A 144179-nucleotide genomic window follows, 5' to 3' on the forward strand; every position below is an offset into this window, starting at 1 on the left:
CACTTTTCCCTTTGGCCCCTTAGGCACAACAATCATATTGATTTTGGCAAGAAGAAGAAGCACAATAAGAGCACGACAATTGACTAATATGTATGACCCCTCTAAAGCGTTCAAGCTACAATAATGTAAATCAACTCTGTTGACAAACAAGTTATATTCTTCTTTGCCATATGTCATTTCAAACAGATTTATTTCACTGTTTTTGATCATTAATAATGCCATTAAATATTTCACAACTAGCATGTTCTGGATAGTTAGAAGCAAAAAAGTAAGGGGGTAGAGTGGAGGAGGGAGAGTGTAGTAAAGTAGTGAGGAAGGTAATTGAGAATGTAGTTTTAAATTTCCTTATTTCTTAAAATCTAAACATCTTTAATCGGTCATGAAATGTCATGTTTATAAATCAATCTCAAAACATTTACATACTTCATGCATGATTGCCAAGAATAGCTCTGCAAAGGTCAATCCTTATTCTTTGAATTTCAATACATTTTGATGTTTTCCATTTTGAAATCCATCTTTAAGTTTGTCACCACGACAAAGTCTCTGTTTCGTTATTTAAGAAAGCTATAGTGGTGATCAGGTTCATGGCCTGAATAAATTGGTGAGGCTTAGGGGTAAGGTTCGCTCGGTTGAAAGCAGAGTTTCTTTTCTAGTCGGTTGTTTAAATGCAGGGGTCGTTCCTAATGATGTGGCTATTAGGGTAGCAAGGAGTAGGGCAAGGCATAGTTTATATGGGCATAGTGGAAAGGGCTTTTCTGATGGATGATATTAATAAGGAGAAATGCAAATGTGATTATTTAAAGAGTTGTCTTGTGAAACAAATGGTGGTTGTTAAGGGTTTTCTATCAAAGTATGATTACATACGGTATTGTGCGTACTTAGGAGATATTTGATTCAAAAAATGGACTGTTGAACGGGCAGATAACGAAGAAGAAATTGAAGCGGCTATCACGCAAAAGATACGGTCACATCGATGCTGCTGCATCTCATGTAACAAATCTTTCGTCGTATCAACTCTCTGCAGTCGAATTAGATGTACTATCCAGAGGTCCTAAGTTTGTAATTCCCGCCCGTAAGTTAAATAAGGAGGATATATTTTCTGAGTTTGAAATGTTTTGGTAGCAGTTGGGAAGGTTTCAGCCAAATGAAAGCGAAGCAGTGCCGGGCTTTAAGAGTAAACTATCAAGTCTTGCACACGTTTATTCTGAATGCAAGGTTGATTCGAAAGAATTTTCTGTTACAAAAGAGCACATGATCGCACTGTCTAATTTGAAAAATGAATAAGAACATTGTTATATGTAAACCAGATAAAGGCTCTGGTGTAGTAATTTTTGACAAATAAGATTACAACAGCAAAATGCTAAATATTTTGAAAGACAACAACAAGTTCTATGCGCTTGGAAAATTGCCAGAGTGCGATAAGACTAGTACATTAGAAAGGAGATTGCAAACACTTCTTGTAAACTCAAAAATCAAACCAAATTAATGAAACTTTTTATAATTTAGTCCGCCCAACGGGGGCAGAGAGACCACGTATGTATGGTTTGCCAAAAATTCACAACGAAGGCGCTCCACTTCAACCAATTCTAGCCATGATTAACTCAGCTCAACATGAGCTAGCCAAACAACTGTCAGTGGTACTTTCGCCCGTTTTGGAGAGGTTTTCAAAATACGCTTTAAAGGACTCTTTTACTTTTACTGATGAGCTTAAACAGCAAAATTTTTCAATGCATTGTAATCTAACGATGACTTCTTTCGATGTAACTAGTCTCTTCACTAATGTGCCCTTAGAAGAAACCATTGAAATTTGTGCCCAAAATCTTTTTCACTCGGACATGACTTTGCCGGACATGTCTGAGAATGCCTTTAGAGAACTAATGATGGCTGCCACAAAGGGTGTAGAGTTTAGTTTTGATGACAACATGTATAAACAAATCGACGAGGTGGCTATGGGTTCACAACTTGGACCGGTTCTTGCGAATATTTCTGTTGGCTATCATGAATGCAAAATGCTTGCATCTTCAGATTGTCCGGATGTGCTGCGTTATAAGCGTTATGTGGATGACACCTTTTCTTTGTTTCATAACGATAAAAATCGTGAACTTTTTCTTAATAAACTTTGCTCTCTTTATCCTGCACTAAATTACACCTCTGAGTCAAACAATCAATTAGCTTTTTTAGATGTTCTTGTACACAAACGCAATGGTCAGTTCTTAACAAGCATTCATCGCAAGGCAACTTTCACTGGTTTGTACACACATTTTGACTCTTTCTTCTTCCAAGAGAAAAGATTTCTTTAGTTAAGTGTTTGATAAAGCGAACGCATAGATTGTCCTCAAAAGAGTTTATTGATAGTGATCTTATCTCACTGAAGAATATATTTGTGTTAAATAGATATCCGGAAAAGTTGCTAGACAAACTTTTCTTATCCATAACAATGAACGGAATAAACTTTTCGGACCGGCCAAGTGCCCTGTTTTCCTTAAACTTCCTGGATGGGTAAGGCCTCTAATGACATCGAGAGGGAAACCAAAAAAAAATATCACCGAGAGTTTGTTTTTTGCATGCAATGTGATCTTTATATTCTCAAAAAGAACTATTCTTCCACCCACTCCCAAAGAGTCTCTCCCTGCTCAAATATCAAGCAATGTAGTCTACGAGTTTAAATGTGAGTGTGATGCTCGCTATGTAGGTAGGACTTCTTAAAGGTTGAGTGAGAGAATAAAACATCATGTACCAGTTTCTATCAGGAATAAAACTGTTCCTTTACGACAACTACCAAAATGTGGGTGTAAAAGTGAAAATCCGATTCTATGTGATTCAGCGATTGGAAAATATCTTTTGAGCAACACTCGCTGTGCCAATGCTTATTTTGATGAAAACTTTAGAATTATCAAAAAATGTTGCTCGTTATTCCAGCTACGCGTCATGGAGTCGGTATGATTTAAATTGACTGATCCTGTCCTTTGCCGACAAAAGGATTACGTGTTTAATCTGTCTCTGTTTTAAGCGTCATCTCTAAAAATAGGGATGACATTGACCTTTTGTAACGTTATAAATATAGCATGGCTTGGAGTTTCTTATTTAGCAGACGTTGACACCTGACGAGTAGTCTGCTGAAATGCATAGTGTCTCTTTCTAGCTGTAAATAACGGTTCTTTTGAATTGTTGGGTTAGTGTTCTGGTTAAAACAGCTCTTTTAACAACTATTACATTGTTATTATCACCATTCACCATAGTATTTGCTATTTTGAAATCCATCTTTATGTTTGTCACCACGACAAAATCTCTGTTTCATTATTTATATATTCATGTTCTGCCGCATTAAGCTCCTTTGAAATCCATTGTTTTCAACGGATTAAGACATGCATATATGAATTTATGCCCCCTCCCCCAATTAATGGTTATCGTACGCCACTGCTTGTTGTGTAAGAACACGAGACGCTGACCTTTAGGGTACACATTTTATTTCAAAAATAGAATACGTCATTATGACATAAAGAGTTCACTAGTAATTCCATTAGTTTTTAGAATCGTTGGGTTCTTCAAAGCATTACAAAACGTGTAAAAAAATTTTTAAGAAAAAAGCACGTTGAGACAAAGAAAGTTATGAAATTATGTAGGGTATTTTTAATTTCCAACACAGTGACGTATCTTGAGGTCAGGCTGATTGGGCTCAGCCAGTCTAAAATTTTCCACAAAAACAAAACTTGTTGGACTTGGGCAACAACAACAAAAATAGTCCTTCTCAGGACTATATTAACCTGAACGATCTACATCTACAAACATGTAGTGCTATTCTTAATATAGCTTTGATAATTTTATTTTGTAAAACTGAACCTTTAGTTCACATGTTAAGATTTTTAGCATGTTATTTGTGCTTTTTATCCTTAACTACAAAATCTTTTAAATTTGACTAAGTTTCCAACTCCTGGTGAAGCATGATATAAATATATTGCTAAAGTGTGTTATTGTGAAAGATTTGAAAATGTTTCAAGATTTATAATATTTTTAATTTCAGAAATTTTTACATTTTATGGTTGTTTTTTAAAGTTTGTACATTAAACTTCATCATAGTACTAATGACTTACTCTACGTATGAAATCATGACGTCATAAGGCATGGCTCTGCAATCAAAAGCGTGACCAAAAATTTTTGTTAGATACGCCACTCTTTCAACATTTAAAAATATCTCTTAAGAAATATCCTCTAGATTGGTAGAATCGTCTTGCTTCAAAAATTCTCCAACAGAACTATAACAGCTTCAGAGGTAAATCAATTCCAAGATAATCTTCATAGAGCTACAAACCAAAATTTCTCAAATGAAAGAAGACATTGCAAAACAATCAATTACAAAAGAGTCATTTGAAAATGATGACAAGAAAGTCCAATTTTACACAGGCCTTCCAAACTTTTTCACACTGATGGCAGTATTTAATATTGTTGAGCCATTTGTTACAGTCACAGCAAAGAGTTGTCTTACCAAGTTTAAGCAATTAATTATGTTCCTGATACGTCTAAGGTTTAACTTTACTAGTAAAGGTCTTCGATACCGGTTTTCAATATCAAAATCAACAACCTCAAAGATATTTGTTAAAATGTTAAGCATAGTATCTACTAGACTAGCAGTAGGGAAAAATTACATGAGACAGCTCCAACGTCTTTTAGGAATAATTTTGGGACAAAACTGGCTGTAGTAATCGATTGCTTTGAGGTTTTTGTGGAAACCTATTTATCTACATATAAACATTATAATACTGTTAAATTTTAAAAAGGTATTTCTCCGCAGGGAGTAATCTCTTTCATTTCAAAAGCATGGGGAGGCCGAGTGATTGAAAAAAATCTTAGTGAGAATTTTGGTACACCACATCACCTTTTACCAAATGACATTGCCCTTACTGACTATGGTTTTAATATTCAAGAAAGTGCACCACTTTATTTTGCTTAATTCAAATCACCAGCCTTCACTCGTGGGAAGAAACAACTTTCAGCATATGCAGTCGAGGATACACGCCATATAGCATCCGTGGGAATTCATGTGGAACGAGTGATTGGGTTGGTTAGAAGAAATTATATAGTAACCAGAAGAATTTGAGCAACTTCATTGGTCGAGAGCTATGATCTATGATTGACGTCACTGAAAATTTCATGTTTATAAAAACAAACGAATGGCAGATATATTTGAAAATTTATCATAATACCTATAATTAATACCCATGGAATCTAGATGAAACCATACAATTTTGGAAGTATTTGTTGTCACTACATATCATTTCGCTTCCTTCATCCTCAATACCATTGATGTAACACCATTTACCTTTGGATTGAGTGTAATTAACATAGGTTCTTGATTCATTTTCGTTTGTTGGGTTAGTTATTTGATTATTTTGAGCTAAAGTGGGTTGTGTGTAGAATTTTGACCCTAATTCTGGAAGTAGACATTTTCTGTAATACTCATTAGTTTGCAGAGCATTTCAGACCAAAAAACTTTGTCTTGATACATTCGTGTAATAGTTATGTCCACCTCATTCCACAAGATAAAATCAGCATAAGTTTCTTCTTCACAAAATGAACATTTTATTTCTAAAACAACAGCCCCACAACAATCTCATGAAATAAAACCCATTTGGTGAAGGACCAATGTATGGATACTCAGTTGAAATAATGAAGCCACACTCGTGAACATCAAGCTTCCTGTGTTTAGTAGAAGCAAGTTCTTCATATTTTTCAATGCAGTGTTTCCATGGTTACAGCCGCAACTAGAAGCTACACTTGAAAATTTATTGCTGGTTTGATAACATGTCCTTTTAATAAGTGACTGCAAAGAGAGATCAGGACTGGTATGACAACAAGCTTTTTTTGTTGATTTCCTGCCTGCCTTAAATCTGAACCAGCTTAATGAGTTAGACTGCTTTCTGGTTTCCTTTTCAAAAGCCTCCTCTTGTTTCTTTGAAATTTAAAAATGTATTTGCGCACAGTGTTTCAATAGTTTCTCAAATGTCATGCGACAAGTTGTTGATTGTTCAACTCACTCATTACTTGAGGGAAATCTTGAGTTATTAGTGAGGGTACATACCTCTTTGAGTAGGGCGAGACAATGGACAGAATTGAGGATTTTTATCACTTTTACTTAAGCATCATAAAAACATTCACTTTCCTTAGCGTTCGGCTTTGGTGTTTCGTTCGAGGATATTAGATGGATGCCAGATTGCTTCATATTCAACCTATTAGCTTGAGACACTGTAATGTAAAATTGAATTGATAGACTATGATGGAGGTGGCAAGGCAGAGTAGCAGTTAGCTTAAATAATTTTTGTAAGGAGAGTTTAATCTTCTGCATGATATTATCCGTACAAAACAGCTTATTTCAAAAGAAGTTAATACTGTACAACAATACTGTATAAGTAAACATCCCCACCAGATATCCACTGGGCTACCCTTTTGTGACACAACATAGTCGTATACTGTATTTCATAACAAATCTACATTTAACAATACGACTTGCAGATGTGCCTTCAGTATTTGCTGTAGCCCCTAAAGTAGGATAGCAAGTTTCTTTTATGGTGCTTTAACAAAACGGCTACTAATTAACTTTAACAAGATTAAGAGTAGGAAACAGTTGTACTATAAGAGAAGGTATTCCAAAATTTTGCTGACATCATTCATTGAGAGATATTATTGCAAAAGAATGCTTCTACCTTAACGTTAAAAGATCTTTAGTGTTGATTAGTACAATGCGCTACAAAATTCATCGCTATCAAGGCTCTTTATAATAGATTATCTTATGAGTGGGATTGTTCAATATGGCAGCGCATCTAAAAAGCTGTCTACTTCTGGCTTCAAATTTTTGCACTCTACACATTGGGAATGCTTGAACATGTAATATACATATCAATAGTCCCAATTCTTAACTTATAGTTTTCACTAGCAACATAAGCAAAAGTAATAAACAAAGCAAAGCATATTCTCCAGACATTGGAGGAAATAAAAGAAAAAGAATTTTCTTTTAATATGTTCTTGTTCTAGCTTATGCTTATGTCAAGCTGCTGTGCTTATGCTTATATATTTATAAGTCACTTCTTTTTTTTTCTTTCGTATTTTCTTTTGTCTTTTTTTGTCCTTAAGCTTATGTCGCTGAAAACCAGGCTTTACAAATACAGGCCTCTAGTGTAAACAACTTTCTTATTTACATTTTATTATTATTTCTGTGTGACTCTTGTGAGCCACAGGGAGAATGGTTGATCCATCCTGCTAAATTAAAATTTTTCCATTCAATTTCCTCGTATTTTTTAACAATACAACTAATATTTTTACAAGGTCCCAAATAAACACGTGCAAGTCAGACCCAAACAAAGACTTGATTGTCTAACATCAACCACACAATGGAATATTTAACGGAACATGCTTTAAATGTCTGAATTTTCCTTGCGCTTTCTATTTCCCACTTCATAAGATAATCACTTTTAGTATCTTCAGTGCAAAATTTTTGTTAACAAGATGCAATTTCAAGCGGCTTTCTACGAAACGCTGACATTTTTATCCGATGTAAATCAACAAGAGTTATAATACAAATTAAAAAGCTCTGACGTTTAATTACCATTGTCAAATATCGTCATTTTCCGAATAGCGACAAAATGACGTCAAGTCATTTTAAGATCATCATATAATAACTTCATCTGTGCTATGCAAAACTTTAGTCCTCGCACACAATATAAATTTCAAAGAACAGACCGTATATCTCATTATTTTGCATTCGGATGCCTTAATGCAAAGATGTTTTTACTAGATTTGTCGATATATAGTTTTCTTGTGATAACAATTGTGCTTACTCTATGTCTTATTTTGTCGTGGAAGGCCTTGAAATGGATTACATCACCAAGAGTCATTCTAACAAATCAAAATAGCAGACGGTTGGATTTTGTGGAGACGTTAACTGAAATTATGTCGAATTCATTTGATGGCCATGGAAATTTGTCGTGTTGTATATCACTAACATCAAAAGAAAGTTTGTCTTATCAACATGTTCACGATGCTTTAGTATTGTTGGTAAAACGTCAACCAATGTTACGAGCAGTGGTGTCGACAAACAACGACGGAGAACGATATTTTGATATCAGAAATGTCGAAGATGCTGCTCAGTTAATTGACATTAAAAGGTCTGATGTAAAAATATCTAAGTGGAAAGATATAGTGTTCAAGTACACCTCTACCGTACATAAAAGCTCTTTGCCATGGAAAGCTTTAATACTTCGGGAACAGTTCCATTCAGCAACACAAGAATACTTAAACATGATAATGTTTGCAATGAAACATTCGAGTTTTGATGCTATTGCTTGCGTTCAGTTCGTTCAGCAATTTCTCAATAACTTGAATGAGATATCCACTGGTGTCACCGAAGTGGATAAATTTGTAACAAGTCTGGAACTACTACCTAGCGCACACAACTTGATAATACAAAAAAGCTTCCGTCATCCTTTGTTAAGCTTTGTTGTTTCCCAATGTTCATTCCGTCCAATGTTGGAATTTCTTTTCGAAAAATTGAGTTTTTACTCTCTTAAAAAGAAACCAATCAATCCATACTACCAAAAGTACCCTCCTCTACAACATGATGACATCTCTCCAGAAAAACGTGAGCGGATAAATTTGAGAACATTTACTGAGAAGGAAACTAGGTCAATCGTTGACGCATGCAAAGGCAACGGTTGTACAGTAACTGGAGCTATAATGGCTGTTGCACATCTGGCATTTAATAAATTGATAAACGTGAAATATAAAAAAAAAATGAACACAGAGACATTACTTCCTATTAACAATCGTTCTTTATGTAGCCCAAAACCTCCTGATGACTACCTTGGCACTTTCGCTTATTTTCAATATCATTGCTTCAAGTATTCACATGTTAAACATAAAAACTTTTGGATTTTAGCTAAAGAAAGTGCAGCTCAATTAAAAGAGATTTTGAGAAAAAAAGCCTTTGTGAAAGAATTGTCGTTTATGAGTGTTCTTCATCCAAACATGTTGAAGAAGATTTATTTCGATGAAGAATCTTTTTTGAAAGGCAACAGTAATATTATCTCCAGTTATGGTGTCTTCAATTTTGATCGTAAACAAGAAGGACATCCACTCACGTACACCTTAAAAAACACTTACATATTTCCCATTATGCCAATTGAAAATACTCTTTTTGCACATTTCCTGTATACAATTAATGGAAAGTTAACCTGGATCATAAAATCTCGTACGACAATTTCAGAAGCCCATGCTCGAAAGTTTGTCAATTCCTGTTTTGATATAATACTTTCTAACTGCTCTTAGTTCAATGAAAAAATAAGGCCATGTGATAACAACTGTATTGTTTGAATATGTTAAAGTAGAATCGTTAAAAACTTTGTCTCTCGGTGTTATTTAAGCAAACAGCTATACAGATTTATGTGACTATTTCTTATTATAATTGGCTTTACTTAATCATAAATGTTATTGAAACTGAATTATTTTCTTTCTGTCGACAGTACAAGGATGATTGTCATGTAATTTAACGGACAAAAAATTAAGACACTTCATGTAAAGTAGTATTTATAATTTACGTTTATGTAAATCGATATTATTAACGCTTCTAATTATTTCTTCAACTTTAAAATTGAAAAGATTTTACTTTTGTCTCTACGTGTTTTTAAGCCTGTAAAAGTTTTTCGTTGTTTTTAACTTCGAATGATTATTTTAGTCATAGAATTTTACTTATTATACAAGGAAATAGTGATAACTATGAGTGAAAGCATTCTTTTGAGGATTTTAGTGATTAATGGGGATATTAGTGATTGCAGAACAGAAAGAGAGAGGAGTTAGTAAAAGGAAAGAGGGAGTTGTACTAAACATCTTGAGGCTTTAGGGAACATTTTGAAACTATATCACAATATACAAACAAACAGTAGTCCCACTCTATAGAAATGTTTCTGTAGTGAATATCTTATTGCGCATGTGATTAGCATAGTGGTGGCCAGTAAATTGCATTTTCTGACCAATAGGAGCGCTGAGGTTGCTTGCCGCAGCCAGTAATCTAATTAAGTTGATTACATGAGCCCGGTAGCCGGGATTCGGTCAGGCATTAAACGATTTTGGCGAATGGAGAGGATTCAATACTTATCATCAGATAAATCTTCATGAGCAATTTTACATTATTCTGTTTTGATAACTACGTTAAACATTTAAAATTACAACAACTACTTTGGCCTAATATGAAAATTACAACAGCAATGACTTGTGGCGCTTAACAAACAGTTGTAATTTTTAATCTTGAAGTTTTGGCCCCCCTCAATCATTTCAAGCCTCACTGAATCCCGGCTAGCCGGATGACGTAAACAGCTCCGAAGTGTACAGCATCAAGTTTTACAATGGAGTGAGACTACTGTTTGTTATTTCTATATTGTGACTATATGATATCCATGAAAGCATGTGTTTGCTTTGTAATTACATGTTTGCGAAGGGAATAATTTGTGCATTAGACTCTAACGTTTGAGAAAATATTTCTGAGCTCACTGATTTCATAATAGTGTGTTTGCACGGGTCGCCATGCAGGACGATATGGTGAAAGGAATTTATGTTAACGTTTTGCTTTGTTGAGCATCGGCACTTTAATGTAGACCTCCAACATGGCCGCTTTTGACGTCACACGCAAACACCTATTAACCAGAGTCATCTATTTGTACGAGTTGGGACATTTTACATGTTTGTAAATGTAGATCATCCAGGTTGGTATTGTCCTGAGAAGGACTGCTTTTGTTGTTGTTGAGTGACGTTTCGACAACCTTAGCGTTAGTCAACTTCAGAGTCAAATGAGGAGTAAACGTCAGGTTAGCCGTATTTATTATCTGGTTCTTACGTCATTGTATTGTGTGTACAGGAAATGTGTATTGTCATTATGATTTAGTGTGAAGTGAAATATTTTTAGTTGTGATGTGTGATTTAATAGTTTATTCGTCTGTGACAGTAGTTAATCAGTGCTCGTATCAGTCGTCTGTTGGTGGATTTGACAATCTGAATAGCCTCAGTCATTGAAAGGAAGAAAAACTTCAAACGCAAAACTTACAACCTCTTCTAGAGCGTCATAAATCATTTCAGTCGTAATTTTAAAATCAGACTAAATTGGTTTTTTTCATTTTAAAGGTTTTATGAATTTGCAAAGTCAGAGCATAGAGAAATTGTACAAATAAGTTTTTTGCTGTGAAGTATTTTATCTTTTCCATTCGCCAAAATGATTTAACGCTTCGCTGAATACCGGCAAACCGGACTCATATAATCAGGCCCTTAAGGCTGATTTGCATGCATCAGAAAGCAGCGAGTCGAAAGCTCAACAAAAATCATTTAAAATCCGGAGGAACTTTTATCTTTTATGTATTCAATGCCTGGATTACAAATTTTCAAACTTATATATATATATATATATAGAGAGAGAGAGAGAGAGAGAGCCTTTGCAGTGACGTCACGCACGTATTATAAACTGTTGCTGGGGGAGCATTTGGAGGACAAGTACATGTGCACGCTTTATATGTTAATATGGCTAGTAACATAAAGTCAGGGCTTTCTAGGTCAAAAAAAGTTTTTTGCCTGGATATATAGAAAATATTCAGTGTAAAGCGCGTTACAAAATGAAATTAGGACATTGCAATGGCGATGATCCGTGCGAAATACCAAAAAATAAATGGCTCATGATATCGATGTGTGCCCTGCAGTCAGCTACATTGATGTTGGCACGTATTTGTTGTTTTCAGTCAGTCTGTGCACAAAAGAGCAGTTAAAAAACTGTAAGAGTCTTGATAGTTATCAACATTTTGTGAATGGATGAGTCAGTGAAGTGTTGGTGAAAAAATATGACGATCATTGCTTGCTTATTGCTAAGTTAAATACTTCTCAGTTGTAACTAAAAACATTGCACATTGGCTGCACTCGTGCTCTAATGAGACTAAACGCCGTGTTTCTTTTTTCACAAAACCAGACTAACTACTCTAAAAGAATGCCGGAGAAGCCACTTACTCCTTAAGTTGTTTGCAAAAAGAACGACAAAATGTGATATACTTTTTTAAATACCTCCATGTTCTGATTTTTATGTACCTAAAGCCTGGCACTCTGACTTGGCACCTGTAATGAGTGATCTTTATGATCCAGCACCGTTACGCAAATCACTTGAATCTTTGAAAGAAATTCTTGTCTTTGGTTTCGATTTCGTGCTGGAGGAGTAACTGCTTCAAGGTTCAAAGCAGCTTGTCGCACCAACAAAGAATCACCTTTCAAGAGTCTGATCACGAGCATTTGCTATCCGGATCTTAAGCATTTTCAACTTCAGAAACAAGATGGGGTTGCCAGCATGAAGAGGTGGCAAGAGATGAATATCAAAAATGGCTAAACACAAACCATGAAAATGTTTCAGTAACAAACAGTGGATTCTGGATTCATTTGACCCTTGGATTTCTTGGTGCTTCTCCAAATGGACTTGTCTCTTGCCAATGTTGTGGCACAGGTATTTGTGAAATAAAGGTTTGTTATTCATTGTGTCAATGTTTCATGGCGAAAAGGTCAACATAATAATTACATCACCTATTGATTTTGTTTTGATAGTGTCCATTTTTCTATAAAGATGAGAAAATTGAAACTTCAACAGAGGACAAGTTGTTTTGCATTAAAGTAAAAAGTGATGGTACAAAACAACTTAAAATACTCATGCATATTACTATCAACTAAGTACATTCGTTAATTACTCATTTAACAAGCTTAATGCATAGAATATCACTTTTTTAGGTTATGGCTCAGTTGTCATGCACTGGTTTGAGCTACTGCGATTTTGTTGTGTGGACAGAAAAAGACTTGTTTGTTGAACGAATCTTGCAAGATAACAAATTTTTAAAAAAGAGCATAGAGGCTTCAAAGAAATTTTGTGTTGAGGGGATTCCTTTCAGCGTTAACTGGGAAAAGGTACTAAAGAAGAAAAAATTGAATTGAAGGAAATGCAACAAACAATGTACAATAAACCCAATAATGAAATCAAATGTCTTATAAATATTATAAGTACAATTTTAAGAGTATGCATGCAAAATCTTTCAAAAAATAATATTTAATCATAAGGTACGACAGAATCACAAATGTTGATTAGTGCGCAGCTAACAGTAACTATTTTATCAATCGTAATGGGCTCATTATCTTTAGAATTTACAAAATCAATTGGCTGAGTTCAACTCAGAAGTGCATATTTCTTTCTAATGTTTCCAAATTCTAATCAATCTTCCACGCGAATCCTCACACAAGCAATTCGCCCGGTTTGTTCAACTTCGATGCCACTGAGCTATTTTTTTACCTTAGTAAAGGCTGGCATGTTGATAGTTGCACAGTACAAACCAACTGACTCTTGTATATCAAAGCCTCTATCAGCTAAGATTATATCTCCAGGTAATATCTTATCAAGGTGACCACTGTTATCAGTGAAATATTGGTCACTGACTCTTCCTCCCCAGCCACTGGAAATAAAGCTTACTGTACCCTGGGGAATGACAACAATTAAGTACTTATTTCCATAATTTCGTAAAAGCACTATTGCCAATACACATTTAATATACACGACAACTTTTTTGAAAATAGACATGTTTCGACATCTCATGATGCCATCTTCAGTATGAATGAAATAATAGGTGATACAGGGTTTATATAAAAGTAATATGATACATAAATTAGAACAATAAAAGGAAATAAGATAATATAATGAGGAGCGTCAGGCGTATTATAAACTAAATATCATATTGAATTTAAAACTTGAACATGAGGTCAGAGTTAGTTTGTTAATGTAATGCTTCTTTGATTTTAAGCAGTGAATGAGGTGTCGGCAGTGTCGATGATTTTCAACACAAGTTGGTTTTGCATGAGTGTTGAAGGTGTCGGTAGATGTGAGAGTTTTTGTCTGTTGGGTATGTTCCTGATTCTGGTGGATAAATGGCGCAGTTTCGCCAATGTATCAGGATTACATCCCGCGCAATTAATTCATATACCACCATAGATTTAATGAATCAGGGATCAGATTAATAAATGAAAAAGTTTTGATTGAATGATGTGAAAAATTAGTCGAATGTCAATATCTGTACAAGCGTTTCATAATGTTTGTAAGTCTGCGTTGTGTGTGTCGTGGTAATGTCCGATGTATAGTAGTTTGAAGTATAAGTTGTTATTTTGGAATTTTCATTTGTGTTGGTTGTGATCGTCGTGTAGGAGTTTCAGTGTCTAGGTTGAGCTATGTTTGTTGTCGAGATATCGTCAGTTCTGTTAATAAAGTGAAGTGGGAAAGAGTTTCGTAATAGAGTGGATGTGATGTTTTATGTCTCGTAGAAGCCATTGTTCGTATTGTGGTTTGTATGCTCTGTCGATTAGTGTGCATGATCCGGTTTTGTATGAAAGTGGTGTGAGACTCGTTCGTCAAGAGTCCTGTGTACGTTGGTTTGTGGTATGTAGATGTTGTACAGCTGTCGTGAGATTTTGTTAGTAAAATGTCAAGAAATGGCAGTTATCTTGTTGTTCAGTTTCAAAGATTAATGTTTGCGTGCTGTGTGTTATATTATAAAACTTCAGCTCAGTTTCGTTAAAAACACAAAAATATCGTCAACGTATCTGCGGTAAATGTGGTTTAGTGTCGTTGATTGTTTGAGTTTCGTTCATTGAGATGTTAGCAAGTTGGGTGCTACTCACTCACAACGTTCAAACGGGAGATCTACTGTTTTTAATAGCAACATGACTTTTATTTAATGGTTTATGACGACGGACGGTGTTGCGATGGGCTCTCATAGCAATACTTGCTAACATTTTCATGGGCTCACATGAACAGAACTGGCTAAACAACTTGTGACTAAATATAGCGTCACGTTGACGTTTTGTGTTTTACTAGAGAGCACAGGGGCCATGAGTTTATAATTCATTAACGCACGCAAACATTGTTTACTTCTGAAACTGACAACAAGATTGCCATTTCTTGACATTTTACTAACAAAATCTCACGGTTACAACATCTACACACAAAAGTACACGGACTTCTGACGAACTATTTAGTTTCACTTTCATACAAAACCGGCTTATACGCACAAATCGGAGCATTTAACAATACGACAATCTTTCAGCAGAGACTAAAACATCATCGCTCCGAAACTCTTTCCCGCTACTTTATTAACAGAACCGTAAAACGATATCTCGACAACAAACATATAAAACCTCAACCTAGACACCGAAACTCCTGACACGACGATCACCTTAAAGCACAAATGAAAATTCCAAAATAACAACTCTATACTGAAACTACCATTCGGACATTACTCACGACACACAAACGCAGACTTACAAACATTATGAAACGCTTCTGTACAGATATTGACATTCGACTAATTTTCACATCATTCAAAATCAAAACCTTTTTCATTAAGACCCGATCCTGATTCAATTAAATCTATGGTGGTATATGAATTCAATTGCGGGATGTAATTCCCGATACATGCGAAACTTCGCGCATTTATCCACCAGAATCAGGAACATACCACAACAGACAAAACTCACATCTACCGGCACTTCTCAAATCTCACTCGCAAAACCAACTATTCACCCTCTTGTTTCAAATCATCGCTGCCGACACCTCATTCACCCTTAAAATCAAAAGCCTCAGTTAACAAAACTAACTGACCTCAATGTTCATTTTAAATTCAATACGATATTTAGTTTATAATACCCTCGGACGCTCCTCATTATATTATCTTATTTCCTTTTATTGTTCTAATTTATGCATCATATTGCTTTATAAACCCTGATACCTATTATTTCATTCATACTGAAGATGGCATCATGAGATGTCGAAACATGTCTATTTCAAGTTGTGTGTATATTAAATGTGTACTTATTCGTGTTGTGGTGCAGGATGAGTAGTTTGACCTCGAAGAATTTAATGCATGATCCAAAAAATCTCACAGCAGTAATAATGGCAACACATTTTGGGCAGTGCTTTCTAAAATCCATGGCAAGTCTTTCTTATGGCTTCCCTGCTAGGCCATAAAACAAAATGGTTTAATAGATTATAAAGAACATTAATTGCTTGTAAAAAAAAATCTTGATACAGTTCCGTTATTGGTTTTTCCAAAGCTAAATCTACACCAGTAAAATTAAGTCGCAGTTTCATAACTGTTAAAAGCAACTCCCTAAATGTATAAAAAAAGCAATAGGGAGAATGCGTTAGGCATGGGCGTATAAGTTCCAGTGTTGCTGACAAGATCTTCAAATTTGGCAAGACCAGTGTAAGAGAGGACTTTTTCGTCATCATTTAAGAAAGATTTCTCGTCAAGCGTCATATTACTTATCTCGTTTTTTAACTCAAGATTTTCTTGGGTAAAGCGATTGATCTCGCTCTTCATTGGAGTTATTTTATCCAAACTTAGTTCTGTTTATGAATATTTGTGGTTCGATTCTGATTCTGACAATGAAGCAGATGTGGCTGATGTGGCTGATGTGACTGATGTGACTCCGTGTTCCTCGTCTACAAGTTGGGTTGTCAAGCTCAATTGGTTCACTGCTGACAGTACTGTTTCAACGGATTCACTTCTTTTTCGTTTTTCATTTCTTTCCGAAATACGAGAATAGCGATCGACATCATTCTAGATGCCTCAACACGCGATAGAAGTATTCCACTCTTTTCCAAATTGGGCTGGATACCTTTTAGTAAGGAGGTGGAAATTAGAAAGGCCATGATTTGGCATGAACGTTTCTATGGTAACTGTCCATCTTATATTATTGATATTCTACCAACAAATGCCAGTCGCCACAATAGAAATACTCGTTATAAAGACTTAACTATTTGTTTACCCAAAACGAAGAGACAAAATGATGGTGGGCGATCTTTTGCTGCTACTGCAAGTCGATTTTGGAACAGTCTACCTCTTACTATGCGTAAACTTTCATCAGCTACACTTTTTAAAAAGAAACTTTATGATAAAGCTAATTCAGATATGCTCATAGAATAATTTATTATTTAGTTTTAAATTGTAATTAATCTCGTAGTTTGTTAGTTTGAGGGCACAAGTCTTTCACACTTGTTGTGTCACGTGTTACCCTCTTTTAATAAAGTTTAATCAATCAATCAATCAATCAACTTATTTGTCATATGTATGTCAAAGTTTTTGAGATGGAGCCCAGTCTGGATTAGTTTGATCTGTTAAAGCCTATGGTTTCCCTACCATTGTAAAAAAACAACAAATGGTATAGAATAACACAAAAGAACACAACAAAGCTTTATTTTCTCATTGGCTAACCAGCAATAAAATGAAAGCTACACACTCGTAAATACGTGCATTTAGAGTCGTCGATGTCTGCCTGACGAATTCTTCGAAGCCACAAAGAACGACGTTCCTTTTGCAGATCTTGCAATATTTTGTTCGCATTGGTTTTCACAGTTGGTGTGCGATAAAAACGTAATTCCCTATCAGCACGCTTTGAGGAGCATAAATTGTGCAAAAATTAACCATCCTTAACAAAAATATTGCTTAGCTGTTTACATCTTGCGTTTGCATGTCCCCCAAATGTATATGTCACGTGAGATTGTGACGTCACATGCAATGGGTCTATATAATAGCTATTTACATAATATGAAATTACACGGTGCGATGAAAAACGTGAAAAAATAAATGTTAGATAAGATGGTATGAAGTGGGATAAGTGAAAATCATCAAAGAAACAAACACACACACAATCACAAAGATATGAGGACAGGCTACCAACAGAAAAGTATCATTAGGCTTGGATACTTATGAAAGTATAACAGGCAGTAGCGATTGCTGTCAGTGGGGGGAAGCCAAGAATACTGATTGAAATAGTTAAAAACTACACATTTTTAGGCCTTGTTGCGCCCCGTAAGATAACATTAAGTTTGGCATTGTATGCCATGTCTACAGTCATTGTGACAATTGACAAATCAGGTGTTGTGGCCACATAAAAAAACGTCTAGAATGCTCCTCAATAGCTTTATGTAAAACGACCCACGTAACAAAGCTTCATTTTGTTCAGTCTTCCTTTTTCTACCAAGTTAACTTCATTAAATGTATATTTTAACTGTGGAAATATCTGTTCTTCTTCAAATTCGTTTTTCTAACCCAATTTTAAAACTTGATGACTTATATTCATTTCCGCATCCCCAAAGATCAACAGCTTCTTTTCTAGTTTTCCCTGGTTTTATATTTTTTCTATATTTCGAAAATTTAGCTTTAATTTTAAAGCTGAAAACCCCAAGGTTTCAGTTGTATAAAGAACTGGAGGAAGCAAGAGGTCTGGGAAATGTTGTCAAAAACATGGATGCAATGGCAGACTTTGGCATTGATTTCTATGAAACTAACATACAACGGGGCCTGAGAACTTTTTGTCTAAAACATGGATGCCAAAAGGAAATTTTGGATGAAAAACTTCCACTTGAAAAATTTTTATTATTCGCTCCCTCCTGATTTTTGAATGCTGCTTTAATCCACAATACAATCTGGGAAAACAACTACAGAAACCTAAATAATGAAGATATGCTCTAGTGTTTTACAAAATGCCCTCATTAATACGAAGATAATCTACGGTAAAGAATTTTGTTATGGTTAAATGACGATTTAATTCAAAAATAACACTAGACAGCATATTTCTGTGTTTCTAGCTTTGCCCCAAAAGCACTCGACCTAATTCCGCTTCATGCCAGCCAAACGTGAACTAGCCAAGTCATCTGCAAACTGTCACGGACGACTTAACTGTTCGCAAACAGTTTAATGCAAGTATCTTGATTGATTAAGTCGACAAGGCACGAAAAAATTTTGGTTCAACCCTACAGCTATAATTTGACTTAGTTGTTGTCATTAAATTTTGAGTCAACTTTGATGCTAGCCAATCGCTAGGATACTGGTGGTGTATGATAGCAGAATGATAATTTTGCAAGCTATTACAATAGGATGGAGAAATATTCACCTCAACTCAGGACCAAATGCTGAACAGTACTGCATTATTTTATGAGAAAATATCACTTTCGAAATTATAGCACATTGGCTTCTTTGACATAACATTATTTCCTTCTACATGAGAGCAAAATTCTTTATATATTAAACTTTCAATGAAGATATTTCCCAAGTTTCATGAATATAATTGTGCATTACTTGTAATGTTTTGGCATTTTGTAAAATGTTAAGAATCAAGTTCGGACAAAAATTTGTTCAAGAGACTATAAATCAACAAAGAGACTTTGCCAGGGCAATTTGTTTGTACAGATTCACCAGCAAACTTAGCAATTTAAAATTATTTATGATTTCATATTTAATTTATTTAATCATTCTATTTATTTCCACTTCATCAACATCAGATATTTGCATGTTTTTTCCAACTGTTTTTTCTTATTATGAAGGAAGGTTTTCCTCGAACTTTTTTAACACTTGCGGTGCATGTTTGTCAAATATCGATTTTACTGTTTGATTCAAATAAGCCACAGCTACGTTAACATCATCAGCATTATATAAAGGCTCCCAAATACTTTCATTAAATTCTTTATTCATGTTATTTGAGTTATATGTCGAATAATTGCGACACGTAATAATTTTTGGTGTAAATTTTGAATTGTTCTTTCTTTCTTACGCATCCAACCATGTCGTGATCGCTTGTACAAGTCGGAAAAACATCGCAGTCACATAAAAACGTAGGGTAATTTGTGGCAATCAGGTCAATGAGAGTTGCTGAATTATTTGTTATACGAGTGGCCTTCCTAACAATCTGCTTATATCCATAAAGTCGAAAAACACTCTTGATATCTTGATCATGATCATTATTCATGATTGACATTAACGTCCCCAAGCATAATAGTCTCCTCGTTTTCATTTGAACATTTTTGTAGCATATCTTTGAAGACAATATTAAAATCAGCCGATAGATATTTCGAGGTCTCTGATGGTCTATAGAATATACCAAGCAAGAAACCTTTTGACTTCGGTATTAAAACTTTAATCCAAATATTCTCAATTTCCTCACTTTCCAAGTCCTGCCAAATCAAATTAAATTATCTTTCAAGTAAACAGCTACACCACCACCCTGACCTTCCTATTTCGTTTGATAAACGTATATCCATCTATTGCAAATAATGCATCATTATCGTTATATTCTTCCACGATTATATGAGTTTCTGATAGAGATAAGACATCCATGCGTTTATTCCGATTCAGCAACTCGTGCACATTGAGAAAGCTCGGAAATAAACCCCTAACATTTTGATGAAATATCTTAAGACCACGTCTAGTAGTAAACATGTAAAGCTTACTTTGATCAGGATCAGGGCATGATTCAATGTCACCACACATGAGTAACATCAGGACAATAAACGTTCTCCTCGACGTTACAATCATTGTGATTACACCAAGTGCGTATTGTTATTGGATGAGGCAAAGCCAAATTAAACTTTTTACGTACATAATCATATGCTTTTTTAGAATAAAACTTCAATGTAAGAGTAAATGATCTTAGCTCAGTATGGTAGGTAATAGGTTTTCTATCTTCATGTGTTAGCCTACTTAATATATTCCGTGACACTCCAGAAAGGGTATTACTAAGAATTTCAGCTTGATCAACATTAACAAGGCCTTCCTCTGTTAAACTAGAAACAATAGAAGAAATATCAATGACCTTCATTTGCAACCTACAATTCTGGACCCTGCTTATTCTCAGTTTTTCTTAAGTGACTCAGCTTTCTCAATCCACTCCTCAAGCTGACGCTTCAGTCTGCAAGGAGACTTCCAGCTGTAGGTATGATCATGCAACGAAGAATTTAAATCGATCAGCTGACTATGATGTTTTTTCATAGTTTTATCATCATCATAGTTATATCGCAAACGTATTTGACTTTCTTCGATGCTAGGATCTGGCATGGATATTAAGTTTTCTTTAAATTCAATTTCCTCACTTAAAATGGACTCACTGATACATACTTTATTTAAAGAAGTGAGTGCCATTTCTATAAAACTAGCATCATCAAACAAGAAACCTTTTCCACCTTCATCTTTGTCTACATTCTGTCAAATTGTGCAATTCAAGTAAGTAGAAATGACATTTTCAATAGACAACTTCAATTTTGAGACATACCACTGCATTTTTGAATATTGTTGGCAGAGCATTTTTTTAGCACAACCTTATTCCTTACTTTCTCCTTCATGCTTTCAAAAATGTGTGCTGTACAAATTCTGCTCCAGCTTTTGGGAGTAAAGCGTTTGCAGAGGAAGAATTTTGCCTTAGGCGATCTACCCACATCTTATACAGTGCTGGGCTGCTGGCTGCTTTGATACGTCGGGAAGCTATAAAAAGCGACAGCTATTATACAAATAACATACAAAACAATGATTCAAAAATGTATCATACAACAGTCAACAAGACAACAACAATTGTAAACACAAACAATTGTAAACAACAATTGTAAAGACAAAGTACTGTGCACAGTGAACGTTAAAATGATGCTATTTTACCTACCAGTGCTATGAAAAGTTTCCATTTCAAGTACTATTTCCGCATCATTAACCACACAAGTTAATGCCATGTTTGTAACGTTACAAAAATTTAGAAGAGAATGAAAGGTTTTTTCGCAAATATAATCGCAAATAAGAGCACATATATATGGTTGACAAATCTGAAAAGTTTTCATTTTACGAGACCACGTCTTTCCGCTGACTTTGGCAACAAAAATTTGCCATATTTGGTATGGCGGCATCCATGTTTTTGGCAACTGGCCGAGCGTGAAATAATTTATAGTAATTTGGATGACACGCTCCCTCCAGTTCTTTACACAACTCAATGGGTTTGCCACGGTTTTGAAAGACAATATGAAAACAGCAACCCATCTGGTTTTGTAAATACTTACAATGAGGAGGACGTGAATAAGCCGTACAGAATAAGTAGATCAAATAAACTGGCGTGTTTAAAGTCGTTTATATCGAAATGTTTCAATGATATTTTAGTTAGTTGAGATAAATAATAAAACAATTTTTGAAATCGGTTTTTGCATGATATCAAGAGTTAGTCAGTCCATATAATTTTTGATATCATAATCAGTCTTGTCCAATAATTATTAAGCATACATCAAAACTATTGTTAATTTTTCTATTGTCTCTGACAGCGACCGGGAATGGAGCTAAGACACGTCAGCCTCTGTCTGCTATCAAATTGATGATAAAAAATAAGAGCTTCAAGTGCTGGAGTCATCCTGTATGTTAAAAGCTGTAAATACTTAAAAGCAAAATGGAGAGAATTTGGATGGAAAGTTATTCAGCAAGCTTAGTTTTCTATTTGGCGTTTCTGATTTCTCTTGACGTGTATGCGTTCGGAATTCCATCATATGAGAAATCATTTGAAAGCTCAGGTATTGTTTTGATTATAGTTCTATATAATACAATAGTCTCAGCTTTGGGCTTGTTTAAATTTGCTATGTATGATTATTTTTTTCTCTGAAATGAATTATTTCTGGGTAGGTGCATCTATAAATGTTAAGACAGCGATGGTTTTCTGTCTTATTTCGGCTGGCTTTCAAAGTTTCAACGAAATTTGTCAGGTATTTTATTTTTAGCATCCTGCTTCTGTCTTTCTTCATCATTATAAAATAGCAATTTAAAAATGCAAGCACTGATTGGTCGATTGCTTGAAAAAATCGTGTTTCTATATAACTCTTTAATACAGGAAAAACTTCAGTCTTGCAAAAGTTTTCCAGGTAATTTGGTTTTAGCAGAAAATTTTAATAGTGAAAACATAACCAACATGTTATTAAAATCAATGAATTTGTGTTTTAATGTGGTTTTAAAGCTTTTTATATTAGAAATAGAGAACATTTTTCAAATTACTTCTATTGAGTTATAAAACTCTTAAGAAAGTTTGGGAGCGACTAGAAATTGCCTCGAAGCACTTGCACTTATTTCTAGTGTTTGCCACGCTTTTTATCGTTTCTCTAAAACGTTCCTGCGTGTTTCTACAGAATGTCCCAAAAAACCGAGCCCACATAAGTTAATTATGTACTCGCAAAAGTTATTATGCACAAAAATGTAATTAGCATTCACAACAGTTAAAAGCTCTGCGCCTCGGGGATTTCATAGGGTTTTGTACAGTATAAAAAGAAAAACAAGTTAAAGCTTGAAATAACTGTCTGTCATACACTGGTTTTCATCTTATATTCATTACGTAAAAGCTTTGTAAAATGTACAGTTGTTGGTCAACAAGAAGAAATATTTTATGGACAAAGTCAACTTCTTGGAATAGATTCTCTACATATCAACATTCATTTTTGCTGTACCAAGCAACGACAATATCGCCATAAAGACAAGTTCTCAATGGATGGCTTATTCTGTAGTCTTATTGTGTGCATGGATAAATCTTGTTATGTATCTTAGAAGGTTTGCTTCCTACGGTATAATTATTCTCATGATGAGAAGAATCTCCTTTAATTTATTCAAGGTTTGTATATCTGATATAGTACTTCCATATGAGTAACAATATTTACCATTACTCCCTTCCTTGCATTCTGCATACCTGGGTGCGAAGAAATCCACTCTGCCTGCAATTCTACTCTTCCTTGTTTGTCCATAGCCTGTTTTTTAAATACATCATGTATTCATAAAAATACCTAAAAATCCAAACATGTCTAACTACCACCTTCGATGTCCCCTAACTTATATAAATCGTATCAAAATTCTTTCCTTATTCGCCATATTTAATTACGCTAATTTTCAATATTTAGGTTATGGGGCTTTTGATATTTTTCTTGGTCGCTTTACAGCAGCTTTTACAGTGATAATGAATGACAGACAGGGATTTGAGAGGTTTCCTGTCTCTATGTTAACCGGAGCAATAATGACAATGGGCGAATTTGATTTTAAAGAGACATTTCTTGGTGATCACTCTATTTACAATACATTTTACCCGCTACAAGTGTGCCTTCTTGTTGTTTTCGTTATTGTCATGCCGATCATTATTATGAACTTTTTACTCGCCCATGCCATTGATGACACGAGTACCATTATGCAACACGCAAAGCTGCAAAAACACATCGAAACGGTTAGTATATTATATGACACATAAGTTAATACAATATCTCATGAAATAGCTAGTGGAAAACACGGGTGCTCATTGGTCGAAAATCGAATGCTTAAAAAACCGTGTTCGTAGTTCGTACAACTCCATTATTCTATATTAGTCTAAAGGTCTTGCAGGTTGTGTGGATTGTGCGAGAAATTTTAAGAAAAAATATAAAGAATATTTGATTTGAATTATAAATTCAACATTTGTAAGTTATCAAAAATATACATCTAATTTTTTTCCTTTCATGTTAATCAATTAGGCGAAAATGATCATCGATATGGAAAGGAGGTGCATTTTTCCATTTAGAAAAGGGGAAGCGTTTTAGATCCTTTAAAGGAGCAACCCAACCAGAAACATGGCTTTTCTCATAGATTTTGGGAAATTATATTTTATGGTCCTGTTTTTTCATCCGATCAAGTTGATGAGAGATCGCAACAACCGGGAAAGAAGGAAGACGACACCTCGACGTTAATTGATATGGTTAAACAACTACAAAAGCATATAGAACGATTAGAGAGAAGTTGTTCTATGCCTCAAGAAAAGCAAAATGATTTCTCGCTGCTTCACGGTAAATTGCTTTTCTCCTTGAAAAAAGGTTCATCTTAATTCTTTATTCTGTGTTATAAATATTTAATTTAATAAATTATATGCAGATATACTGTTGAATTTTCGTAGCTCTTCGCAAACAACATCGACACAAACATAAAACTTGTTTGCCCAAATTGGATGTATTTCCAGTAAATCCTGTTTTCAGCTGTATACTTATGACTAAATTGAAAATATTCTAAATTCATAAATAAAACTGGCTAGTGTTTATTTTTCCCTCCATACCAGCACGACTTTGGAGAGTTGATATTAATAGGCCAGTATTGTATAAATGTCGTCTTGAATGATACCGCTTGCCAACAAATTTATTTAAAAGAAAAATAGAAAAAGTTCAAGTAAAAAGATTTACTTTACATCCTTAATTCAGAGAGCCAACATATATTTTGCACAATTTAATTTTGATAAAAAAGAATTACAACAAAATTTACTTTGTTGTTACCAACTTCGATGGGCATTTTTTTCGTTGAAGAAAATGCTATGTTCACTTAATGAATTCAATAGAATTCAATTTTTATAAAATCTAAATAATTAACGAGTTACTGGTTTATAAGATGAATGTATGTATAATCCCTTCCAGAATAATTGACATTAAGAACATTACTTTAAAGCAGTAACAATTATTGATAATTTAGTTTACATTAAATGTTTTAGTTTTCAATAAGTTAGTAACGAGGGCCAAGGACCATCGCAAAGGGAAAATGACGAGGCGATTGGAAAAAAATTGGAAGATAGTAAGTAACGATACATAACCAAATAGAGTAAAGTGAAAATTTAAATGTCTGACTTATTTAGGATCGACATGATGAAGAACTTGTGGATGATTCTCATTAGAGGGAAATGAAGCAACAAAACTGCCAAATGAATTCAGAAGATTTTGAAGATGCTGTTTCTGTAGCTAAATAAGCAGATGGCTAAGGAGAACGACTTTAAAGATCGAAACTTGTGTTAATTCTCTAAAACACTAGTATCTTAATGTCTTTAAATGAGAATTTGTACTTTAACTGACCTAGACAATATTTAATTTAATGAAGCACGAAATAATTTAATCATGTTAAAACAATCCAGTATCTACTATTTTGCTAATTCACGCACTGTTTTCATTATATCCTTAATTTATAAAACAAAATTCACTTTTAAAAATCCCACAAGGCAGCTTGCCACGAATTAAAACGTACTATATAGGTAATTCTTAGATTAAAATTTTGTATAAATTTTCAGTATCGTAATGGTGTCCTTAGATGCGAAAACCTCCTGGATGTACGATATATGTGATATGTCAGTCTATAAGATACTCAACTGACAATAGTTTTTAGACGCATACTGTGTCGAAAAACTGAATTTCAAACTTAAAATGAAGCATGTGTCTTGGATAAGATATCTTGCCCAAGATATCTACTCTTCAAAACTGAAACGTAAGTAGTGGCAAATAAAACAATACTATTATTAATTCACTTAATAATGTGATAAATTAAAAAGAAGATTACGATGTTATGGTTACGAAATGGTTTTAAGTATTGATAATAATTAACAACCACCGATAATTACTGTTAATTATTTCCCAAAACACACGTTACAATATATCAAAACATTTTAGATTATCAAACAAGTTTCTAATATATAATTTCATCAATTACTTTACTTAGAAATGACCGATAGCATCTACCAGGGGCGGCGAAGATGTTTTGCATAAGGGAGGCTGAATAGCAAAAAATGGAAATCAGCAAAACAGAGCTGAGTATATGAATATCCCCTCCCCCAAATTAGCGTTCTTGTTTTGCCCCCGAGTGGCAGTTGTAAGTAAGAAAGATTTCCACACGTTCATTTGTTTGAAATGCAATAATTAAAGAAGAATTCAAAGTATAAAACAAAAAAAAGCAAGTACTATTTTGGGGTGACTTTTTCAAACAGTTGGGCTGCGTAAAGGAAATACTATCAGAATTGCAATCGTGTGAACTTCAATGTAATCAGTTGCTCTCCACTTAAATTATTTTGAGAAGAAATGCAATTTCAATTTATAGGTACGGAACCTTTATTTTTTGGGGGGAAGTAGCTTATACTTGCACGAATTTCTAACACATTCAAGTGCCTTTGCATTAATTCCTTCTTAGCTGCTAATGACGAGTGACATGTGTTGGATAGTGTAAATTTTTTCAATTATATAATTCTGTGTGATTCTGCGCAACAGCTACTGTATGTCAACCTCTTTTGTCATGCGCTGCTGGCCGGTGTGATTATTATTCTATTCAATTTCAAAGGACTAATATAGGTAAAGAGACAACAACTCAAGAAAGCAACTGTTGAATTCAAGAAAGCAACTGTTACTATGGCGGTCACAAGAAATTGTTCATGCAACTATTTTTTATAATTTTAGCAAAACTATCGATCAGTCCTTGGGAAATTTATTTTTATGAATATTTAAGTGAATAATGTAAGATTTTTTGCCACCGCATGTAACTCCTCTAAGACAACCGACAAAGTGAACACTAATTGTTTCTCGTCTTTATAGTTTTCAAAAATTGGCTTAAGAGTCAAAAGTCAAGACACAGTAATTTCAGGGAATATTTGCGGATATTTTTGAGAAAAATGCAGATTTAATAGTATGCTTAAAATTAAGAAGAGAAGAGAAAAATTAAACGTCGCAACGTTCTTTTTGGCATGAGCATTTCACATGCAGGTCTTAGCTAATCAAAATGTCTCAATTATTCTGAAGTGATGGTAATATATCGTTTAGTTAACATGCATAAATGCTACGTCTGCAGTGTATTATTAAAACTTTGGCATCTCGCAAAGAGTGATATAAGCCGTTTTAGAAAATAACTCATTGATTTTAACCTTAATTAAACATAGATTACTTTGTTGTGTAAATATGGCTATCTAAAAGTGTCGTCAGAATGAGCTTTGATAACGATAATCAAAGAGAGCATGATAGCGTGCGTCATAACCATTGAGTTATATAAGACCTGGAAGGGAAAAGGGGCCTGGACTAGGTCGTCAAAAGGTGAACTCTATAAATAACTGTAACGATAACTACGCCGCCATCTTTGAAGCCAGGCATGATGCTTTCTTGTAGGTACGATCCAGGCCCTTGCGCGGTTTCGGAGGTATGATCCAGGCTCCTGGATATCGTACAAACGCGCGGTCTTGTTCATTTTCCGAATGAAAAACAATGAACAATTTTAAGAGGTTATGTTCTTTTGTTTGTTGAGCTAAATCAAGCCGCATTTCACCAAAATCAAAAATAGCTGATAGCTTTTTAAGAACATGCAAATTTTGGACACTCTTTGATGAATGGGGAAGTTTCGGATGAAAGAAGGCAAGTTCGGTGAAAAAACAAGGCCGTAGTGTTTTTCTTATTGTCTACGATGAATTTGATAAAAAACAAACAATGAAATTTTCTTTTTAAGTATGTCTTACCTGTTCACTAATTTTGATCTTTTTAGTATGTTATATGTCAGAAAAAATCAGTATTGACAGAAAACTAAAGCTCTCGATTCAAGTAAACATTCTGCCGACTGAAAACAATAACCATCAACATCTTCAACTGACTGCTCGTTGCTGTAATCAGTTTGTCACTGTTTAAATTTCAGAAAAATGAATGGGTTGTCAAAAATTCTTTTATATAACAATCCTAAATTTGAAAAACAAGACATATTCAATTTTTTTAAAGGTAAAACTCACACAACATATTGTGAAAACATTGACAAGTAGGTTTGTGTTTTCTATGTTCGTGACAATCCAAGCACACAGCACGAGTGTTTTTCCTACAAAGAACCATTCTATAGCCGCTATATTGGCTTCATTTTATCGTTTGGCTTTTATATTAGAGTTATCGTTCCAGTCTTTTAATAGAGTTCACGGCATTGAATTATAAATATACTATAAATCTAACTCAGGAGTGGAAATTGAAGCCGTGTTTTGTAGGTAATGCCAGTCCTTTGTAACCTTAGTTTCTCATAAGAAATTACTTTTTATAACGATAAATTTCGCCCATTTCTGTTTGTTTAATACCTTCAATCTTTAGCTTTTACTATAGTAGAGGCATCATATTTTTCACTCAAGTAACTACATTGAACAAAGGTCTTTTAGTTTCTGAAATATTATCTGACAAAACAAAAGTTGAGAAAAAACCGCGCGAAAATATTCGCTTTTTCTGAGTTATAAGAATATCTAGATATGCCTACCTGTTTCTACATCCAAAATATTGTAGTTCCCGGTTAAATTTTCCAAAATTTAATAAAGTTCCCAAAATTTGAATCATTTAATAAAGAGAAAAATGTATTTTTTAAGAAGCATTTTTCATGTCACGAAAACACAAACATTGCAAGTACATATACAGCTCATTGTGTCATAGGAAAAGTAAAGATTCTCACAAAAAAACTATTTAAAAAGCTTTTTTATGTCATGTGTAAATACAAATAACATATTTCATGTAAACTATGTCCTATTTTTGTCTAAATAAAAAGGAAAAGAAAATAAGCACATCGCATATCACGAATAAGCTTGATGCGCAACATTAAAATATAAAACCAAAAATGAAATAAACACTGGGCCACTGAAATATGTATCTTCTATTAAAAAGACCCAACGAATATTTTTTAAACGTAAAAAGACATTGATGATGCACGTAAAAGATGTATTTATAAAAAAGATGTGCATAATACTGAAAATACTCAAATAAATGATTTTATCTATTTTTCGACATTTTTCGTCTGATAGTGGTTTGTCGGATCAACCTCGATTCTTGTCGATTAAGTTTTTCCACGTGAATATCGCGCTAGGTATAAGCTAAGCATGGTACAATGCAGAAAAATTGTGCAAAAAATGACAAAAAAATAAAATTATTTGACGGAATTCCCGTTGCCAAAAGTAAAAACAAACATCGATCACCAAGAAAATATGCACTATTTCAGGGGGGAGAAATAAATTTTAGAGTACGAACTTCCTCGTGGTATTCCCTTACACGGTTAAACTTCGTACTCGTAGGACTCGTAGTCGCACTAGTACTCTTGCTAAAGCTCTCTAATAACTTCTACGGATAGAGCATTTTCACGTGACGTCACTGCTTGTTCGTGATTTATGCACCTCCATAATTGGGTTCCAAATCAGCGCTTTTTATAATAGCAGCCTTTCATTGTTTATGTTGATGACGATGTGTTCAGAGGACAAAAAAACACTGAAATCATCGGATTACACCAATTTTCTTGACTAAATTGTTAATGTGAGATACTTAAAGGAGATATCATGCATTGGAATGGAACCGTTTGCATTCTCTGGGAAAAATCCCACACTGAAATCTGAATGCCTTCCTCCAATTGAGTCGATTGACTTCGTGTCACATTTAGTTCTGGAAACCAGTTATCACACCAAAGAGCAATTTAAAGTTTCCTTGAGCCTTCAAATTTATTACCAGATGGTTTCTGGTTTCATCGAAAGTGTGAAGGACATGTAATTGCAAGTAAACTTGTTATTTTGGGAAAAGTTCGCCATTGTCAAAAAGTGAGCTGCCAAGTTTACGGGAAAGCTGCTCTCCCATTGGCAATGGAAGAGCAACGTACTTCAACTCAGTCCTACGTTGAAATGTTTAATAGAATACCTAGAAAGCTTTCTAGTACCGACCACAAATGTGCTTGGAATTTGCCAAGTTTTAACAAAGCCATGACATACGCTATGAAGATACTGTTATTTGCTCTGCTACAAAACTCAAGCAAAAATCGTTTCAAAATTTTGCACGAAGCACGAACTCTCGAAATGTTGCGAGCACAATTTTGAGCTCTTTGTTGGCTTCCAATTTTTGCGTCGTATTTTTTCAATCCAAATATCTCGCATGGCTTGTTTTCGGGAAACGAAAAAAAAGAAACCTTTTGCTGCGTTTGTGGTTCTTAGAAGAACCGCTTTTACAATTAAATGCAGCACCATAAACCATATTTTCAATGCTAAATTGTCGTGTTGTTAAGAAGTTACCAATATATTTTGAACGAAGCGCGCAATTGACCGCGTTTAGCTAATGTCAACTATTACTTCACAACGACCTTTTTCCAATCGGTAGCCGTCGTTAGCTCGTCGGGCATTTTCAATACGTTATCAGTAAAGCATCAACTTTGAACCTCCATATCTTCGAAATTATTTATCCTTTGAGTCTCATACTTTGGTGAACTATTAGTTGGAGCTATACCTTTATGTAAAGTACAAAAATAACAATCCGAGTTTCATGTTGCATGTGTCCTTTAAGCGAGATTGAGCTACCTTGGGTGTTAAGTGAAGGTTTTAGTTTGGAGATGAGGAGGCTTTCGTGGATCATGAGGTCGAATGTGTCGGAGCAGGATTAGATGATTTTAAAGTCGTCTGGTGAAGCAGGGTGGTTGGAGGAGTTACTGTGAGAAAGAATACTTGACATTAATGGGTTAGTATAGCGTTTTCCAGTCAAATAGAGATCCCCAATGTTCCGAGATTCTGGTGTGTAAGTGGCGTGTGGTTTGACCCACATACGACGCGAAACAGCATCGACACGTGTATAAATAAACAACACTAGATCTCAAAGACTTGGGAATTTTGTCCTTAACGGGAAAAAATGAAGAGATTCGTGTGGAGGTACGAAGACGAATCTGACATTGAGATGAGGGAAAGCAGCGTTGTAGAGACGATTGGTTGTGTGCTAATTTGTAGAAGTGACAGCCGGTGAATGGGAGACAGAAATACACTATATTCTTTGGGACACTAAGGACAGGTGGTTTCTCTTCGAATTTTGTGTCAAGGAAACGACGGACAATGTGGTCGAACATATTAGTTGGATAGCAATTGAGTTTGAATAGTTTTCTGGGGTTTCAATTTGGGCATGAAAAGTCTCATAACTAGAGCAGAGGTTGAAAAAGCGGTGTAATAGGCCAAAGATTAAGTTGTGTTTGTAAGAAAGTGGGATGAAGCTGTGAAAGTTATAAAGCTGTTTATTTATACACGTTTCGATGAAGTGTTCCGCGTCGTATGTGGGTCAAACCACACGCCACTTACACACCAGAATCTCGGAACACTTGGGGATCTCTCCTTTGTCTGGAAAACGCTATAGTAAGACATTAATGTCAAGTATTCTTTCCCATAGCAACTCCTCCAACACCCTGCTTCGCCGGACGATTTTAAAATCATCTCATCCTGCTCCGACACATTCGACCTCATGATACACGAAAGCCTCCTCATCTCCAAACTAAAACCTTCACTTAACACCCAAGGCAGCTCCATCCTCTTAAGCTTTTCTAGTCTCAACACCTCACCCTAACAATACATCACATCACACTTACACAGCCACAGTAATCTGATACCTCAAACTATGTAAATAACTCTCTGTATATCTATAATTCTTGTTAACTTTCATATTAGTCTAAAGATGTCTTGAGTCAAGACAAAACATCAGTATTTTAATAAATTTCATAAAACCAATTGTTTATGACTATGTTCAAAATTATTTGCTGGGCTCTAATATTTATTTTGAGAATCCAATTATCATTTATATAATGCACTGTGGCAGAAAGTGTTAATGAAACATGTTTCACCCACTAAGTCTATGCAATGGTTTCAATGGAGCACGCGTTTATTTGAAAATTGCTTAATATATTATAATTTTATCTATGAATTCAATCATGATTATCCTTGAAATGTAGATGTGAAAAGTCGGATGATGATACATCGCAATGTTTAATAGGATTAAACTTCTTAAATTTCCTGATTGTTTTTTTGAATATTTTCTTTGACGCTTGCCTAGTTGCCGACATCCTTTGGCATAAAAGAACATGAAGTGCAGAGTGTCGTATAAGAAGTCATTCCCTAAAAGACTTAAAACACAGAGCATTTTCTACTATACATTGGAACAATGACAATGACTAATGCATTAACATTTCAGGAAAAATCACGATATTAGAAAGGTGATAAGAGCTAATTAATTTGCTTCATTTAAAAAATTAAAGATGTTTACTGTGTTTGCGCAGGCTTATACAAACCGAGGAGACCTTTTGGAGAATTCGAGAGCAGATCAGTGCAAGCCCAAGACCAAAGGTCTAGGGTGCACCTGCTCGAGAGGGTTGCACCGTTTGCCTATTGGTAAAAAAATGCAATTTACTGGCTGCATAAATTTCAAAGTAACATCAACATTCTTTCTTTTTGTTAACAAACTTCTGATCTTAGGTTCAAAAGCTTATGTTGAGCTGTCTTCGATTGTTGAGTCCAAGTATCTCATGAGAGATATTGGAAAACTCAGTTATCAGAAGCAGACTTCGTCCATCGAAGGTTTCCACCGAGTGGTGATTCTTTTTGCACCAAAACATACCCATTTTTTCTACAGATCAATGGAATTAAGGTATTATAATTATGACTTGTGTGTGATTACTTAAAAAAAGTCATTATTGCAAAAGCAATAGGTTGCAATAGTTGTAAACATAAACTTAACATTCATTTGTAGATTATTTATTGCCGCTCTTCATTTCAATGAGAATGGAAATAAAGCTCAGAAAACGAAGAATGGTGTGGAAACAGAAGAGGCATTGATTTGGAGAGTGGCTTATTCAAAGTCAAAAGAAGGACAAGGGGTCATCAAACCAGTGAAAGTTGACAGCACTTATGGTTAGCACAGAAAAATAAACTTACCTTTTTTCAAAGTGCAATGCAAAGCCAACATAAATAATGATTTGCTTTTCAAGATATGTTAAGGACTTGATGAAAGAAGTTTTGGACTGCAGACGCATTAATCCAACACTGTCCAAAGCTCTTGATGTCGCTGGAGGGAAAGAAATACCTGTCCCATTGACTCGCCACAAATCAAAAATCAGCAAAGCTGAAGCCACTGAGCAACATAAATCTCGCTTTAATGAATAAAATGCAACTAACCATTCAACATTTCCAATTCTGTGAATGTATTCATCTTTGCTTTCCGATGACGAAGAATTGTCATCATTTTGACCACCTTGCGCGTTAGCCAAAGGCTCAAACATGTAAGGTTGTACCTCATTGTTATTGATGACAATATTATAATCGGCTTCTTCTTCAGAAGAATCCATTAATTTTTGATAAATAAAAAACAGTAATAGCAAACTACCGCGAAAGCCGTGCAAGTCGTAGAACGATATAATAACGATGCTTGTTTATGTCAAGTAATACGTCACTCTTTCCCAGTTCCCAGACTTAAACAATCTCACGGCGTTTTAGCAATGGTCATCGAATATCGTGTTTTTACCGATTATAACCCTAAATATCTTTTGAAATATTTTGCGGATGACTTTGAAACTTGGTACGTCTTATTTTCACGCTATAGGCATTAAAATAAATAAAGTTATCTTCTAGCTTGCATGTGTCCTTTAAGCTTTTCTAGTCTCAACACTTTACCCTAACAATACATCACATCACACTTACACAGCCACAGTAATCTGATACCTCAATCTACGTAAATAACTCTATACATATCTATAATTCTTGTTAACTTCCTTATTACCCTGAAGATGTCTTGAGTGAAGACGAAACGTTTCATAAATTTCATAAAACCAAATTGTTTATGACTATGTTCAAAATTATTTGTTGGGCTCTAATATTTATTTTGAGAATCCGTTTCCCGCCTGGCACTTCATTGGCAACAATATTGATAAATGATACTTGGATATAGAGTGTGCCTCCCTACAAATGAAAATTCAATACAAGAGACTTCTGTAAATTATTTTTCTCCTACCATTAACATATGTAGTTCAAGAGTCATGCACCTACATTCTAGTCTACAATTATCGCGTAAAATTCATTTGGCAAATGTTTTGTCACCATGAACGACATTTATGAGCACTGTCTCTGGAATTCTAAACAGCAATAGATTGTCATCACTCACCTTTAGTATGCGTAACTTTTGTGAACGGTTTAAGGTTAAACGGTGAATCGGAGTTGCGGAATTCAGGATATTCCTCGAATCCAAGAACTTCAAGGCTCAGCCTTCTTTGAACAAACTGTTCAATTTTGGTACATCAAGTATGCTACCTTGTATTTGAATATTGCCGAATGTCGCATTTGAGCAGTTAAAGCACGTGATCTACTGCACATGAAAAAAATCTACTCCATTTGAAATTTAGAAAGTCATTGTTTTTAATTTATAATTTTCAGCCCGTTGAAAAGTGTTTTTGCTTGAAAAGTGTTTTTACTTACTTATTAGACAGCAGAGTTTGAGGTTATTCCATAAGGCCAGTGGCAAAGAATTTTAATACTAGTAGACAGTAGATTCCGCTAGTTTCGTAGTGCTATTGAAATAAAATGGCAGTGTTCGCTTACTGCAAATGCAATAGATTTCTAAAGAAATAAAAAAAGGTAATGATGTGAAATTTACATAGTGCGCAAAAACTGACGGCTGCAAGTGGCAACGCCATTGCTTAAAGCACAAGTTATACCTGAAGTTTTATACTATTAACCTAGATTCCGCATGCACAGTCCGTCATATCGTTCAGTCAAATTCGGCACTTCAAAACTGTGCAATATAATACGCTCAGGTTGGTCAAGGTCTCAAAATTAACCTTACAACGCAACTTTGTTGAAACTTGTGGATGAGATTACGCGTCTATCGTGTGCGTCTCGTGTGAATTGCATAATTAAGCATGTCGATCAGTCGACCAATAGGATTAAGAGTTACTTCAAATGAACGTGTGTGTTGGGGGGCGTGATGCAGGCCTACAGTAAACACAAATCGCCATAACGTCGTTCACGTTTGCTCGTTCTTGCACGATGAATGGGGGAGAATCTAAGAGTCTTAACTTAACATTTTCGGGCTGTGGATTTCTTGGGATTTATCATGTCGGAGTTGTGTGGGCCTTTAAAGACAGAGCTCCAGAATTTCTGGCGAAAGTCAACAATGTCGGGGGAGCGAGTGCTGGCGCTTTGGCCGCCGGCTCGCTTCTTTGTGGCATAAGTTTGTCTGATTCGCTTCGGTTTACCTTACGTTTGGCAGAATTTGCTCGAAGGTTTGCCACAGGACCATTCCATCCCAACTTTCAACTAACAAAAACGCTCAGGAGAGCCTATAAAAGAATTATTCCTGCCGACGCTTACAAAATCTGTTCAGGAAGACTTCACGTCTCGTTGACTCGTTGTAGTGATCTACAAAACGTAATTATTTCAGAATTTCATTCAAACGACGATCTCGTTGATGTAAGTATGTTTACATATATGATCAGACAAGAAATGTGACTTTTAGTTACGAAGGTTGTTTTACTACTCAAAGACTTTCACACGTAAGCAAAAAGATCAAAAAATAAAAGTTGAAACTCGTCTTGTATATATTTCACATAATGCATACTAATATCACTACACAAAACGTTTTCTAGCAGATAACATCAGCTTACCTCGATTAAATTCTCATTTATTTCGGAGATTTAAAAAAATTATCGAGAAGCTCGAACTTTTCTACGTAGATTTTTCGATGTACATTTTCAAAGCAGAAATCATGTGACGATATTATTTACTCCAAACGAGAACATGAATCTAAGATGGTCTAATAAATGTCTTTACACTAAACTGTTGAGCGAAATGAGTTGCTTTTTTGCCATCCACGAAAAACCCAATGAACATTTTTGAGAGAAAATCTTTTTTTTTTGTTATTAAAAGTGTCCCTAATTTGGTGTTTCCGTATAATTACTATTTTCCTCCACAATGTCGAGAAATTTATGAATAACTTTTAGTAATAATACATATTTTAAGGCATTGTCGCACGTCTGTTTCGCGCTTTATTACCGGTTGAAAAATTATTTCAAATTCAATTTAACGAATTGTACCCAACGTTGTTGACAAAAATGCATTTTATATAAGTTCAGGAAAGATATTCAATCATTGCTATGAGTTGAAATATTGATATACAGCACACAAATATTCCATATAACTTGATTATAAACAAGCAAGTAAAGTCTCAAATATCATTTGATTGAGTTGAAAATACCAGAAAATTGAAGTATAATGTGTCATAAGGTAGTCGAATTACAAAAATATTTTGATAAGGTTATTGAGATATAGCCATGTGCTTTGGATAGAAGTATAAAATCTTCATCTATGCCAGTTTAGTGTGGCTGCAGATGTATTGATCTTATCTTATGATTAAAATTTGACTGGTAAAGCAGACATAGCAAACAAAGCTATTGGTGGATATCGCTTCTTTTATCTATCCTATCAATTGTTTTCCAATTTAACCCCCTACAGTTGGAATGCAGTAAAGACCAACTTGTGACTGTAATTACCTGGCATTGTCAATTATCATTGACAGTCAATTGGGAAATGAGGTCAATAAGGGCAAGATACTTCTTTACAAATATTTCTTAGAAACTTCATTTGATTCTTTTGCTAACAAATTATGAAATGTAGTACCATGCTGCAATTATTAATCAAGGTGTGCTAATAGTGGGTCTGATTTGACATTTTTATCACTTATGAAGTTGTATGATTTCAATGTGAGATAAGTTACATAATAACTGCCATAGGATGTGTTTATTTATATCATAAGACTTTTCTCGGGACTGCTTGCTGAATAGGGTAATTATCTACTCAAGTGACCAGCACACAAAATAGTTCCTATTTCCATTGGAAGTTATTTATAGAAAGTCAGTTTGTTGCTTTCAATATTAATTAAATCGAAACTAATACAGCAATATGACATATAAAATATAATGTCTTATTTCAATTATTCAACACTTGATTCAATTCAATCTTACATTTGCTATTTTATGGCATTGTGCACTTTGAAGACAGTGTATGGAAAGTTGTTGTATATGCAACTTGACTATAGGGAGCCACCGAACCAAGTATCTGACCTGTCACCTGCTTGGCAAGCTAAGGGGCTGATACATTATACTATCTTTTGTTTTGTGTTTGAATAATTTTTTTGCCAGACAATTACATGCTTATTACTTTGTGTCACAAGATAAATTTTTGCACACATGTTATTTGCCACAAATAATTTCAAAATTTTCCAAAGAACATTTGTCCCGAATGCCAATGTTGTTGATTGCTCATGTTACCTGTACCTATTTTGGTTTTCTTTTATCTACTTATATATTTATGCTACACCAAAAAATCCTATCCATCATATATGAGCGTAACATACTACTAGTAATTTCTGAATGTTTCTTGTAGTCCAAAATAACTTCGTTATGTTAATGTTGCAGACTTTTAGCCCAGCAATATGTATTTATTTATTGGTTTCTACATTTTTAGGCTATAGCAGCATCTGCCCATATCCCATTTTACTCAGGAATCATACCACCAATCGTCCGAGGAGAGGTAAGAATTAGCAGGTTGTTACTTTAAGGATGGGGGGTGAAGGCTATGGCCTCCTCAGCAGTTGATCTTTTCGAAGTGTCAAATTTTGAATTTGTGTGAGAAAACTGCATTTAAAATGATACAGTTAGCATTATTTTATTCCCCAAAGTCTAGGAAATGGAATTTTGCAGCTTCTTGAATTAAGAATCATCCAAGATAACATGCACCCCACTATCACAGCTCACCCCTATATTGCTCAGCTCTGACTTTGAAGCTTTTAAAGCTTTATCATTATTCTTTTCTAAATAATGATTAAGTAACAATTTCATTAAAGATTATAGGGTGGCGTCAGAGTTGGGACTTTGAGTAAAGTTGTTGTCCGTACCCCCCTCCCGACACTGACCTTTTCTGCAAATCAACGTTTGTTTGCATCAATTTCTTTATTTATAAAGGATGTCCATTTCAAAATTTGCAGCATGCTGTACTTATATGTGCTGATGTATTTATTGGGGGAATTTCATATTCCTAAACAGAAGAGATTTTCAGAGTTGTGCTGTTTGATTGGCCACGCCCAGTGCTCTCAAATTTTTGTAGGAAAGGTTTATAAGGTTTACACACGTCCACCCAGTACAACCAGATGTTCCTGCTTAGAACTGTTTTCAAATGCGCAGAACCTAAAAAAAGCTAGTCTGTATGGAATTGTAGGCATTTCTTATTACATCATAATTTGCCGACCACTATACAAATCAACTGTTCTTTTATATAATTTACTGTAGCCTTAACGTCTGTCGCGTATTTTTTATTCAGTATCACATGGACGGTGGCATAACGGACAATTTACCTCAACATTTTCACGGTGAAACAATAACAGTGACTCCTTGGAGCGGCGAAAGTGACATCTGTCCTCTTGATGACTCGAACAGTTTTAATCATTTCATGTTCACGAACACCAGCATCCGTTTTAGCCAACAGAATTTTTCTCGAATGTTTCGAGCCTTCTTTCCTCCTGACGTCCATGATCTTGGTAAAATGTGCAAGCAAGGTTATAACGACGCCATCAGATATTTGAAATTACATCGTAAGTATCTCGATACACCCTTCCATGGTCGTACTGCTAGTACAATTAAGCACTATTTTTTTGTAATTTTCCCAATACCTCCCCCCAGTCACTTCCCTTCGTCACAAGAACTATGGACGTCGTAAGCAAATTACAATTTCTTACACCTTTCCAATTATGGATGTAATTGTTTTAGATCCCGAATTCCTAAGAAAGAGGAAGTGTTCCGTGCAGAAGATGACTAATTTCTGCGATTGCAATTCAACGGAAGTAGATGGAGAAAATTCGCTTGACGTCATCGCCAATGAAAAACTTCCCGTCATAACAAAAGTGGCAAAAAAAGAATATGTATCACAGGATGTTGTGGAACGATGCGGAGACTGCAAACTAGACCATTGTAAGTTCGTGTTTTCACTTTTAACTTATTAGTTTCAAATATAATTGTTGATTGTGAATTGTTTGGTTGCATTTTCAAACAATAGTTTGGTTACATTTGAAGTTGTGAGAGGTGTGCAGTGAAAGTTGTGTTTTTGAGCACATTGGTCCACGGCCTATGGATAGCGTTATCCATGGAATAGCAAAAACTTTCATACTTGCAGAAAAGGTGTTAATATTTTTCTTACGACCAAGAAATTTCGTAATCTTCGAAACAATATTCTATTTCAGTGATTGCTCATATCCAATCTTATATTTTTTGCTTTTTAAAAGGTTTTATAAAAGTTTAAAGAAAATTGCTATCCAATGGATAACTCTATTCAGGCTTCGTGCAACCGGCCCCTATAATAACGTTAACGTAAATAACACAGAAACGTTATTTTTTGCTATATTAGCAACTTGTACAAAATTTTTTCTCATTGGAATTGGTTTTCAGAACTCTCACGTGCGTTATTCTTAAGGTCCGTTCACATGATCCGATTTGTTGGATCCTAAAAAACGGACCGCGTGAACGCATATAAAGTGAGCCTGCGACAGTCGGATCGTCGGTCTGAAAAATCGAGTGGAAATATAACTTGCTTTATTTTTATCTATAATCTGTATGCATGAATAATAGAATGCCGACCAACCCCAGACTTCTCGCTCGCCGTTCTTCAAAATTTGATTTGACGCGAAAATTTAGATTTTAAAAAGACTTGGAAACATGAACAAAAATACGCAAAACATATCGATAAATGTACTGGATAACACAAATTGTTGCTCCCACGACTATAGACTCTCGTCCGACATGAATGATTTTGGATTTATTGCCAAGAAAAATATCGGACCTTCTGAACAAGAAACCGTTGCCACCCACAATCGGGATCGTGTTCGCGGACCTTGAGCGAACTTTGCTTTTCTGTTTGATAAATTGATGTCATTTCAATATCGTATATATTTGTTGATTTTAATTTATAAAATTTTTTTAGCAAAATACTTACGTAAAGATTTACCTACTGTCTACTACCTTCAATTGTTGCTATTTCCCATTACTTTTTATGTGATGTGTGTGTGTATAAAAAAGAAATTTTTTTCAGTTCTTGAACAGGCCAAGGTTGAAATCCTTCTTGCCGAGAAAGAGTTGTCGTGTTTTATTACCAGACTATTTTACAATGCTGTAGTCAAACCGTGTGTCATGACTATACTAAAGGTTTCAGACTTTGCTGAGAGGTTAGTCATGAAATTCTCCCGTCTTTTGTATATTATAAGTAGTAAATGACGAAAACTATACCTTTCTCTGTTTTGCCTACATCATCAGCAAAGAGTATGTGCGAGGAATATGAAAAGGACCTAATTTTCTTGCGTTTTTTTTTGTACTTGGAGTTCTTTACTGGGTCAAAAAGTAAATTTGGTTAACGTATCCATATCGTTTTCTTCCTCATCTAATACTGTGTCCATATTGTTCGTTTCAGCATTATTTTAAGGCTACCCAAACTTTCGACTGGGGTGACCTTCCTCGATATTCTACTTCATACTATCAATGATGCAATTGTTCTCTACAAAAGTGATCAAAGTACCAGCTCATGCTCTCAGAGGTACAACATTATATATATCACTTATAAGTTCTAAAAAATGATGACTCATTGAAAATTTTGAAGATATATATGTCGTTTACCGAACGCGAAGACTGCTCTGAAAAAACATTTTCACAAAGTCTCAAAAGCAGCCAGAGGGCGAAGGCCAAGGGGCGCTTCGCAGACCTCGTGAAAATATTTTCAGTGAGGACCGACCAAAACGATTCTTGTTTTTTTATGTTTATAATGAAGCAATTCACGTTGTAAAATGGTCGATGTAACCTTTTTGAGAGTGAAATTGGATTGTATTCTAATTTTAACTAAACTTCCGAAACATATGCCATGGTCAAAATAACATTTTATTTAAATTTCATGGTTATACTAATCTACTAAAAACTATAGTGACTGAATTATGTTAAGATGTCATTCATTGTTTCCATTTCTATAGTTTCTACCGCGAATCTCAAGTGTACAGAGCAAGCATATCTGAATTCAAAATTCAGCGAAGTGAAGATTTGGATTCCGAAGATTACGAAACCGCCCGAAGCGAGTCGTCATTTGTCACGTGTGTGTCTTTGTCTATTAGTACGGAATCCGAAGATGATTTTGAGACTTTGAGATCGACGAGTTGCGATACTCTATACGACGGAATCTTTTGCTGTGAGCAAGTTGGTCTTCAAATGCAAGAAAGTAAATTTCCTTCACCTTCGATCGTCTCCAGTAATAGAAGGTGGAACAAAGATGCAGAAAATATATTCAAAATATATGCGAAAACATGCACTGGCAACTAAAATTAACATGGTTAACTGACAATTCTAGTTTCAAAAAGGCCCCGAGCACTGTACATCAAATAGTCAATTTAATTGCTTAGATGAACACTTGAGTGAAATTTCAATTTTTGCATTCACAGTTATCCTTGAAACCTAATAGCGTGTCATATCTCACGATGTGATGTCACTTGGCAATTTCACACGCGATCATTTGCGGACTACAAAACATTTGCTGCTTTGCGAACGTTTCGCTACGTTTTTTTAACCCAGAATTTATGACACCGAAATAGTTTAATTTTCGAATCGACGGTCGATATTGTCAGTTAATTATTGCAGTCAAAGATAACAAAGGGCAAATTATTTTTATTGATTAGATATTTTATAATTATACATAAACTGTAAATTTTGTAAATTTGTGAGAATTGCATGTAGCTATTGGTTCATTTTAAAGAAAATTAGAATTGTACAATGTCCAACAACAAACAATAGTGTAAATAATAGCAACTGTCACAAAATATATATTGCTGTCCACTCTCCGCTCAACGACTTTTATTTGTTTGGAGTGTTGCCCACTGAACGTGTTTATGGAAATCATCGAAGTTCAAAAATTTTTGGAAAAATATAAAGCCATGTTTAGAAAGTTTGCAAGTTTGTTTATGCGTCCTAGTATTTGCTCATTTCTAAATACTAAAAGATAATAATAGTTGCATGTTAAATGAACTTTACACCAGAGCTTTGCATTCTAATTTTTTGCTAAATAAGCATAGCCTGCCGAAATGATTACTCTAACAGCGAGGCCAAACTTAGTAGCTCAGCTACGTTCATCCTGACGTCACATTATTTACCATACTCTGTTTTCTGTAATATCAAGAAGCTTGATTTTCATTTTGCTAAATCGTATTCTGAATTAATGTTTTGTTCAACAAAACGGACCATTCCTATTGTTGACATCTAGATAGTATAAAAATATCAACCGTTTGCATTTGTACACACAAAGTGCATTTAGTTTGCCAGACATCATTAAACATGTAACAAGTTAAGAGTTGAACGTCATTTTACTCGCCTTCAATAAAATGATTCTTGAAGGCATTATTTCTTGAAGGCATGCATGCTGGGGGTCTCGCAGGGGGTAATACAAGGCTAAGACGCAACACGCACATATTATGTCAACTCCCACTTTCAGCTAAACAACTAGATGTCAAAATCAGTGACTGCTCTGATACTTTTCGAACAATGAACGCTGCCGTTTTCAATTTCCATTCCACTTTTCCTTGTGAACTAGTTAAAAATTAGTTACATCATTATCAGATACAAGCAAATCTTTTTTTATATTCGACAAAGGGCAATGTAAACAATCAAGTCGTCATTCTTGATTATATAACTCGCAACTGCCCACATGCAACTGCCTCATGCCTTCAGTCGATCATGTGCGTGTCGTGATTGTGTCGTGCACGTAATTGCATAATTAGGACGAGTTATGGCCAATAGGATTCAATTTTACTCTTGTGTGTGTTGGTTGGTGTGTAGGAGGCGTGATGAGGGCAACATGGGAAAATGTTAAGTCGTCATAACCACCAACTACGTCTTTATAAATTACTAATAACTCATAACGTACAGAGGGTAAAATTCATCGTGAGCATAAGAAAAACTTTGGTTAAACGATGGAAAAGACTGTGGAACCTAAAAAATTAAATTTAACATTTTCGGGCTGCGGGTTTCTTGGGATTTATCATGTCGGAGTAGTGTGGGCTTTTAAAGACAGAGCTCCTTCATTTCTAGAGCAAGTCGAAAATGTTGGAGGAGCTAGTGCTGGCGCTTTGGCCGCTGGCTCGCTTCTTTGTGGCATAAGTTTGTCTGATTCGCTTCGGTTTACCTTACGTTTGGCAGAATTTTCCCGAAGGTTTGCCACAGGACCATTTCATCCAAACTTTCAACTGACAAAACGCTCAGGAGAGCCTTTAAAAGAATTATTCCTGCCGACGCTTACAAAATCTGTTCAGGAAGACTTCATGTCTCGTTGACTCGTTGTAGTGATCTACAAAACGTAATAATTTCAGAATTTCATTCAAACGACGATCTCATTGATGTAAGTATGTTTACATATAAGATCAGACAAGACACGCGAGGGTTCACAGGTGCTTTTTTCGACTTTACTAGAAAGGGAAATCAGGAGAGCGTGTATTTGCAGATTATATATTTTTAATCGGTTTCCGACGTGTGAGCTGTCAACATTTGCCGTCATATTTTTATAAGTATTCATACTTTGTTCGACCGTTTGAAACTAAAACTTAAAGAATGGATTTTGCTGACTCATTTTGGAATTGAGTTTTTCTTTACAAAGGATAAAATTTAAATATAGTCAGTAGAATTTACTTAGCCCTACTCAAAACGATTAAAAAAATGGTGTCTTTTAGTATCTTGTTGTGAGCGCCGACAAAATTGTTTACATTCCATGTACGTTATCATACACGTTTGAATCATATGTTTGCTTTTAAAGGCCGATCTCCACTTCGACCGTACCGTAGCGTAACGTAGCAAAACGCGACGTAGCGTATCGTATGCATATATGTGTTACATTCTCCACTTTGGCGGTTTTAACGAACCGTACCGAAACGAAGCATGGCGCGAATTTTGATTATAATCATAACATGGCGGTTGTCAGTAAAAACACACTTATGTATGCTAAATATGTACAGTGCTTTCTAACGAGCAAAAAATTTCCCTTTAGGAAGATATTCATATCATATTTTCATGAAATCATCGCGTGTCGCAATAAACTAATTTATCGCAATTAGTCGACGAATTGCGTATTTCATTTCTAAAAAAAACACGAAAAGCCGGTTTGGCTTGAATAAGTTCCTCTTCAATTTGACCTCATTGCCCTGCGTTATGTTTAGATTTGAAATTTGAATATTCAGGAATCAGGAAAAAGTAAGGAATGAATGTTTGCCATAAGGTATATTAATTGCAAGAATGAAGAGGCCACATATAATACAACCAGTTGGAGCTTGATGAGATTTTTGAATGCTATTAACCCTTATTTTTAGACTTAGCTAAAAAGTTATTGTGGCAATCTCAATAGGAATAAATGTCATCTAATTTACAGTAATTCTTCATAAAAAAAATTAAATAAATTCAATTACATTTCAATCTTGAGCTTTTATGTTGCTCAGTTGCTGCACATACATTTCAAAAAATGTTCAGACTCCATGTGAAGCAGTAAGGGGATTAAGTTCATTTATAGCTTAATCTGCGTTAGAATGTATACTGTTGGCCATAGTTACGTATCTAACTTGATTTATGACACATTTGTACATTATGCATTTATTGTGTACATCCCTCTTGGACTGTCTTCACCTAGCAGTGTCTTGTACTAAAATTTAGCAACTAGGAAATGAGGTTTCAAGAGCAAAATAGTTGTTTATTTAGCAGCTCTTTATTCTATACATTCTTTCATTTCTTTGTTGAAGAAGAATCCTTAATGACTAGATATCGGAGATTATTGAATGAGAATCTGAACTGTGCCTGTTGCAAGATTTTTTACTCTGATATAAGACAGATCATGTGTTGACAGACTGATGTATTGTGGCTTCCCTTTCACCTTCAACAACCTTAAGCTAACACAAATTAATTTGAGTAATATATGTCATAACCTTATAACAATTAAGCCATCATTTCATAACTGTAATTATTCAAACTCATGAGACAAAGACAAATTTTCAAAAAAAATTCAATGAGCATTTTGAAAAGTAAATAGGTGTCAATTTACCATTCTCTGTATTAAACTATTCTCGTGTGACCTAAGGTCAAATTCACCAAGGTGGTCCATTGACTTTAAACAAAATGAGAGAATGCTGCAAGTATTCCTGCAACATAAAATGTAGATGCATGGCCATATTAGGCTGAGGGATAAGGGGGTTGTAGCATCCCAAGACTGTTGGGCAGACAAGAGCAATATGCCAGGAATTGCTGAAAGTAAAGTAAATAGGTAAACATTTAAGTCATTCGACCAAGATTCAAACTTTACCGACTGTTCTCCTTAAAATATTAACCAGTGTGCCCATTATGAAAGGATATCTTCACCCTCATGGCTTACCTCATGATTTAAATGAAAAGCCATATCTTCAACATTTTTCCCAATAAATTTTTTACATCATTTCTTAGTTTTGTAGTGTACCTTTTTGGAAGAGAAGCTCACTTCATGACTCAGCCTATAACAATGGAATATTTTTTCTCTTAAGGCTTTAGCAGCATCTGCTCATGTCCCATTTTACTCTGGAATTGTACCACCAACCTTTCGAGGAGAGGTATGTATTTTTCTGTTCAGTGCAATAAATGAAATGTTTGTTATGGAAAGTCCTTCACCAAAGCATATCTGCAATTCAAACCATAACATAATGTAGGAGAAACAGTCATTTTATGATTTATGCAACAGATTTAATATTATAGCCTTTACATTTATTCATGTTTTGAGCAAAAAAAATTGATAGGGATTAAAGTCCTTTAATTGCGTCATCAATCGCGACTAGTATGGACTTGCAGTCTACGAACAACTGGTAGGATTTACTACCATTTTGCCCTAAGCATGTGTAAGCTTTGTATGATATTTCTCCTTTATGCTTTGGTTTGCTTGAATAAAATAAGCATAAACACAAGCAGCTCACATCTGAATGATGACAAATAAACACAAATATAGACACAAGAAAAAAGAATATTGCTTCGTTGTGCAGCTTGTGCTGGGACATGAAAATTTGACCGAGCCGGTTCAATGAGTCATCTGACTCATCTCCATTCTTTTATTGATATCTTTCGTTTGAATTTAGTATCATCTCGATGGTGGCATAACGGACAATTTACCTCAACATTTTCAAGGTGAAACAATAACAGTGAGTCCATTGAGTGGCGAAAGTGACATCTGTCCTCTGGATGACTCGAACAGTTTTAATCATTTCATGTTCTCAAACACCAGCATCCGTTTTAGTCTACAGAATTTTTCTCGACTGTTTCGAGCCTTCTTTCCTCCTGACGTCCACGTTCTTGGTCAAATGTGCAAACAAGGTTATAAGGACGCCATCAGATATTTGAAATTACATCGTAAGTGCTTCACTTCAACCTTTGTGAATATGAAGCGGTAGGGCATCCAACATGCCTTTTTGAATTTCTGTAATTAAATTCAGGCCGAGTGTGTCTCTAAAAAACGGAATCTGCACAAAAATTATGTATGCATTAAATGAAATCTGTCTGCAATAGCTATTTTTCCGCCCTGTTAATTTAGTCATACGCTTGTCCATGTTCTTTGCAACTTATGGAAAATAGGATTACGTTTTTGTCGCCGTTATAACTCAGGTTATATGGCTTTGATGTTACAAAGCCACAGTATAGAGAACATACAGTAGAGCCACTCCATTGAATTTTTTTGTGCCACGCATATCGCATTGCGCATCTGATTACCATTGTGGCAGCCAGTCAATTGCAATTTCTGACCAATAGGAATGATGAAATGGCTTACGGCAGCCAGTAATCTAATTAAATATACAGCAGCCAGTTGCACAGCGAAGTGACCCTATTTTACTGTTACAAAGCTCTCGCCTCATAAATATGAAATGGAAATCAGTATATAGGTTGTATGCATGTTACGTCACGGCAGCCATGTTAGTAGTCAAATACAAAAGAACATTTTATCAATGCCACGCGTTGTTGGCATCAGCTGACGTGGCGGGTCACATTGTTTTATATTCCGTGGGGATTGGTTGCTTTTAGCTTGTTATGTACTTTAAAAACCTTATGAAATCCCAGTGAAGCAATAATGTCAAGTTCATTAAACTGTATTAAATGCTGATTTTATTATTGTGCGTAATCATTTCAGTGAGTTTATGGCAGGCTCCGTTTTTTTATTGCAGCACCCTGCGGAACATTTGTCATTTGAGTTTTACAAGATTCTTGGTCCACTTCACAGTCATAGCAGCTACAGTTATATTTTACCATTATTTGTTCCGTAATGCGTGAGACAAAAAGTTAGTTTCATTTTTTAGGATTTTTTTTCATACATTTCCCTTCTCACCGTTCATTGAATTTCTAACTTTGTCAAATGAGTTCTACAAATTTCTCTGTCACTTGTCGTGGACTCGTAGTAGAAAGAAACCTGCCATTACACATATGAATCGTGTCATGATCCGTTACTTTTATCTTCTCTTCCTTTCCTTCCATAAGAACATGGCCGTCAAAAGTAAAGTATGATTTGTAGAACCGGAGGTATAAGTGCACGAATGCGCACCCCTGGCTAAGCTTGGACAACGCAATAGTTTGTTAATGTAAATGTTATGGTACTGCGACATGTCAAGAGATGCACCCTTCCTGACTGAATTGAATCCTATATCCGCTCTTGTTCGAGGGAGATGTCATCGAAATATGTAAATACGGACTTTGGGAGATCGCCTATTTCCCTCAATGCCAGAAATCTAGAAATTGTTAGAATAGAGAAATGCTGCCAACCCTGCCTTCTTCGGAACCGATAACTATACTACTCCCGGAAAATCGAGAAAGGAAAAATTTCTGCCTGTGAATTAAGTATGACCGATCACCCCCCTAGATGTTGGACTTAATTCATGCGAAATGAATGCCCCTACTCCATATGGTTGCTTCGATTTCTTACACTTTTGTCAAAAATAGTTATGCATGGGCCTTATGATTTTAGATCCCGAATTCCTGATAGAGAAGAAGTCGAAGTGCTCTGTGCAGGAGATGAGTAATTTTGGAAATTTGCAAAAATTCGTTTCGAATGAAAAACTTCCCGTGATAACGAAAGTAGAAAAAAAGAAAGTTGTAGCTATCGATGCCGTAGGATCTTGCGGAGAATGCGATTTGGATCATTGTAAGTAAATTTTATTAATCAAGTTATTTTATGATACTATGAGGTGTTTCTCGATTCAGTGAATGGTTGATTGCAGCGCAGTTTATTTGTAATTTCACAGTGAAAAAGTGCGTGCAATTGCACTGTAGAAAAGTTGTAATGCACTGTAAATACTGTAAACTAATCAGCTGAAAAGCAGTGAAAGCCAAACAAGCTTCTTTTCAATTCAAAAGAAAAAAGGCGACAGTCTTCGCCACGTAAGTTAATAAACGGTTTCCACAATTGCAACTGTGTGAAATTCAAGAATTACAAAACAACGCAGAGAATTGAAAGGATCAGGTAGTGGCTGTTTTGCTTGCAGTCTTTAAATACTCCCTGGTGCTTGCTTATTCGTAACAGCACTCGAAACTGTATTAGCTATTATCTATACGAACTGATTACTGTCTACAATCCAACACAAATTCCATAAATATTTTTTACTGCCATAAATTAAAGTTATCTGAAGACTGTGATCTTAATTATATTTACTGTAATTCATGTACAAATCCTGTTTCTTTTTCACTTTTCATGTAGTTAAAAAAAGAACAATTTTTTTCAGTTCTTGAACAGGCCAAGATGGAAATACTTCTTACAGAGAAAGAGTTGTCGTGTTTTTTAACAAGAGTTATTTTCAGCGCTTTTTTCAAAACATTTGTCATGACTATAGAAATGTTGTCTGATCTGGCAGAGAGGTTAGTCATACAATTTTCCTGGCTTCTGACAATGTGGAACTATTTTTTAATTTTGATGTATTGATAACAAGTTCAAACATTTACATAAATCTTTGTCCATATTTTTTGCTGTAGCATTCTTTTAAGTCTACCCAAGCTTTCTACTGGTGTGAACTTTCTTGATCTTCTTCTTCATACCGTCAACGATGCAATTGTTCACTATGAAATATATCAAAAGAGGGATTCATCTTCTAACGGGTAAAGTATCAGTAATTTGTATGTATATATGTAGATAGATAGATAAATAATTTATTGCGAGCTTCTTCATCCTGTACTACCTATAGGTGGGAGTATAAACGCAGTCTTTTTATCTTAACACGTGCATGGATTCCCCCAAGAATTCAGTACCAGGCATACATATTGAAGCGTTATTTATGTATTCAGTATTCATATGCACGTGGAAAATTCAATGTACACAGAAATCTAACGGTTTCGAATTGCTACGTCGTTTTATGTATGAGTTTCATATTGTTGTTGTTGTTGTTGTTGTTGTTGTTGTTGCTGTTGTTGTTGTTGTTGTTGCTGTTGTTGCTGTTGTTGTTGTTGTTGTGAAACCCTCTCATGATTACGATGATATTTTATAACTGAAAATAAAAATAATGAAACGCCTGCGCTAATTGGTCCTGTGCAGAACAGATATGACCTCGACCAATCAAAACAATCTATCAATCAAAGAGAAATTGCAAATCAATCATGAATACATGTTGGAGGAATATTGAAATGATTGTTTTACAATCATTTGTTTCGCATTATTGTTATTTTATAAATGAAATAACTCTCGAGCATGTGCAACCCTCGACCTTTTGTCTCGGGCTTGCACCGATCTGCTCTCGAGTTCTCCCAAAGGTCTCCTCGGTTTGCATAAGCCTGTGCAAACACAGTAAACATCTTTTATTTCTTAAATAATTACGTTTTTCAGTTTATGTTTGTTACAAAGAATATAGAAGTTGAACTTTATTTTGTGTTGTTTTATTTTCTATTGCTAGTTGCTTCCACGAAACTCAGGTCTACAGGGCAAGTATTTCGGAATTCAAGTACAATCGAAGGGAAAAGTTGTATTCCGATGATTACGAAACAGCATGCAGCGAGTCATCTTTTGCCACGTGCGTGACAAATTCCAACGGTACGGAATCAGAAGATGATTTTGAGTCTTGGAGTTCGTCAAGTAGTGACACCGTAGTGGAGGAATTTTCATCTCTAATGAAGTCAACTTTGAAATAGAGAAACTAAATTCCCGTCAGATGTTATGTCTCCGGTAAGACCAAGTGGGACAAGATGTTACAAAGCCGATGAAAACGTTTTCGTAGACTTGTGTAAAATTTGAAATCGAAATAGTAATTAGGAAGATTGGTTGTATAACCTTGTACAGTTGATCATTTCACTTTTTGTGAAATTTGATGTAAAAAGATTGTTATATATTATATATCGAAGTATATAGGAACTTTATGCATGGCACAGCACGGTACGGCAGCCTGACAGGCGGTACTCTTTGACTGAATTTCCAAAGTAGCTGCTAAGTATTGTCGCTTCTTTAAACTCAAACCGTATATTTGCAGCACTGCTAGACTCGAAATAAGAAATTAGACTTATGAATAACGTAATATAAGCATGATAAAGTTTTATTCTAAAATATATATTAAATTTTGCGTGTTCAAAATATCAATGATTAGGTTTTCCAAGTTTTGCCGCATGTGATCGAACTGTATTCATTCCATGGGCCAAATTTTTCGTGAGAAATGTTAATTATCTTCATGTGCAGGACGCGGATGTTGTTAGCATTTAGTGATTTTATTGAATTTTGTTGACTTTTAAATTGGGAGGATGAACTATTACTCACAGGCAACGAGAACTTGTTACTTGAAAAAGAACATTACTAGCTGGACTGGAAAATGGTCGTATCTTACTGAGAAATTTTTGCTAGAGGAATGAAGCCTTAAAATAGGTTAAATGCTATAACTGCTATGCAAACTGCATTGAATGTATATAAACAAAATATTAAATAAAAACTGTTAAAATACGAGCACTGTAAATTAATTTATTTTAAATGAAAGAACTTATTTGAAATCCTTTTGGTTAGTGGTTTTATTTCTTGACTTTTTATACATTATTGCCAAAAACTAGCTAGCTACATGCACGATTTTATTTCAAAATTCGAGTACAAATATTATAAAAAACCATTGGAGAGTTTTCGCTCGTACCTTAGGATTGACATGACTATGGTGGGAGAAACCACACTGTCGTACCAAACAACAGATCTTTATAATTCTTTTTATTTGGGAACTCGAATGACGGCTTTGACGTCAGGTAAAAACGCTGTATATTGTTGAAATTGCCAAAAAATCTGGAAATTAAAGTGAATACGCTTCAGAAAAGTTTGATTAGTAAAAAAAGACAGCTTTAGTTTGGCGTTGACGGCAAAACTCTCTAATAACATGGTTGCCTCAGGATCTTTTGTTATCATAGGGCGTATACTGACGTATTACTGACGTAATTATCTTATTGGGATGAGGTATATTCATCAATATATTCATTAGGGACGTTTAGACTAAAAATCCGTTTTCAACACCACGCTTGTTTCCACATTTTATTCTCGTTGCCTTTTGGAATTGCGTCTGCATGCATCTTGACTTTTCCACTGCTTCAATGTTGGCGAATGGAAAAGATTAATAGAATGATGTCTTCGGCGAGTTGATTGAATTACCCACACTACTTCGAGAGCGAGTATACCAAGTTGAAAGTCCCCTTGATCTACTGTTACATCGTCAATAGATGACTTGCCTTGTTGCCGTTTTGCTGGCAGGCAGATTAATCTAAAGAGAGGTTGACCATTGTAGCTTGTGTTGTTCAAAACCACTAGACCGAATCTTCCTGCAAGCAAAATGTAAGCAAGTCATCTATACTTGAGACACAAGTATATTTTTCGTCTTTTTGTTAAAAATCGCCAAACTCGTTATCACAAGCCTTAGGTTATTTGTGCTCCTCAATTTATGTCGTTGTGTGGTAACAGAAATCGTCTTTACCTCGCGTCGGCAACTTCCTTGTCAGTAACTTGTGAAAACTGGCGATCAACCATCAAAAAACTTTCACAATTATTGATTTGAAAACAAATTCATACACAGGTTCACTGAACTAATTCAACAACAGAATTGAATAGCTTGATAAATTTCTTTATTCCCTCGCTCACCATGAAAATACACATTGAGCGCCATCAATGGTTGTCAACACTCAAATCATGGAATGGAACTAATTTTATCAAAGTATTCAACTAAAACAGAATAGTTCAATGCATTCAATATTCCTTCCGCAACCATGTTATTACAAACTAAACGCATGCTTTTGTATTTTGAAAATATTAGTGATTATAGTTTAATACCTTTAAGCCTTGACCTCAGGCTGAGCACTCCTACTTTTATTAAATCTTTCTCGGTTTGCGGGACATTTAATCACTAATATCCTCAAAAGCAGGCGATTACTTAAAAAATCGTGCATTATGTTTTCACAGAGTAGTATTTGAAGGGGATCACACTCCCAATACTTCTAAAGCACTTGTCTTAACGTGACATAATTTGGTGTTTTTGTGCAAAAGAAAGATAGACGACAATTTTTGTTAATCCATGTACCCATAATTCGTACAGGAAGGTAAAAATATTGTTAAAGATCAGTTCTAATTTTTAACCGTAGTGTGGACAGAACTTACAACAGCAAACTCGCGCACAAGATAGCTTTATATAGAACTAAATTGGCATTATAACATAACAAAAGTTTTTACCGTAGATTGTTTTTGTATTAAAGAGTGCATTACATAAAACGCTACAGCATATCTTCATTATTTAGGTTTCGGTGGTTGTTTTCACTCATTGTAACAGTATTATGAATTGACCAGCATTAGAAATGAGGAGGGAAAGAAAAAAAATTTTTCAAGAGGATATTTTTCGTCCAAAATTTTCTTTTGGCATCCATGTTTTTGACAACAGTTCCCATGCCCCCTTGTATATCCAATGAGTTTAAAAGAGACCAATGATTTTACTACGTCTATCTCAGTGAAGTCTATAACAACTAGAAGGCTAACTTGGCCGCCACCTTTGAAGCCTGTATGATCGACGAAATTGAGGGTACGGAGGCGAAAGACATCACTTCGAAATTGCCGGATTTTTTGCAAAAAACAGTGGTCTTCGAGCCAGCTTAATGTCTAAAAACTTTAAACAATGATTGGACTTTAATAAAAACAAGTTTGAACGACTTTTGTACATGTTTAAGCTTCTTTTTACAAGGATGAAAAGCGAACTTTGTTTTGGCACGTGAAAACATGCCTCATAACTTGAATGCAAAAGTGACACCCCTCGTTTTTTTTTCATTAAAGGGATGTAAAATACACTTGTCTATGCTTATAATATTGTTTGAATCTTTGAAAATGAAGCTGTCAGGGCAAAAAACGCTGTTTTTTGGTAATTTTTGTGTTTCTGAGCAAAATTAGCTCGCCCCAGTACTTTTTGAAAGTTCAGAGCGTAAACAAAAAGAAAAACACTTTGCAAATTATTTCAAAAAGTTGGCAAAAAATATGTTGAGTTCGTTTTGAAAAAAGTGTTATTCCATATTATTGTGTTATTTTTAATTGCACCATAAAGAGTCAAAAGAGTCAATACCCACTAAAAAAAGACAAAAACACAAATGACACTCCACATTCATAACATTTGAAACATTCAAGCACAAATTGTAATAAAATACAAGTATGAAAAAGATTATTTAGTCTAATATTATAGAATCATCATAAATTTTCACAAATATGACCAAACTCTTTAAAGACAAATGCTAAAATATCAATATTGCATATACATTTATTATCATCCGTATTACAAGAAAAAACTATTTTTACAATCAGTATGATATCATTTACTGTAAAATTTTGATATATGACATAACTCTGCTTGTTTTATAATCATTCTAAAACCGTGGTTCAAAACACTGAGGATGATGGTTGCTTTTTAGCATTTATGTAGAACAAGTCATCTTAGCAATACTTGTGATGTTGTACAATTGGCCGTTTATTTATAAGCATGAACTTGTTGATAAAATGCTCAATGCACAAATTTGGGATGCATGTCAAATATTCCACGAGTTCTTAAGAAGTGGGAGAAGTAAATGACAAGAACCAACAATCACCCACAGTTCAAAATTTCAAATCATCACTTTCACACATTGCAAAAAGAGCATGTAAAATTATTACAAAACAAGTCTAACTTTCAAAGCAATAAAATTGCTGTGAAACATGTTATATTACGTAAATTGTGTGTATTTTGCACAGCGTTTGAAGAAGATATAGTCTACCTGTTAATCTGTTATCAGTTTTAAGTTAAGATTTTTCGTCTTTCGACGACAAATGAGAACTTCATACTTAAAAGCAATTCTCAGTGTTATGTTTTATGTGCAATAGCAATACATATGAAAAACATGACTCGGTACATCAACAATGCATCATAAAACATTAACAACCCAATATCGCCATTGATTTTCCAAAAAATAAAGTATTTTTAGCGTTTTAACATTCCATTTCGAAGCAAGCTTTTGCATAACAATCCGTCACGTAAATAAAACAGTCCACGCGAGACACACGTGAAGCGGTAAAACAGTTTCAAGTTGACTTTAGAGAAGTCTAGGCATATTTATATAGAGTTAGCCTTCCGGTTGTATTAGAGTTCACTAGCGCTGCCTGACTAATAGGGCAAAAAAATGTTAAAGTTTTGAAATAGTAAAGGAAAGTCAAAACTTACCAGTATGGAGATTTTTAATCTATTATACAATACTTCAATGTCATCCTACAGTTCAAGTCGACAGAACATTTATTGTCGATATTTTATAAAACGTTACAATTAAGATTGCTTGGCTATGCAGAATTTAAAGCACACAAAAATTTAGTAAGCAATCTGTAAAATGGGTTGAACACCGCTTATTTTCACAGAATTTTAACTTCACCAGTAGCCCTCCGTAGCCACTTCTCAATACACTCTTGCTGCTTCTCTTTGGTCAGAAAATGACAGACTGACTAACGGACTGAAGAACAAACTGACAAGTCTAGCAAACCCCACGACCCGAAAGACATCATTTTAGGTAAATCTATTAAAATAATTAGGAGATTTTCAATCGGATTATTTCTGGGCAGTGGCGTATAGCCATTAGACAGCTACTCCTGCTATGTAAATACGTTTTGATCAGTGATTAGAAAAATGCCATTCCACATGCAACTCCAGGAGCTGTCTGGAAGGTGCAGAACCATATGGGACTACTGCAGAAAGCTCAAGGAAAACTAAATATTATCCAAAGACGTTTCAATCCTTTGATTGAATTAATTATCGTTGACTTGCCCAGTTTACGTTTTGTAACAATGCTTAACCTCCCTCGCGTGGCTTCTTCCTGCAAACAAAACGTCATTTATATTTTGTGATATATTTTATTTTCTTATTAATAAGGACATTGTAAATATATTTGAGCTTATTTCTAACTGTGCGACCCAATTCAGAATGTATTTTTAACTTTTTGTTTGCTGATTTAGCAGTTTCACAAGCTGAGTGGAGTTATAAAAACTAAAATTTTAGCCTTTTCATTCCCGAGATATCTTCGACTTGAAGTTTGACTAAGAAAATTAAAGTTAGGCAGTCATATACTCCTTATAGATCATAATGAAAATTCCATTGAAGATAAGAGCTAGTAAGTGCTAAAAAACTGGTTAATACTCGTCATTTCTGTAATATAAATGTTTTCGTTTTTAAATTTTAGCAAAGCAGTGTTAATTACTTATGCGTTGTTTTTCTCCTCCTATTTCCAATTACGTCAACAAAGCTAGGGTTATCGAAGCCATTTCGATTTTTAAATTGGCGCCGTATTTTCCCTACTTTAACATCCATTGATGATTGATATGGAAATTTTCACAAATTTATTTGGATTTAGCTCCATTTATAGAGTTCATGCAGATTGGTTTGCACAGGCTAATGCAAAATCAGCTAAAATACACCAATCAACGGACGTGTTATAATAATTGTTATTAGTGAATTGTCATCGTTCTTATTGCTCATTGGCTGTTGTCACTTTCTGAGCTATTTTGCGCACTTAATATTAAATGATAAGTAAAAAGAAAACTTCTTTTTACTTTGATACTCAACGGTTCTCTTGGATCTTATACATATACAAAAAACGTCAGGACACCGTACGTACATGATATACGTCGAATTAAACACCAAACAATGGTGTTTATATGTGAAAAATGCAAATCAATTTGCATATAAATGAAAAATGCAAATTTCAAGAAAAACGTAATTTACATTTTTTTCTGCCTCATTAAATTGGAATTTTGATTAATAATTTTGGTTATGTAACAGTATTTGCGTATAATTTTTATTTTAAACCATTTTGCTGGTACTGAATGAAATGCCACGATTTCCTGATTGTTGGCGCTGTGGGAAAAATTCGGCAACTGTAGTTTGTGATTTATGTCAAGTGGCGAAGTACTGCAGTATAAAATGTAAAGAAAATGACAAAGCAAGACATACAGACGCTGAATGTCACCCAGCAAGAATTATGAAGAAATGTTCATCATGTCGTAAAAGAAGTTCATCTTTACAAACTTGCAGTGGCTGTTACCGTGCTTTTTACTGTGATAAGAAATGTCAACTAAATCATCGAAATGAGCACAAAGTTGATTGTAAAAATAGCACAGACAAGATTAGATTACTTGCTGGTGAACTTGACAACTATTTCTTTGCTAATGAAGCAAGATATCTTTCTAAACACTATTACTGGGGCAATATGCCCAGCGTATGACTATCTTAATTTATCTGAAAATGAAGGCATCGACTATGCTTCAGATTTAAATGTTTTAGTATTGGGTGTTGGTGATTTGAGGAACGTTGTTTTGACTTGTGCATCGTTGCCTGAAACATATTCAAGAAATCTGTTGTTCGTTTTAAACGATTGTGAGGAATGTGCACTGGCAAGATTGGTTCTGCTGCTTTTTATTTTGATAAAAGGTGAGTTCAGTTTTTGGAGAAGCCTGTTTTCAGGCTAACCACGATGTCTACTAAAGCCAGGTTTCGTCCGAATCATCCGAATCGTTTCAACGTTGTTGAAAGGACTCGGATGATTATATGGAAACACTTTTCGGGCGATAGAGACGATCCATCCGATCGGTCCGACTGCAAACGCTTGTATCGTCAGCAATTCTATCGAGACGTAAATATCCATGTCATTTAACGCTTCAACGGTTGCGATGTTTCTATTTCATAAGAATATTACTGAAAGAAAAATTATCTCATATTTATTAATTAAAATTATTTATATTATTTATTATTATTATTTATTACAATGTTTTTGACTTGTAAAGGCCGAATAAATGGATCAATTCAACTGATACAAATATTCAACCATGGATATTTATTTTTCGTTTCTTCATAGCACGTTGTTTTTTATTTGTATTTGACGTTATTCCCAATATTTTTCGTGACTATTAAATTTTTTTTCTTCTGTGTCTCTTCCATCTTTTTCTCATAGCAATTGCTACGTCAAATAATTTATGTCTTTCTATTAATCTTTTTATTCTCTTTTCTTAATCAAATTAAGTTCTCGTCCTCTTTCAGTGTTTGAAAATACCACCTCTTACAGATCGTTCTTTAAGCCCTTTACGACTTTACCTTATAAGTGTATACTCACTATTATGTACACGATTAATTCTCCTATGCCTGGCTTGTTTAGCTTAGAATTTATATTATCTAACGTCTACTGTAATTCAGATGTACTTATTTCTCACAAACACAAAAGGCACTTGAGCAAGGCATTCCACACTTCCACAGGGTTTTTATGAGGACAGGACGTCTTACCTTATCACATTCTTTTCTTAAACATTGTCATTACTAATCTTTGCATTCTTATACACTATAGCAATTAACTTCTGAATTTGACGTTCTTTCTCCGTTTTCGTAATCCGTTAACTTTGAAAGTACTCTTACCATATTCTTTATCACACTTCTGGTGGGTGTATGTGCGCGTGTTTATAATTTCCATCTCTGTCTTTATCAACCATAAATAACCTGCTTCAGATCCTTTGAATTTTTATGTATTTACCTATCAAATCTGTTTTAGCAGCGTTTTTATTCACCAATCAATTATAACAGTCATGATAAGCCTTTTCTTTAGCCTTTTCTACGTCTATTTTAGACTAATGGCTTGTCTTCTTTTACTCCTATGTACTCTCTTCAGTCCTTTTGTCATCTCATTTCTTCTTCGATGTTGTCTTTCTTGTATAAGCTCCTGCATTTGCTTGTCCGTCTCCATCAAATCTCATTACGTCAACGTTTTTTCTTGACAACATCACAAGCATCTTTCTACCTGTCTCTCTGTGCTATAGCACAGTCAGTCATGTGAAAGTTTACTTTGATCATCTACATTCTGTCGCAGCTTTCCTACACACCACCATTCTCTTCAGATGGGCTGCATTTTGACCTGCCAGTACCAAATTTTTGTTGTTAACCAGGCACGTTTGTTTTGTTATAAATTCATCATTTGTATTCAAATATCTAAAAATTTCTATTTTTTGGTAATCAATCAATGCAGTGAATAATTGCTCCAAAAGCAATCATAGAAAAATTTCATTTCTTCTGTAGGTGTTTCAAATGTTGATAAAATAGTGACAGAAATTTGGTATTCGACAAAACTAAGTCAAATTACATACAGTGTTTTGAGCTCATCGCTTGAAGAACTTCTGTTGATGAAAAATGCTGAAGTTTTCAACCGTGTCACTAATGGAATTGTGAATTTGAATGAAAACAACCTTATTGAATATCAAAAAGTTTGGAGACGATGGTTCGACATGAAGGTAGAAGGAAGTAACAATATTTGCAAAGAGCGTGAAATGCTACTTGCATCGTATCCTGACTATATTATTGGCATTGAGAATTACTATAAATGCATCCCTCATCAACATATTCCATCTGCCGAGAAGTACATGACAGACGGTATTTTTCATCGTACTGGAAACTCTCTTAACTATGAGAATCCTACACTAACAGGACCTGACATTTCAGTTAAAGAGGGGAATATTATGATAAGAGACGAATCGTACAACTATTGCATTCCTGCAGACGTTTTACCATTTTGCGGCTGGGATTTTTTGAAAGTGAAGAAAATTAAGCACGATAATTCACTGGTCAAAATGTTTGGGAAATATATTGAGCATCAGTTGCGTCGTTTCATAAATAAAATTACATCTGGAAATGTGAACTTTCAAATTCTGCTCGGAAACTGCATTAACAATGATTTGTTAATAAACAAGGGCATGAAATTTGATAGAATTTTGACATCTAATCTCATCGACTATATTTTTCTTCCGGACTTGTTAAGGTATGTTTAGGATTTTTTAAGATGTTTGAAGTATAAAAAGGTATTGTAAGGGTCTATAAAAACTTTGCAAATACATTATCTATTATATCAAATGACTTTTGATAAACAACTCTTGTTTTCTCTTAAGCAAATTTCTAGTCAAAATTTATTACCATCCGACTTTTATGAAATATAACAGGAAACATATTTCGAATAAAAAGTTAATGTTTAACTGAATGTTTGAGAAACAAACAAGATAATATCGTTTGTTGCAGTACCGTAAAAATTTTTTAGGGATTTTTTAAGCGAAAAAAATTATTCCGCTCTACAACATTTTACAAAATTTATATCCGAATTAACTTTCCTTTTGACGTACTTTTTATTTTAGAAATTATTCTGTGTTGCTAAATCGAAGAAACAAGTATGCAACATTGATTACAGAAACTCATAACTGGAAGAAATTTTGTCCTGATGCTGACGTAAGCAGCATGACGCCATTTACAAATCCCTTTGTGACAGAGCACTTGAGGAGGATTGTAATGCAGGACACAAATGATGCAACATTTGCAAACGATGGCGGAACGACTTTTAGGGAGTATTTAAACAATACTTCAGAACTTCATGATTACCTTCGCGCCTTGTTCCACGTGTATCACAAACGTCAAGATGCCAAAAGGTCGAAGACAATAAAGTTACCTATTTTAAAAGATTTGGGCAAGGAATTTCAGTTGCAAATGAGAGATCTCCAACGTAATGAAAACAGAATTGTCTTCTTCAGATTGGTAATTAATCGACGAAGGGTAACCATGATTTCTGGTAGAGAACGATGCATCGAATGGGTGGCATCCACATAAAAACTTAAATGGGGTGTCTGCTAATATTATGAAAATACTTTTTTAAATATCTTATATAGCTAACGTTGTAATGTCTTTTTCACGCTTTATTCAAGTATTAATGTATGTGTTATCGAATTTAACTCTTTGGCGTCGGTCCCTAGTAATTTTCGGTCGTTGACGACCTACGAAGTTCATTGTGTCATAACTTTGGATATACAAAACGTAAAATAATATACTCAACATTGAATTATGGCTTAATAAACGATCTTTTAGGTAGTGTAAAGTTTGTTCGTTTTGATAGAATTTTACGCAAGATATTAAGGTTTTAATTAGCGTACAAGCAAAAAAAATGCGTCCATTTAATTGTTTAAAATTTTAATTTCGATGTATTTTGCCAAAAATTCATCCAAAATTCTCCATCTAAAGACTAGAAGAATCGCCATCTTTAAAGCTTTCTTTCTAACCTATCAGCTTGTTCATATGAATCATTGAACTAAGACAGAATTCAGCCTTAAATGACATAACATTAGAAATCGAGAATTTGAGAATTACATTAACAAACAGTCGAAGTTGGAGCCCATGGATGGAAGGCTACGTCAGTCGATATTTTGAAGCCAGTAGAGCCCAGTCTTTCCTCGCATTTGTAAACACACGGCCCAATAGACATAAGCGTAAAATAACTTGTACAAACTTCGAAGCTTCAAAAACAAAACAAATTCTTTCGTCTTAATTTGGTAAGCAAAACTTTCACAAATGAGACTTAACACCAAGTATACACAACTTTTTGACAATTACATTTTTGTAAAGGAAGCCATAGCCAAGCTTTACTATAGAAGGAGGCTTGCTGTTGTTGTTTGTTTTTCTATGTCTGCGAATGTGCCAAAAACTAAAGCGTTTTTATTTCAAAGTAGCATAGATAAGCACATAAAATTCTAAGCAAACATCAGTTTTGTAAATGTATTTCTACACAAAACAATTAATATTAACGTTTTTCCGTGGACGTACAAATTTACAAATAATCACAATTTTTAGTTCAAACTTACATGTGATAATGTATGATAATTCTCGTCATATCCTCCCAAACTAAGGGCTTCTGTAAATAGTGTACGTACAAATATTTCATGGAGAAGCATGTATATTATTGAATACATCCAGTTGAATCTTTTTAAAATAAACAAGCACTTCCTACAATGTTTCCGATTTGTATAAATTGAACGATCAACGATAGCTTTGTTTTTCATTTCAAAATACGTATTCAATAGTAAACAAAATAATTGACTGAATATAGATTAAGCCCCATAACTTTTAATGCCACAATATTTTTCTACGTTTATACTTTGAATACAATCAGAAAAAGGCTTCGGTAAAAACATGTTCATTAAAAATTTTCGCGTAACGTGTAGCTTTGCGCGTGCAATACACGTAAATTAACTCTCGAGCAGGTGCAACCCTCGATCTTTGGTCTCGGGCTTGCACTGATCAGCTCTCGAGTTCTCCCAAAGGTCTCCTCGGTTTGCATAAGCTTGTGAAAACACAGTAAACGTCTTTCATTTATCAATTATAAAATAAAAACAATAAAACGCGTGCGCTGATTGGTCTAGAGCCGTGTTTGCATAAGCCTGTACAAAACACATTCGAGCTCAACCAATCGAATCCATCGAAACTATCAATCAGTCAAAGAGAACTTGCGAAGACCTTCGGTCTCTGGCTTGCACTGATCTGCTCTCGAATTCTCCCAAAGGTCTCCTCGGTTTGCATAAGCCTGTGCAAACACAGTAAACATCTTTTATTTCTTAAATAATTTATACATTACGTTGATGGCAGAGAAACAGCGATTTCAATCGTTATAAAACATGTCCAAGTAATGAGATTTACATCAGCAGAAGGCATTGATTGCAGGCTATATAATGGTGTGATTTGTTTTACAAAAGCTTAAGTATTTAATGAGATATTTTGGATGAAACAATCATATTCGGAATTATGTCACTTACTAAAATGTAAGTGCCGTCGCCAAAGAGTTAAATAAATAGACAACACAATAAAAGATGACAGAACTTGATGTCTTGTTTGCGACATACGGTCAAATATCATCTATTCTAACCAATTCTAACCAATTATTAGATGTGATGTTACATGAAGTGTACATAAATTTTTTTAAGTCTGATTTAAACTGCCATGGACGGTTTTGAGGCTTTGAGCGATGACTTAATTATGACTATATGGACATAAAATTCGATCAACGAGTTTAACTAAAAGGTGTGAAATTCCTATGATTTCTAATATTCGTTTAAAGCTTCCATGAAATGTTTACATGCAAATAATCTACACATTGAGTAACTGCAAAATTTCTATCTCGAAATAAAAAAAACATACCCTGACATTCGTATGTCATGTTTACGTAAGATGCAAAGTGAAACTGAGCCAATCTTGTATGAGTCAAACTAATATTTGCTGTACAGCTACTATTACTAATAGTAGCTGTACAGCAAATAATTATCAATAATTGGATAAAATATCACATCCAGTCCAACTTAAGAAATCTTAAGTTGAGACAAGCAAACCACAGCAAAATTAACTAAACGTTTAATCTCTAAATGTATTCAACTCTATAGTTTAAATTTGAAACCATCGCAAATACACAAATCAATATGTAAGCCACTGCCTCATTTAGCTTATGAAATCAGCGAATCATCAATAGATGACTTGCATTGTTTACGTTTTGCTGGCAGGTAGATTAATGATTAGTTTTAGACTTAATTTTAAGAATTTTTCATCACTGCACATTTTCTCAAGCTTGGCATGATGAAACCGATAGAAAAGGATTGCCTCAAATTTTAATAATAGTATATAAGACAATCTTATTTTGTAATTTAACCAAACTTGTTCAAATGTTGAGAATGTTATTAAATACAGACGTGTCAATTAATTTGACACATTAGTCTAAAATTTTCGCTTTATGTCCATCGCCTTTATTTTCTGCTGGATTTTTAGTTTTCAAACTTGATTTTTTCTCTGAAAACAATCTTGCTGAGGCGCTTTTAAATTATTTTTTCTTCTATACTCCTTGTCATCCTTCCATTTTAAAATTGGTGGTCTTGGATCAAAATCAGACAATGCATATTTACATGAATGTATAAAGTCGCTTACAGTTTGGCGTTTCAAAGATGATATGCAGATGGATTTAACCTTGTTGTAAAATGGAATGACTCTCACAATCGAGTTAATCGACTGAATGTGACCACGAGCGACAGACACATACAGTACTCATCTCCTTTAACTATATGGTTTGCAAGACTTTATGAGGATTATCTTTTGGTATGTCAGTGCTATCTTTCAGCTCTTGAAATTGTTCAGCTAAATTTGCCAAGTTAAGGTCTGATACAATTGATTGATGAGCGTATCGTGCTTCATCCTCTTTTGCAGAAACTTGATAAAGTAAAAGATTTCGAGGCATTTTCCTTTTTATCAATTTTAAGCCTCTTTTACATGAACTCTTATATTGACAAAATGGATTAGTTTCCTATCCCATTAAACTGCCTGCAGTCAGTAACATATTTAATTATTTCAAGAAGGCGTCTCTTCTTCGCCTAACGTTTAATGCCGCAAAATGTTTTGTCTATTTCATTAAATTTTTCCTTGAAAAGTTTTTAAGTGAGTCACGTTAGAACCTCTTTTTGAAAAACTGTAAGGAGAAACAGAGATCAGCAATAAAGCACATGATCTTTATTTGTAAGTAGTTTTAAGAATTTTTTCCTTCCATATCGTCTTTCTCCGCACTAAACTTCACAAAATTGCATCAATATGAGCAGCAGTAATTTCTGATTACCTGAGTTCATAATATTTTGGAATGCAAAACACTCGAATCGGAATATCTCAAATTGCTTCGATTTTTGTTTTATTGGTAAAACATTGACTTCGTTAACATAAACTAACAACTCATTACAAATGTGAGCATTGTAAAGTATTAATTTTTTTTAGAAATGCATTGTTTTTGCTGCAATTGAAAGAAAAACAGTAATTGATAGACAAAAACAGATTGACAGAAAAACCTAAGTAACGGAAGCAAATTTGCAGACTGGAACCATAATGTCTATAAATTCTAGTTATTAATGTTTTAACGCTGACTGTAGAGCAGTAAATTTGCGGGCGCATGTTGTGAAATTCTAGTCATTCAATTGCAAATTGTTTACAAATGTTCGAATCCCGAGAAGTTAGCAAGCTTTGCTTGAAAACTTGTGTTTTTAAAATGCCCTGCAAAATTCTTATGTGATCGATAAATATCATTCATTCATATCCAGCCATGGACATCGCGCAACTACAAAATTTAATCGATGCAGAGTTCGAAAAAGCACAAAGCACTGGAAAGCGTGGCCTAAGTTTGTAAGTTTGCTCTCGAGTCTTAGTCTGAAAGTATGTCATTTTTCAATGAGATCTTTGATGTGCCCCATGAAATTATTGTCATGGTAGTGAGGAAGACAAATTTTTGAAGTGTCTCGATGCACGCTAAGCGATCGATTATATCAATTCATCAGAAACCATCAAAGTGTGTCACATCAATACATGTCGATGGCGGTTGACCAAAGTTCATATGTTATACATAAATATTTGTTTATATATAAATTAAAGTAATTATATAATACACTACAATATACTTATAATGTATTACTAAGTACTAATTTTATTTGAAATTTTTCATTGAGAGGGTGCAAAAAATTTTATAGGGTTGTGAAGAAGTAATGAAAGACAAAGTTAAGGTCTTTTTAGAAGCCCTTGTGTAGGGCAGTAAGCAAAGGTCGTGTGAATAGTTGAAACATGGCCCAGAAAATCTCAGTTGCATTACTGATTATATGTGTGTATGGGGGGGAGAGGAGGTGTTGAAAAGTTCTCAGAGGGATAAACAAATTATTTAGTGTGGTGAAATCTGATATTTGGGAGATGGCACCCTCCTACCCCCCCAGAAAATCTGCTCATGTGCTTGATGTCAAGGCTGGATAAAAAACATAAATTGATACAATATAAATTATTTGTTTGAGTTGATGATGTTTTTTTTGAACTGCAAGTAGAAATGTGGTAAATCCTAATAAAGTAATGTTTTGAATGTAGGCAGTAGCATATTCATAAGTCGCAATGTAGACTTTCTTACATCCATAAAAATACCATACATGATGGAGCTATGTATGTACAGCAATTTACTAACAAAAAAGCACCGTAAGAAAATATGTGGGCTTTTAGCTAACATATACCTTTTTAGCATTCTAATTAACCTGGCAATTAAAAGTTTCATAATGTGGATTTTGTTAATGGAATTGTATAACACTTAACTATGTTCTGGGGGTCCTGTCATTTCAAGCCTGAGGCGGCCATTCAATCAATCATGAAAATTTGGAAAATTGAGACATCAGAGTTGCTAAAATGCATTTCTCATATTTTAGATAAAGATCTTACAATAATTGGCAGCATAATCATTTAAAGATTCACATTGTCATAAACAAAATGCATTTCAGAGCAATTTCAGATTTCAGAGCTATTAGTATTTCAATAACAGAATATATAGTTCAGTGTATTAAAAAAGAGAAGTGCTTCCTTTTTCCATTAGTTGTGACTCCAGTCCAAAGTACTTTCAAATACATGGGTCCTTTTTTGCTTTGTTGAATGATTATTTTTTATTGCCAGTTGGTTTGCTTTTAACTTCTATGATCGTTTATTGTCACTCTTTTCTACATGTGTGTTATAAGTAACCTGTTTTGATTTTTTAGTAGGGGCTCTGTGCATGGGATCATAACACATATCTACAAGCTTGATGTTTATATTAATAGAATTGTAGTTTATATAACAATAAAGCTAAGACATATGAACAGTGGCATAGCCAGTCTGCAAATTCAGTTGTGATATGTATATTTCATTATTCATTTCTTTATAAATCTATTGTTTTTGCAGTGAGTGAATGCAGAAAAGTTTACATAGCACAACCAAACTTTCATGCTGGCTACGCCGTTGCATATGAAAGTTTCAGTACCACAATGATAGGCATTGCATTCATTAGGGAAGGGACGAAGGGGCTCCATGATGTGGGGCCTTGAAGGATGTATTTTATCAAATAAAGGCAAAAAAACTTAAGGGAAATGTCCAATTCAAATTATTTGGAAAATAAGGTCTGCAGTCTACATGAGCCCACCTCTCAAAACATTACTAGGGGCACCATTTTCTTCTGCTACTTTCCACGTTCTTCGTTTTAGTGAAGGTTATGTTCTTTGTGGTATTGTTTATTGTGTGTAGGATTTGTTCAGTTTTCTCTTTCTTGACTATGGCAAAGATGTCTTCGACATATCTTTTCCATAGTCTGATGTTTGTGTTGTTTGTGATTGATTGTGTTTCGAAGTGTTGCATGACGGCTTCTGTAAGGAAGGTGGATAGTGGTGACCCCATTGGTGTGCCTGAAATTTGTCTGTAGTACGAGTTTTGGACGGCGATTTCAGTAGAGAGGCAAAGGTTGAGTAAGTCTAGGATGTCATTTTTGTCTAGTTGTGTTGTAGCTTGCCAAGTTTTGTCGTTTGTGAATAGTTCGTTTGTAATTTGTTTGGCTATATCTAGTGGTATAGATGTGAAGAGAGATGTCACGTCGTAGGATAATATGATTTCGTCTGGTCGTAGTTTAATGTTTTCAATATTGGCGAGGAAGGTGGTGGCATTTCTGATGGTGTGAGGTGAATTTTTGACTAATGGATAGAGAATGTTACAAAGATGTTTTGAAAGTTCATACGTAGGTGATCCTGGAAGCGATACGATAGGTCGAAGCGGTTTGTTTACTTTGTGGATTTTTGGTAGTCCGTAGAATATATATATATGTATTGAAAGTTTATGTTTGATGATTCTCCGTACAAAACAGTGCTTGATGCCCGAGAGCAGAGCGTAAATATATGTAGTGATGTTGAAAAAATCACGAACACTACAGATTCATCCCGACAAGCCTGTTTCGTGAGCAATCACGAAATATGGAACTTGTTCATTCCTGTGTTGCACGGGAAAACAACAAGTAGAATGAAGAAATTTATACAGAAAGATTTATTTAAAGGTTTCATAGTACCTTTTATTTTGCTGACCATAGCCAGATAAAATATATGCATACTTATGGCTGTTTTTTGTTTTTAAATTTTTAAAAATAGAAAATTTCTCATAAGAAACTGTATAATAAATATTGGTATAAAAAATTATGCTTCATGTGTGAATGTTTTTAGCTGACACAGAATGATTTCAATATACATGAAGGGTGTCCAAACCACTGATCTATGTAAATAGACATAGTAGAATGAATATATTTGCTTAATCATAGAGTTGTGCGTATTTGGAAAATTTTTACCTGTTAAAGTCTTTTCTACCAGTTATATTTTACTTAAATATCTTCATTTTATTCTCTCTATTTTATTTTAGTTTTCTGTTTTTATTCTCACAATAACTTTTTTTGATTTTAGTTTGACAAATGCTTTGGAGCAGAGAGTGGAAAGTATTGCAGGTAACAAGTTTGATATAAATTGCAGAATCTCCATTTCTTTAAACATAAGAAAGTAGGTACTGCCAACTTTGCTATCCTGCAAGCTTTGGTTCTGCTATGTAAAGATCAGAACATTATCGTTATTCAATTCTTTAGATGCGCTATTATTTTCACAGTGAGTTAACTCAAAAAAATTTGCTTCGAATGGCCACATTTGCAGGCTGTCTAGTTTATAGTATTATTATAACCACTTGATAAGTGTAAGAGTATATTTGGTTTTTCCATGTACATACGTATATTTTGTTAAAAACGATGACCTATGTATTGATTACATTTTGATTACATTTACATTTACAAATACTTGATTACATTTTGGGATCTTGTCTGAACATATGTTTACATAGAACTTTAGCTTGATTTGAATATTAATGAAGGGCATTCTCAACTACAAAAAATTGCCTCTACTGATTGCTTTTTAGTTGTTTTGTATCATTCTATTTTCTTTTTCCAGCAAAGCAGTTTGAATTGAAAAATGTCTTCCAGTCGCTTGATGTTCAAATTAGAAGGGTTGAGGAAATTCATCTTTCTCGCCAGAGGTTTGTAGATTGACATTTATGATTCAGCTTGTGTTTGGAAAAGGAGTTTTGAACAACTGTGAAAAAGTCGTGGTTTTTTATTTTAACACCGATCCATGCCATTCCAAAAAGAGGGTGTAAGATGTTGCATAGCTAAAAAACACTATTCTTCGCTGAATAACCCCTACAGTTTGCCCTTCTCTCCTGGACTGTCTATGCGCATGTGTAGTAAATGCTCATCGAGGTCTATGATTTTTTTATTTTTTATGCTATTCATTCTCGTGTCATTTCAATATTCAAATAGTAATAAATTGTAACGTCAATATTTGAAAAAATTTGTAACGCCATAAAGTTTTTGATCAATTTCGGCGAATTATCTATTTCTGATGTACATACAACCAAAAACGTCGCATTTGTTATAGGAAAAACAGACTTTCGTCGTCAGAAGTGGGGAGTTATAAACATCTACCAATCGTTATTGAGGACGATGAAGAAGTTCCCGTTGATGTCCCAGCATTCGTTGCTTCTACACCGTCATCTCCAGTAACTACTCAATTATCAATCGTTTCTTCACAAACATCGTCAGTTGTTTCTTCTCGAACATCGCCCGTGGTCTCTCGAACATCGCCCGTTGTCTCTCGAACATCACCTGTTGTCTCTCGAACATCAGCCGTTGTCTCTCGAACATCACCCGTTGTCTCTCGAACATTGCCCGTTGTCTCTCGAACATCACCCGTTATCTCTCGAACATCGCCTGTTGTCTCTCGAACATTACCCGTAAGTTCTCGCGCATCCCCAGTAGGTACACGGGCTTCTACCGTTTGGACTCAAACATCAACCGTAGATACACGAACATCTCCTGTTATTACTGCAATTTCCTCTGTTGGCTCAAACAAGGTCAGCGATGTACTAGTTTCCCTTCCTGAAGCTGTTAAAACAACGGATAGTACACATCAAGATATAACAGACGATTATATAAGACGGCGATCGTTGATACTCGAACATCCTACTATACCACCCGAGGGAAGTGAAGGTGCGAATTGAAAAGCTATAGTTCATTGAATCACAATTTAGGGGCGGATCAATGCTCATTTTACAGGAGGGGGCAGCTTTTTTAAGGGGGGGCATTGTTATCTAAAGTTGCAAGCGCCTCGGGCTATTGTGGATTTTTAGGCTTACAGAATGAACTTTACGTAAGAAAAATTTATGATTATCTTTTTAAAAACATTTTCATGTGCTTTTTCTCAATCAATGTGCAAAGGTAGCTACGTCATATAAAAACTGACCGGTCAAAACCATTGAGCTCTATAATAACTGGAGCGGCTATCTCTAACACGGCTTTAATTAACGGCTGACGCCAAAAAATGGAGGAATTGACCTATTTCCGCTGAGATTTACCGAAATTGGCCGCTCAACAGAAAATTTCACAGTTTCTCTCTCCCTTAAGAAAGAGTGAGGAAAACGTATATGTGTTTTTCGCATATTTGGCAAGCGATTTTATGATGAAAATAACTGTAAAAACAAAATTTCATAAAAGCGAGTCTACTGTGGTTGCATTGGCTTCTACGACGGACGCCTTTTTAACTATTGACGAACGAGCTATTCGTTGGCCACACATGAATGCAGATGTGCGCGTCGTAACTGTCGTTTAATGATTTGCTCGATCACAGTTTGTAGTCTTCACGAAACAAATTATATCATATTTTATCTCTACGGATCACGAGAGAAATGTTAGGTCATTCATCCTCACTACTTTTTTGCTTTCTTTCATGTGATGGCCTTTTTTGCAACAATTGTAAGATTTGTTTTTGTACATGCATCTCGCCTTAATAAGTGAATAATGAAGAAAATATATACAAATCACAAGAACCTTTGAGATTTTTATGGTCTTCTGAACTAGAACTGAATCAAATACTTGTAAAGATGTAGCATATTTGATTTTGTTGTAGTGATTGTTAAATAGGCAGAAATGCAAAGAATTATTATAACACTTAAATTGCAATAGTGTTTATAACACTTGCATACATGAAACACAATTGTGTTTTTAATACTTCTCTACTTTTTCTCTTTTTTTGTGTTTCCCATTAGCCATGTGAGTTCAGAATCTGATTGACTAATACAGCTTTCACTTCAATAACAAATTTCATACCCATATTTAATACCAGTTGCTATGGGATTTTTCCCTCTAAGTATGCTACATCTGGTGTTGTTTATACAAGAATGATGAAGTGCATGTACACATGTAAAAATAAGGCAATAAAACCAAATGAAATAAACACATTTTGTGTTCTTTAATGCTAGAAGCTTAACAGCTTTACAGAAATTATAAAGTTATTAAACTGTATTACCTGCATTTCATTCATATTATGAAATGAATTAAGATGCAAAAAATTAAAGAAAAACTTGGAAAAGCCAAAACATTTCCTTGGCTTAATTACGCAGGAAATAAAGCAAATGGCAAATGTCCATTTTGTACTTTATTATGTAAATAACCTCAAAATATTTTTTCAGCTAAAACTGAAATTAAGAAGAAATATATAACACTGAGGTTTTCATCACTGAATCTTTAATGCTTCAATATGGCATGCATTACATATAAGTAACATAGAAAACACTCTACTAAAATATTTTAATAAAGATATGAAATGATTTTACCCAAAACACGCTGGATTGTACAGTTGCAGTAAGTCATCCAATCTCAGTATCAAATATTGACATAAGCACAAACTTTATGACCATTTTACATGATAATTCATCAAATATCAAGACCCACACAACCTTGTCATCTTTATTTGGTACTTAACCTTCACTTTTAAAGCATTAAAGGCATTTTTATAAATCCATTGTCTTCATCCATGGAATTAGTCCAAGTTCAAATAACTGTTGGACAGGGAAGTCTGTAAATCATTTACCTTTGTTTGTATTCTGCTTTATAATTTTTCAGTTAGACTCTGTCTGGTCAATAGCATCTTCCAGTTGTCTTCATAGTGCTCTATGAAATAGTGTTGGTACTGGTACTGCATCACATTCCAGAAACATTTTGCTCATACTCGTCTCATCGCGTTGTCATCAAATTGATCAGAACAAACTCTGCTCTACTTCATGGGTACTCATCGTTTCTTTATAGTATGTGCCCACTGAGTAAAAAGAGCAGAATCTTTTCGCGTCAGGGGAACTATTATCAAACATATTTACGGTTTCACACATTAACAAATAGGTGGAAAAGTATGTTGATATTTAAAAACAAAAACAGGAAAACATCAGTCGGATTTTATGACTTTTCAAGTTCAATTGCTTTTCAGTTTTTGATGAACAAACGAAATAAATATCTCACCGGTTAAAGCAACATTTTCCTTTTTGTGGATACTACGAAATCCAATAATTGAACGATTGAAGTGTTGGTGTTATAAAAGAAATGCCAAAAAAGATATCGTGTTTTTTTTAGAAAAATGCTATATAATTAACTATAGACATCAAGGGGAGATCGCGAATATTAATATTTCTGCAAAGCGATCATTTTAGCGGCAATAGGTCAATTAGCCTCCATGTTTTTGGCGTCAGGTCCCAGTCCTCTTAGCCGCTCCAATTATTATAGAACTCAATGGTCAAAACGACCATATTTTGTGGTTGCAATCAACGCCATTTGATTATAACGGGCATATGCAAAATTGGTCATTAAACGTCCAATTTACAATGGTTGAAATCAATTCAGTTTGACATATGAAACGACCAATTTATAATGATTGAAACCAATCCAATTTGGTCATAAAAACTGCTTGCAAATATTGTCAATAAGAAATGAACAATGAAAGGTTTTTCTAAAAATTCGGTTCGCAACTTTGCATGTCTTTACCGCTTCAATTAATAGCCGCGGCGTGAAATTTTGAATGATATTTTTGCCATTTTTATGTTCCTTAATGCATGCTAAAACCACCATGATAATTTGAAATTTGCTTTGTTTTTTTTTATGTAAGAAGAAATTACCTTGCCAATTGACGACGTGCGAGAAGTCCCAGAAATTCCTGAGAAATCTAGCCAAGAGGAAACTTGTTCAACGAAGTACGTGCGTTCATAAAATATCTTGTATGACTTACAAATCCAATTCAAAAGTCAATGCAAGAGAAAGCTCTGCGATAAACAATGCCAAAATATGTTCGCTTAAGCTTGTGATCGTTAAAGCGTTTCTTTTCTGAACTTCAAACTTCAAACTTGCAAATCACATCAGGATATTGGCGAACATTTTGTTGAATTTTTCCAAGATTTCATTGCAACTGGATGTTTATTGCTTTCAGTTTTTCTACACTTCTTAAGAAATAAAAGATGTGTACCGTCTTTGCAAAAGCTAATTCAAATCGAGGAGACTTTAGGAAGAATTTCGAGCTGTTCATGGCAAGCCCAAGATCAAAGCTCGAGGTTTGCATCAGCTCGAAAGTTCTCACAAATGTCTCCGAAGTTTTCATAAATCTGTTTTTATACAAAAAACATCTTTTATTTCTTTTATAAAATAATAATGCGAAACCGACCAATGTACGACAAACGTTTTCCCTCTAAAACGTATTCATGATTGATTTTCAAATTCTCTTTAATTGATTGATTGTTTTCATTGCTTGAGCTCAGATCGGTTTGCACAGGCTAATGCAAACACAGCTGTAGACCAATCAGTGTTTTATTGTTTTTATTTTATAATTCTTAATTGATTTAATTGAACAGTATCAAGCATATGTAACTTTCTCGGGTTACAACGTTTGGATCGGCATGCAAAGCAACAAGGGCGCGCAACTTCCATTTTTGAATCATCAACTTCGTTCTGAATTCACCTTTTTGTTTCGCGATTGTTAAAAATGGGTATTATTTGAGAAAAACACACAGTGAGTCAAAATCGTTAGGCTACGCGCTATTGCTGTTGTTTAGTTTAGAATTTTTTGCGGTAGAACTGTGGCTGATCTTGAAGTCTTTGATAAACGTCACTGCCCTACGAAGACCGTTTCGTCCTCAACAACATTGGATGTCGTTGAATCAAACCAAGTCGAGGATTTGAACTTGCTTACTGCATCCATTGAGAAAGACAAGGAATCACAACAACCCGCTCCTCTTGCGAACGTAACTTCAAAATATATGTCACAAAGTGAAGCGCCTCAAAGCTCCAAAGGGATGATTTCATGGTTGAAGTAAGTGGTGTTTAAGGAAATTATGTTTAAGAGAATTTCCGATGAGGAAATGCCAATGCTCCATGTCAACATTGTTACATTTTCATATAATCGACGTCGTTTTGATCAAACAAAAAGCAATCCGACATTCCTTAAATACAAAAAAATTTTTTAAAGAAAATAGTAATACATTTGTACATTCAGCTATTTCATTATACTGTTCAATAACATCAATCAACACTAAAAGCAATTCACAATACTGTGATTTCTGCATGTAGATTTGCTACGTGTCCATTATAACACAATCACATCGCAAATCTTCGCCATCTTGTAAAAATTTTTTGCCACGCTAAGGGCTGTTTACATGATCTCGGCTAACCGGGATTCAGCGAGGCGTAAAATCATTTCGACGCATTGAAAAGAGGCAAAACTTCAAGCGAAAAAATTACTACTGTTTGTTAAGCGCCGCAAGCAATTCCTGTTGTTATTCTCAAATTAGGCCAAATTTGTTGTTTGATTTTGAATGTTATTGGTATAGTTATTAATTCAGAATATTGTGAAAGTGCTGAAGAACATTTATCTGATGATAAGTATTAAATCTTTTCCATTTGCCAAAATCATTTAACGCTTGGCTGAATCCCGGTTACCCGGGATCATTCAAACAGCCCCTAATAATTGTAAGTTTTAGCAAAATGACGTCACAACAAGGCAAGCTTTTCGTGCGTAATACAGATTTATACGAACGAAGTTTTAGAAATAGCCATGTACTGTCCTACTGTAGCAGCTGTAAATGAAATACCGTTGAGAAATTGGACTCTTTTCTTTTCCTAAATGGAACTTGTTGCTAGAACCGGGCCCTATGCGTACAAAAACAAATTTCTTGGTATGAGTTGCCTACACTAAAGTTTATAAACATACTGTATATACTCACTCATGGCTTCCTTTGACCCAAATTGTTGAGTGTACATTCATCTTGTTCGTCATCAAAAGTGCCATCTTAACACTAATACACTGTTGTGACGTCACACGTTATCTTGAAATCGGATTTAAGATGGCGGCAACTTTTCAAATTTCTCTATTGTCGAAGTTGTTGAAGAAGAGTTTAACCGAGAATTACGATTTTAGCTTTTTAACATCCATGCTTCTCTAATCAAAATGTTTGTTGGTGTTGAAAAAAAATAGGTTGCCATTAACCTTTAGTTTATTGTAGAAAAAATATTTTTCCACTTACTGGTCAGGTAAACATGCTCGAGTTGAGGGAGTGTGCGACGATAGAGGGAAAGGAGTAGCTAGAGGTGAGGTGAGGGAGCGACGTTAGAGGGAAAGGAGTAGCTAGAGGTGAGGTGAGGGAGCGACGTTAGAGGGAAAGGAGTAGCTAGAGGTGAGGGAGCGACGTTAGAGGGAAAGGAGTAGCTTGAGGTGAGGGAGGGAGAGTAGAGGAAAGAGGAGAGAGGTGAGGGAGGAGCGACGGTAGAGGGAAAGGAGTAGCTAGAGGTGAGGGGAGGGAGCGACGGTAGAGGGAAGTGATTAGAGGTGAGGGAGGGAGATTAGAGGGAAGTGGATATTAAAGAATTTGTTTATACGATTTGCAGAAAAGAATGTGTTATGATTACAAAGATTTTAGTCGCGACCACAGGATTAAAACGGCTGTCGTGTTCTCGGAAAAGGAGGTTTCCAGGTACGAGGAAAATCAGTCTGTGTCGATAAATTATATTGGTTGATATCAGTCTATAATTGTTATCTGTATCACAAAATACTGACAACACAGAAGGGTCACTGAAGTGTGCACCGCGTCCTCATGGCCGCCATTATTCCATCAAGACGGATTTTTCACTTGTTTTCAACGACTGCAATAATATGACGTCATTTCTTCGTAATGCGATCGAAAATTATATAATATAAGAAATGACGTCGGGTCATTTTAGGCGTCGGGAACAAATGAAAAACGCTAAGTATCTCAGGCCGAAATAATTGCAGCCAATATGCGTGGCACAACATGCGTGAGGACAAAAACATCATAGGTTCCGACTTGAGTGACCCTTATGTATATTCCATATTTTGTTTCTGTATATTGTACTATGTCCTGTGTATATATAGTACACTCACTACACTGTATTTATAGTGTGATTATTTATAGCCTGTTGTTTTATAGTAGGCAGTCTCTGTTCTGTATATAGTACTCTGCCTCGTTTATAGTGCACTGATTTGTTGATAGTACCCTGTCCTATCCTTAGTCTGTCTCGTGAATAGTACACTGACCTTTGCTCAGTATATATGGTACCCTCATATCCCTGTCCTGTATCTGTCCTGTACACCCTTCGCTCATCATTATAGCACATTCGACATTCAATTACACGTCTTGACTTAACGATCGCGATGTAGAATTTCATTAAATGAAAAACTACAAAAACGAAAGAACAATCAAGAGCACAACTCGACAATCAATACATCGCTATCGATAAGTCAAAGCGTGTAATTGAATTTGCAATGTGCTCTAATGACTACAAAAGGGTATATGCTAAATGCAAACCATAGCCGTCACTGCTATTATTGCTAAACTGTGTAGACATTTAAATAATTACACTTATGAAAATATCTTAATTCCAATTTGCGCGACAAAAACTAACCGATTTCGACTGAGGTTAAAACTAACACAGGTTAGTTTTTTTGCATGTAAATGCTATATACTAATCCATGTTTAACATGTGGTTATTTAACCAACCTCTTAAATCGGGTTTAGTTAAACCCAGATTAAACTTTGGATAGTAGTGTTTACGCGCCAAAAAATTAACCTGGTTTAATTTCAATCTTGATCGAACCCAGATAAATTCATGCTGGGGCGAAACTAGAACGTTAAGTGGGGGGATAAAGATTCATATGTTCAGCTCTGCTTGACTGATTCGGTTAGCGATTATAATTTCAAAAGAAATCAGCAGGGCAGAGCTGAATACATCAATATTCACACCCCTTCCCGCACTTAACGTTCTAGTGTCGCCCATGTTGTGTGAATTAGGCTTTACCTGAACATTCATCACCATGTTTTCCTCTTTAGGAGAGATCATTAAAACAATCACGGACAAAAACGGTCAGGTAAGGTGTGAAATATAAACTCTTATAACCGCCCTGCTCAATGCCATGTTCTACTTAAAGGAGGGTTTCTTTTTTGCCATCCATATCATTGATCTCTGTATGTATACTGGATGGAGCATAAATTTCGTCCGCTTCTATTGCTAAGATTGTGATATTGGAGCTGCACTCCCCCCGAAAAATAAATTGTTGATACATCCACTTACAAAGTAAATGGTTTGAACCCGGGAGTATCGTTACATGTTTGCAAATGTAGATCGTCCAGGTTGGTATAGTCCTGAGAAGGACTGTTTTTGTTGTTGTTGACTGACGTTTCGACAACCTTAGCGGTAGTCATCTTTAGAGTCAAATGAGGAGTAAACGTCAGGTTAGCCGTATTTGCTATCTGGTTCGTATATAAGATATGAGATATAAGATATAAGAACCAGATATATATGAACCAGATAACAAATACGGCTAACTTGACGTTTACTCCTCATTTGACTCTAAAGATGACTACCGTTAAGGTTGTCGAAACGTCAGTCAACAACAACAAAAATAGTCCTTCTCAGGACTATACCAACCTGGACGATCTACATTTACAAACATATCCACTTATTGTGGGAAAATTTTTTTGTTTTTCAGATGTAAATTTTGCAGCCGAATAGACTGAGCCCCCTAGTGTTGAGCTACCCCCGTACGCTTATGCCGATGACGATGCGTTTCTATTGTTGGTCGTATTAAGCCTATTTCATAATTTTCTCGCGCAAACCACGCAACCCGAATTTAACGCGTTTTTCTATAAAGTTATAGAAAGGCTATTTTATAAGTTTGAAAATTGGTAATCTTTTATGTAAAGGTTATTTTATAAATATATATATATATTGCCCACAACCCTCTTTTTATCTTTTTGTAAATGATAATCGTCCAGGTTAATAAAGTCCTGAGAAGGACTGTGACTCTGAAGATGACTACCACTAAGGTTGTCGAAACGTCAGTCAACAACAACAAAAACAGTCCTTCTCAGGACTTTATTAACCTGGACGATCATCATTTACAAACATATAACGATACTCCCGGGTTCAAACCATTTACCTCTTTTTATCGATGAAAATGCGGAACTGTTTCCTGTTTTACTTTTTAAATCTGTGAAGAGACTACTGTTATGCGCTTTTTAGCTAGCTGCTACATACGCCGAGAGTTTTTGTACGTATGTGAGGGTTGATTTCGATAAAAAAATACGTATCTCTTAACTTTCATCAAAAAAATGTGTTCGAATGAAAACATAATCGTCAGTCATTGCTTTTATTTCTTGACCACTTCTTGTAGGTGAAGTACAGTGTTAAATACGATAAAGGTCCAAAGGGATTGCTGTCTCTTAACCACGTGTGCCCTGAAGAGCCAGCCACCACATTGGATCTCTCTGTTGGTAGTAGAGTAGTTGGTGAGTAAAGGTTCCTCAGTCGTGTGTAACACACAGACATTTAAATAAATGGGTTTTTTACACACTTTATTCAAATCAGAAATATTTTCATTGCAAATGAAATTATTTGTCGTGTAAACAAAACAGTTATATATTCTATCCTTGTCATATAGTGGCAATACTGGTTTTTTCATTTCAAATTTAAAAAAAAATTGCTCTGAAATTGGAGCATTTCTTTTGGGCAAAATTTATTAAAAAACATCTTAATTCGATCATTCACGTGAACTACTTCAGCGGCAGCCATCATTGCCCATGACAAAAAATGTGTTGAACTCGAAAAAGTGATTGCAAATCCCGCCATTACGACAGAAAAGGATCGTTTATTTTCCACAGAAATATGTTGACGTGGGGAAGGGTAAAAATGATGTTTGGAATGTTGAATTCTCCTCTACTGTCATGATCCTACTTAATATCTTAAGTATGTATGTAAATTAAGCGTTCCTTGCTCTATACTGAGATTGATTCATGTTTTTCAAGTCCTTAAGTAGTATGTCTGTATATAATTATTCTTCGCACCAAGAATATTTATTGACTAAGTTTTATCAGTGTTTAAATAATTCTGTTGAACTACAAACGAAAATAATTCAGTAAAGAAACGAAGCGACCTCACGCCATTTTTTCGAAACAAATTAATTTTACTAAGTTTCCCGCCCTTTTGCAGTAAATTATTGCACATGGGTAACTAAAACTACGATATTTTTGTCATGTTCACCGAAAAATTCGTGATTTATTTTGTCTGCCCGTGAATACAAATATATATTTGTCACCTTTTGACCAATGAGAATGTGTGATTATGGTGCAAAGACTAACGATATGTTTTCTTCGTGTCTTTTGATGGCTGCAAGAACTTAATTTATAATGCCAAGCGTATTTCGGCAAAACTCGACAATTGCCGCGTTACCAAACAAGTGTTATCATTTTTGTATAATATGCACAACTTTCTCGTTAATTTTGAACTTTGTGAACTCTACAAAGTGCAGTTTGAAACGTTGGTTTTTCAGCGGTTCTTTCGTTAAAATATGTTTAAATATTACAGCTCTTTACGGAGTCCTGGACTTGTGGTATGCAGGCATTGTTGCTGAAGTTGCGTGTGCTGCAAACAAGCAGCGAGTCCTTGTTTTCTTTGACGATGGTTTTGCTCAGTATTTGCCGCTGAAGAAAATCCACAAAGTTCATCACAAAGGTTAATTTTTGTCACATTTCTGCTGATATCGTTTATGTTTACTGATGTCTTCATCGCTGTTCGTCTTGGCGTCGTTCGTTAGTATTGTTTTCTCTCGCTCTTGTTCGTCTTCTCTTCCGCATCTTATTCACTTTTCTTCATCCTAGGTCAAAATGTTTGGGATGACGTAACAAAAGACTCGCGTGATTTTATTCAGGAGTACTTGGAAGACTTTCCCTCCGTGAGTGGATTTCCGTGAAATGGCAGGTTTATCTTTGTTTAGGACTTCATTTGTATCGATTCTTTCTTTATAGCGCCCAATGCTACACGTTAAAGTTGGACAATGGATTCGTACTGAATGGAAAGGAGATTGGTAATATATGAGCATGTAATTGGGCATAATAAGCATCAACGGATTTTCCTACACAAGATTTGATGGCGTGGGTGTGGGTGTGGGTGGGTGTGTGAGGTGGTATAGAAGTGGCTGTAAGGCAACGTAAGGAAGTAAGGACTTTAGAGGTGGTCTGGTAGTGCAGCCACTGATGTAAAATTGTTATGAGTTGAAATACTATGTGATTTTTAGGTGGAGAGCGAAAGTGCTAAGTGTTGATGGAAGCCTTGTAAAGGTTTGTTATTTACATTTCAAAGTTCAATTAACTCTTTAAGATTCGGCGTGTTTTTTTTTGTATCGACTTTCAGAATAGTTTCGTGGATGGGACTCATACGTCCCGACTGTCATTAAAAAGTTAGGTTATTTCTCTTGTCTCATTTCATTGTTGCGATCAGTTTGTTTAACCACATATTCTCTCTATTTCCCATCAAGTTCCTTGAAGGGAGACAACACCCTCCTGATTTTGTTTCTGAAACATAGGTAGTCAGCACTGCTCCACCAGCAAAAATAGTTTAGTTACGTAACATTTGGAGAGAGTAATGAGTTACACAAAAAATATTAAAGTAATGATGTGTCTCTCTCAGAAAGAATTTTGACTTGCATTATGTAATTTATGTGTGATTTCTAGCGTATCAGTAAAAAATGATTTTTGATTTGGTCAAATCATTCGACTGTTATGACAGTGTGCAGTTGAAAAAAATGGCCATTTTGATGGACCTTGTCCGTCGTCAAAAGAGAGTGGAACCAAGTACAGTTTTTTGACGTCATGCAAGGGACTTAGAAGTATAGGTTCAATAGAAAATATACCAGCTACCTTGAATGATGTCATAATTTACCTGAACTTTCACTTATTTCCACGACGGGCAATATTCATTCAAAGCCAACTTCAAACCACCATACAGTGGAACGATTTTACCGAATTAAAAATTTTTTACCGATATGCTAGAAATCACACATAAACTCAATATCGCAAATAGAACTACGTGATAACTAGTTTTTCATACTCTTGCTTTAATTACAGCTTTGTATTGGTAAAACAAGTCGTTTTGTATATTAATCAATTTTTGGCGTGGATCATAATCATCATCATCCAACATTACTAGACAATGCCCGAACATTTTTTTTACTGTCAGTGTATTTTCAAACGAGAAGTTTATAAGTCATTTCTATAAGCAATCTGGTGTCCTGAAATTTTTTTCTGTTTATTTCACGTAGATGCTATTTGAAGTTGACAGACGTTCTGAATGGATATATCGTGGCTCGACTAGATTGGATCCTTTATACCAAACATTGGTACGTATAAATGATTTAAATATTAGAACCCAATCCACCAGATGTCAAACTACCGTGTCAGGGTAAAGAAACGACGTCATATTTGTAGAAATTTTTGAAATCCCATCAATCATTCAAAAACCAAGTATGGACTATCATATCCGCAACTATATATATTTATAAACGTGTAAAAAGCCCATTTTAGTCGTACAAATCGTCAGTTTTGGTTTAGGTCAATCATATGAATCGTTTAGCGCCGACATCATTCAACGTTCGAATGTTATCAATGTTTCTTTGGTTTTACAAATTTTTTGAAAGCTTTAAAAGCTTCAGTTTGAATTAGACAATCAGTAAGCACTAGAGTATAGTGTCAACTAAGCTTTTAATAGAACAACTACATTAAAGGATTCGCCAATCTCGACTCAGTCCTTTGAGGGTGTTAGTATTGTTGTTTGTTTGGACCCCAGGGGGTCCAAAAGTTTTTATATTTTTCTTACGACAAAGAAATTTGGTAATCTTCGAAACAATATTTTTATTTAGTGATTGTTCAGTACGAATCTCATAGTTTATGCTTTTTAAAAGGTTTTATAAAAGTTAAAAAAATTGCTATCCAATGGATAATGCTATACAGGTTTCATGCAACCGGCCCCAGTGCTTTTTTATTACGTAACTATAGTTGTTAGAACCGTTGATATAGGTAAATGGAGAACAACAGCAGTCAAAAAAAGCGAGAAAATTGACCCGTGGTCGTCCGTCGAAGAAAGGCGTACCTTTCATTGAATATAACATCAGTCCGCCTTGTTACGGAATATCGACATACAGTAAAACAGATCCCAAAGGTACGGATATACGTATTTCTCCTTACTCCAATATACACAAAGTTTGTTTTTTTTTATGTTTGTATCCTCACTGCTATCAGTCGCTATATAAAGGACTGAAAATCTTGAAAAACATCTTAGTCAAAATGAAAAACATCTTGAAAAAAATCTTGAAAAACATCTTAGTCAAAATGAAAAACATCTTGAAAAAATCTTGAAAAACATCTTAGTCAAAATGAAAAACATCTTGAAAAAAATCTTGAAAAACATCCTAGTCAAAATGAAATCATTGAAAGCGTTCCTTGATTTGCCACTTCGAAAACAGCATTGAGTCTAGGATCCAGTGATAGCTCGTGAGGCATTATGGTACTGTTTTGGACTACGCCAGATTGCGTTTCATAGTTTATCATCATCGTTTCATCAATGTCAATTTTAATATCAACAGAAATCATAGCATTGCAGTTCAGGAGAATACTGACTGTTTACGTAGTAGAAAATCGAGTTTTTTTCACCTGTTTGTTTGTAATTATTGTGTTTGCAATATAAATTTGTTTGAAAAAAGATGCATCCCGCGAAACAGTACTTTGAGTTTTCAAAGTGGCTAATCAGTTAATAAGTTTGTATTCACCCACTAAAAAATTTCAACTAGGAATTTTTTGTCATTTTCCAATCAGTAGGTTTCTATTTGTCTATTTGTTTCAAAATTACTATAAGGTGATAGCAATGTACATCCAGACCGTTTTGATTGCATTTATGTGATAGAAAACTGATTTTTGCAATTTTTATTCGTATGAATAGGATTTTTCGGCGGCATTTTTATCATCAAATTTCAAAATACAGCTCTGATTTCTCAGTACTGTTATTATATAATTATACTGTAGTAGTTTTGCTCATTGATTTCAGGTATTCAGCAACGACAGTTGAAAGAACAGAGAGAAATCACCTCAAAACAACAACAGGTTAGTTCTAGTGTCTCAAAGAAATGCAATTCTGATTTTGAAATGTGCACTATGGATCTGTTATGATTATAAAATGTTCCTTTCATAAAGGAATAACCCTTAACAAAATATTTATCTTTAATTTTCCTTTATTCTTTTCGATATTGTCGGCAATGACTCAAGTGTTTTTAATAGTTCGTGACATGAAAAAACATATAACTTTAGCCATTTTCTCTACAAAATGTTCATTTTCTTTCTAAGAATGTAGAGTCACGTAAGGAAGAATTAAAGCTTCGTTTACGTAAAAGCGGCGACAAATCATGGCTTGCAGTCCATGAAAAAGCGTCTTCCATTAAATCGCCCGTCATTGAACCATCAACATCTGATGAAAAACTTCAAAAGGATGTGTCTTCTTTCCCTCCAGAAGTACAGAATAAAGGTAGAATGAGTACTTAACGCCTGACATAATTACAGTACATGCTTACAATACGTTTTAAAGTGCTTATATCACAATTTGTTTTTATTACATTTTTGTGGAGGACAAAAAATTAGTTATTAAGCTCTTTAACAATTTTGGTTTGCGTTTTTCTCATTTGCCAGATATTCGGCTCTAAATAACAAAAGTCAATAATAAAATCGTGCGTAGTAACTAAAGTCTGGAGCGGACAAAGTATGACATACGTAGTGCGAGAGACTTAAATTACAATTTTCACACTATCGATATATATCTAATAGTGTGAAGCGCATAATTTAAGTCTCTTAAGCTACTTCATACTTTGCCCGACTCACACTCAAGTTACTACCCAACATTTCTATTAAAACTGTTTTTTAGAGCCGAATACCTATCGAATGAAAAGAGCAAACCGAAAAGTTTTGAAGAACTTAATAAATTAATTTTTTGTCCTCTTCTCAAATGTAGTAAAATAAGCACTTTACAGAAGGGCACTTGACAGTTGTGTTTGTAGTGTGTAGAGTTATAAACTACATGCTAACTTTTGTCGATAGTTTCAAGGTGTGAGGCTGCATTTTGGACTTGATAGTGGCAACTCACCATCCTACGGCCTTGGTCTGTACAAAAAAATATTGGCTTAATATTTTTCAGTAAAGACCTCACGCTCGGTTGATAAGGGTTATTTAAACGCCTGCCTTGACTGCATAATAAAATTCTTCGAGACTTTTTACGACGTCATTTTCTCGTCCAAAAGTAGCTGTCACGCCGTGATTTGCACGCAATGCATATTGGTTGAAACACATTCTTTACATACAGAAAGTATTTGGGCTCTTTTACTGCGAACTATTTATGGTCGTCATTTTTTTTCCGATCTTAAACTACTTTAGCAATCATGATTGAAGATGAACCAGTCGTCGAAAGTACATATTCATGCATTCAAGCGAGTACTATGAGAAAGAGGACTGGTGCGAGCTTATGTGAGTACTATCGATGTTTGGAGATTCATGTTATGACAAACAAGGAAAAAAAGTAAAAAGCCCGAGTTTTTACTCACACCATAGGTATTTTTTAGTTTCGTTATTAGTTTCGTCAGAGAAATAATATTTATTGATTATTTTTGCATAGCATGTGAGAAAAAATCATGCGTGCTTTCTTCGTCACTTATTGAAACCATCCAGGATTTTGTTTTTGTTGATACGTCTTTAAACATTGAAAACGCTTAGTTGAAAACTTGCTTTAGACTTCTGCGTCGTGCTGAACATGGAAACATCTGTGTTTGCAAATATCAATTTGGGTTTATTCCTGGGTTTTTTTCTAGTAAACAACGAGATATTCAAGTTCGAGTGCAGTGGTCAAATTTCCACAAGCGGCAAAGTTTTTTCAAAGCAGCAAACTCCATACAAACAAACCCCAAATCAACAAACTACACACCAGAAAACTCCAAATGAACAAACTACACACCAGCAAATTCCAAGTCAACAAACTACACACCAGCAAGCTCCAAATGAACAATTTACACACCAGCAAACTCCAAATCAACAAACTGCACACCAGCAAACTCCAAATCAACAAACTACACACCAGCAAGCTCCAAATCAACAAACTACACACCAGCAAACTCCAAATCAACAAACTACACACCAGCAAACTCCAAATCAACAAACTACACATCAGCAAACTCCAAATCAACAAACTACACACCAGCAAACTCCAAATCAACAGACTACACACCAGCAAACTCCAAATCAACAAACTACACGCCAGCAAACTCCAAATCAACAAACTACACACCAGAAAACTCCAAATCAACAAACTACACACCAGCAAACTCCAAATAAACAAACTACACATCAGCAAACTCCAAATCAACAAACTACACACCAGCAAACTCCAAATCAACAAACTTCACAGCAGCAAACTCCAAATCAACAAACTACACACCAGCAAACTCCAAATCAACAAATTACACACCAGCAAACTCCAAATCAACAAACTACACACCAGCAAACTCTAAATCAACCAACTACACACCAGCAAACTCTAAATCAACAAAGTACACACCAGCAAACTCCAAATCAACAAACTGCACACCAGCAAACTCCAAATCAACAAACTGCACACCAGCAAACTCCAAATCAACAAACTGCATACCAGCAAACTCCAAATCAACAAACTACACACCAGCTAACTCCAACTAAACAAGCTGCGAATCAACAAACTCTGATTCTGCCAATTCCAAAGCAACAAACTCTGATTCTGCCAATTCCGAAGCAGCAAACTCCAATTCTACAAACAACAAAACAATATGCAGACAATCAACAAACCCCAATTCAACCAACTCTAAAGCAAAAAACAACAAATGAACAAATTCCAATTAAAACCGTTGTGTGTAAAGCAAGTCCAGTCCCCAATACTCAATGGAAGGCGCCGTGGTTAAAGAATCGCAAAAAAAGAGGCGCTTCCAGTGGTGGAGATGGGCCCAAAACTGGCACTAGTGCTCAGACCACAAAAGTTGGGGATGCTGCCAGCATCTTGAAACAAAAATTGGAGGAAAAATTGATAAATTCACAAAAGAAACTAGCTGATAGTGAAATTGCATCGTTTGAGACCACGGCTTTATCATCAGGTTTGTTTTTTTTTATTTTCAAAAGAAGTTTTTTATTCTTGTGTAACGCTTTCATGATCATGCTTGTGAACGTTTAAATTTTCTTAATGCTTGCGAAGCTTAGCATGCTTTTACTTAGCTATTATCTGGCAAAAGTCACTTCCGGTGAAATTGCGCGCTTTGATTTCTTGGTAACATTCTGAGCTGTCTGTTAGAAAAAATCATCTCCTTCTGATGTTACTCGAAATAGAATTTACACTTAATAGTATTATGGATGTATAATGGATGTTTCGCGATTCATATATTGAGATTCATATATAAATTACGAAGTATAAGGTGAATGATGAAAAAGTTTCACTGGTTTCCAGTAAAGGTTTATATTACTCGCGAGACTAAGCGAATCACGCGGGATTGCCTCAAAGTGGTACAATTAATTAAAATCTTTCTTGCATTACTTCACCCGTAAATGCAACTAATGACATGTATAATTAAACATTATTTACCTACATGTGTAATGAACTGCAGGGGCTGCGGGTAGGTTTAAAAAGTGGTGGGGAAAGAAGGTCGCAGAATCGGATTGTTGTTCCCAGTATAGCAAATTTGTTTTTAACAGTTTTATCAGTAATCATTCAATGTACAAAATTTGTTTGATTTCGTTTGTAAAGTTTATAATTGATTAATCTAACGTCAACTAAAAATGAAAGTGGAACACAAGTGAGACATGAAATACTGTTAAACATCCATACTTATCAAATGTAAATATTTTTATACAAAGCGGATTTTTATACTTTTACACTTTGCAAAGCAAAAGCTATAGAAAGGGGGGGCGGGGGATTACCCCCATGTGAGATTGTGTTGGGTTGAATTTCGTTGTTCTGTTTTGCAACTATTATGATACGCAAACTTTTACCCCCCGTAATTTGGTAAAAACAAACTCATGAGTTGAAATGAGTTAATATATAAATAAATTAAAAAGTGAACCGTTTCTCAAGTTTATCTGTTCTATACATGAGACCACAGGTTGTCGAGTATTCATGTATTTAATTAAATTTTTTAACTGTTCTTCCATACTTAAATTTTTAAGAAGTTTGAACAAATTACCGTAAGGTATCGACAGTAACCGCCTGCGCTGCATCGGACGAATCCCGATCGTTTTCTCTTAAGCCTGTTTTCCACTAGCCACGTATCGTAACGTATCGTAGCATAACGTAATATGGCGCATGCGTGATTGTGCCAATTGACCATGCGCCATGTTACGTTTTGCTACGATACGTTACGATACGTGGCTAGTGGAAAACAGGTTTTGTCCACGCTGTAGGAATGGTATTTTTTCATTGCATTTAAAGACATGCGTTGTTGCGGTAGTGTTAAAAATTTCATGAAGCATTCCGTATTTACTCGAATAAAAGTATAAATGTTGAAGAGCTCTTAAAAGTTCAATGAAAAGGGCGGTTACCTTCATGGGAAGGCTAATATTACGAGTCTACGGTATTGTTAAATTACACATAAATTCAAATACTCGATGAATAATAACGGCGATGTATCTTTTTAGGTCCAGTGTCACATAACTGTTCAATTTTCTGCAGTCGGAGGAACAGTAAATTTTCCATCGATCCCCTTCTTCATAATCCCCTAGCTCTTCCCATATTGTATGATTGGAAACGCGACGAGGTGAGGAGGAGGGGCAAGAGTGACAAAAGGGAAGTGTACTACCGCGCACCGTGCAATCGCAGGCTAAGAAATATGAAGGAAGTTTTGAAGTATCTGCAGTTAACGGAAGTTACCAATTTGAACGTCGATCATTTTACGTTCGATTGGAGAGTACAGACGGACGATAATGTTCCACCGGTTTGTGTATTCCTACATCATATTTTTTCTTTTGGGGTGGTTCAAAATTATTAATCGTTCGCTCATGTTAATTGGTAGGTGCCTTATGTAGTATTGGATAATTTTGTGTGCATTTCCGACGTTCGACGAAAATGTGTTATTTATTGTGCTCCAGGTTTTTTAAGACAAAATTAGAACTGTACATTGTGTTGTTGTTTCTGATTCTGAACTATCGATACATTTTATGATCCCAATTATCTATTTGGTATCGACACCTATAAAACATCGATATTTTTAAAACCATTCCATTGGCTGGTCTGTGGTTAAATATGTTTTTAGAAGAGGTTTTTCTCGTATAGCCCTTTGCTTACTAAGCATGCAGTGATTCAGAACTCTTTATAGCTTTTGCAACTTATTTTCATTACTTTAACTTTTTGATTGTATGATACATTATCAAATGTTGAAAGTTCGTGTTTTGTCGACTGCACAATTTATTTTTTTTTGACTGCACAAATCGATTTATAACAGCCGTCTCGTGAAGAATTGCACTGTAAGAAAAACCTGAATTGAGCTCGCTGATGAAGTGCATGCGCGGATTAAGGGGCTGTTCACATGAGCCTGGGTAGCCGGGATTCAGCGAAGCGTAAAATCATTTTGGCAAATGGAAAAGATTAAATACTTCACAACAGAAAACTTATTTGAGAAATTTCTCTATGCTCTGACTTTTCAAATTCACAAAACCTTTAAAAATGAAAACAAATAATTTAGTCTCATTTGAAAATTACAACTAAAATGACTTATGACGCTTTAGAAAAGGTTGTAAGTTTTGCGCTTAACATTTTTACTCCTTTCAATGACTCAAAATCATTTCACGCCTCGCTGTATCCCTGTTACCCGGGCTCATGTGAACAGCCCCTAATATGTTGTTTCTGTTCAATTGGCAGGTTACTGTTGTCGAGGATGTGTCCAACGGACAGGAAAATCGACCATTACCGGTAAGTTACAAGTTGTATTGTTATATGCTTTGAATTTTTGTCTTCCTGTGGAAATTGTTATGTAAATTACAACGAATTTCATTTGAAAACGATTTCTTTGGTTGTTTTAAGATTTTTTTTCTTTCATGTTAACATATTTTCAACCAAGCCGATTGTCAGTAAATAGTTTAGTACATTGCATGCGAGAGCAGGTTCAACCATCGACCTTCAGTTTCTGGCTTGCACTGATCTGCTCTCGCTTTCTCCCAAAGGTCTCCTCGGTTTGCATAAGAAACATCTTTTATTCTTTAAACTGACAATAACTAAGTTGCACTAATATAAGACTTGCTACAGGAAGTAACAATGTATCTAGCTTAGTCAAAATCGCCATTTTTACATCTAAAACTGCTACCTCTTTCAAAGCGCAAAATCTTCTTGTTCCAGTAAATGCCTGTGAATAAGGAAGTTAAATTGTTGTTCATTTTATTGGAAGTGTCACTTCGAATGAAATTACGCGCTTAGATTGGCTCCGGAACGTTTTTGGCAATTCATTACTTTCCCCTGTTGGACCAGCGATTCATTAATGTAGTTTTATAAATGATTGTAAAAAAAAATTTCGTACAGCAAACAGAACAACACAACAACTTTTGTACAACCCAAAAAGCGAAACAAAAAAACATTTATGAATGAGAGTCGAAGGAAGAACACGCGGAAAATTTATGATCAAGACGACAACACAATTTGAACTCTCCCTGTACAAGAACACCTCGGCTTTGATTCGATATCTTTGAGTAAAGAACCGATGCTTGGTTTAAAAGGGCTTATGTCAACATAGTATGTAACATATAAGTTGGGCGTAGTTTTTTATGATGTTTTTTATGATAACTTTAAGGCTGTGAATGAAGTTGATGGAACTCGTCCTCCGAACATTCAGTATATGAGCAAGAGGCAATTTGCTCCTGAAGTGAAGCTTGCAACTGAACCTGGTTTTATGGTTTGCTGTGACTGCACAGATAATTGCGAGGTAAGTACCATTGAGTTCTATAATAACTGGAGCGGCTAAGTGGACTGGGAACTATTGTAAAAAACATGGAGGCCAAAGGACCTATTTCCGCTGAAATGTTCGCTTTGCAGAAAAAATATTCTCGACTGGCCCCAGGTGTCTATACTCAATTATATAGAATTTTTCAAATCAAACACGATATCTTTTTGGCATTTCTTTTATAATGCCAACACTTCAATTTTTTAATTGTCGGATGTCGTAGTTTCCACAAAGAAGAACATCTCGCTTCTCACAGGTAAGATAATTGCTTGTTATGTTAGTTCATTAACGATTAAAAAGCAATTATACATGCACTTGAAAATCCATAAAATACGCATTAAAGATCGTATGTTTTAGGACTGACTTGAACGCCAAATATACTGATGTTTTCCTGTTTTTATTTAGAAAACTCACCATAGTTTTCTGTTATATGTTAATGTATGAAATCGTAAATTTACCAATCTATTTGCAAAATAGTTTCCCTGACGCAAAGACACTGCACACTTTACTCAGTTGGTAAATATCAAAAAGAAACGATCAGCCTAAACAGTACTCATGATTTGGAGCAAAGCTTGTAATGTTCTATTTGCTGACAACATGCAGGGGAGATCAAGCAGCAAAGATGACTGGAAGATGTTATTGACCAGGCAGAGTCCTATTCAGAGTTATTTAATTTGATCAAGGTCAAGTTCTATGGATGTAGACAATGGATTCACTAAGGATGCCTTGAATGCTTTGAAGTTAAAGTTCAAGAACCAAAGAATGATGGCAAGAAGATTGCGTGTGTTTTGATGCTTTCTGAAATGTCAATTCAAAAACATGTAAAATGGGATAGTAATAAACTTTGTGTTTATGTAAACATTGGTTCTGAGAGTTATGATGATCAGTGCATATATGAAGCTTTCAAACTGTATATTTCATTAGGTTTTAAATAACTTAACGGTTAAGTCTTGTTATATCTTTTTCATATATCTTTTAGTAGAGAATTGTTTGAATGTTAGTAATAGCAAATGTATGCTACAATGAAGCATTAAAGATTCAGTAATGAAACCTTTAAAGTTACAGTGCAATATATTTCTTCATTGCTTCAATCTTTTGCTTGAAAAAACAGTTTGAGCTTATTTATCCATTAGATTATAGAATGTAGATTTGTCATTTGCATTATTTGTTGCTCTTTTTAAAAAGATTTTATTTGACTTTTCTTAGTTTTCTTCAATTTTTTGCTTCTTATTTCTTTTCATGAGATGGTTGTATAGAGGAAGTATAATTTAAACTTTATAATTTCTAAAAGCCTTTTAGCTTATACAATAAAAGTATACAAAATGTGTTCATTCATTTGGTTTATTGTACACCTATAACATATCTACATTCACTTCATCATTTTTGTTTGAACACAACACAAGATGTGGATACCCAGAGAACAAAATCCACTGGCAACTGCTTATGAAATTTGTTACTGAGGTGAAAACTGTGTTTACATTGCAAATATAGAAAAGACAAAACAAAGAAAAAAAGAAGGGTAAAAGTATTAAAAACACAATTGAATTATAACACCATTGCAAGCACAAATGTTTTCATGATTATTAGCATTTTGCCCAATTCATATATCAATACAAAAAATGAAAATGTGCTACAACTTTACAAGTATTTGATGCAGTTGCACTTCATAACATCACAAGAAGTTTACTTAGTGATTTTTATAAAATATTACTTGTTTTCATTTATCAAACTTATGCAAACTTGAGTCTTTTTGAAATTCAATATGAAATACAATTACAGAAAATCATATACATTAAGTCAAGCCGCAAATATCCAAAGATTTCTAATTCATCTTTATAAAGAAACAAGTACAAATCCTACTATTGTAGAGAAAAAGGCCAATGCCCATTGCATGAACTTGAAGATAAGCAATGATATACTTTTTTGTATACACTAAAGAGTTTAATCGAGCAAACAAGTTTGACGCTGGTAATAAAACGACGCACATCTGCATTCATATGTAGCCGCTAAATAGCTCCTTCGTCGATCGTTCTAAAAAGGAATCCTCGTAGGATCCAATAACTGACAACCACAGTTGACTCGCTGTTATGAATTTTAGGTTTCTACCTTGATTTTCATCAAAAATTTGCTTGCCTAATGCCAACTATACACATACTTTTTCCTCTCTCCTTTCTTAAGGGGGAGTGAAAAATTGTGAAATTTTCTGAAAAGCATTCGATTTCGCTAAATCTCAGCGGCAGAGGACGAAATTCTCCATGTTTTTTATAACATCCAATATCTAAAGCCGCGCTTGAGATAGCCGCTCCAGTTATTAAAGAAATCAATGATAAGTACATGTATTCGATTTTAAATATTCTTCTTGGGTGTTAAATTCCGCCATGTTGGAGGTCAAATACATATCACTGCTATTCTGTGCGTTTTCCGTAGAATTTCCCGCCTAAATATTTTCGTTTCTTGAAGGTGATTTTGTTCAAATGTTTGCCTTTCAAGTAAAAACAGCTGAAATGAAATCAAAAGTGTTCGATGGAAGGTTTAATATTGGAAAGCTGGAAAATGCTGCCGAGACGTCTATTTTTTAAGAACAGCGAGTAATTTTATGCTTCTGCGTAATCCTTTTCTTCTCTTTTATTGTTCGTGATGAAGGATGCCACGAAATGCGCGTGTATTCAGTTGACAAAGCAAGGCTGCAAGGCAATGGGGATGGATGATGAAGACAGAATGACGTACAAGTATAGAAAACTGCGAGATTGTGTTCAAACCGGGTTGGTATTAGCAATGTTATCCGCTTAATTATTTAGTATGCAGTGGTAAAACCGAGTTATTAAAATGGAAATTTATATAACTTTATTGTGATTTATCTAATTACGATATGGCCGTAGCTAAAATGTTAAATGGAGAGGTGGGGGTGTATATTCATACAAGCCATCTGAGTAAAGTGGCTCTTCAAGATGGTTTGATACGTCAACGTCAGAGTTAGTTTTTCAATGTACAATTATAGTTTGTTAAAAAGGGGGAGGTTGACTTGTTGAATTTGGAGTTATTTTTTTTATATACAACTACATTTTGTTGGAGAAGGGAGGGTTGTTTCGTTAAAATTAGAGATAGTTGTCTAATGTACATTTACAGTTTGTTAAAGAAGAAGGGTCGACTTTAATATTTTGTTTACATTTATGAGCATGTGTATTTGGCGTTGTATCTCACGTTATTACTACAGTGTGTTGATTTTAATTTTTTCCTCCGACTTAATTTGAACTAGTATATATGAATGCAACTCGAACTGCTCATGCTCGACCAACTGTTTAAATCGTGTCGTTCAAAATGGAATTCAAATACGACTCCAAATATTCAAGACAAAAAATCGGTAAGGATGATGAATAATTCGAAGTTTTTACCTATTTGTTGTTTTTGAAGTTTTTTCAACTGTTTGAGTTACGCCTGTTTGTCATGTTAATTTTAATGGTTGATAAATATTACTGTACCAATAACCCAATTTTCGCGCTAACCCAAACGAAAATCGGATTCAATTTTTGAGTTTAGTCATAAACTAGAAAACAAAAAACGAAATTTCAATTCAATAATGTTGTCTAAGAAACGAAAAACAAACTCTGGATTTGATTTTCCCCATGTCTTTTTTTAATTTCTGCAGAAAACCAATTGCGGGATGGTATTACACGCATTGTAACGCATGCAACAACTGTTATGACAAAACACCATTTCACTTTTTAACGAGTGAAAAAGGAAAAGCGACATTATGCAAATTAGCATGGTTAAGCTGGAACATCAGTTAAACATCGTTTACACGAGCAATTTTTATGTGACACTTTTTAGCTATATGACAACATTTATTTGCTTGTGTAATGGAGAAAAACTTGGCAATTTTTATATGACAAATGCATTTTTTATGAGGCACATAAAAATTTTCATGTAAAATATATGATCGTCACGGCGAGATATCGTGCTTATGAAAAAAACAAGATGACGACGAGAACTTCGCGTATTTCGGGGGGGAATTTTATTTTTTCTGCACGAAGACAGCTTCTCTTGAAAAATATTTCCTGTATTGCTTACACGAGCATAGATAGCTGTCATATAAAAGTTGTCACATAAAAATTTCTCGTTTAAACGACTGGTTTTAAGGTGGGAGCGAGGTATTCGGAATTTGAATTTAAATACAAGCTATCAACTTATATAAAGTTGGACTTTTGTGTATGATTTTTTTGTTTCTCACTGCCCGCGGCACGTTTCTGCTTATCATCAACAAAAAGGTGTCTGCTAAACTGCACTTTTATACGTACGATAACCTTTTGATTCAATGAAACATTTAGTGGTTGGGGCTTGCGAACGACCGACGACATTCCCGCGGGGAGTTTTGTGTGTACATATGCTGGCTATATTCTTAACGAAGAGCTTGCAAATCAGGTATTTCACGGTTCTCTTGTAAGCGGCTCTAAAACCCGCCAACATTTACCGAATGTCTCTTCTCGACACTTCATCAAGAAATTCTCGTATTCTTCGGCATGAAACCATTGATATCATTGTCACGGATGTATTTTCTTTACAGGATGGTAGGAAATATGGCGATGAATACATGGCCGAACTTGATTACATTGGTATTGTATATACAACTTGTTTTCGTAATTGTTTGTAGGTGTAGATCATCTAGGTCAGAATAGTTTTGAGAAGAACTGTAGGCGTTCGCATAACCTCTAGGGTTGTCGAAATATCAGTCAACATCAGCACCAACATCAACAGTCCTTCTCGAGACTGACTCCACTAACCCGGGCCATCTACATCTACAAACATGTAGCCATACACCTGGTTTCAATGGGTTCAATCCATTCACTTCGTCTTTATGCTGTTGACCATCCCCCCCCCCCTCCTTTCAATGGACTAAAATTACATCGCAAAATGTTGTAGGCGCGAAACAATACCTTAACAGCAAATGTTTTATTGTGCACAGCATATGTTTTATTGTTCACAGCATATGTTTTTTTGTGCACAGCATATGTTTCATTGTGCACAGCATATGTTTTATTGTGCACAGCATATGTTTTATTGTGCACAGAATATGTTTTTTTGTACACAGCATATGTTTTATTGTGCAAAGCATATGTTTTATTGTGCACAGCATATGTTTTTGTGCACAGCATATGTTTTATTATTACAAAGCATATGTTTTATTATTACACAACATATGTTTTTTTAACAGCATATGTTTTATTGCACAGCATATGTTTTATTATTACAGCATATGTTTTATTGTGCACAGCATATGTTTTTATTACAGCATATGTTTTATTATTGCAAAACATATGTTTTATTGTGCACAGCATATGTTTTTATTACAGCATATGTTTTATTGTGCACAGCATATGTTTTATTATGCACAGCATATGTTTTATTGCACAGCATATGTTTTTTTTACACAGCATATGTTTTATTGTGCAAAGCATATGTTTTATTGTGCACAGCATATGTTTTTTTGTGCACAGCATATGTTTTATTGTGCACAGCATATGTTTTATTGTGCACTGCATATGTTTTTTTGTGCACAGCATATGTTTTGTTCAAAAGTCTGAAAAAAATTCATAATTCTTAATGCCATATAACTACATAAAAGAAATAGTTAAGATATGCAAAACCATGCCGTTCACGACTAGTTGTGAAAAGCGCGTGGCCAAATGGTGTACTTTATTTTTTGGATAGAGGTGGCAGAGAAGGCCAAGGAGGGATACGAATCGGACATTTCTGATATGGAAGAGGATGACAATGTTATTGATGATTTACTTCAATCTGATGACAACATCTCTCACAGTGGAAACAGGTTAGAAGAATACCTAGGTTCTTCTCGCTATAGTTTTAATAATAAGATATAAATAATCAAACGATATTATGAGCTACAAGGTAAAAGTTGTACCAAAGAAAAAGCGTGAAACTCAATTTTTACTGAAGAAACTGCGATAATATTGACATTACATACAACTGTAGTTTTAGTACACTTATTTGAGTGTTGGAATATGGAAATTTTATGAAAAATGAGACAACGATTAAATTATCAAATACCTCAATCTTTCGCACTAAGCAACAAATCAAGAAGAAATTGAGAGCTAAGAGTTTTAGCACACCTTGTAGAATAATTATAGCCATCAGGTTTTTTTGTGAACGTGTTTTTCAGTGCCACTGACGTTCGAATTTACATGGACGAAAATGCCGAGAGCGAAGAAGAAATTGTGGAACTGTCAATTGACAACGAAAAGTCAAAAGTTTTGGAAAAAGGGAATTGCCCTCGAAGCTCATATGACGTAAGTGACCATTATCATTCTAGAGGGGAGCTCAGCCTAAAGGCCCGTTTACACGATCCGATTTGTAGGATCTAATTGCTTCGGTTCCGACTTTTTGTTGCTTGTTCAGACGGTTTTATAATTTTGTTGATATTTATATTCGTTTGGATATTTATATTCGTTTGGATATTTATATTCGTTTGGAAGTTTTTTCAAATGTAATTTTTCGAACGAAATCAAATTTGGGAAATATGAAGAGTGAGAAGTCTGAGGCTAGTTATCTTCCTTCGATCTTGTCGGATGAAAATAGAGCAAGTTCTATTTTCTTCCGATTTTTTTAAGTGACGGTGAACGGACCTTTGAGGGAAATAAATTATGGTGAATAATTTTTACAAGATATTGCATTTACAATATTTAGTCATTTTCACTGTACATTCAAGATTATATTAGTGTATTATCTATACGATCTAATTACAAACAATACTGTCTATAAATACCAACGATACTGTCTACTTATAGTTACTCTTTAGATAAGTGGTCAAAGTCATTCTTTTTTCGATATTGTAGTAATGCTCAATACATTTAAAGTGCTCTTGGTAGCAAAGAAAGTTATTAGCGTTATCAATAATGTGTGATTTCTAACGTATTGGGGAAACAGTTTTTCAATTTGATCAAATCGCCCTCTTGCTATGGTGGTTTTAGTTGCCTTCCAATGGACCTTGTCCGTCGTAGCATGAAGTCTTGATAAAGCCAAATTCTGATGTCATTCAAGGTAGTTGGTATATATGCCTGGTATTGATGTGTCTCTTGCATGACGTCACAAAATTAAGTCGTTCCTGACTTTTCGGACGATGGACAAGGTTTATCAAAAAAAGCATTTTTGCCAACTTTGAACCACCATAAAAACGGCACGATATGACTAAACTAAAAAATCTTTCTCTGATACACTACAAATCAAACTTAAATTCAATATCGCAAATAAAACGTTTTGCTGGCAGGAGGAGCACTTTGAATCCAAATAAACTGTAATATATGTTTGATATTTCAAGCTATTTAGTTGCTCTATGCTATTTTTTGACAGGATTTTGGTATCAAAGACATCCAAAAAAAGTTTGTATATATTTTTATGTACATCTTGCATGTATGTAGCTACTGCCTTCATTTTGTCTCCTTGCTTTCTTATACGCAAACATCTCTGTGTTGTTTGTCTTTGGTGATTATTGGTAATACAGCTGGTTCACGGGTATTCTTCTAACGTTCTCAATCAATCTATTTCAATTCAGCGACACCACTGATACTTGTGGCAAAGATGCTCCATCTGATGTCGAGGCTTCAAAGACGACGAACGTTCCAGGTGAGTTTAGTTTTAATCAAATCTGGTTTAGAAATGAATTTTCGATTACATTAGATAACTTTGCAATCGTCACCATTAGTACCCCGTTTTACTACTTTAGATAACTTTGCAATCGTCATCATTAGTACCCCGTTTTACTATGTATACTAATTTGTTGCTGTAGCAATTGTGAAATAATGTAGCCACGTGATTATACTGCTTGCATCTTCATGTCTGTTTCTTGTCTAGTTGACTTGTATTACCGTTAATGCTCGCTTTAGCGCCCCTCTCAGTTAAGAACTCACTCACAGTTCAGCCAAGGGTTGAAAATGCTCCATGTAATCAGTCCCTTACAGTCACAATACAACTAGCTGCTGCGTATTAAATTAGATCTGCCCTTAGCCATTTAAGTATTCCTATTTGTCAGAAAATGCAATTTACTTCCTGCCACTATGGTAATCACATGCGCAATGAGATGGCCCTACTGAATATTCACTATACTTTGTTAGAGTGCCACTAACACAAAATGAGACTTTAAATTTTCAACTTTTTGGAGGTACATACAATACCTGAAAACTGAACATTAATAGCTTTTTTTAATTCGTAAGATGTTGCTGTTTATAGTCCCATTTATGTAAAATAAAAGTTTTGAAAACATAAAAGAGTTTACGAAAACGGCACTGACACCATATTGAGACGTCATATAGTAGGAACTTGTGTTGCTGTAACTAGTGCTGTGGAGGGACGCGAATGTAGGTTTCGTCGTGTGTAAGTTGAGAATTAGACTTTGTTAACCTAGAATGCATTGCGCAACATGTCCACAGCACGGTGTGACACAATGTAACTATTCGACCATATGTTCTGTCATTTTACCAACAATTTGAACTGTGGAAAATATATTTGCATAGAAGACAACAACGCTGCAATATAATGCTTGGCTAAATACATACTTTTGAATTCCTCTACGAAAGCAAGAAATATCGTTGACTTCGTTGTTTACATTATAATTTGCTTGGGAGAGCTTAACTTTCATACTTCCGCTCATTTAATTAACACTTTTAATTATATTATTTTATAAAACGTCTTCGTATTGGTTTTCGAGTGTTCATTTCCTAATCCAAACATTTGTGAATGCTGCTCGAGTTGAAATAAACGTTATAATCTATCGCCTATAGCTCGTGTTTCGCCGCATTCCCGCATGTTTGAATCAGGGCCACGAAAATTGCTAAATTATCTGAGCACATGTGTACGCCAGTGCTCTGTACGAGTGGCGTCTAGTTACTCATTAGAATCTAATGATTAGATAGACGACGTGAGCTGGCCGAGGCGGTCTGGGTCGACGACGTAGTCGTCTTTCATGTGAAGAGCGATTTAGATTATATGAGAAGACAACGAGTTTTTACGAAGAAAGAATTTCATCTTTTATACGATTTTATTGAGTCATTTTGCGTTTTAGTCTACATAGCAAAAAATACAAAGGAGAATTTATTTAGAGCACAATAAAAACGAAGTTATTTGTCTTGTTGATCGTTTACATGAACAACAAAACATGCAGACATTACGCATCTTATTATTTTGGTAAATTTGAAAGCAATAACACACATGTTTTAAATGAATTTCTTCAATACTAAACTATCAAAACACACAAGTCACAATTTCCATAGACTTACAGTTTAAAGCGAGAAAAAAGTAGAAAACACAGACGTCTTCAAGAGGACGTGAAAACAGCAAGTTTCATGTCGTAAAAGACACGACAACGTCGCAATGGCGGCGGAAATAAAACAACCGGATGTTTACGACTGTTTACGCCATATTTACGTCGTCTAATACTTTGCGTCCTCAAATCTAACTCTGTTCACTGAAATCAAATAGTGCAAATAAAGTTGCAAATGGCAACTACATTCATAGATGTACGTAAATTGCTGCTTCCTTAATGTTTTGAATTTTTAGAAAGCTTTCGTTTAATCTAAGTAAGAAGATTGTAAAATAATGTCTACGTAGAAAGTTTGTCTCTCGTGCAAGAACTATTTTTCACTCTTAAATGAAATATGTTTTACTTTAGTTAATAGCAATGCAACGTCTTTAAAATACGATTCTGCTAGTAAAGAAGCCAGTACTGAATGCGCAAATACGAATGTCCCAAAGCTTCTCTCTGCCAATGATCTGCAACGACTGGCTGCTTATCAACCAAAAAGCCTGGAACCACCAGTTCTTACCAAACGCGGCACCGTTCTCCAAGAGACGATCGAAAAACTAAAAATGCGCGTCGAGCCCAAAGAACCACTTCTCGAACGTTCAGAGTTTGTTGCCGATAGTGAAGATGCTTATTATGTTGATAAAGTAAAGGATAATGATGAATCCGAAAGTACCACCTCGTGTAACTCCAGTTCTCGTACCCAGTCTGCGTCGAGCCGTAGTAGTTCTCCTTCTTTTGAGCTGACAAGCACTATCAAGTCTAACAGTGAAACATACGACAGTGAGAAACGCGGTTGCTCATCTTTAAAACGTAAGTACTTGTACAGCTGCGTAATTGTGGTTTCTTTAATATACAACTTCTGGTTGATACATTCATTGTTTTTATATGAAATAAATGAAAATTGCAAGCATATTTATAGTTGTTTGTAGTTTTTATGTTTCAACTGTTCTGGCGTCTTGACGCCTATCAGGCGTTCATTCGGGCTACTCGAGAACAGTGTTGGTTATATTTGCATGTTATAGTAGTTGCTATATTGCACCACGAAGTTCGCGGCAATATATCATGTAAGTAAATCATGCTTTATTATACTACTTTTAAATTTGCCGAGTAATGATGAATTTGCTGCTACTGTACATGTGCTATTGTAACGAAAAGTTATCATGAGAAATGGTTCATGTCGAAAGGCTAAATGGAAACTAAGCTTATGTCCTTAACGATTTTCTTAGAACAGGTCAAAGTGTATTTACGGTTTTCACAGTTTGCGTCGTGCATTTGTATATTTAAGAAATAAAAGATGTTTACTGTCTTTTTACAGGCTTATGCAAACCGAGGAGAACTTTGGGAGATTTCAAGAGCTGATCAGTGCAAGGCCGAGACCGAAAGTCGAGAGTTGCACCTGCTTGAGAATTCTCATAAACGTCTCCGAGGTTTGCATAGGCCTGTGCAAAAGAAACGTTTTAAGTTTTCCTCTAAAATGTATTCATGACCAATTTGCAAATTCTCCTTGATTGATTGATTTGATTGATATGATTGGTTGAGCTCAGATCTCTTTTGCACAGGCTATTGCAAACACTGCTCTAGACCGATCAATGCAAGCGTTTTATTGTTTTTATTTTATAAATACCCTTGCCGTTTTCTTCCTTTCGCAACTCTTTACAATTCTTTGTCAAAATGATCAATTTATTCTTGGTAAATGTTCTGTAAATTGTATGACTCAATTGCCGATATTAGCTTCGTCTTGTTTGTATTTGATAATGATGCATTTATGTCAGAAGTTGTACTTAACGTCTTCGGACAAACGTCGTATGAAATTCATGTTATACGGGCTTAACGCTAGTTATAGCCAGTTTTGTCGTGACGTAATCACAAATCGTTTTTAGCTTTATTTTGCCCATGCCACCTAGTCTGACGTGATTGGAAAAACTTGTGGACATTTTTCATCCATAACATTCAACGTGATGTGATCTTTTCTCTGATTCTGTTTTTAGATCCACGGTTGAAAACGGATTTCGTAAGCGAAGCGCCGACTGCGAAGCTTCTGAAAACGCGTTCACTTTTTGGAGAGGAACATTGTTACGTCATTGATGCAACGTTTGGTAACTGCGGGAGGTTTCTCAATGTAAGTACGTGTAGTAACATCCATTGATATAGTTAGTTATGCTATAGTCCTTCATATAAAAAATAGCAAAATCGCCGAAAATAACCCCCCGCTTAACCCTATGTATTCACCCTATTTTCGGCGAATTGGAAAACAACTGGGTACAAAATACACTTGTTTCTTCTGCATATAAATTTGCACGTTGTCGAAGAGGTTATTTACCCCCCGCATGAAACAAAAATTAGCAATCATTTTTGTTCGAAATCTTCATGAGTTTCCTGTACTAAAAAGAAAAGATGTACTAAAAGAAAATGATATTTAAGCGTCCCCAAATTCTAATAATCCCCTCACGCCCTTAAAAGGCAGCGAAAATATTAGCTACCGTCGGGCATATAGAGTAAATACGACATTTACTAATTATCATTTAATACTTATTTAATAATAATGTGCCCATGGTTGTTTAGTTTTCATCATTGACAGAATGTCGTTATTCTTGTAGCATTCCTGTTCGCCAAATTTGTTCGTGCAAAATGTGTTCGTGGACACACATGACGTTCGCTTTCCTTGGGTCGCTTTCTTTGCACAAACGTACGTACGGACTTTCTTCAAGGAAGGAAGAATTTTTTTAATTTATGATAACTGTCGAAGTTCCCGTTTTATTGGTGTGTCACGTGAGAGTTAAGAACTTCAACTGTTTCCTCACAAATAGTTCGAGTGTGAGATAATCATTGAGTTCGATAATAAGTGGAGCGACTAAGTGGACTAAGGCGATGATGCCAAAAAATAGCGGCCAATGAACATATTTCCGCTAAAAATGACCGCTTTGTGGTAAAAATATTCTAGACTTTCTCCTAGTGTAAACAGGTAAACTATAAGGAAAAACAACACTAAAACTTTATATTTCTTTTACTCAGAAGAAAAACAAACACTGCATGAAACTTCATATTACTTTGACCAGGAACATGTCTACCGCTAAGGTTGTCGAAACGTCAGTAAACATCAACAGTCCTTCTCAGGACTCTACTAACATGGACGATCTGCATCTACAAACATGTATTTCTTTTAAAATGTCAAAACTAAAATGCCAAATCGGTGGCTTCAAAATTTGTATAGAGTTGCTTGATCCAGTCTTGTTTCGCGATCAGTGGTGTCAAAAGAACTTAAAACAGCATAAGGTGCATATACGAATTTCATCCCCTCCTCTAATTAGCGATAGTACTACAGCCCTGACGAAACGTCCAGTTTTAATTCTTAACACTTCTACTTTTTGTTTATATAGAAATATCAAAGCTGGCTCAGAACTTACCTGGGATTACATGTACGAAGTTGGCAGCGTCAGCAATAAATCCCTCTATTGTCTATGCGGATCAGCGATTTGCCGTGGACGACTTTTGTAGTAAAAATACTCTGGTATTTTATGCTGGTTTACTTATATTTTGCAATATTAATGCGTAAAATTTACTCCGCCTGTGGTCGTCTATGTTAGTTCACTGTTTAAGTTGTAATACGTCTTGTTGTCAAAACATGTCATATGACAATATAGTCTTGTCCACCACTGAAACTCTAAGAATTGTTGCTTTCTTTTAATATGAAACTTTAAGGTTGCGACGGTACTAGAGAAAGTGAGCATCGATCCCATCACCTCGTGCATGCGAAGCACGCAGTCTCCTATTTAAGCTAAACTTCTTTCGTTATAATATGTTTAATGTTAGTGTATAATTTTTTTATTTTACTTCAATCGTGTTTTTGGAAAAATATAGTAATAAAACATAAATCGTAAAATTATCTATGTGTTATTTACCGGCTCGGAGATCCCGGTAGAAAAATATTTTGAAACTGAGGGGAAGTATTTTACTATCCGGGCCGACCAAAGCTGTAAATAACGTTTTTAATTTTTCACTGAAGACAACAATCTCTATTAGATTGTGAAGCTCGATTTAAAATGGCGGCAAAGGAAACAATAAAAAATTTTGCTAGTTATTTTACTTCGGAAAACTTCAAATTCACGTAAAATTACAATGAAAAGTTGGCTGATAATTTCAAAACAAAACAAAACCAAAAAAAAGAAAATAAATCTTACCTCAAGTATATAATTATAGGATTCTAGACCTAGGTCAAATATCGCCTTCTGCTACAACCAGTCTGATCCTGGAAACACTGGGATTCCATCCCTTGCTAAATTTTATGCAATAGGGTTTTCTCTCTCGTTTAAGCTAAATCCCTAACAATACAAATTAAAAATTCCGTTGGCAATGTTTATTGAGAAAATAGGCATTTGTAGAAAACTGTTTTAGCCTTGCAACTGTTAAAAGTTGACAGATGGACATAATCACATGTTTGTCGATGTAGATCGTCCAGGTTAGTTGAGTCCTGAGAAGGACTGTTGTTGTTTGTGTTGACTGATGTTTCGACAACCTTAGAGGCAGTCGTCAGAGTCAAATGAGGAGTAAACGTCTGCTTGGCCCCTCTATCACTTATCAGTTAATTCCCCTACCGCACAAATAAGTGTTCAGGTGGCAATGATTATATAGAACACTGGCATTTATTAAAAAATAATTTAGCCTTCTTCATAGTTATAATATGGTGATTGACATAATTGCGTTGGAGAAAACGCTCATTAATCCTGTTACCTCGCACATGCAAAGCGCGCTCTCTCACTTGAGTTAATTCCCCACAACGCAAAAAATAGTTCAAGTGGCAATGTTTATGGAGAACACAGGCATTTATTAAAAAGTATTTTAGCCTTCTTCATAGTTATAATATGGTGATTGACGTAATGGCGTTGGAGAAAACGCTCACTAGTCCTAATAACTTGCACATGAAAACCGCTTGCTCTAACACTTGAGCTAATTCCCTACAACGCTAATAAAAGTTCAGGTGCAATGTTTAAGTAGAAGACAGGCATTTATTGAAAAAATCATTTAGCCTTCTTCATTATATTTAGGTAGTAATTGACATAATGCCATTGGACAGTAAGGGCATCAATCCTGTTACCTCGCACATGCTAAGCATACGCTCTACAACTTGAGCTAATTCCACTACAACACTAATAAACATTCAGGTTGCAATGTTTTTGAGAACACCGACATTTTGAAAAAAGAGTTTTAGCCTTTTTCATGCATTTGAAATAGTGTCTACATTAATGGCTTGGAGAAAACGGGCATCAATCCCGTTGCCTCTAACATGAAAACCGCTTGCTCTACCACTTGAGCTAATTCCCACACAACTTAAACAAAAGTTCAGTTGGCAATGGTTATGGAGAACACTGGCATTTATTTAAAACTGTTTTACCTTTCTTCATATTATTATAATAATAATTGACATAATGATATTGGAGAATACGGGCATCGATCCCGTTACCTAGCACATGCAAATTGCGCGCTCTATCACTTGAGGTAATTCCCATACAAAACAAACGAAAGTTCAGTTGACAATGGTTATGGAGAACACTGACATTTTAAAAAAATGCGTTTTATCCTTCTCATGGTTATAATATGGTGATTGATGTAATGGCGTTGGAGAAAACGCTCATTAATACCTTACCTCGCACATGAAAACCGCTTTCTCTAACACTTGAGCAAATTCCCATGCAACACAAATTAAAATTCAGGTGGCAATGATGATTGAGAACACTGGCATTTATTTAAAAGTGTTTTAGCCTTCTTCATATTATTAATATATTGATTGACATAATGTTATTGGAGAATACGGTCATCATTATCGTTAAGTCGCACATGCTGAGAGCGCTCAAACATTTGAACTAATTCCCTACAAAACATATAAAAGTTTAGGTAGCATTGTTTATAGAGAACACTATCATTTATTAAAAAGTTAATTAACCTTCTTCATATGATTAATATATTGATTGACATAATGGTATTGGAGAATACGGGCATCAATCCCGTTACCTCGCACATGCTAAGCGCGCGCTCTACCACTTTAGCCAATTCCCCTACAACTCAAATTAAAGTTCAGGTGGCAATGTCTATTTAGAACACTGGCATCTCAAAAGAAATGTTTTAGCCTTCCTTATAATAATAATGTAGTGACTGACCTAATGGTTTTGGAGAATACTTTCATCATTATCGTTAAGTCGCACATGCAAAGAGCGCTCAAATATTTGAACTAATTCCCCTACAAAGCATATAAATGTTCAGGGAGCAATGTTTCTGGAGAACACTATCATTTATTAAAAAGTTAATTAGCCTTCTTCATTTTATTAATATATTGATTGACATAATGATATTGGAGAATACGGGCATTGATCCCGTTACCTCGCACATGCTAAGCGCGCGCTCTACCACTTGAGCTAATTCCCCTACAACTCGAATTGAAAGTTCGGGTGGCAATGTCTATTCAAAGCACTGGCATTTTACAGAAGTCCTCTACATCTCCAGTTAAAAGTTCAGGTGGCATCGTTTAAGGAGAACACTGACATTTTAAAAAAAGTGTTTTAGCCTTACTTATAATATAAAATAGTGATTGACATAATGATTTTGGAAAATACGGGCATCATTCCCCTTATCTCGCACATGCAAAGAGCGCGCTCTACCCCTTGATCTAATTCCCTACAACGCTAAAAGTTCAGGTGGCAATGTTTATGGTGAACACCGGCATTTATTAAAAAGTATTTTAGCCTTTTTCATAGTTATAATATTGTGATTGACATAATGGCGTTAGAGAAAACTCTCATTAATCCTGTTACCTTCCACATGAAAACCGCTGGCTCTAACACTTGAGCTAATTCCCTACAACTCAAATTAAAAGTTTAGGTGGCAATGTCTATTTAGAACACTGCATTTCAATAGAAGTGTTTTAGCCTTCCTTATAGTAATAATATAGTGACTGACATAATGGTTTTGGAGAATACTTTCATCATTATCGTTAAGTCACACATGCAAAGAGCGCTCAAACATTTGAATCAATTCACCTACAAAGCATATAAAAGTTTATGTAGCATTATATATGGAGAACACTATCATTTATTAAAATGTTAATTAATCTTCTTCATTATAATAATATAGCGATTATATTCATTATGTTAATCAACCTTCTTCAAAATGAAATTTGAGAATACGGGCATCGATCCCGTTACCTCGTTCATGCAAATCGCGCGCTCTACCACTTGAGCTAATTCCACTACAACTCGAAATTAAGTTCAGGTGGCAATGTCTATTTACAACATTGACATTTTAAAAGAAGTGTTTTACCTTCCTTATAATAATAATATAGTCACTGCCATAATGGTATTGGAGAATACGGTCTTCATTATCGTTAAGTCGCACATGCAAAGAGCGCTCAAACATTTGAACTAATTCCCCTACAAAGCATAAAAAGTTCAGGGAGCAATGTTTGTGGAGGACACTATCATTTATTAAAAAGTTAATTAGCCTTCTTCATTTTATTAATATATTGATTGACATAATGGTATTGGAGAATACGGGCATCGATCCCGTTACCTCGCACATGCTAAGCGCGCGCTCTACCACTTGAGCTAATTCCCCTACAACTCGAATTAAAAGTTCAGGTGGCAATGTCTATTTAGAGCACTGGCATTTTAAAAGAAGTGTTTTAGCCTTCCTTATTATAATAATATAGTGACTGACATAATGGTATTGGAGATTACGGTCATAATTATTGTTAAGACGCACATGCAAAGAGCGCTCAAATATTTGAACTAATTCCCCTACAAAGCATATAAAAGTTCAAGTAGCATTGTTTGTGAAGAACACTGTCATTTATTAAAAAGTTAATTAACCTTCTTTATTATATTAATATAGCGATTGACAAAATGAAATTAGAGATTACGGAGATTGATTCAGTTACCTCGCACATGCAAAGCGCGCGCTCTACCACTTGAGCTAATTTCCCTACAACTCGAAATAAAAGTTCAGGTGGCAATGTCTATTTAGAACACTGGCATTTTAAAAGAAATGTTTTAGCCTTCCTTATAATAATAATATAGTGACTGACCTAATGGGTTTGGAGAAGACTTTCATCATTATCGTTAAGTCGCACATGCAAAGAGCGCTCAAACATTTGAATCAAATCACCTACAAAGCATATAAAAGTTTAGGTAGCATTATATATGGAGAACACTATCATTTATTAAAAAGTTAATTAGCCTTCTTCATTTTATTAATATAGCGATTGACATAATGATATTGGAGAATATGGGCATCGATACCGTTACCTCGCACATGCTAAGCACGCGCTCTATTACTTCAGCTAATTCCCGTACGATGCAAATTACAGTTTAAGTGACAATGTTTATGGAGAACACATGCATTTATTAAAAAGTATTTTTGCCTTCTTCATAGTTATAATATGGTGATTTACATAATGACGTTGGAGAAAACGCTCATTAATCCTTTTACCTCGCACATTAAAATCACTTTTTCTAACAATTGAGCAAATTCTCCTACAACGCAAATAAAATTTCAGGTAGAATGTTTAAGTAGAACACAGGTATTTATTAAAAAGTTAATTTACCTTCTTCATTATATTAATATAGCGATTGACATAATGAAATTGGAGAATACGGGCATCGATCCGGTAACCTCGCACATGCAAAGCGCGCGCTCTCCCATTTGAGATAATTCCCCTGCAATGCTGAAGAAAGTTTAGGTGGCAATGTTCATAAAGAACACAGGCATTTTAAAAAAAAATTTTTGCCTTTCTCATAATATTAATATAGTGATTGACATAATGATATTGGAGAATACGTGCATCATTCCCGTTAAATCGCACATGCAAAGGGCGCGCTCTTATATTTGAGCTAATTTTCTACAAAGCAAATAAAAGTTCAGGTAGCATTGTTTGGGGAGAACACTAGTAGTTATTAGAAAGTTATTTAGCCTTCTTCATCATAGTAATATTGTGATTGACATAATGATATTGGAGAATACGGGCATCAATCCCGTTGCCTCTAACGTGAAAACCGCTTGCTCTACCACTTTAGCTAATTCCCATACAACACAAATAAACATTCGGGTTGCATTGTTTTGGAGAACACCGACTTTTCGAAAATATTATTTTAGCCTTCTTTATGAAATTAAAATGGTGTCTACTTTAATGGCGAGGGAGAAAACAGGCATCAATCTCGTCGCCTCTAATATGAAGAGCGCTTGCTCTACCACTAGAGCTAATTCCCATACAACACAAATTAAAATTTACTTGGCAATGGTTATTGAGAACACTGAAATTTCTAGAAATGTATTTTAGCCTTTTTCATAGTTATAATATGGTGATTGACATAATGGCATAAATGGTAATTGACATAAACTCTAATTAATCTTGTTACCTCCCACATGAAAATCGCTTCTCTAACACTTGAGAAAATTCCCATACAACACAAATAAACAAATAGGTTGCAATATTTTGGAAAACGCCGACATTGTGAAAAAGTGTTTTAGCTTTCTTCATGAAATTGAAATTGTGTCTACTTTATGGCGTCGGAGAAAACGGTTATAAATCCCGTTGCCTCTAACATGAAATCCGCTTGCTCTAACAAATGAGCTAATTCCCATACAACACAAAAAAATGTTCAGGTTGCAATGTTTATGGAGAACACATGCAATTATTAAAAAGTATTTTAGCCTTCTTCATAGTTATAATATGGTGATTGACATAATGACGTTGGAGAAAACGCTCATTAATCCTTTTACCTCGCACATTAAAATCACTTTTTCTAACAATTGAGCAAATTCCCCTACAACGCAAATAAAATGTAGAGTGTTCAATCTATCATTCAAATAAAAGGTAGAATGTTTAAGTAGAACACAGGTATTTATTAAAAAGTTAATTAATCTTCTTCATTATAATAATATAGCGATTATAATCATTATATTAATCAACCTTCTTCATAATGAAATTGGAGAATACGGGCATCGATCCCATCACCTCGCACATGCAAAGCGCGCGCTCTACCACATGAGCTAATTCCTTTACAACTCGAATTTAAGTTCAGACGGCAATGTCTATTTAGAACATTGACATTTGAAAAGATGTGATTTACCTTGCTTATAATAATAATATAGTCACTGCCATAATGTTATTGGAGAACAGGGTCATCATTATCGTTAAGTCGCATATGCAAAGAGCGCGTTCTAAATCATTAGCTAATTCCCTTGGAAGCAAATAAAAGTTCAGGGAGCAATGTTTCTGGAGAACACTATCATTTATTAAAAAGTTAATTAGCCTTCTTCATTTTATTAATATATTGATTGACATAATGATATTGGAGAATACGGGCATCGATCCCGTTACCTCGCACATGCGAAGCGCGCGCTCTACCCTTGAGCTAATTCCCCTACAACTCGAATTAAAATTCAGGTGGCAATGTCTATTTAGAGCACTGGCATTTTAAAAGAAATCTTTTAGCCTTCCTTATAATAATAATGTAACGACTGACCTAATGGTTTTGGAGAATACTTTCATCATTATCGTTAAGTCGCACATGAAAGAGCGCTCAAACATTTGAATCAATTCACCTACAAACATATAAAAGTTTAGGTAGCATTATATATGGAGAACACTATCATTTATTAAAAAGTTATTTAATTTTCTTCATTAAAATAATATAGTGATTATATTCATTATATTTATCAACCTTATTCATAATGAAATTGGAGAATACGGACTTCAATCCCGTTGCCTCTACATTTTGAGCTAAGTCTCCTACATCTCCAGTTAAAACTTCAGGTGGCATCGTTTCAGGAGAACACTGGCATTTTAAGAAAAGTGTTTTAGCCTTACTTATAATATAATATAGTGATTGACCTAATTGTTTTGGAGAATACTTTCATCATTATCGTTAAGTCGCACATGCATAGAGGGCTCAAACATTTGAATCAATTCACCTACAAAGCATATAAAAGTTTATGTAGCATTGTATATGGAGAACACTATCATTTATTAAAAAGTTAATTAATCTTATTCATTATAATAATATAGCGATTATATTCATTATGTTAATCAACCTTCTTTATATGAAATTGGAGAATACGGGCATCGATCCCATTACCTCGCACATGCAAAGCGCGCGCTCTACCACTTGAGCTAATTCCCCTACAAGGCATATAAAAGTTCATGGCAATGTTTATGGAGAACACTATCATTTATTAAAAGTTAATTAGCCTTCTTCATTTTATTAATATATTGATTGACATAATGATATTGGAGAATACGGGCATCGATCCCGTTACCTCCCACATGCGAAGCGCGCGCTCTACCCTTGAGCTAATTCCTCTACAAATCGAACTAAAGTTCAGGTGGCAATGTCTATTCAGAGCAGTGGCATTTTAAAAGAAGTGTTTCAGCCTTCCTTACAATAATAATATAGTGACTGGCATAATGGTATTGGAGAATACGCACATGCAAAGAGCGCTCAAACATTTGAACTAATTCCCTACAAAGCATATAAAAGTTTAGGTAGCATTGTCTATAGAGAACACTATCATTTATTAAAAAGTTAATTAACCTTCTTTATTATATTAATATAGCGATTGACAAAATGATATTAAAGATTACGGGCATCATTATCGTTATGTCGCACATGCAAAGAGCGCTCAAATACTTGAACTAATTCCCCTACAAAGCATATAAATGTTCATGGAGCAATGTTTCTGGAGAACACTATCATTTATTAAAAAGTTAATTAGCCTTCTTCATTTTATCAATATATTAATTGACATAATGATATTGGAGAATACGGGCATCGATCCAGTTACCTCGCACATGCTAAGCGCGCGCTCTACCATTTGAGCTAATTCCCCTACAACTCGCATTTAAAGTTTCGGTGGCAATGTCTATTTAGAGCAGTGGCATTTTAAAAGAAATTTTTTAGCCTTCCTTATAATGATAATGTAGTGACTGACCTAATGGTTTTGGAGAATACTTTCATCATTATCGTTAAGTCGCACATGCATAGAGCGCTCAAACATTTGAATCAATTCACCTACAAAGCATATAAAAGTTTAGGTAGCATTGTATATGGAGAACACTATGATTTAATAAAAAGTTATTTAATCTTCTTCATTAAAATAATATAGTGATTATATTCATTATATTTATCAACCTTATTCATAATGAAATTGGAGAATACGGACTTCAATCCCGTTGCCTCTACATTTTGAGCTAATTCTCCTACAACTCCAGTTAAAAGTTCAGGTGGCATGTTTCAGGAGAACACTGGCATTTTAAAAAAGTGTTTTAGCCTTCCTTATAATATAATATAGTGATTGACATAATGGTTTTGGAGAATACTTTCATCATTATCTTTAAGTCGCACATGCAAAGAGCGCTCAAACATTTGAATCAATTCACCTACAAAGCATATAAAAATTTATGTAGCATTGTATATGGAGAACACTATCATTTATTAAAAAGTTAATTAATCTTCTTCATTATAATAATATATCGATTATATTCATTATATTAATCAACCTTCTTCATATGAAATTGGAGAATACGGGCATCGATCCCATTACCTCGCACATGCAAAGCGCGCGCTCTACCACTTGAGCTAATTCCCCTACAAAGCATATAAATGTTCATGGAGCAATGTTTCTGGAGAACACTATCATTTATTAAAAAGTTAATTAGCCTTCTTCATTTTATTAATATATTGATTGACATAATGATATTGGAGAATACGGGCATCGATCCCGTTACCTCGCACATGCGAAGCGCGCGTTCTACCCTTGAGCTAATTCCCCTACAACTCGAATTAAAATTCAGGTGGCAATGTCTATTTAGAGCACTGGCATTTTAAAAGAAGTGTTTTAGCCTTCCTTATAATAATGTAGGGACTGACGTAATGGTTTTGGAGAATACTTTCATCATTATCGTTAAGTCGCACATGCAAAGAGCGCTCAAACATTTGAATCAATTCACCTACAAAGCATATAAAAGTTTATGTAGCATTATATATGGAGAACACTATCATTTATTAAAAAGTTAATTAATCTTCTTCATTATAATAATATAGCGATTATATTCATTATGTTAATCAACCTTCTTCATAATGAAATTTTAGAATACGGGCATCGATCCCGTTAACCTCGTTCATGCAAAGCGCGCGCTCTACCACTTGAGCTAATTCCACTACAACTCGAAATTAAGTTCAGGTGGCAATGTCTATTTACAACATTGACATTTTAAAAGAAGCGTTTTATCTTCCTTATAATAACAATATACTCACTGCCATAATGGTATTAGAGAATATGGTCTTCATTATCGTTAAGTCGCACATGCAAAGAGCGCTCAAACATTTGAACTAATTCCCCTACAAAGCATAAAAAAGTTCAGGGAGCAATGTTTGTGGAGAACACTATCATTTATTAAAAAGTTAATTAGCCTTCTTCATTTTATTAATATATGGATTGACATAATGGTATTGGAGAATACGGGCATCGATCCCGTTACCTCGCACAGCTAAGCGCGCTCTACCACTTGAGCTAATTCCCTACAACTCGAATTAAAAGTTCAGGTGGCAATGTCTATTTAGAGCACTGGCATTTTAAAAGAAGTGTTTTAGCCTTCCTTATTATAATAATATAGTGACTGACATAATGGTATTGGAGAATACTTTCATTATTTTCACTAAGTCGCACATGCAAATAGCGCTCAAACATTTGAACTAATTCCCCTACAAAGCATATAAAAGTTCAGGGAGCAATGTTTATGGAGAACACTATCATTTATTAAAAAGTTAATTAGCCTTCTTCAATTTAATTAATATATGGATTGACATAATGATATTGGAGAATACGGGCATCATTATCGTTAGGTCACACATGCAAAGAGCGCTCAAACATTTGAACTAATTCCCCTACAAAACATTTAAAAGTTCAAGTAGCATTGTTTATGAGAACATTACCAGTTATTTTAAAGTTAATTAGCCTTCTTCATTATATTAGAATAATGACTGCCATAATGGTATTGGGGAATACGGTCATCATTATCGTTAAGTCGCACATGCAAATATCGCTCAAATATTTGAACTAATTCCCCTACAAATCATATAAACGTTTAAGTAGCATTGTTTAATAAAACACTACCCGTTATTATAAAGTTAATTAGCCTTCTCCATTATATTAATATAATGATTGACATAACGATATTAATGAATACGGTCATTACTATCGTTAAGTCGCACATGCAAAACTCGCGCTCTACCACTTGAGCTAATTCCCATACAACTCGAATTAAAAGTTTAGGTGGCAATGTCTATTTAGAAAACTGGCATTTCAAAAGAAGTGTTTTAGCCTTCCTTATAATAATAATATAGTGACTGGCATAATGGTATTGGAGAATACGGTCATCTTTACCGTTAAGTAGCACATCGAAATAGCGCTCAAACATTTGAACTAATTCCCCTACAAAGCATATAAAAGTTCAGGTAGCATTGTTTATGAGAACATTACCAGTTATTATAAAGTTAATTAGCCTTCTTCATTATATTAGAATAATGACTGCCATAATGGTATTGGAGAATACGGTCATCATTATCGTTAAGTCGCACATGCAAAGAGCGCCCAAACATTTGAACTAATTCCCCTACAAAGCATATAAGAGTTTAGGTAGCATTTTTCATGGAGAACAATATCATTTATTAAAAGGTTAATTAACCTTCTTCATTTTATTAATATATTGATTGACATAATGATATTGAAGAATACGGGCATCGATCCCGTTACCTCGCACATGCTAACGCGCGCTCTACCACTCGAGCTAATTCCCCTACAACTCGCATTTAAATTTCGGGTGGCAATGTCTATTCAAAGCACTGGCATTTTACAGAAGTCCTCTACATCTCCAGTTAAAAGTTCGGGTGTTATTGTTTAAGGAGAACACTGGCATTTTAAAAAAAGTGTTTTAGCCTTACTTATTATATAAAATGGTGATTGACATAATGATTTTGGAGAATACGGGCATCATTCCCCTTATCTCGCACATGCAAAGAGCGCGCTCTACCCCTTGATCTAATTCCCTACAACGCTAAAAGTTCAGGTGGCAATGTTTATGGTGAACACCGGCATTTATTAAAAAGTATTTTAGCCTTTTTCATAGTTATAATATTGTGATTGACATAATGGCGTTAGAGAAAACTCTCATTAATCCTGTTACCTTGCACATGAAAACCCCTTGCTTTAACACATGAGCTAATTCCCTACAACTCAAATTAAAAGTTTAGGTGGCAATGTCTATTTAGAACACTGCATTTCAAAAGAAGTGTTTTAGCCTTCCTTATAATAATAATATAGTGACTGACATAATGATATTGCAGAATACGTGCATCATTATCGTTAATTCGCACATGCAAAGCGCGCGTTCTAAAATTTTAGCTAATTCCCTACCAAGGAAATAAAAGTTCATGGAGCATTGTTTATGGAGAACACTAGCATTTATTAAGAAGTTAATTAGCCTTCTTCATTATTTTAATATAGTGATTGACATAATGATATTGGAGAATACGGGCATCGATCCTGTTACCTCGCACATGCTAAGCGCGCGCTCTACCACTTGAGCTAATTCCCCTACAACTCGAATTTAAAGTTCGGCTGGCAATGTCTATTTAGAGCACTGGCATTTTAAAAGACGTGTGTCAGCTTTCCTTATTACAATAATATAGTGACTGACATAATGGTATTGGAGAATACGGTCATCATTATTGATAAGTCGCACATGCAAAGAGCGCTCAAACATTTGAACTAATTCCCCTACAAAGCATGTAAAAGTTCAGGGAGCAATGTTTGTGGAGAACACTATCATTTATTAAAAAGTTAATTAAGCTTCTTTATTATATTAATATAGCGATTGACATAATGAAATTAGAGATTGCGGAGATCCATCCCGTTACCTCGCACATGCTAAGCGCGCGCTCTACCACTTGAGCTAATTCCCTACAACTCGAATTAAAAGTTCATGTGGCAATGTCTATTTAGAGCACTGGCATTTTAAAAGAAGTGTTTTAGCCTTCCTTATAATAATAATATAGTGACTGACATAATGGTATTGGAGAATACGGTCATAATTATTGTTAAGACGCACATGCAAAGAGCGCTCAAATATTTGAAATAATTCCCCTACAGAGCATATAAAAGTTCAAGTAGCATTGTTTGTGGAGAACACAGTCATTTATTAAAAAGTTAATTAACCTTCTTTATTATATTAATATAGCGATTGACAAAATGAAATTAGAGATTACGGAGATTGATTCAGTTACCTCGCACATGCAAAGCGCGCGCTATACCATTTGAGCTAATTCCCCTACAACTCGAAATAAAAGTTCGGGTGGCAATGTCTATTTAGAACACTGGCATTTTAAAAGAAATGTTTTAGCCTTCCTTATAATAATAATATAGTGACTGACCTAATGGTTTTGGAGAATACTTTCATCATTATCGTTAAGACGCACATGCAAAGAGCGCTCAAATACTTGAATCAATTCACCTACAAAGCATATAAAAGATTAGGTAGCATTGTACATAGAGAACACTATCATTTATTAAAAAGTTAATTAATCTTCTTCATTATAATAATAAGGCGATTATATTCATTATATTAATCAACCTTCTTCATAATGAAATTTGGAGAATACGGGCATCGATCCCATTACCTCGTTCATGCAAAGCGCGCTCTACCACTTGAGCTAATTCCCTACAACTCGAAATTAAGTTCAGGTGGCAATGTCTATTTAGAACATTGACATTTTAAAAGAAGTGTTTTACCTTCCTTATAATAACAATATACTCACTGCCATAATGGTATTAGAGAATACGGTTTTCATTATCGTTAAGTCGCACATGCAAAGAGCGCTCAAACATTTGAACTAATTCCCCTACAAAGCATAAAAAAGTTCAGGGAGCAATGTTTGTGGAGAACACTATCATTTATTAAAAAGTTAATTAGCCTTCTTCAATTTAATTTATATATGGATTGACATAATGATATTGGAGAATACGGGCATCGATCCGGTAACTCGCACATGCTATGCGCGCGCTCTCCCATTTGAGGTAATTCCCCTGCAATGCTGAAGAAAGTTTAGGTGGCAATGTTCATGAAGAACTCAGGCATGTTAAAAAAAAATTTTTTTGCCGTTCTCATAATATTAATATAGTGATTGCCATAATGATATTGGAGAATACGTGCATCATTCCCGTTAAATCGCACATGCAAAGGGCGAGCTCAAACATTTGAGCTAATTTTCTACAAAGCATATAAAAGTTCAGGTAGCATTGTTTGGGGAGAACACTAGTAGTTATTAGAAAGTTAATTAGCCTTCTTCATCATAGTAATATTGTGATTGACATAATGATATTGGAGAATACGGACATCAATCCCGTTGCCTTTGACGTGAAAACCGCTTGCTCAACCACTTTAGCTAATTCCCATACAACACAAATAAACATTCGGGTTGCATTGTTTTGGAGAACACCGACTTTTCGAAAATATTATTTTAGCCTTCTTTATGAAATTAAAGTGGTGTCTACTTTAATGGCGAGGGAGAAAACGTGCATCAATCTCGTTGCCTCTTACATGAAGAGCGCTTGCTCTACCAATTGAGCTAATTCTCATACAACACAAATTAAAATTTACTTGGCAATGGTTATTGAGAACACTGTAATTTCTAGAAACTTATTTTTGCCTTTTTCATAGTTAGAATATGGTGATTGACATAATGGCATAAATGGTGATTGACATAAACGCTAATTATTCTTGTTACCTCGCACATGAAAATCGCCTTCTCTAACACTTGAGAAAATTCCCATACAACACAAATAAACATTTAGGTTGAAATATTTTGTAAAACGCCGACATTGTGAAAAAAGTGTTTTAGCTTTCTTCATGAAATTGAAACAGTGTCTACTTTATGGCGTAGGAGAAAACGCTTATCAATCCCGTTGCTTCTAACATGAAATCCCCTTGCTCTACAAAATGAGCTAATTCCCATACAACACAAAAAAAAGTTCAGGTGGCAATGTGCTTGAGAACACTTGCATTTATAAAAAAGTATTTTAGCCTTCTTCATAGTTATTATATGGCGATTGACATAATGGCATTAGAGAAAACGTTCATTAATGCTGTTATCTCGCACACGAAAACCGCTTGCTCTACATCTTGAGCTAAGTCCCCTACATCTCCAGTTAAAACTTCAGGTGGCATCGTTTAAGGAGAACACTGGCATTTTAAAAAAAGTGTTTCAGCCTTACTTATAATATAATATAGTGATTGACCTAATGGTTTTGGAGAATACTTTCATCATTATCTTTAAGTCGCACATGCAAAGAGCGCTCAAAGATTTGACTCAATTCACCTACAAAGCATATAAAAGTTTAGGTAGCATTGTATATGGAGAACACTATTATTTATTAAAAAGTTAATTAATCTTCTTCATTATAATAATATAGCGATTATATTCATTATATTAATCAACCTTCTTCATAATGAAATTGGAGAATACGGGCATCGATCCCATTACCTCGCACATGCAAAGCGCGCGCTCTACCACTTGAGCTAATTCCTTTACAACTCGAATTTAAGTTCAGACAGCAATGTCTATTTAGAACATTGACATTTGAAAAGAAGTGATTTACCTTCCTTATAATAATAATATAGTCACTGCCATAATGTTATTGGAGAATAGGGTCATCATTATCGTTAAGTCGCAGATGCAAAGAGCGCACAAATATTTGAACTAATTCCCCTAGAAAGCATATAAAAGTTTAGGTAGCATTGTTTATGGAGAACACTACCAGTTATTATAAAGTTAATTAGCCTTCTTCTATATATAAATATATTGATTGACATAATGATATTGGAGATAACAGGCATCGATCCCGTTACCTCGCACATGCTAAGCGCGCGCTCTACCACTCGAGCTAATTCCCCTACAACTCTAATTTAAAGTTCGGGTGGCAATGTCTATTCAGAGCACTGGCATTTTAAAAGAAGTGTTTCAGCCTTCCTTATAATAATAATATAGTGACTGACATAATGGTATTGGAGAATACTTTCATCATTATCGTTAAGACGCACATGCAAAGAGCGCTCAAATACTTGAATCAATTCACCTACAAAGCATATAAAAGATTAGGTAGCATTGTACATAGAGAACACTATCATTTATTAAAAGTTAATTAATCTTCTTCATTATAATAATAAGGCGATTATATTCATTATATTAATCAACCTTCTTCATAATGAAATTTGGAGAATACGGGCATCGATCCCATTACCTCGTTCATGCAAAGCGCGCGCTCTACCACTTGAGCTAATTCCACTACAACTCGAAATTAAGTTCAGGTGGCAATGTCTATTTACAACATTGACATTTTAAAAGAAGTGTTTTACCTTCCTTATAATAACAATATACTCACTGCCATAATGGTATTAGAGAATACGGTCTTCATTATCGTTAAGTCGCACATGCAAAGAGCGCTCAAACATTTGAACTAATTCCCCTACAAAGCATAAAAAAGTTCAGGGAGCAATGTTTGTGGAGAACACTATCATTTATTAAAAAGTTAATTAGCCTTCTTCAATTTAATTAATATATGGATTGACATAATGATATTGGAGAATACGGGCATCGATCCCGTTATCTCGCACAGACTAAGCGCGCGCTCTACCATGTGAGCTAATTCCCCTACAACTCGATTTAAAAGTTCAGGTGGCAATGTCTATTTAGAGCACTGGCATTTTAAAAGAAGTGTTTTAGCCTTCCTTATAATAATAATATAGTGACTGACATAATGGTATTGGAGAATACTTTCATTATTTTCACTAAGTCGCACATTCAAATAGCGCTCAAACATTTGAACTAATTACCCTACAAATCATATAAAAGTTGAGGGAGCAATGTTTGTGCAGAACACTGTCATTTATTAAAAAGTTAATTAGCCTTCTTCATTTTATTAATATATTGATTGACATAATGATATTGTAGAATACGAGCATCGATCCCGTTACCTCGCACAAGCAAAGCGCGCGCAAACATTTGAATCAACTCACCTACTAAGCATATAAATGTTTAGGTAGCATTGTATTTGGAGATCAATATCATTTATTAAAAAGTTAATTAATCTTCTTCATTATAATAATATAGCGATTATATTCATTATATTAATCAAACTTCTTCATAATGAAATTGGAGAATACGGGCATCGATCCCGTTATCTCCCACATGCAAAGCGCGCGCTCTACCACTTGAGCTAATTCCCCTACAACTCGCATTAAAAGTTCAGGGAGCAATGTTTCTGGAGAACACCCTCATTTATTAAAAAGTTTATTAGCCTTGTTCATTTTATTAATATATTGATTGACATAATGTTATTGGAGAATACGGGCATTGATCCCGTTACCTCGCACATGCTAAGCGCGCGCTCTACCACTTGAGCTAATTCCCCTACAACCCGAATTTAACGTTCGGGTGGCAATGTCTATTCAAAGCACTGGCATTTTACAGAAGTCCTCTACATCTCCAGTTAAAAGTTCAGGTGGCATCGTTTAAGGAGAACACTGCCATTTTAAAAAAATTGTTTTAGCCTTACTTATAATATAAAATAGTGATTGACATAATGATTTTGAAAAATACGGGCATCATTCTCCTTACCTCGCACATGCAAAGAGCGCGCTCTACCCCTTGATCTAATTCCCTAGTACTCGAATTTAAGTTCAGGTGGCAATGTCTATTTAGAACATTGACATTTGAAAAGAAGTGTTTTACCTTCCTTATAATAATAATATAGTCACTGCCATAACGGTATTGGAGAATACAGTCATCATTATCGTTAAGTCGCACATGCAAAGAGCGCTCAAATATTTGAACTAATTCCCCTACAAAGCATATAAACGTTTAGGTAGCATTGTTTATTAGAACACTACCTGTTATTATAAAGTTAATTAGCCTTCTTCATTATATTAATATAGTGATTGACATAACGATATTAAAGAATACGATCTTCATTATCTTAATAGAGTGATTGACATAACGATATTAAAGAATACGATCAAAATTCACATACAACACAAATAAACATTTAGGTTATAATATTTTGGAAAACGTCGACATTGTGAAAAAGTGTTTTAGCTTTCTTCATGAAATTGAAATTGTGTCTACTTTATGGCGTCGGAGAAAACGGTTATCAATCCCGTTGCCTCTAACATAAAATCCGCTTGCTCTACCAAATGAGCTGATTCCCATACAACACAAAAAAAAGTTCAGGTGGCAATGTTTATGGAGAACACATGCAATTATTAAAAAGTATTTGAGCCTTCTTCATAGTTATAATATGGTGATTGACATAATGACGTTGGAGAAAACGCTAGTTAATCCTTTTACCTCGCACATTAAAATCACTTTTTCTAACAATTGAGCAAATTCCCCTACAACGCAAATAAAATTTCAGGTAGAATGTTTAAGTAGAACACAGGTATTTATTAAAAAGTTAATTAATCTTCTTCATTATAATAATATAGCGATTATATTCATTATATTAATCAACCTTCTTCATAATGAAATTGGAGAATACGGGCATCGATCCCGTTACCTCGCACATGCAAAGCGCGCGCTCTACCACTTGAGCTAATTCCCCTACAACTCGAATTTAAGTTCAGGTAGCAATGTCTATTTAGAACATTGACATTTGAAAAGAAGTGATTTACCTTCCTTATAATAATAATATAGTCACTGCCATAATGTTATTGGAGAATAGGGTCATCATTATCGTTAAGTCGCATATGCAAAGAGCGCGTTCTAAATCATTAGCTAATACCCTTGGAAGCAAATAAAAGTTCAGGGAGCAATGTTTGTGGAGAACACTATCATTTATTAAAAAGTTAATTAGCCTTCTTCATTTTATTAATATATTGATTGACATAATGATATTGGAGAATACGGGCATCGATCCCGTTATCCCGCACATGCAAAGCGCTCGCTCTACCACTTGAGCTAATTCACCTACAACTCGAATTTAAAGTTGGGGTGGCAATGTCTATTTAGAGCACTGGCATTTTAAAAGAAGTGTTTTAGCCTTCCTTATAATAATAATATAGTGACTGGCATATTGGTATTGGAAAATATAGTCATCATTATCGTTAAGGCGCACATGCAAAGAGTGCTCAAACATTTGAAGTAATTCCCCTACAAAGCATATAAAAGTTTAGGTAGCATTGTGTATAGAGAACACTATCATTTATTAAAAAGTTCATTATCCTTCTTTATTATATTAATAAAACGATTGACAAAATGATATTAAAGGTCACGGACATCATTATCGTTAAGTCGCACATGCAAAGAGCGCTCAAATACTTGAACTAATTCCCCTACAAAGCATATAAAAGTTCATGGAGCAATGTTTCTGGAGAACACTATCATTTATTAAAAAGTTAATTAGCCTTCTTCATTTTATTAATATATTGATTGACATAATGATATTGGAGAATATGGGCATCGATCCCGTTACCTCGCAAAAGCTCTACCACTCGAGCTAATTCGCCTACAACTCGCAAGAAAAGTTTGGGTGGCAATGTCTATTTAGAACACTGGCATTTTAAAAGAAATGTTTTAGCCTTCCTTATAATAATAATGTAGTGACTGACATAATGGTTTGGAGAATACTTTCATCATCATTGTTAAGTCGCACATGCATAGAGCGCTCAAACATTTGAATCAATTCACCTACAAAGCATATAAAAGTTTAGGTAGCATTGTATATGGAGAACACTATGATTTAATAAAAAGTTATTTAATTTTCTTCATTAAAATAATATAGTGATTATATTCATTATATTTATCAACCTTCTTCATACTGAAATTGGAGAATACGGGTATCGATCCCATTACCTCGCACATGCAAAGCGCGCGCTCTACCACTTGAGCTAATTCCCCTACAACTCGAATTTAAGTTCAGGTGGCAATGTCTATTTAGAACATTGACATTTGAAAAGAAGTGTTTTACCTTCCTTATAATAATAATATAGTCACTGCCATAACGGTATTGGAGAATACAGTCATCATTATCGTTAAGTCGCACATGCAAAGAGCGCTCAAATATTTGAACTAATTCCCCTACAAAGCATATAAACGTTTAGGTAGCATTGTTTATTAGAACACTACCTGTTATTATAAAGTTAATTAGCCTTCTTCATTATATTAATATAGTGATTGACATAACGATATTAAAGAATACGATCTTCATTATCGTTAAGTCGCACATGCAAAACGCGCGCTCTACCACTTGAGCTAATTCCCCTACAACTCGAATTTAAAGTTTAGGTGGCAATCTCTATTTATAACACTGGCATTTAAAAATAAGTGTTTTAGCCTTCTTATAATAATAATATAATGGTATTGGACAATACGGGCATGATTATTGTTAAGTCGCACATGCAAAACTAGCGCTCTAAAATTTAGTCAATTCCCTACAAAGCAAATAAAAGTTCAGGGAGCTTTGTTTATGGAGAACACTAGCATTTATTATTAGGTTAATTAGCCTTATTCTTCAAATTTATATAGTGACTGACATAATGATATTGGAGAATACGTGCATCATTATCGCTAAGTCGCACATGCAAAGCGCGCGCTCTAAATCATTAGCTAATCAACTTGAAAGCAAATAAAAGTTCAGGGAGCAATGTTTGTGGACAACACTATCATTTATTAAAAAGTTAATTAGCCTTCTTCATTTTATTAATATATTGATTGACATAATAATATTGGAGAATACGGGCATCGATTCCGTTACCTCGCACATGCGAAGTGCGCGCTCTACCCTTTAGCTAATTCCTCTACAACTCGAATTAACTTTTAGGTGGCAATGTCTATTCAGAGCAGTGGCATTTTAAAAGAAGTGTTTCAGCCTTCCTTACAATAATAATATACTGACTGACATAATGATATTGGCGAATACTTTCACCATTATCGTTAAGACGCACATGCAAAGAGCGCTCAAACACTTGAATCAATTCACCTAACAAAGCATATAAATGTTTAGGTAGCATTGTACATGGAGAACACTATCATTAATTAAAAAGTTAATTAATCTTCTTCATTATAATAACAAGGCGATTATATTCATTATATTAACCAACCTTCTTCATAATGAAATTTGGAGAATACGGGCATCGATCCCATTACCTCGCACATGCAAAGCGCGCGCTCTACCACTTGAGCTAATTCCCCTACAACTCGAATTTAAGTTCAGGTGGCAATGTCTATTTAGAACATTGACATTTGAAAAGAAGTGTTTCACCTTCCTTATAATAATAATATAGTGACTGCCATAATGGTATTGGAGAATACGGACATCATTATCATTAAGTCGCACATGCAAAGAGCGCTCAAATATTTGAACTAATTCCCCTACAAAGCATATAAACGTTTAGGTAGCATTGTTTATTAGAACACTACCTGTTATTATAAAGTTAATTAGCCTTCTTCATTATATTAATATAGTGATTGACATAACGATATTAAAGAATGCGATCTTCATTATCGTTAAGTCGCACATGCAAAACGCGCGCTCTACCACTTGAGCTAATTTCCCTGCAACTCGAATTTAAAGTTTAGGTGGCAATCTCTATTTATAACACTGGCATTTAAAAAAGTGTTTTAGCTTTATAATAATAATATATAATGATATTGGAGAATATGGGCATCATTATCGTTAAGTCGCACATGCAAAGCGCGCGCTCTAAATATTTAGCCAAATCCCTGCAAAGGAAATAAAAGTTCAGGGAGCAATGTTTATGGAGAATACTAGCATTTATTAAAAGGTTAATTAGCCTTCTTCTTCAAATTTATATAGTGACTGACATAATGATATTGGAGAATACGTGCATCATTATCGTTAAGTCGCATATGCAAAGAGCGCGTTCTAAATCATTAGCTAATTCCCTTGGAAGCAAATAAAAGTTCAGGGAGCAATGTTTGTGGAGGACACTATCATTTATTAAAAAGTTAATTAGCCTTCTTCATTTTATTAATATATTGATTGACATAATGTTATTGGAGAATACGGGCATCGATCCCGTTACCTCGCACATGCTAAGCGCGCGCTCTACCACTTGAGCTAATTCCCCTACAACTCGAATTTAAAGATCGGGTGGCAATGTCTATTTAGAACACTGGCATTTTAAAATATATGTTTTAGCCTTCCTTATAATAATAATGTAGTGACTGACCTAATGGTTTTGGAGAATACTTTCATCATTATCGTTAAGTCGCACATGCAAAGACAGCTCAAACATTTGAATCATATCACTTACTAAGCATATAAAAGTTTAGGTAGTATTGTATATGGAGAACACTAACATTTATTAACAAGTTAATTATTCGTCTTCATTATATTAATATAGTGATTGACATAGTGATATTGGAGAAATCGGGCATCATTATCGTTAAGTCGCACAGGCAAAGAGCGCGCTCTAAATATTTAGCTAAATGCCTTCAAAGCAAATAAAAATTCAGGGACCAATATCTGTGGAGAACACTATCATTTGTTATAGAGTTAATTAGCCTTCTTCATTTTATTAATATATTGATTGACATAATGATATTGGAGATAACGGGAATCGATCCCGTTACCTCGCACATGCTAAGCGCGCACTCTACCACTCGAGCTTATTCCCCTACAACTCGAATTAAAAGTTCGGGTGGCTATGTCTATTTAGAGCACTGGCATTTTAAAAGAAGTGTTTTAGCCTTCCTTATAATAATAATATAGTGACTGGCATAATGGTATTGGAGAATACAGTCATCGTTATCGTTAAGGCGCACATGCAAAGAGCGCTCAAACATTTGAACTAATTCCCCTACAAAGCATATAAAAGTTTAGGTAGCATTGTCTATAGAGAACACTATCATTTATTAAAAAGTTCATTAACCTTCTTTATTATATTAATAGAGCGATTGACATAATGATATTAAAGAATACGGGCATCATTATCGTTAAGTCGCACATGCAAAGAGCGCTCAAATACTTGAACTAATTCCCCTACAAAGCATATAAATGTTCATGGAGCATTGTTTCTGGAGAACACTATCATTTATTAAAAAGTTAATTAGCCTTCTTCATTTTATTAATATATTGATTGACATAATGATATTGGAGAATACGGGCATCGATCCCGTTACCTCGCACATGCGAAGCGCGCGCTCTACCCTTGAGCTAATTCCCCTACAACTCGAATTACAATTCAGGTGGCAATGTCTATTTAGAACACTGGCATTTCAAAAGAAATGTTTTAGCCTTCCTTATAATAATAATAAAATGACTGGCATGATGGTATTGGAGAATACAGTCATCATTATCATTAAGTCACACATGCAAAGAGCGCTCAAACATTTGAACTAATTCCCCTACAAAGCATATAAAAGTTCAGGGAGCAATGTTTATGGAGAACACTATCATTTATTAAAAAGTTAATTAGCCTTCTTCAATTTAATTAATATATGGATTGACATAATGATATTGGAGAATACGGGCATCATTATCGTTACACATGCAAAGAGCGCTCAAACATTTGAACTAATTCCCCTACAAAACATTTAAAAGTTCAGGTAGCATTGTTTATGAGAACATTACCAGTTATTTTAAAGTTAATTAGCCTTCTTCATTATTTTAGAATAATGGTATTGGGAATACGGTCATCATTATCGTTAAGTCGCACATGCAAATAGCGCTCAAACATTTGAACTAATTCCCCTACAAATCATATAAACGTTTAAGTAGCATTGTTTAATAAAACACTACCCGTTATTATAAAGTTAATTAGCCTTCTCCATTATATTAATATAATGATTGACATAACGATATTAAAGAATACGGTCATTATTATCGTTAAGTCGCACATGCAAAACTCGCGCTCTACCACTTGAGCTAATTCCCATACAACTCGAATTAAAAGTTTACGTGGCAATGTCAATTTAGAAAACTGGCATTTCAAAAGAAGTGTTTTAGCCTTCCTTATAATAATAATATAGTGACTGGCATAATGGTATTGGAGAATACGGTCATCTTTACCGTTAAATAGCACATCGAAATAGCGCTCAAACATTTGAACTAGTTCCCCTACAAAGCATATAAAAGTTCAGGTAGCATTGTTTTTGAGAACATTACCAGTTATTATAAAGTTAATTAGCCTTCTTCATTATATTAGAATAATGACTGCCATAATGGTATTGGAGAATACGGTCATCATTATCGTTAAGTCGCACATTCAAAGAGCGCCCAAACATTTGAACTAATTCCCTTACAAAGCATATAAGAGTTTAGGTAGCATTGTTCATGGAGAACAATATCATTTATTAAAAGGTTAATTAACCTTCTTCATTTTATTAATATCTTGATTGACGTAATGATATTGGAGAATACGGGCATCGATCCCGTTTCCTCGCACATGCTAAGCGTGCGCTCTACAACTTGAGCTAATTCCCCTACAACTCGAAATAAAAGATCTGGTGGCAATGTCTATTTAGAACACTGGCATTTTAAATGAATGTTTTAGCCTTCCTTATAATAATGTAGTGACTGACGTAATGGTTTTGGAGAATACTTTCATCATTATCGTTAAGTTGCACATGCATAGAGCGCTCAAACATTTGAATCAATTCACCTACAAAGCATATAAAAGTTTATGTAGCATTATATATGGAGAACACTATCATTTATTAAAAAGTTAATTAATCTTCTTCATTATAATAATATAGCGATTATATTCATTATGTTAATCAACCTTCTTCATAATGAAATTTTAGAATACGGGCATCGATCCCGTTAACCTCGTTCATGCAAAGCGCGCGCTCTACCACTTGAGCTAATTCCACTACAACTCGAAATTAAGTTCAGGTGGCAATGTCTATTTATAACATTGACAGTTTAAAAGAAGTGTTTTACCTTCCTTATAATAACAATATACTCACTGCCATAATGGTATAAGAGAATACGGTCTTCATTATCGTTAAATCGCACATGCAAAGAGCGCTCAAACATTTGAACTAATTCCCCTACAAAGCATAAAAAAGTTCAGGGAGCAATGTTTGTTGAGAACACTATCATTTATTAAAAAGTTAATTAGCCTTCTTATATTTAATTAATATATGGATTGACATAATGATATTGGAGAATACGGGCATCGATCCCGTTACCTCGCACAGACTAAGCGCGCGCTCTACCATGTGAGCTAATTCCCCTACAACTCGATTTAAAAGTTCAGGTGGCAATGCCTATTTAGAGCACTGGCATTTTAAAAGAAGTGTTTTAGCCTTCCTTATAATAATAATATAGAGACTGACATAATGGTATTGGAGAATACTTTCATTATTTTCACTAAGTCGCACATGCAAATAGCGCTCAAACATTTGAACTAATTCCCCTACAAAGCATATAAAAGTTCAGGGAGCAATGTTTGTGGAGAACACTATCATTTATTAAAAAATTAATTAGCCTTCTTCATTATATTAAGATAGTAGTTGACATAATGATATTGGAGAATACGAGCATCGATCCCGTTACCTCGCACAAGTAAAGCGCGCGCAAACATTTGAATCAACTCACCTACTAAGCATATAAAAGTTTAGGTAGCATTGTATATGGAGAACAATATCATTTATTAAAAAGTTAATTAATCTTCTTCATTATAATAATATAGCGATTATATTCATTATATTAATCAAACTTCTTCATAATGAAATTGGAGAATACGGGCATCGATCCCGTTACCTCGCACATGCAAAGCGCGCGCTCTACCACTTGAGCTAATTCCCCTACAACTCGAATTAAAAGTTCAGGGAGCAATGTTTCTGGAGAACACTTCATTTATTAAAAAGTGAATTAGCCTTCTTCATTTTATTAATATATTGATTGACATAATGATATTGAAGAATACGGGCACCGATCCCGTTACCTCGCACATGCTAACGCGCGCTTTACCACTCGAGCTAATTCCCCTACAACTCGAATTTAAATTTCGGGTGGCAATGTCTATTCAAAGCACTGGCATTTTACAGAAGTCCTCTACATCTCCAGTTAAAAGTTTAGGTGGCATTGTTTAAGGAGAACACTGGCATTTTAAAAAAAGTGTTTTAGCCTTACTTATAATATAAAATAGTGATTGACATAATGATTTTGGAGAATACGGGCATCATTCCCCTTATCTCGCACATGCAAAGAGCGCGCTCTACCCCTTGATCTAATTCCCTACAACGCTAAAAGTTCAGGTGGCAATGTTTATGGTGAACACCAGCATTTATTAAAAAGTATTTTAGCCTTTTTCATAGTTATAATATGGTAATTGACATAATGGCGTTAGAGAAAACTCTCATTAATCCTGTTACCTTCCACATGAAAATTGCTTGCTCTAACACTTGAGCTAATTCCCTACAACTCAAATTAAAAGTTTAGGTGGCAATGTCTATTTAGAGCACTGCATTTCAAAAGAAGTGTTTTAGCCTTCCTTATAATAATAATATAGTGACTGACATAATGATATTGGAGAATACGTGCATCATTATCGTTAATTCGCACATGCAATGCGCGCGTTCTAAAATTTTAGCTAATTCCCTACAAAAGAAATAAAAGTTCAGGGAGCATTGTTTATGGAGAACACTAGGATTTATTAAAAAGTTAATTAGCCTTCTTCATTACTTTAATATAGTGATTGACATAATGATATTGGAGAATACGGGCATCGATCCTGTTACCTCGCACATGAAAAGCGCGCGCTCTACCACTTGAGCTAATTCCCCTACAACACGAATTAAAAGTTGAGGTGGCAATGTCTATTTAGAGCACTGGCATTTTAAAAGAAGTGTTTTAGCCTTCCTTATAATAATAATATAGTGACTGGCATAATGGTATTGGAGAATATAGTCATCATCATCGTTAAGGCGCACATGCAAAGAGTGCTCAAACATTTAAACTAATTCCCCTACAAAGCATATAAAAGTTTAGGTAGCATTGTCTATAGAGAACACTATCATTTATTAAAAAGTTCATTAACCTTCTTTATTATATTAATATAACGATTGACAAAATGATATTAAAGATTACGGGCATCATTAACGTTAAGTCGCACATGCAAATAGCGCTCAAACATTTGAACTAATTCCCCTAAAAAGCATATAAAAGTTCATGGAGCAATGTTTGTGGAGGACACTATCATTTATTAAAAAGTTAATTAGCTTTCTTTATTTTATTAATATATTGATTGACATAATGATATTGCAGAATAGGGGCATCGATCCCTTTACCTCGCACAAGCTAAGCGCGCGCTCTACCACTTGAGCTAATTCCCTACAACTCGAATTAAAAGTTCAGGTGGCAATGTCTATTTAGAACACTGGCATTTTAAAAGAAATCTTTTAGCCTTCCTTATAATAATAATGTAACGACTGACCTAATGGTTTTGGAGAATACTTTCATCATTATCGTTAAGTCGCACATGCAAAGAGCGCTCAAACATTTGAATCAATTCACCTACAAAGCATATAAAAGTTTAGGTAGCATTGTATATGGAGAACACTATGATTTAATAAAAAGTTATTTAATCTTCTTCATTAAAATAATATAGTGATTATATTCATTATATTTATCAACTTTCTTCATAATGAAATTGGAGAATACGGACTTCAATCCCGTTGCCTCTACATATTGAGCTAAGTCTCCTATATCTCCAGTTAAAACTTCAGGTGGCATCGTTTCAGGAGAACACTGGCATTTTAAAAAAAGTGTTTTAGCCTTACTTATAATATAATATAGTGATTGACCTAATTGTTTTGGAGAATACTTTCATCATTATCTTTAAGTCGCACATGCAAAGAGCGCTCAAACATTTGAATCAATTCACCTACAAAGCATATAAAAGTTTATGTAGCATTGTATATGGAGAACACTATCATTTATTAAAAAGTTAATTAATCTTCTTCATTATAATATAGTAGCGATTATATTCATTATATTAATCAACCTTCTTCATATGAAATTGGAGAATACCGGCATCGATCCCATTACCTCGCACATGCAAAGCGCGCGCTCTACCACTTGAGCTAATTCCCCTACAAAGCATATAAATATTCATAGAGCAATGTTTCTGGAGAACACTATCATTTATTAAAAAGTTAATTAGCCTTCTTCATTTTATTAATATATTGATTGACATAATGATATTGGAGAATACGGGCATCGATCCCGTTACCTCGCACATGCGAAGCGCGCGCTCTACCCTTGAGCTAATTCCCCTACAACTCGAATTAAAATTCAGGTGGCAATGTCTATTTAGAACACTGGCATTTCAAAAGAAGTGTTTTAGCCTTCCTTATAATAATAATAAAATGACTGGCATGATGGTATTGGAGAATACAGTCATCATTATCATTAAGTCACACATGCAAAGAGCGCTCAAACATTTGAACTAATTCCCCTACAAAGCATATAAAAGTTCAGGGAGCAATGTTTATGGAGAACACTATCATTTATTAAAAGTTAATTAGCCTTCTTCATTTAATTAATATATGGATTGACATAATGATATTGGAGAATACGGGCATCATTATCGTTATCACATGCAAAGAGCGCTCAAACATTTGAGCTAATTCCCTACAAAACATTTAAAAGTTCAGGTAGCAATGTTTATGAGAACACTATTATTTTAAAAGTTAATTAGCCTTCTTCATTATATTAAATAATGACTGACATAAAGGTATTGGAGAATACGGTCATCATTATCGTTAAGTCTCACATGCAAAGATCGTTCAAATATTTGAACTAATTCCCTGCAAAGCATATAAAAGTTTTGGTAGCATTGTTTATGGAGAACACTACCAGTTATTATAAAGTTAATTAGCCTTCTTCATTATATTAATATAATGATTGACATAACGATATTAAAGAATACGGTCATTATTATCGTTAAGTCGCACATGCAAAACGCGCGCTCTACCACTTGAGCTAATTCCCCTACAACTCGAATTTAAAGTTTAGGTGGCAATGTCTATTTAGAAAACTGGCATTTCAAAAGAAGTGTTTTAGCCTTCCTTATAATAATAATATAGTGACTGGCATAATGGTATTGGAGAATACGGTCATCTTTACCGTTAAGTAGCACATCGAAATAGCGCACAAACATTTCAACTAATTCCCCTACAAAGCATATAAAAGTTCAGGTAGCATTGTTTATGAGAACACTACCATTATTAAAAGGTAATTAGCCTTCTTAATTATATTAATACAGTGACTGACATAATGGTATTGGGGAATAAGGTCATCATTATCGTTAAGTCGCACATGCAAAGAGCGCTCAAACATTTGAACTAATTCCCGTACAAAGCATATAAAAGTTTAGGTAGCATTGTTCATGGAGAACACTATCATTTATTAAAAGGTTAATTAACCTTCTTCATTTTATTAATATATTGATTGACATAATGAAATTTGGAGAATACGGGCATCGATCCCATTACCTCGCACATGCAAAGCGCGCGCTCTACCACTTGAGCTAATTCCCCTACAACTCGAATTTAAGTTCAGGTAGCAATGTCTATTTAGAACATTGACATTTGAAAAGAAGTGTTTCACCTTCCTTATTATAATAATATAGTGACTGGCATAATGGTATTGGAGAATACTTTCATTATTTTCACTAAGTCGCACATGCAAATAGCGCTCAAACATTTGAATTAATTCCCCTACAAAGCATATAAACGTTTAGGTAGCATTGTTTATTAGAACACTATCATTTATTAAAAGTTAATTAGCCTTCTTCATTATATTAATATAGTGATTGTTATAACGATATTAAAGAATACGATCTTCATTATCGTTAAGTCGCACATGCAAAACGCGCGCTCTACCACTTGAGCTAATTCCCCTACAACTCGAATTTAAAGTTTAGATGGCAATCTCTATTTATAACACTGGCATTTAAAAATAAGTGTTTTAGCCTTCTTATAATAATAATATAATGGTATTGGACAATACGGGCATGATTATTGTTAAGTCGCACATGCAAAACTAGCGCTCTAAAATTTAGTCAATTCCCTACAAAGCAAATAAAAGTTCAGGGAGCTTTGTTGATGGAGAACACTAGCATTTATTAACAAGTTAATTTATCGTCTTCATTATATTAATATAGTGATTGACATAATGATATTGGAGAATTCGCGCATCATTATCGTTAAATCGGCACATGCAAAGGGCGCGCTCTAAATAATTAGCTAAATCCCTACAAAGCAATTAAAAGTTCAGGGAGCAATGTTTCTGGAGAACACTATCATTAATTGAAAAGTTAATTTAGCCTTCTTCATTTTATTAATATATTGATTGACATAATGATATTGGAGAATACGGGCATTAATCCCGTTATCTCGCACATGCTAAGTGCGCGATCTACCCCTTGAGCTAATTCCCCTACAACTCGAATTTAAAGTTCGGGTGGCAATGTCTATTTAGAACACTGGCATTTTAAAAGAAGTGTTTTAGGCTTCCTTATAATAATAATATAGTCACAGACATAATGGTAGTAGAGAATACGGTCATCATTATCGTTAAGTCGCAGATGCAAAGAGCGCACAAATATTTGAACTAATTCCCCTAGAAAGCACATAAAAGTTTAGGTAGCATTGTTTATGGAGAACACTACCAGTTATTATAAAGTTAATTAGCCTTCTTCTATATATTAATATAGTGATTGACATAATGATATTGGAGAATACGGGCATCGATCCCGTTTTCTCGCACATGCTAAGCGCGCGCTCTACCACTTGAGCTAATTCCCCTACAAAGCATATAAATATTCATGGAGCAATGTTTGTGCAGAACACTGTCATTGATTAAAAAGTTAATTAGCCTTCTTCATTTTATTAATATAATGATTGACATAATGGTATTGGAGAATACGGGCATCGATCCCGTTACCTCGCACATGCTAAGCGCGCGCTCTACCACTTGAGCTAATTCCCCTACAACTCGAATTTAAAGTTCGGGTGGCAATGTCTATTTAGAGCACTGGCATTTTAAAAGAAGTGTTTTAGCCTTCCTTATAATAATAATATAGTGACTGACATAATGGTATTGGAGAATACTTTCATCATTATTGTTAAGTCGCACATGCAAAGAGCGCTCAAACATTTGAATCAATTCACCTACAAAGCATATAAAAGTTTAGGTAGCATTATATATGGAGAACACTATCATTTATTAAAAAGTTAATTAAGCTTCTTTATTTTATTAATATAGCGATTGACATAATGAAATTAGAGATTACGGAGATCGATCCCGTTACCTCGCACATGCAAAGCGCGCGCTCAACCACTTGAGCTAATTCCCCTACAACTCGAAATAAAAGTTCGGGTGGTAATGTCTATTTATAACACTGGCATTTTGAAAGAAATGTTTTAGCCTTCCTTATAATAATAATGTAGTGACTGACATAATGGTATTGGAGAATACGGTCATTATTATCGTTAAGTCGCACATGCAAAAGCGCTCAAATATTTGAACTAATTCCCCTACAAAGCATAAAAAAGTTCAGGGAGCAATGTTTGTGGAAAACACTATCATTTATTAAAAAGTTAATTAGCCTTCTTCAATTTAAATAATATATGGATTGACATAATGATATTGGAGAATACGGGCATCGATCCCGTTACCTCGCACAGACTAAGCGCGCGCTCTACCATGTGAGCTAATTCCCCTACAACTCGATTTAAAAGTTCAGGTGGCAATGTCTATTTAGAGCACTGGCATTTTAAAAGAAGTGTTTTAGCCTTCCTTATTATAATAATATAGTGACTGACATAATGGTATTGGAGAATACTTTCATTATTTTCACTAAGTCGCACATGCAAATAGCGCTCAAACATTTGAACTAATTCCCCTACAAAGCATATAAAAGTTCAGGGAGCAATGTTTGTGGAGGACACTATCATTTATTAAAAAGTTAATTAGCCTTCTTCATTTTATTAATATATTGATTGACATAATGGTATTGGAGAATACGGGCATCGATCCCTTTACCTCGCACAAGTAAAGCGCGCGCAAACATTTGAATCAACTCTCTACTAAGCATAAGAAAGTTGAGGGAGCATTGTATATGGAGATCACTATTATTTAATAAAAAGTTATTTAATCTTCTTCATTATAATAAAATACCCATTATATTCATTATATTAATCAACCTTCTTCATAATGAAATTGGAGAATACGGGCATCGATCCCGTTACCTCGCACATGCAAAGCGCGCGCTCTACCACTTGAGCTAATTCCCCTACAACTCGAATTAAAAGTTCAGGGCAATGTTTCTGGAGAACACTTCATTTATTAAAAAGTGAATTAGCCTTCTTCATTTTATTAATATATTGATTGACATAATGATATTGAAGAATACGGGCATCGATCCCGTTACCTCGCACATGCTAACGCGCGCTCTACCACTCGAGCTAATTCCCCTACAACTCGAATTTAAATTTCGGGTGGCAATGTCTATTCAAAGCACTGGCATTTTACAGAAGTCCTCTACATCTCCAGTTAAAAGTTCAGGTGGCATTGTTTAAGGAGAACACTGGCATTTTAAAAAAAGTGTTTTAGCCTTACTTATTATATAAAATAGTGAACAAATTCCACTACAAAGCATATAAAATTTCACGTAGCATTGTATATGGAGAACACTATCATTTAATAAAAAACTATTTAATCTTCTCATTATAATAATATAGCGATTATATTCATTACATTTATCAACCTTCTTCATAAAAATAATTGGAGAATACGGGCATCGATCCCGTTACCTCACACCTGCAAAGCGCGCGCTCTACCACTTGAGCTAATTCCCCTACAACTCGAATTAAAAGTTCAGGTGGCAATGTCTATTTAGAGCACTGGCATTTTGAAAGAAGTGTTTTAGCCTTCCTTATTATAATAATATAGTGACTGACATAATGGTATTGGAGAATACTTTCATTATTTTCACTAAGTCGCACATGCAAAGAGCGCTCAAACATTTGAATCAAATCACCTACAAAGCATATAAAAGTTTAGGTAGCATTATATATGGAGAACACTATCATTTATTAAAAAGTTAATTAGCTTCTTTATTATATTAATATAGCGATTGATATAATGAAATTAGAGATTACGGAGATCAATCCAGTTACCTCGCCCATGCAAAGCGCGCGCTCTACCACTTGAGCTAATTCCCCTACAACTCGAATTTAAGTTCAGGTGTCAATGTCTATTTAGAACATTGACCTTTGAAATGAAGTGTTTCACCTTCCTTATAATAATAATATAGTTACTGCCATAATGGTATTGGAGAATACGGGCATCATTATCGTTAAGTCGCACATGCATAGAGCGCTCAAACATTTGAATTAATTCACCTACAAAGCATATAAAAGTTTAGGTAGCATTGTATATGGAGAACATTATCATTTATTAAAAAGTTAATTAAGCTTCTTTATTATATTGATATAGCGATTGACATAATGAAATTAGAGATTACGGAGATCGATCCAGTTACCTAGCGAATGCAAAGCGCGCGCTCTATTACTTGAGCTGATTCCCCTACAATGCAAGTTACAGTTTAAGTGGCAATGTTTATGGAGAACACATGCATTTATTACAAAGTATTTTATCCTTCTTCATAGTTGTAATATGGTGATTGACGTAATGGCGTTGGAGAAAACGCTCATTAATCCTTTTACCTCGCACATTAAAATCACTTTTTCTAACAATTGAGCAAATTCCCCTACAACGCAAATAAAATTTCAGGTAGAATGTTTAAGTAGAACACAGGTATTTATTAAAAAGTTAATTTACCTTCTTCATTATATTAATATAGCGATTGACATAATGAAATAGGAGAATACGGGCATCGATCCCGTAACCTCGCACACGCAAAGCGCGCGCTCTACCAATTGAGCTAATTCCCCTGCAATGCTTAAGAAAGCTTAGGTGGCAATCTTCATGAAGAACACAGGCATTTTAAGAAAATTTTTTACCTTTCTTATAATATTAATATAGTGATTGACATAATGAAATTGGAGAATACGGGCATCGATCCCGTAACCTCGCACACGCAAAGCGCGCGCTCTACCATTTGAGCTAATTCCCCTGCAATGCTTAAGAAAGTTTAGGTGGCAATCTTCATGAAGAACACAGGCATTTTAAAAAAAAAATTTTTGCCTTTCTCATAATATTAATATAGTGATTGACATAATGATATTGGAGAATACGTGCATCATTCCCGTTAAATCGCACATGCAATCTCGTTGCCTCTAACATGAAGAGCGCTTGCTCCACCACTACTTGCTATTTCCAATACAACGCAAATTAAAACTTACTTGGCAATGGTTGTTGAGAACACTGAAATTTCTCGCACATGCAAAGCGCGCGCTCTATTACTTGAGCTAATTCCCCTACAACGCTAAAAGTTCAGGTGGCAATGTTTATGGTGAACACCGGCATTTATTAAAAAGTATTTTAGCCTTTTTCATAGTTATATGAAATTCTCATTAATCCTGTTACCTTGTACATGAAAACCGCTTGCTCTAACACTTGAGCTAATTCCCGTACAACACAAATTAAAATTCAGTTGGCAACTGTTATTGAGAACACTGACATTTCTAGAAATGTGTTTTAGCCTTCTTCATAGTTATAATATGGTGATTGACTTAATGGCATAAATGGTGGTTGACATAAACGCTCATTAATCCTGTTACCCTGTACATAAAAACAGCTTGCTCTAACACTTGAGCTAATCCCCATACAACACAAATAAACATTAAGGTTGCAATATTTTGGAGAACACCGATTTTTCAAAAAAGTGTTTAACCTTCTTCATGCATTTAAAATAGTGCCAACTTTAATGGCGTCGGCAAAAACGGGCATCAATCCCGTTGCCTCTAAAATGAAAACCGCTTGCTCTACCACTTGAGCTAATTCCCCTACAAACTCAAATTAAAAGTTTAGGTGGCAATGTCTATTTAGAACACTGGTATTTCAAAAGAAGTGTTTTAGTCTTCCTTATAATAATAATATAGTGACTGCCATAAAGGTATTGGAGAATACGTGCATCATTCGCGTTAATTCGCATGCAAAGCGCGCGTTCTAAAATTTTAGCTAATTCCCTTAAAAGGAAATAAAAGTTCAGGGAGCATTGTTTATGGAGAACACTAGCATTTATTAAAAAGTTAATTAGCCTTCTTCATTATATTAAGTGATATAAGTCATAATATTGTGATTGACCAAATGGCGTTGGAGAAACCGCTCATTAATCCTGAAAACTCGCAGATGAAAACCGCTGTCTCTAACACTTGAGCTTATTCCCCTACAACTCGAATTAAAAGTTCACGTTTATGGATAACACTGGCATTTTAAAAAAAGTGTCTTAATCTTCCTTATAATATTAATATAGTGATTGACATAATGATAAGGGAGAATACGGGTATCGATACTGTTACCTCGCACATTCTAAGCGCGCGCTCTACCACTTGAAATGATTCCCCTACATCGCAAAAAAAAGTTCAGTTGGCAATGTTTATGGAGAACACAGGCATTTTAAAGAAAGTGTTTTAGCCATCCTTATATAATTAATATAATGATTGACATAATGATATTGAAGAATATGGGCATCATTCCCGTTAAGTCGCACATGCAAAGCGCGCGCTTTAATATTTGAGCTAATTCCCCTATAACGCTAATAAACATTCAGGTTTCCATATTTTGGAGAACTTCGATATTTCGAAAAAGTGTATTAGCCTTCTTCATGAAATTGAAATAGTGTCTATTTAATGGGGCATAAAAAGCCTTATTTATGCCATGTATAAATACAAATAACATATTTCATTTAAGCAATGTCCTATTTTTGTATGTTGTGTGTAAAACCCATAAACCCCAAAACCCATAAAATGGAAAAGAAAATAAACACATCACATATCACGAATAAGCTTCCGAAAATTGACCTCCGTCCTAGTGTCTTCGGAACACGAAGAATAATCACAATCACAACTTTGGTTTCTAAAACAATTTTTATTATTACTCCTCAAATATCTCGCTTCTATCGCTTGTCTCATTTCCGTTCTCTGCTCTCTCTACTTCCGTTCCACTCATGTTTTCTATATTGTCCCTTATCGTCCCCAACGTACCCGAATGTACAATTGAACTTAACACAACTTTAACATAATTTGCAACATCATGCGCAACAATTTGATATAAAAACAAAAATGAAATAAAAACTGGGAAACTGAAACATATATCTTCATATTAGAAAGACCCAATGAACATTTTTTAAACGTAAAAAAGACAAGAAAAGATGTATTTAAAAAAAAGATGTGCATGATACAGAAAATATTCAAATGAAATGTTTTTATTTATTTTTTAGTATTTTCCGTCTAGTAGTAGTTTCTCGGATTAATCTCCATTCTTGTCGATTACGTTTATCCACGTAGATATCGCGCTAGGTACAAGCTAAGCATGGTACAATTCAGAAAAATTGTCGAAAAACGACAAGAAAATTTTGGAATTGATGGAATTCCCGTTGCCAAAATTAAAAACAAATATCGATTGCGAAGAACATACGCACTATTTCAGGGGGGATTTGGCAAATTTTAGATGTATGTTGCCTTCATCCAATCACTGAGCATTCTTAATGGAGTTATCATTCCAGTATATTTATAATACGATGGTCTGAACACAGAGTAGATATCTTAACAGAAGGTCCACTAGTGTCGAAATTTTTTGATGTTCGTGTCCCCTACTTTTCTGAAGCAAATTCTAAAGCAGACACGTCCTTCCAGCAAGATACTTCCGCTAGATCGCAATAGAAAATATAGATTTTTTAACAAATATATTATTTTGCACTACAAAAGCTTGGGGCCTTACGTTCTTCACCAAACGATAACTCTTCAACTTATGACAATAAATTACATGCACTTAATATTTATTTGAGTTGTACGGGGATGAAAATTAAAACAACTCGTTTAATGGTTTGGCGTTTTAATAAAGATTAAACGAAAACAATTTTAACTACAAGCACTAACATCAAGTGAGTCGAGCTTTAATTTTCTCTTCATCGTGTGAATTTGTTTAAATTGTTAATTACCATATCAAAGTACTGAAAACGTTTTCAAGAGGAAAGGGATTGCGCGGAATGCAAATGAAAGTAAACCCCTTTCAGAGCAAGGAGCTCTTCGTGTGTGCCTCGTTCGATTACTTTTCCTTTCCTTATAACCATAATAGCATCTGCATGTTGAATTGTTGAAAGACGATGAGCGATAACAAGAGTAGTACGTCCAATACTCGCCCTATCCAAGGCTTCTTGGACAACCTTGAAAAAATACAAAGATGATAAAAAGGTCGAGTGCATGGTTAGAAGAAAATTGTGCTTCATTGAAAATAAAATGGTATGTACAATTTTACTTAATTGAAAATTACTCTAGTTATTTCAAAAGATTTTTCATTTAAATTATTCACTTAGGGCCTCGTTGCAATAAGCATGCAATTTTGATGGGCCCAACCCCAAATTTCATAGCACTCCCATTTCTAAAACAATGTATGACTTTTCTGAAAATAGAAATTCAGAAGAATGAATTTGGCTACAAAAAATGTAAAATTTTAAGAATTTAAAAGCATTTAGAAAATAAACACAAATTATATAAAAATGTAAAAATAACATAAATAGTTAAGTCACTACATTGATAAACTTTTCATTTCGCTTTAACTTTTTCTCATACCATACTTCGGAAATATTAGCTCATTCTAAAGAGGTTTGATGGACTGATTTTTATCAATATCAAAACAATAATTTACCTTTTCACTTTCTGTATCTAAAGCAGACGTTGCTTCGTCCAAAAGGAGAATCTTTGGATCTCGGATTAATGCTCGTGCAATAGCAACTCTTTGCTTTTGTCCGCCTGATATTAAAGCACCCTTGTCTCCAACAACTGTATCATATCCCTACATTTCAGATAGGAAAACACAATGAGAGAGCATATCCAAGTATCAGAATACATTGCCATGCGTGAGCATTTTAAACGCACTTATTATTATACATTTGAGTATTTAATATGAACTTGCACCGCTAGTAAAACATTTTATGTTTAATTTGTAAAGCGCGCTTAATATTCATCATTTGGTATCGTAGAAGATTCACTATAAAGCATTCACAGTTAACTATACCTGAGGCAATTTCGAAATGAAGTCATGGATATTCGCAGATCTTGCTGCTTCTTCAATTTCACTATCACTAATAGTTCGTGTTGTATCGCCATATGCTATATTTTCTTTAATCGATACGTCAAAGAGAACTGGCTCCTGCGAAACGATACCAATTTGGCTTCTCAACCATTTCAGGTTTAATTCTTTAACATCATAGCCATCGATCATCTAAATGAGTATGGAAATAACAATCTTATTTCGTGACTTCCTCATCGAAAAACCCATTGACATGTTGAAGACAAAATCAATATCGCATGTGATGTTTCATTATGCAATAAACGACATAAAGTTGTAAAAATGTTTCCCTTTACTAGAATCAAAACAAGATGAAAGGGAAGCGAAAATGGCATACTCAAAGTTATATAGTTAAACGAAAAATTTAGCATTGTTGACGTGGAGTGGATACATGGACGTAGAAAGATCGATATTTTTTTGCGGGGGAGATGGGAGGGTGGAGCACGGCATACATTCATATATACATGCATAATATGCAGTATCAAGTTCCTTTAATATCCATTTTCTTAAACGAATTATAACATGCATATATGATTATAGAACAACCCCTCTAAATTATCGGTTTTCCTACGTGCGTGGCTTGATAAATAGACAGCTCGTACACTTACCACACGCCCACTACGTGTATCATAAAATCGCTCCACTAAAGAAATAGAAGTACTTTTACCACAGCCACTAGTGCCAACGAGAGCTACTGTCTGTCCAGGCTGAACATTAAAACTAAGATCACGTAAGACTTTTACATGTCGGCGAGTTGGATATCGGAATTTTACGCTGGCCAGTCGAACTTCGCCGTTACAGGATGTCTAATGATGATAAAAAATACATCATCAAAAAATACGTTTAAAAGAGATTTCAACTATTTTTCTTGTATGCACTCTTTCAAAGTTTCGTCTTTTGTTTTATAATGAGCCATACATGAGCCTTACAAAAGAGGCACAACCAAACTTCTCTTATCTCATCGCATTCAAATTTCTTGTGAAGAATTCTAAAACCAGAAACCCAAGCTAGAATTGCTATGTAAAGGATTCCGAAATCTGGAATCCAGCGAAAGTTATTCTTTAAAATCCAGACTTCGTGAGTACGGAACTTTGCTTTAAGGAACTGGAGGATCTAGACTCCATTTTTATAAAATTGGAATATAGCAGCATGTTTATAGATAAAGCACGACGGAGATTGTATTTTGATATTTTCCATGTAAAGAAAACATAATCGTCCTCTAAAATGTGTATCATTTAAAGGAATATTTTTGTGAATATAAAGCGTATGCGTATGCAATTGTATCTGTTTTTCTAAATAAATCAATCAAATAAACGTATCAATTTATAGAAACTATTTACGAAAGCTGCATTTTCACTGGCAATTACTAAAACAATCAGTAACTTAACCAAATAGATCAAATAATGAAACCGAACACATTTGGATGTATATAAACATTTAAAGTATTAAGGAAATGACGAAATGTAAGAAAATATTTAGTATTTATAAGTAAAGCAAATATTTATCAGAAGGTAAAAAACCATATTTCGCCACCATACACTAATAAAATTTTTTGTACCTGTTTTAAAAATTTTCACAAAATAACCCACTGGATCTTTGTTGATCAATAGATAAGCAGCTCTCTTAGCTAACATTTCTATTGACGGATGAAGCATACTTTTTGTTGTTTTGGTATAGCCGAAAATTGTATACAGTGATATATAGAGTCAGTGAGTACCAGAGCCCTGTATTAGGAGAGTTGGGACACGGGAAGTAAAAGTGCTTAGCGTACGCCATTTTTGTTCCAAATGACAGCAAATATTGAGCATTCAGTGCTGGAAAGACAAGCTATCTGTTATATTTTTCCTCTCATGAATAGACAGCAATCGCCACGTTTGGAATTCAGTTGTTTATTGATGTTATAATATTGAAAAAGCAATTATTTAATGCAGTGGATGTAATTTATACGCCTTTACTACTGTTTTTGCCGCAAGGGAGCGTTATGTTTCTATTCTTGATCGCTTTGATTAGAACTATTATAACGCAACATAAAATCATTGAAAACATTTTTTAATAACTTATCTCCTAAGTAAAAATGGTTATAATTGGCACTTTTGGAACAAAAATGGCGGCTAGATACACACGTGACCATATCTACCCGTTCACCATGATCATAATCCAAAATGCAGAGAACAATACGTGTCCCAACTCTTACATATACAGGGCTCTGGTGAATACCACTATCGGATGAGCACCCCAATGGCATTTGAAGAGCTTAGATAACCCCTGGAGGAACATTAGCTGGAGCCACTCACTTACACAAACATACTTTTCATAGAACAAAAAGTATTCATCCTTAGTGCACAGGAAAGAATTCTTGTATTATTTTTCACTGAAATAATTGTTATCTATAAACTGATGTAAAATAGCAAATAGTAAATATTACCGGTATAACTCCACGATCATTATAACTATCGATTTCCGGAATTTTCTCCAGGAAACTGAAAACTCTGTTGGTCGCTTTTCGAGCTTCGGTATAATCGGGAGTCATGGAGGAGAGTTGCCCAATAACAACTGCGCACATAATTATTGTAAAAACAGATCTATCGGAAAGGAAAATATGTTTATATTGAATAGATATTTTACTAAGAAATCCTAAAACAAAGTATATTTTTGCAGATCAAAGTCTTCAAAATACGAAGAACTACCGTAGAGTTCTCGAAATTATCCCCCGCCCCCCCCCCCACCACCACCATTGAAAGTAATCTTCGTTGCAAAAGTAGACGCCTAGTGTTGTCATTGCACGTAGTGAAAAGAATTAATGTTAATTTCATGCTCTGTTGAGCATTGGCACTTTGATGTTCTCCCCTAACATGGCCACATGCAAACATTCTGTATTAAAAGAGTCGCAAAGGTAATCACCCCCTCTTTGTAAAACTTTCAAGACCTTTCCAACATCAGCATTTTTACCCAAATAAAACAATCATGTGCATCATTATCAAATATTCCAGCCTTATACAACTTCAAACGTATTGAAAATATCATTCATACTACGTGGATTAAGACTCGACCATTAGGGTGAACTAATGCTGAAAGTAACTACTCAAAACCAAACACCCCTAAAGTAGCCAGGCCCATAGGCCATAATTACTCTATGGTATTTGCACAAACTTACGTCGTCATTTCATTGACATCAACTTTCCCTTTACTAAGTAAGTAGCCACCATAACGGAAACCAACAGCGAATGCGATGTTCCCCACTGCCATCAAAGTTCCGTTAGCAAACCCTGCCATATGACTAGTTCTTTTTGCTTTCCTGAAAATACCAAAAGTTTCAAAATATCTCACGCTGCTTTCGGATAAAAAGCAAGCGAAATCAAACACGTCACATTTCGTCATGCAGTAGTCCTCACAACTTATTGCGTATGCTAAACAAAATTCTAAAGATGAATATGACACAAAAATTGTACATTTTAGATTATTTTCTCATTAAGCACATCTTTGAAAATTTCAGTCTACTTTTTAAAACCATTTACGATAGTTCAGTTCATGTGATGGACGCTCTACACAACTTGTGACGTCACATTGTATAATGAGAAGTTGAAATAGCTGGTTCTCTTTAACCGAGAACAGATTTCTTCATCGAAGAGCTTCCTTTATCGAAAAGTATAAATATTGCTTGATTATTTTAACCAAAAGTGGTCTGCAAACT

The 144179-nt window shown here is 34.7% G+C and overlaps 7 protein-coding genes, 2 long non-coding RNA genes and 1 other non-coding gene across 12 annotated transcripts in view; 5 read left to right on the forward strand and 5 right to left on the reverse strand.

Moving 5' to 3' along the window:
- Positions 1-32220: 32220 nt before the first annotated feature.
- On the reverse strand, positions 32221-33801 carry LOC124455646. The gene is made up of 3 exons (XM_047006292.1): positions 33592-33801; positions 33352-33481; positions 32221-33043 (listed from the first exon to the last, which is right to left on the reverse strand). Exons 1-3 carry the CDS (start codon positions 33710-33712, stop codon positions 32962-32964), a joined length of 333 nt encoding a protein of 110 aa, XP_046862248.1. The 5' UTR covers positions 33713-33801; the 3' UTR covers positions 32221-32961.
- Positions 33802-35393: 1592 nt separating this feature from the next.
- Positions 35394-42332, forward strand: LOC124455522. Its single transcript, XM_047006158.1, has 7 exons — positions 35394-35877; positions 37930-37995; positions 38782-39052; positions 39228-39428; positions 40543-40675; positions 40918-41040; positions 41468-42332. Exons 1-7 carry the CDS (start codon positions 35455-35457, stop codon positions 41808-41810), a joined length of 1560 nt encoding a protein of 519 aa, XP_046862114.1. The 5' UTR covers positions 35394-35454; the 3' UTR covers positions 41811-42332.
- Positions 38460-38901, reverse strand: LOC124455525. Its single transcript, XR_006951892.1, has 2 exons — positions 38816-38901; positions 38460-38648 (listed from the first exon to the last, which is right to left on the reverse strand). It is a non-coding gene; the product is annotated as an uncharacterized LOC124455525 (long non-coding RNA).
- A 974-nt stretch (positions 42333-43306) lies between the features above and the next one.
- Positions 43307-51426, forward strand: LOC124455523 (1-acylglycerol-3-phosphate O-acyltransferase Pnpla3-like). Its single transcript, XM_047006159.1, is given in 8 exon segments — positions 43307-43730; positions 43733-43875; positions 46031-46096; positions 46613-46883; positions 48484-48660; positions 49238-49370; positions 49485-49607; positions 50396-51426. Coding segments are annotated over 8 exon segments (1428 nt in total). The 5' UTR covers positions 43307-43450; the 3' UTR covers positions 50631-51426.
- Positions 51427-56801: 5375 nt separating this feature from the next.
- Positions 56802-60890, forward strand: LOC124455548. The gene is given in 4 exon segments (XM_047006185.1): positions 56802-57218; positions 57220-57427; positions 59057-59792; positions 60160-60890. Coding segments are annotated over 4 exon segments (1800 nt in total). The 5' UTR covers positions 56802-56828; the 3' UTR covers positions 60626-60890.
- Positions 60891-64779: 3889 nt separating this feature from the next.
- On the forward strand, positions 64780-78272 carry LOC124455531 (mucin-1-like). Of its 2 annotated transcripts, none has more exons than XM_047006162.1 (9): positions 64780-64987; positions 68077-68117; positions 68608-68692; positions 69094-69704; positions 72646-72730; positions 73603-73839; positions 75443-75496; positions 76871-76908; positions 78214-78272. In XM_047006162.1, exons 1-8 carry the CDS (start codon positions 64908-64910, stop codon positions 76881-76883), a joined length of 1206 nt encoding a protein of 401 aa, XP_046862118.1. In that variant the 5' UTR covers positions 64780-64907; the 3' UTR covers positions 76884-76908; positions 78214-78272. The 2 variants fall into 2 exon arrangements, with proteins under 2 accessions (XP_046862118.1, XP_046862120.1); XM_047006164.1 differs by having other exon boundaries at positions 72649-72730.
- Positions 78050-102816, forward strand: LOC124455467 (histone-lysine N-methyltransferase SETDB1-like). The gene is made up of 27 exons (XM_047006100.1): positions 78050-78094; positions 78214-78328; positions 79404-79550; positions 79697-79770; positions 79844-79902; positions 80113-80155; positions 81136-81213; positions 81890-82031; positions 82914-82969; positions 83210-83387; positions 84287-84376; positions 84718-86025; positions 87557-87852; positions 88776-88826; positions 89698-89829; positions 92491-92609; positions 93104-93208; positions 94173-94266; positions 94409-94457; positions 95554-95671; positions 96023-96149; positions 97210-97238; positions 97412-97482; positions 99524-99967; positions 101146-101276; positions 101755-101843; positions 102535-102816. Exons 1-27 carry the CDS (start codon positions 78050-78052, stop codon positions 102650-102652), a joined length of 4308 nt encoding a protein of 1435 aa, XP_046862056.1. The 3' UTR covers positions 102653-102816.
- A 2469-nt stretch (positions 102817-105285) lies between these two features.
- LOC124455798 lies at positions 105286-110320 on the reverse strand. Its single transcript, XR_006952031.1, has 3 exons — positions 110281-110320; positions 106677-106714; positions 105286-105309 (listed from the first exon to the last, which is right to left on the reverse strand). It is a non-coding gene; the product is annotated as an uncharacterized LOC124455798 (long non-coding RNA).
- A 25795-nt stretch (positions 110321-136115) lies between these two features.
- Trnaa-ugc lies at positions 136116-136188 on the reverse strand. Its single transcript has one exon. It is a non-coding gene; the product is annotated as a tRNA-Ala (tRNA).
- Positions 136189-139235: 3047 nt separating this feature from the next.
- The window catches only part of LOC124455516 (ATP-dependent translocase ABCB1-like), a 28833-nt gene continuing 23889 nt past the window's right edge, over positions 139236-144179 (reverse strand). For both annotated transcript variants that reach the window (XM_047006152.1, XM_047006153.1), the window contains exons 21-26: positions 143643-143783; positions 142914-143070; positions 141097-141294; positions 140435-140641; positions 140066-140212; positions 139236-139583 (exon numbers count right to left, since the gene is read on the reverse strand). In XM_047006152.1, the coding sequence (XP_046862108.1) occupies positions 139383-139583; positions 140066-140212; positions 140435-140641; positions 141097-141294; positions 142914-143070; positions 143643-143783 (1051 nt within the window). In that variant the 3' untranslated portion in view covers positions 139236-139382. The remainder of the gene's footprint in view (positions 139584-140065; positions 140213-140434; positions 140642-141096; positions 141295-142913; positions 143071-143642; positions 143784-144179) is intronic.

This window comes from Xenia sp. Carnegie-2017, unplaced genomic scaffold (assembly GCF_021976095.1).
Source record: "Xenia sp. Carnegie-2017 unplaced genomic scaffold, XeniaSp_v1 HiC_scaffold_4, whole genome shotgun sequence".
Classification (NCBI taxonomy): domain Eukaryota; kingdom Metazoa; phylum Cnidaria; class Anthozoa; order Malacalcyonacea; family Xeniidae; genus Xenia; species Xenia sp. Carnegie-2017.

Bases quoted from the DNA above. Each gene is read 5' to 3' on its own strand.
- LOC124455522 (XM_047006158.1), top strand. From the start codon at position 35,455: ATGAATGGGGGAGAATCTAAGAGTCTTAACTTAACATTTTCGGGCTGT. The intron at 39,053-39,227 runs GTAAGTATCTCG...TAATTGTTTTAG, and splicing joins CAGATATTTGAAATTACATC to ATCCCGAATTCCTAAGAAAG. The intron at 40,676-40,917 runs GTTAGTCATGAA...TGTTCGTTTCAG, and splicing joins GTTTCAGACTTTGCTGAGAG to CATTATTTTAAGGCTACCCA.
- LOC124455531 (XM_047006162.1), top strand. From the start codon at position 64,908: ATGGACATCGCGCAACTACAAAATTTAATCGATGCAGAGTTCGAAAAA. The intron at 64,988-68,076 runs GTAAGTTTGCTC...TTTTGATTTTAG, and splicing joins GGAAAGCGTGGCCTAAGTTT to TTTGACAAATGCTTTGGAGC. The intron at 73,840-75,442 runs GTAAGTGGTGTT...CAAAGATTTTAG, and splicing joins GGGATGATTTCATGGTTGAA to TCGCGACCACAGGATTAAAA.
- LOC124455467 (XM_047006100.1), top strand. From the start codon at position 78,050: ATGCGCTTTTTAGCTAGCTGCTACATACGCCGAGAGTTTTTGTAC. The intron at 94,458-95,553 runs GTATTGTATATA...TTTTTTGGATAG, and splicing joins GGCCGAACTTGATTACATTG to AGGTGGCAGAGAAGGCCAAG. The intron at 97,483-99,523 runs GTGAGTTTAGTT...GTTTTACTTTAG, and splicing joins AAAGACGACGAACGTTCCAG to TTAATAGCAATGCAACGTCT.
- LOC124455646 (XM_047006292.1), bottom strand. From the start codon at position 33,712: ATGAGGTACAACCTTACATGTTTGAGCCTTTGGCTAACGCGCAAGGTG. The intron at 33,482-33,591 runs GTTAGTTGCATT...CTTTCCCTCCAG, and splicing joins AGAATTGGAAATGTTGAATG to CGACATCAAGAGCTTTGGAC. The intron at 33,044-33,351 runs GTAAGTTTATTT...ATTGATCTGTAG, and splicing joins GCATTGCACTTTGAAAAAAG to AAAAAATGGGTATGTTTTGG.